The sequence below is a fragment of the Dipteris shenzhenensis genome, chromosome 27, assembly GCF_047967505.1.
Source record: "Dipteris shenzhenensis isolate YYH24624 ecotype China chromosome 27, Dip_SZ_1.0, whole genome shotgun sequence".
NCBI lineage: Eukaryota > Viridiplantae > Streptophyta > Polypodiopsida > Gleicheniales > Dipteridaceae > Dipteris > Dipteris shenzhenensis.
Window position 1 is genome coordinate 47,740,235 of NC_141622.1, and position 121,896 is coordinate 47,862,130.

At 41.9% G+C, this 121,896-nt stretch overlaps 3 protein-coding genes across 4 annotated transcripts; 1 reads left to right on the top strand and 2 right to left on the bottom strand.

Annotated features, from left to right (window-relative positions):
* Positions 1 to 22,266: 22,266 nt before the first annotated feature.
* LOC147884409 (rop guanine nucleotide exchange factor 7-like) lies at positions 22,267 to 26,627 on the bottom strand. The gene is made up of 9 exons (XM_087398547.1): positions 26,182 to 26,627; positions 25,972 to 26,074; positions 25,345 to 25,707; positions 24,964 to 25,080; positions 24,689 to 24,843; positions 24,524 to 24,598; positions 24,163 to 24,438; positions 23,679 to 24,044; positions 22,267 to 23,381 (listed from the first exon to the last, which is right to left on the bottom strand). Exons 2-9 carry the CDS (start codon positions 25,997 to 25,999, stop codon positions 22,908 to 22,910), a joined length of 1,854 nt encoding a protein of 617 aa, XP_087254673.1. The 5' UTR covers positions 26,000 to 26,074; positions 26,182 to 26,627; the 3' UTR covers positions 22,267 to 22,907.
* A 33,526-nt stretch (positions 26,628 to 60,153) lies between these two features.
* Positions 60,154 to 92,388, bottom strand: LOC147884410 (37S ribosomal protein S27). Its single transcript, XM_087398797.1, has 2 exons — positions 92,079 to 92,388; positions 60,154 to 60,479 (listed from the first exon to the last, which is right to left on the bottom strand). The coding sequence occupies exons 1-2, from the start codon at positions 92,282 to 92,284 to the stop codon at positions 60,392 to 60,394; spliced, it is 294 nt and encodes a 97-aa protein (XP_087254923.1). The 5' UTR covers positions 92,285 to 92,388; the 3' UTR covers positions 60,154 to 60,391.
* Positions 92,389 to 119,154: 26,766 nt separating this feature from the next.
* Positions 119,155 to 121,574, top strand: LOC147884411 (caffeoylshikimate esterase-like). 2 transcript variants are annotated; one of them, XM_087398345.1, is made up of 9 exons: positions 119,155 to 119,444; positions 119,531 to 119,563; positions 119,685 to 119,778; positions 119,866 to 119,898; positions 119,983 to 120,129; positions 120,284 to 120,414; positions 120,520 to 120,657; positions 120,746 to 120,844; positions 120,933 to 121,574. In XM_087398345.1, the coding sequence occupies exons 1-9, from the start codon at positions 119,442 to 119,444 to the stop codon at positions 121,299 to 121,301; spliced, it is 1,047 nt and encodes a 348-aa protein (XP_087254471.1). In that variant the 5' UTR covers positions 119,155 to 119,441; the 3' UTR covers positions 121,302 to 121,574. The 2 variants fall into 2 exon arrangements, with proteins under 2 accessions (XP_087254471.1, XP_087254472.1); XM_087398346.1 differs by lacking the exon at positions 119,531 to 119,563 and having other exon boundaries at positions 119,633 to 119,778.
* Positions 121,575 to 121,896: the final 322 nt, after the last annotated feature.

Sequence of the window (121,896 nt, forward strand, 5' to 3'; positions counted from 1 at the left end):
TTATCCATCATGGCCCTTGCCTCCACCCATTTGGTGCAATAGTCGATTGCTACTAGAATATACCTATTTCCAAATGGATGGGCTACTGGTTTGAATGGGCCAATGAAATCTAAGCCCCATTTTTGGAATGGGGCTCAAGAGGGAGTATCGAGTTGTGTAGCATACAATTGCGGATGGTTGGATGACTCACAATTGATAGACATTGCACTATTTGGCAAACAGAAAAGCATCATTGAGAACTATAGACCACCATAGTTTGACCTTGAGGGCCTTCTGACCCGTAGTGTTTGCTAGCAAAATGTCCTCCGGCCAACCCTTGGTGTGGTTCCCATAGCATTATAGGTTGTTCATGCCGTAGCACATATCCACAAAGGACTTTGTTGGTGCCAAGGTGATGAAGACAACCATTGATAATTTCCTTAGCCATGCATACTTCGTTATAACCACTGAATCCATCGAGGAAAGAATACATCTCATGTCTGGTTACAACATCAAGCATGGAATCGAAGGAAGGGTACGGGGAATGGGTGGGTCACAATGGCTGCATTGAGCCAACGGTAATCCACACAAACATGCAACTTCTTGTTTTTCTTAGGAACAATGATCATTGGAGAGATCCACGTGGCTTGGACAATGGGATCCATGTTGCTTGATCAATCGGATATGTAATGCCCACTTGCTACTTGTCAATTTCTTCTTTTACCTTTGGGCATAATTCGGATTCATCTGGTATTGTTGCTATCAAATTGACTTGGCATCATCCTTGAGTACAATTTGATGTTGGTAAAATTGAGGAATGATGCCCTTCATGTCAGTGTAACTACAAGAAAAGACATGACAAAGGAACCGAGGCTATGGAGGTTTGGAACAAAATTCAAGAGCAAGCTGTGAGCTGACCCAGACGATTTTGTGTTTGGGGTCTGAACCCAAGTTGAGGTTAGATATGTTGAAGTTCATGGTCAAATGATTTCTTTGCCTAAATAAGAGCTCAAAGGTCATGATCATTGGCCATTCTATAATTCCATAATCATTCTCTTTGTCTGTGCTCTGATGGGGCTATGTAAATTCCTAGGCGAAGTCATTCTCTTTGTCTGTGCTCTAATGGGGCTATGTTGATTCCTAGGGGAAGTCGTACTTGTCAAGCATGCCCACGACATCCACCTTGATGAGGTCAAGGTTATTCTAGAGGAACTCAACTTCTTCATCTCCACCATTGATCATATTGATGCCTTAAGTAACTTGAGGCCGTATGCTCATGTGAATAGGCATTTCACCTTGACTGACATCTTCACCTTTCTTTTGCATTTTTTGATAGTGATCCAATCAAAGTATCAATCTTGTTTGACATGGGGGGCTGGCTGGAGCCATGGCCTACCCAGTAGCATGGAGTAGGCACCACTAATATCTTCCATTCACAACAACACAATTACAATTACAAATTGGAGGTTGGCAGCTATTATAGTGATCCCATGGAGAAGTCCCATCCCTTGTACATGTCGTTGATCTGCGATTCTAACCCAAACAAGGCTAGCTCCCATTCGGAGAATTTAACCCACTGACACATATCATCAAACATAATGTTGACTCCTGAGCCATCAAGCAATACACCTGGAGTAGCCTAGCCAATCAGTCATGTTGTAATCATTGCTATATTTTAGTCATACATAGTCCTTCTGGTACATGCAGTAGCAGGTTTGGATGGGCAACATAAGCAGCCAAACTGGCACCAATCAGACCTGTATCATACACAATTGGAATTGCGTCTATCAGAGGGACTTTCATTGGTATGGTCAGCTCTATTGAACCCTTGTGCTACTTGTATTGGTGCTACCTCAAGGTTGGCACAAGATTCAACATTTGCTGAACTGACATGCTACTCCTAGCATCCTTCAATTCTTCACATAATTGAAAACCGGAATCTAAGGCCAAACCACCACTCATACCAGGGTTCACCACCGCATCATTGGGAACACTGAATAGAAGCGTGCCAATTGGAAGTTTCATATCTTTGAATCACTCTAGCACTCTTGCATGAACTTCTACTTGTGATTTCCAATTAATTGGCTATTTGTCTTTCTTGATTGAATGTCCTTTTGGTAATGTAGGACCCAACAAGATCTTCATCGCCCTTGTTATAACATTGACCATGGCAGCATCGTTGGTAGAACTTCCATCTGGCTTATCCATAGCCACAATATGTACCATATTCACTTAAGGAGAGGCAAGAGGAGTTGTGGATGCTTGGGCTCAAAGCTACTCCTTCTCCACTTGATATTGTTTGAATAATTCATATTTAGTCTTACGGTGACCAACAACATTATAGTGGTAGCAAATAATCTACCTCGAGGGGTCACTATTGGATGTTCAATGTCATGAAACTAATAGGGGTGACCAGTGGCCAAGGGAGTTGTGCCAAGGCCATGGCAGGTACCAAAGCGATGGAAAGGGTTTGAACTACGGCTGCCTTAGTAGGCGGAGGGGTGCAATGAGCATTGTAGTAGCATGCATTGGTAGTGTGCATCATACTCTTGCAGATATCACACCAAAGTTAGTTGAGGCTACAATCTTTGGGTCCATGCCCATTGTTATAGCACTTTCCATACCAAATGCCAATGCGGAGACTCAAAGTAGTTGCCACACCATCCTCAAAATCTTGGGTAGGGGAGTCTCTTTACTTGAATGACGTTGCTCCTAGTGCTTTTTGGACTCATTGTTAGAGTTGTCTCCATCCAACGCAGAGGAAGAGGATTCAGTATTTGAGTCCATTTGATTCATGTGGGACTTGCTATGCTAGTTGTTCATGTGGAGTAACATCTGTTCTCCGTGGCACATGCCATCAATGAGGTCATAGAATGTCTTTGAAGCAACATCTATAGAAGCCACAACTTGCTTTACCTTTTGGTTAAGTCCATGAACAAAATACAAGTTCAATACTTCTTGGGCAAGCCAATTCATTGGAGGAAGCTAATTAAGAAGTGGCCAAAATTTGGCCACATAATTGTCAAGCATGAGATCTTTCTTGTCCATGTAGCCAATCCTGGTGAGGACATGGATGGTGGTCTTTTCTTCATGGTTTCGAAGAAGAGAGGCAATGTAGAGAGTTAATAAATTTGCAAATGGGGTATCAACGTACTAGGCAATCTATAGTGACACCTTCATTGGAGGGTCAAAAGGAATCTGTAAATCTTTAGTGCTTTAGTACATTGCACCACTGGAATGATGGCCTTTCAAACAACATAACATGGGCATCAACATTGTTAGTGGAGCATCCTGAGAAGTCAAGTTACTTTACCATCATGGTTGGTAGGTAATGTGCGTGGGCACAAGCAACACGACTGGAAACACAATGAGGAAGGACATGCCAGTGGTATTTGGATGGTGCCCCTCATTAGGTTGGAAGAAATGCAGGAAAGAGGCAAGTAAACCCTAAAAATGAGTGTCATTGAACATAGATCTGTTGCTGTTAGCCTCCTCAAACTCAAGAGAGTTCAACGAGTCAAACAAGTGACATTGCTCATGATGGAGATAGCATGCTTCATGCATAGACATGTATTGCAAGGATAGAGGGAACAATCATGGTCCACCAAAGTGTTAACAGATGTTTACTGTACTTCATTCACCAATGTATTGATACAACATTTATGAGAATACAACACTTTGATTTAAACAAAAGGGCAAAACTTAACATGTTTGGGTCAGGTTGCAACTTAAACACATGACGTCGGACACATAACATAAAGAATAGAAATAAAATAGGAAACCGGAAGGAAATCCAGAAGTCTTATATGAAGAATATGTCTCCTGCACCACTGTAGAGTCCAACTACTCAATGGTAGAGGTCACATAGTTGAGCATACTTTGTATTATGAAGAAAACTAAAGTTCAACAACCATGTTTATAATGGGGCAGTATGCCCTATAAGTTATGCTTTCCCGCCAATAGTCATCCATGACTTGTGATACCGGGCATTTATACTAAGAGACATTTAAACTACTAATTGCTAAAATGCCCTATGGTGGCGCTCCTAACTTGATTATGCACCATGGCCATAAAAGCCCTGATAGATGCCAGCTAGCCATAAAGACATGATAGATGTAGTTCTGACCAAGATTTGAACCACTCCCATTAGGGGGTCGAAGATCCCCATGTTACTGGCTACCGGAGTGGGGTTGGATGGACTAGTAACACACGTATTTCTTGATGCTCATGACTTACATTCAATAGAAAATAAAGATAAAGGAAACATTTCTAGGCTTCTAAGGTAAGAACTCATTTATATTCCCTCTATTATCCTTGTATTCCTTCCTCTTCTAGCTTGAGTAGAAGCATATCATTCTAACATCAAGTATTTTTGTTGGATTCCATCTTGATTCCCTTATGTGAGATTTCTTATCTTCCCTTAGTGAGTAGGTTGAAGAGTGTGTGGGGGTTAAAGGGCACTGTACTTTAACCCCAGTTGTGTACAATACTCAAGCACATATATATATGGATGACATAGAAGATTAGGGTGTTCTACACCCACCAAAACTTGTGTGGCTCTCTCTTCTAGATCTCCCTCTCTCTCACCTCCATTCCACTTTTGTTGTTGAGATCTTTGAATTGGTATCAGCGCGTGGGTGTTCTAGCTGAGCCCGAGTGTGTGCCTGGACCCCGAAGTCTGCTCCTATAGCTTTGTGGGAGGAAGGAGAATCTCCATTGGGTGATTTTACCTGCATCATGGTATACAGAGACCTTGCAAAAACTTGTGGAAAGTTCTTTGAGTGTTTTTTTGCAAGCCAACAAGTGGTTTCGGAGGAAAAAGACGTTTTTTGATGATTCCCCTATTCCTTTCGACTATTGAGAGTCTGGAATGACTTGTAGAGTTAACCATTGCCTGCTTTTGGTGTCCATTGCACTTTGAGAGTTTGAAGACACCTTTATTCTTGAATTTGGCATCATTTTGTTGGATTTCTAACTCACTGTCTCTGCTTCAATGTTTTTCTGCCAGTGTGTTGGAGCTCGAGTTTGAAGTAACCATTCGTAGATTTGTTAGGTTCGGTGGACTCAAGAGGTCCTTAAACTTCTGTGTTGCTCATCATTTATACTCTGGTGGTGATTACAAATAGATATGTTTGCGAAAACGTTTTTTGGTCCGTTTATTGGACCCGATGATTGGGACCACAATTTTCAAAACCGTCTATTCCATTACGTTTCGGAGGCCCGAAAACCCCTACCTGCCAGTTCTTGCATGATTCTGTGGAGATTTGGAAAAGTTCCATCACCGAATCGTCTGTTTCTCTGTTAAAAATCCATTCAAACGTTCAAACCTTTGATTTTAGGGGTCAATTGTAAGGGTTGACTCCCCGTTTCCCATTTATCAGTTGGGATTTTGGAGTTCCATTAGAAGAGAGATATTTAAAGATTGTCTTGTTGAGTTCGATTATGCAATGACGCCCATGTTCTGAGGAATCTCAGGTTCTATTTTGATTAGTGATCATTGCTGTACAGCCATGATTTTTTTATATACCTTATGCAAATCACTCTGGTTGCAGTCTGAGCCATGTGTGCTCATTCGTGGTTTCCATTGGGTTGTAGTGGATACAGGCCATTTGGATGCATTGTGATCCTTGTTGGATGCGCTGATAGGCCTAGATTGCCTTGTGAGATGCTTTATTGATGGACGTTTAGCGCACAAATGCTATTTTATGATGAGGGATAGCTTTGACATATTGCAGTGGATGCACAGGTTGTGCTATGATCTCTTGGATGATTGAGGCATATGCTCATGGATAACATTTATGCTTGAGGCCTTTTGGCACTTATTGGCATTGGGATTGCCATTGTTTTGCCATTGTAGTTGGCATTTTATTTTGGGCCAGATTTGCTCATATGGATGCATAGTATATGCACATGAGTCAGATGCATTTTGATGTTTTGAGACTTTGAGGTTTGGTGATCTTATGTTCCATTTTGGCATACACATTTGGGTGCACTTGGTATTTGGTGTGATTTCTCTCTTGCAGGTACTAGCATTTGGGATTTTGTTTCATTTGCATCATGGCATCCTCTTCCATGTCTGAAAAGGAGTTTTTTAGCATTCAAAAGTTTAATGGGACAAAATTTTCTTTGTGAAAAGAACAGATAAGGGATGTGCTTATTCAAAAGTAGATTAAACCCTTGGCAGGGATGCTAAGTCTATAGATATCTCTGAGGATGATTGGAATGAGTTGGATGCTTTAGCAAAGTCTACTATTAGACTTTATCTTGCAAAGTCACTTTATTTCACAGTAGTAAATGAGCAGACTACATAAGATTTGTGGAAGAAATTATGTGCCACTTATGAGAAGGAAACTGCCTCTAATAAAGTTTACCTCATGAAGAGGTTGTTTGAGCTACAGATGAAGGAAGGGGTCTCCATTTCCTCTCACTTGAATGAATTCAATATTATTTTCAGCCAGCTTCAAGCTCATAAGATGAATTTTGATGCGGAGACTAAGGCAATATTTCTCTTGTGTTCATTGCCATCCTCATGGGATACCTTCCGTACAGCTATAAGTAACTCTACACCTGGTGGATTACTGAGGTTTGATGATGTTGTGGGTAGTTTGTTGGTCAAGGAGATAAGACGGAAGTCTATGGATGGCAACAAGCAGGATGCAGCCTTAAATGTGCAAAGGGGTAGATCACAGTTCAGGGGAAGTCCCAAGAAAGAGGGAAGTCTCCTAGCAAATTCAGGGCACGAAACATTGAGTGTTACCATTGTGGCAAGAAGGGCCACATGAAAAAGGATTGCTACAATCTAAAAAGAGAGCAAAAGGATAAGAAAAAGAATGCAAATTAGGGTGCAAATTAGAAGGAAGAGAGTCCAAGTGAGGACAAAGAAAAAGTAAAGATCGAGGAGATCAATGCAGGCACTGATAATAGTGATAATGACATTCTCTTCATGTCCAGTCTACCTACAGACTTGCTTACCACTTCAGATGATGCATATTCCCAGGATTGGGTTTTGGAATCTGGTGCTTCATTCCATGGTACTCCCCATAGGGAATGGTTCTCCACTTATGATAGTGGAAAGACAAGTTTGTGTGCATCTTGGAAATAACTATGCATGTGACATAGTGGGAGCAGGTGACATAAAGTTTTATTTTGCAAATGGGTCTGCATTTGTTTTGAAAAATGTGAGATATGTGCCTAAGCTTCCCAAGAGTCTCATTTCAGCGGGTCAGCTAGATGATGCTGGTTTTCTGACCACTTTTGGTTTTCAGAGTTGGAAAATTCAGAAGGGCTCTATGGTTTTGGCCAGGGGTTGGCCAGGGGTGCCAATTGTGGGACTTTGTATCCCTTACATGTATCAGGGGTGTTTGATCACGTTGTTGCAATAACCAAGCAGCCAAGTACTTCTTTGTGGCATTGTAGGTTGGGGCACATGAGCTAGAATGGAATGAAACTATTTTGCCATTTGGGTTATGTACCGCATTTTAGTTTTTCTGACTTTGAATTTTGTGAACATTGTGTCTATGGGAAGCAGACTAAATCAGCCCATAAAATAAGGGGAAAGAAAGAGCTTGAAAGGCTTGATTTGGTGCATTCAGACGTATGTGGTCCCATGCCTACACGATCATTAGCGGGGGCTGAATACTATGCGACATTCATTGATGATGCAACTAGGAAAGTATGGGCTTATGCTATAGCTCGGAAGAGTGATGCGTTCCAAGTATTTCAAAAATGGTTGGCTTTGGCTGAAAATCAGTTAGGTAGAATACTTAAATGCCCACGGACTGATAATGGTGGAGAGTATATCTCTCATGACTTTCAACATTTCTGTGATACACATGGGATCAAGAGGAAGCTCACGTCTCCTCATACTCCAAAGTAGAATCTAGTTATAGAATAGATGAACCGCACCATTTAGGAAAGGTTACAATGTATGCTTTCCAATGCAAGTCTTTCTGGTGGTTTTTGGGCTGAGGCAATGAAGACTACAATGCATGTGATCAATAGGTCACCTAGTAAGAGTTTGGATGGTGGTATTCTTGAAGAGGCATGGAGTGTTAAGAAGCCCTCTTACTCTCATTTGCATATATTTGGGTGTGAGGCATATTCACATATGCCAAAAGAGCTTCAAAAGAAGCTAGATCCTAAGTGTAGGAAATGCATCTTTCTAGGTTATGGTGAAAGTGGAGAGATGGGCTATTGTCTCTGGGATCTAGAAGCAAAGAAGATCATACGAAGCCATGATGTGGTTTGCACTGAGAAGAAGATGCATAAGACACCCATGAGGGATGTGGTTATGAGGATAATCACTTTCCAGGATGTGAATCCACCCACATATGTTGATAGACAGCAAGCTGTCCATGCACCAAATGTGCAAGAAATGGTGCCACCAAGTACTCCCACAGGAACACAATCAAGGGCAGATGATGGATCATCTATTGGTGGAAATGATGAGCCAAAAGTGGTTGATATGTAAGGTGAGACAGCAAGCTAAAATGCCCTTGAGAAGATAATCTAGAGTGTCTAGACTGCCTGAGAGATTTGTTAGACTATGTGATGCTTATTGATTGCGGGGAGCCTTCTTACTGCAGAGAGGCTATGATGTGCGAGGATTAGTGCAAGTGGGAGTGTGCCATATTTTGAGGGACCTAGCTTTGTAAGATACAATTTGATGATCCTTGTTTGGACTTGTTCGAATTCATTGAAGTGTTCGGCCTTGGCTTTTTGGCGATTTCCTCCTTTAGCTTGCTTGCGGGATCTTCTGCTATTATTCAAGTTTGGAGGTTCAACTTTTGGAAGCTCGATTGCCATTAGGGCATGCAAAATGGCTAAGTCATTGTCAAAGAATTGATCTTCAATTTGAACATTCTCAGCCTCAATTTCGCCTCAGTTTCAAGGTCCCAAGGAAAATTTGAGTCATTATTGGTATGGGTACCTTCTTCAGGTTCATTATTCCACTCGAGGTCAGCCATAAAGAATGGCACCTCTAGAATGATTGGTTTTTCATGTGTGAGTGGAGGATCTACCTACATGACCCTAACATCTATCTGTGAGAAGATGGGGTCTAATGAATGGCAATTGTCAATGGTTGCCAATGTTTGTATCCAATTATTGACATTGCATTGTGTATCGCCTGCTATGGCATGCTATTGCAGGGGAGCTAATTTGCTTGAGATCTTCGTTGAAGAGGTTTCATCCAACGCTCTAGGCAGAATTGGTTTTATTGCTCCTGTCCCCACATTCACACTGACTGCGGTGTCACGATTTTGGATTGTCAATCTATTAATTCCCTAATCATGGAGGTCTGATGCTTCACGCTACCAAGGATGTCCCAGCAAGATTTGATAGGATTTCTTGGGGAGATCCTAGATTGTGAATTGAAGGGAAAAGCAAACTCCTGCGACTTTTGCTGACACGGCATTCACTATTTTCAAGGGTTTTACCCATGAATCATTGGCAAGGCGTATGTTGAAATTATCCTTTTGCATTGGTGGGAGACCCCATTCATCGTAGAGCTCCTTGGATAGGACATTTACACTTGCTCCATCATCCACTATGGCTTGGACTTCATCATATGCCTTGTGGACCAAAGGCACAGTGATGTTGCCTCGATGTTGCATATGTCATCTCTCTCACCCATCCACACAGGGATATCTTCTATGTCTTCCATAGGTGGAGGGGGATTTGCGAGTTCAATCCAGCCTTTGAAACTCTACCAGAGATTGGGACAAATCTGTAGTAGGATTATGATGGGAATTGACATGGGAAAACTTAGAATGTGAGAAAGCGCAACTCCTTCAAGTTGGCGGGGTAGTACATTATGTTACGGATTTTGTTGTTGGAACAGAGGCAATATCAATACTTGGTGCGGCCAAGTCAGGGATTGGATCTTGTGCTTGCTTCTCAGCCTCGAATTGAGCTTGTTCCTTTTGTACCCATTGTTGAATTGCCTGAAATGCTGAAATTGAGCCTTCTCCACTTCTGCATTCTGGTATGGAGCTTCTTTTATTTGAGGCTCGGGAGCTGATGTGGATGAGCTTGACTGCTCATTGCTTGGGGGAGGTAGAGGCACTTGTTCTTTCTTTTGAAGAAGTCATCTTGATTGAATTGGAATATTAGGGTCCTTGGTGGCCACTTCTTGGTGGCATGTAATTACATTCATTGGCTATGATATTACGCTTGCCAGCCCTAGACTTTGATGGTCCACCCCAATAATGCCGATTGGGATATCAGGCTTAGCCTCTGTTTGTTGTGGGACCTTATTTTTCATGGGACAATCCATACAGGCATGGCCTATGCCACAATCTCTATAGAGTGGTTGGAAAGTAGGGGGGCTACCATGATGAGGGCACTATGCGATCCGATGGATCCTTTTTTCTTCCCGAGGACTGGAAATCCTTCAACAGGAGGACTGAAAATCCTTGGAGAGGACTAGGAATCCTTCAGCAGGGGGACTAGAAGTCCCTCAAAGGAACTGGAAATCCTTTTCGATATAGAGAGACGAAGAAATAAGGTGATTCTCTCCACAACTATAGCACTTGCTTGGCGCTCGATATGTGTTGGCCGAACTTTATTTGCATAGACTTGTATTAAACCTTCTGCGCCTTCTACATAGTACACTAGGTACTCGGCTTCATACTCGAATGGCGAATCCACTTCCTCGGCGTGAAGTTATTGTATTGGAACTGCCTGAGGAGCTGGATCTGGTGCTCTTGGATATGGTCATAAATTTGGATTCCTGAGTGATTGTGAGACTTGTGTTCGAACGGGAACATGATTCAGCCTCAGAGCTAGGGGCTCTTGTGCAAGTGCTAGTTACCTATATACTGGTATGGGTGCCGGTTGGTATTGTTGAGGTCGAGGCGGGTTATTGCTCATGTTGAAGATGCAACTATTTTCATCATGGCCACCGACTATGCAGATATGGCACCACAACCTTGGCAGTGGATTTTCTTGTGTAGTAATCTTGGCTCTTAGGACCGGGCATTCATTTGCTATATGATTGGCCATGCAGTGTGGGCACCATACATTTTCTCACCATGGATAAGTATGAGGTGGCAGCTGAGACATGTGAAGCTTTTGTTCCATGGCTTGCATCATTTCTTCTTTAGCTTCATGGTCATGGCCTCTAGGTGATCTTCATTAGACGTTTTGGCAATGGACTTGGATTTTTCCTTTTTAGAGTGTTTATCTCCTGCACTGGATCTTCCATCTCATCACTGCTGGTGTTAGAGTCGGTCATGCCATCCTCGATGTCAATGGTTGCCGCATGAGCATCATTAAATGTTTCACAACTGCTGCTAATCTTTTTCATGTATTTGTGGATTTTCTTCCTTAGTCTTGCAATGAACCAGGTCGTGAGGTACTTAGCATTGGGGCATGGGTCACATTTGGCAATTAATTGTTCCATCTTGCCCAGGTAAGTGTGTACATCTTCTCAGCGACCTTGTTCAAGCTTGCTTAATTGGAGAGCGGGATCATCTTGTAACCTCTCCGCAAACATAGTGCATGCATGTGTGAAAGGAATGTGTATCATGGTTGGCTTAATGAAGGCTTTTGTCTTCATTGGGGGTTGAAGGGTTTAGGAGGAGTTTAAGGGCTAGAGGGAGGTTCAGGGTTTAGAAGGAGGTTCCAAGGTTTAGAGAGAGGTTCCAGAGTTTAGAAGAGGTTCAAGGGTTAGAAGGAGGATCCAAGGTCTAGGGTAGAGTATATGGTGCAGAACTCGTCTCCCTTGTAGATCATGGAGGTTAAGGGTTGAGGAACTAAGGATTTAGGGGAAGCATAGGAGTGGGAGAGGAAGGAGATGTAAGAACATGGGGGGAAAGGAGAAGGAGGGAGGAGGGAGGAGGGAAGAGGAGGAGGAGGAGGAGGAGGCAAGAGGAGGAAGAGGGAGGAGGAGGAGGAGAAGGAAGAGGGAGGAGGAGGAGGAGAAGAAGGGAGGAGGAGGAGGGAGAGGATGGGTTGCAAGGTTGGAGGAGAGGGGAGGAGGAGTTGCAAGGTTAGGACATGCTTTCGGATGTGGAGTGCAAGGAAGCATGGACACTTGAGACAATTGCTTGGAATACCAAAGTAGAACTCAACACAATGCCCCAAAAAGTGTGGGCTTCACTCCATTATGGGGTATTTATACAAGTTGGAGAGCTTCTCTCTCTGCATGTAGGAGTTGTAAGACATTCTCTCTCTACATGTAGAACTTGCATATAGAAGTTGCATGTAGGAGTTGTATGTAGAACTCGTATGTAGAACATGCATGTAGAGATGCAACTGCAAGTAGAACTTGCATGTTGAGGATTCCTAAGAGAGACTATTCCTAGCCTTATGCAAGTACAAGTGGAGCTCTGCCGCTACTCTACACACACATTCTGTACTACCTAAGTCCATGTTGGCATCGAGACAACACATGGTGATTTTAATCAAGCATTTCCTCGATAGAGATAGCCTTTAGTGCAAGGCACTTGAAAAGTTGTTCATTACCTTCGTCACACTTAGCCCTACTACAACTATTGCTTGGTATGGGTGCTTTGGGAAATAGCATTCCTTGGCTTAGGTCAACATCACAAATGCTTTATATCAATTTTGGAACTTTTGGTAAGCACCTGTTTTCTCTTGTAGACATTGAATCTTGTAATAATTTGTGGGGAGGATGCTACAAACATCGTTTTGAATTTTAGTTCAAGCTTTTAGGTTCATATTTCATAGTCTACTGATTTGAACTTGTTGCTTTTCCATTGCAATTATCGTGTTAGTTGAATTTTCCATTGATGGAATAATGCATCTTCCCTTGCAGATTAGTATTCGCCATTGGGGGTAGCGAAAGAAGTTGGATTCAAAGAGGAAGGGATTGCCTTCTACATATAAATTCAAGCCTTTTTTTGTAAGAGTTACAAGAAGTCTAACCCAAAACATTGCACTCTTAGAGCCACCCCATCTCTAAAGCACTTGACTCCTAAATCTCTTTTTATTGCATTCTGAAGAAATATCTGTGGGAAACCAAATGATATGGGTAAGGAGAGGTTTGTATGTCCAAGAGAGGGGGTTCAAATTGAAGGAAAAAATAGTGGAAAGAGTGAGAGTCAAGACAATGAAGACATTTTAAAGAACACCATGAAGCCTCAATGGAGAGGAAAGGTAATTAAAGGAAAACATCGAGGGCATACAATGAGGGAAGAGGATTTTGAAATGAGTGGTTTGTAGCTTTTTGGTGGTGGAAAAGGTGGAGGGTGGAAGGGTGAGATGATGCAAGGTTTGTGGCACTGTAGATAAAAGGCCTAAGGTGATGGATTGCAAGTTGGGACACACTTGAAAAACATGAGGGTAAGAGAAAGATAATATATGGTGATAAGGAGGTTGACACTAAAGTGTGGGAAATAAAAAATAAGCATAAGGAAAATGAGAAAAAGTATTTTAAATCTTTGAATGACAAAGAACTCAAGATTGACAACTATGTGTCCTACATGTCTACTCAATTTCAAATTGTAAAAAGAGTCCAATGTGCCACAAATTCGCAAATATAAAATGTGGAAGGCTGATGATTGACTATGAAGAAACAAATTTTCTTTATAAAAAATTTTTAATAACATCCATCCCAAAGAAACATTGGTCTGATAGTGTAGCTTGGGAAATAGTAGCATGCATGGTTGATATATTTAAAAATAAGACAATACCTTACAAAAAAGTCCCTTCTTTTTTATTAGTTTAGATGTGGTCACTGCATGTGTCAATACTCAATGGATGGCAATTCATGTGTACATTGTCAAAAATTACAAAAGACAAGTAAACCTTCTTTGTTTATCAAAGATTGAAGGTTCACCTAATGTTGAACTTTAGTTGAGACAACCTTGGGGCTAACCTAAACAATTATGGGGTGAGTTTTGCATAAGTTTCTTCCAGATTAGTTTGCGTGGGATGTGACAGTGCTAGTGTACTCTAAGGAAATAGGAAGTCAGAGTGGTGTCATTGTGTGCCTAACATTAGATCATGCACCTTTTATGCTAGGAATCCATTGCATGGCACATAGGACAAGCCTAGCCTAAAAAATAATGTCCAAAGTTAGAATTGTTTCAAGCATAGAAGGGTTAACACATGAGGCCTACAATTACTTTTGCTGCTCTCCCAAAATATTTCATGTGTATAAACAAGAGGTTAAGGGTTTGAGCAAAGGGAGAAACTTCTTATGAGATGTTGAAACTAGATGGATTTGTTTATATAGTCCAACTATTAGGTTATTCAAAGAATATATTTCCCTTATTTAGAAAATGAGTAAGGATAGTGTGGAAAAGATGGAAGCTATTAAAGTTTTGAAAGAGCTATTAGAGTTTGAGATTATTCTTAGACTTCCATTTTTTCTTCATCTCTTAGAAAAAATGAATATCCTTGTAAAACTTGCCGAAGCTAAAGATATTTATGTTTTGGACTTTCTTGAATGTATACAAACCACAAAAAAGATCATCAAGAAAATGTATGATCTTGATAGTGGGTTCAAGCATTGTAAAGTTTTTAGATAGGAGAAATTGGTATATGGGAGTAAGAGCAGAGATGGTTAGATTTAATGAAGAAGGTGAGCTATGTGTAGTGGTCAAGAAGAGTCAGTGTGACAAATGACTCATTTTGGAAACCATTCAGCATGTGAAGCATTAATGAAGTAATTTGCATGGAAGTTGTTGATTTAATTTCTCGATACTCTCGTGACGCCACTTTTGAGTCTCCTGTCTTTCTCCTCCCACCTGTAAATCTTGGCCTCTAAATCACCATGCTTCTCTACAAACTCCATACCCTAATCTGCAAAGTGCACCTAATTGACTTTGGCTAGAGAAGATTCATGCTTCCTAATTGCAAACGACTTTGCAAAAAACTGCCCAAACTCCTTTTTTTTCAAGGCATACTAATAGCTTTCCAATGCAAGAACATAAATTATTTAAAAAGTTTTGGCTTCACATCAATGCACTTGCCCTTCTTACAAGGTGGTGGTCATGGATGCTTGAACACATGGTGCCAATCATCTTCAAATAAGTCTTTGGAACCAACTCAAAGACCTTCAGGGTTCAATCCCTTGATGCATAATCAATTCACTGAGTTGAATTTAGCTCCGATATTAAGAAGGTACCCTAACATGGAGGCTGAAGAGAAAGACATTTGTTTTTTTTGTGTGCCTTTGGCATGTTTGATGTGGGAGACTTCTGTGATAGGAAACATTCTAATAGAGCATCTAAGAAAGGGCTTTTGAAATGAAAAGTTCTATGATGGGCTAGAGCAATTTTGAGAAAGAATCCTATCACAATGATTTTGTGTAACAATGTACTCGGCGATAAGTAATAGAGTGATGAGTTATAGTGTAGCATACAACTAATCATTAACCTATAGATTAAAGATTTAAAAATGTTATATTTCTCATGGAATTATCATCCTACAAGTGATATTTCCCATATGGTAAAAAGCTTAAAAAGCATGTCACCTAAGCATGCTAAGACCCATATGTATTGCTCTGATGAGGAATAGACATGATCTACTGAGTTTAACAAAAGCAATACAAAAACCCATTTTGAAAATACAGTCTCTATGAAATAAAATCTAGTTTCTAAGGAAATGATGGATATAGGACTCAACAAATCATGAAGTCCTTACAATAGAATAAAAGGATACGAATGACTACAATACGAGACTAACGCTAGAAAAATATTACCATAGGATATATGTATAAAAATTATTGGTAAATCGTATAACAACCATGGACTGGCATTGAAGCCTATCTTCCATAAGCAAATATTATAAGTACTAGATCATATGAATATAAATATAAATATAAATATATAAATATATATATGGGATGGTGGTAGATGAGTTGTTCCATTGTCAACAATCTTTGGATACATGAACATCTTTATAAGTGAAATCTACAAATATGATTATGACACTATGGGAAGAAGGAGGACTACTTCCAAATATTCAAATCACCAAGAATAGTATCAACATCGGGTGTGTTGTTTATAATGTAAATATTGTTGGATTTTATTAAAAGGGGGTCAACCCCCAATAAAAAGACCATAGAACAAAGATTGGCCATGAACCATAGGGCATACTGCCTATGGCCACCACTGCAAAGTAGCTACATTTTAACAAAAGAACTAACACAATATCACTGAAGCAAGAACTCACCATCCCACCTTTCTTACTATTTAACACACTAAGATCCTACAAATTAACCTTCAAGGCTACTAGAACCACCAAATCTGTATGCACAAGCCCTAAATGATGACGAAAAACCAATTGGTTTCTGAGCAAACAACAACACAGATATAAGTCTAATCGGGCACCAAAATAGAGGTGAAGCTCACTGAGTCACCTATTAAACTAGCTCTTTGCCAGGAAGCTAAGGAAAACCAAGCCATTCACCTTGATCTATGCACTCCTATCTCCACTCTACACCACATGCTCCTTAACCCTAGATAGTCCCATATCAAATGGCACACCTCCTCAGTCACCTCATGACAGAACGAGAGTATGTTGTACTAGCTACAAGAATGTGTTCTCATGTGTTGAATGGGCAAAAGTTTGGCATTCTAGCCCTATGTCATCCTATGCCAACCCTCAACTTCAACTTCATATTTTCTTAAACCAATCAAGTCTTTGATGCAACGATAACCCCAAGCCTAAAGGAACTCCGAGGTACTGCATAATCTCACCCCTCTAGATCCATTACACTAGCAATTTTCTAGTCCACTCTCGCAAGAAGGATTGGACCACCCCAATAGCAAACGTTTTGAACCAACTACATTCAAAAATTGAGGCCACAAAAAACTTATGGAGAGCATCGTACAAATTCTCCACACTATCTTTCACCTGTTCAGAGAATGCCATGATGTCGTTAATGAATAATTTGCAATAATGCAACAAGATCATCATGCGAGAAGAGTTGCTTACCAAAAGGCAAGGATAGCCCCCTATCCTACCCCTCTCTCAAACAAGGCAATGAAAGAAACTGAGAATGATGTATATAATAAGGGGGGTATTGGGCAACCTTTTCTAATCGATCTCTTACATTCAAAATCTTGCAATAGCACCACCACTCAAATAGAGAATTGTAGAAGCATTTCCAAAGAGGGTAGATACCATCTGAAAAAACTCTTTCCCAAACCCCAAGCACTCAAGCACCTCAAGATGAAGTCCCATCTTGCCCTATCATAATCTTTTTGTCCATGTCAAACCCAAATAACAAACACTTCTACCCAGCCGAGCAAGCAAAATCTAATGCAATAAAAACATTGAGCACATTCTTAAATATATATTTGGACTTAATGAACCCATTTTTCTCTCGATTAACAACAGACGTGCAGATCTCCCTAATTATTAGAGCCACAAAATTTCAATTATCTTGTGACCATCATGATGGGCCTCCAATCCAGCACCCATAATCACTATTGGTGAGGCTTCAAAAAAATTTCAACCAATCTAGCTTTCACGTCTTCTGACAAGAACTCCTTGAGTGTTGTAGAGTTTTCTATGTTAACCACAATACTACCTAAGACATCCCAAAAGGTGATAAAGAATCTAGAAGTTAGCCCATGGAGGACCCATGATTTATCTTTCTCCATAGCTAAACTAGCCTCCCACAATTCCTGCGAAGAGAAGGGCCCTGTCAAAGTTTGTCTTTGAATCTCAGTCTACATTCAAGTTCACCCAGCACCATAGAAACACAAGAAAATCAAACATCATCCCACATACCTGGCTACCCCACAATCTTGCTAATACTAGTTTGGTAGCATAACAGGTCATAAAAGTGTCCTTTTAATGTTTTGGCAAAAAAAACACAACATGATGTAGATGTGTTTTTTGACAATTCCCTCTCTTGAGCATAAGGTATTCTCATAGACCATTACACGTGATTACAAAATGTTCATAAATGTATGGTAACACAAATTTTCACCCAGGAACTACTCAATTTTAAAAACTTTGTCTAGCATACTTGAAAATAAAAATGATGTCAATGAACTAGCATTTTTTATAGTGTTTATAAGTATATCAAGCATGCAAGAGTGAAAAAGTTTGTTAAAAATAGTTTTGGCAAGATTGATTTAGCAATTAATAAGAATGGTTAGCCTCGTGCGTTGTATTGTAAGTTGCATTTCATAAATAGGAATCTTTATATACTACACATAATAGCCAAAAAGTATCATATCTTAACAATACTAACATTCTATCATAAGGAAAAGTGTCATATCTTAACAATACTAACATTCTATTATAAGGAAAAGTCACCATATCACAATAAAGGCTATAACTAAAAACAGGTTGTGCATTAAATCTCGCTTTTATATCCTGCATATTTGTTCTACATATAATTTTTTTAAATTGGTATCACTCATTCATGATTAGAGGTACTCTCTAAGTACAACATAAACATTTTAAGGTTCTTATGATATCAATTAACCCTTGTGTCTTGAAACCAGCATAAATTGCAGCATAATGAACAATCAAAATAAAGTTTAAATTTGGTGTTCTACATGATATTATGTCCCCTACAAACTCATGCTACTCCATAATATCCTATTGGAGACATATACAAAGTATTGTTCAGTTTGAAATTGTTAGACATGTCAAATAATTTGCAAAATCTCAAAATTTTCCTCTCTATCAACATTCACTAAAATTATACTTGAGGCCATAGATCATAAATAGTATGATTAAGCTGGTTAGGAAAGGTCGGCTAGGAGATGGAGGATGATGATGGCGATGGAGGTGATCTTGATGGGATTTCATACCTATATCGTACCCTCTCTCATCTTGAACCTGAGCTACAGACAAAACTTGTACAGGATCTGGGATTGAAAGGATAGTTCCCAAGCTAGGGAAATCTACTTGTATGATGACTCAGAGTTCCCTCCCCTAATGACCAAGAAAGACACACAAGCTCTTTTCAGTGGCAATTTGTAGACATCGGGTGTAATTTTTGTGACGGAGCATGGCAGAGAACTTCGCTTTAATAGTACAGGACACTCTCCCGCCATCAACAGAGGCGGATAGAGTCCCCATGCAAGAGGACATGGAAGTGAAAGGGATGCACAATACGCAAGAGATGAACAAAATTCCTCTGCCAACAGGCAATCAGATAGAGATGGGAGAGGGGGAGCTAAGGCCTCGTGTGTTGCAGCAGCTCAAACTATTAGAAGAGGGTTTGTTTCCCTTACCGCCAGATCATGATTTGCTCCTCGCACTCCCTTCTTAGAAGAGAACTTTGTCCTCACCCACGCAGGAAGAAAAGCCAAAGCAGTAAGAACACCCTCCCCCATGGTAGAGAAGGCAGCCTAGGTAAGTTCAATAACAATGCCGCTGAAGGAATCGAGCAAGAAAATGGGAGAGAATGCTCATCAAGAACCAGAGAAGTATTTTAGAGAACTGATGAACGAGAGACTGATGAAACAATTGAAGTATAGGAAGAAATAAAAAAAACACGCAGGCTCACTCCTTAGGAACTGGACTAGGAGGAAGTCATTAGAAAGGACCATGCACACTTTCGGAAGAGAACACTCATCTTGGTCAAGCAACATTGCCTTCTGATTCAGGTATGCATGTCATTGCTACACTGGATGATGAACTCCTTAAGTCTATGGAGTGGCTTATCACACATGCATTGGTCGGTTTTCTGTCGAGAATTAGACCCCCCTGGCAATGATAGAAAACTAGATTTTAACCAATTGGTTGAGGAAGGGTCTAGTCGTCACGAACATTAGATTCCTTAGAAAGGGCTATTTTGTCTTCCTTTTTGAATAGGATGATATGGCAGCAAGAGCGTTGCAACATGGGTTGTAGATCATTCAAAACCAACCTCTATATCTCTCCTGGTGGTCTCTTAGACAATCCAAGGTCCACTAAAATTCCCATCTGGGTGGAATTGCCAAACTTACTGTTGTCCCTCTGTAACCAACTCCCTGCACTTTGTAGTGGTTTGGGAAGGTATTAGGTGTTGAAACTGAAAATTTTATCAACCCGACGGGGATCGTCAAATCTGCATCTAGATGGATATAGCTGAAGACTTGCCTAACTCTCTGGTGATTCTCAATAGAAATGGAAGTGTTTTTTGAGAACAACTTCTTCTATATAAAAATATTCCTAATTCATGCTTCCTGTGTGGACTTGCAAGTCACGCTGTGAAGAATTGCCCCCCCGAAAAAAAAAAGCCTAAACCTTAGGTGCCCTCCACTTCTAAGCCTCTTATGGCACAAATAGAGAAATGGGTGCCCAAGGACCCCACCCTAAGCAAAAATGCAGAGAGGCCAACTGTGGAAGTGGGATCTCCCTCCAGTCCTAAATCTATTCCAAAGACTATTCCAAAGAAGGAATTACCTAAGCCCCCTCAGATCCCTTTCATGAAAAACTCCTTTGAAGTCTTAGTTGAGGATGAGACTGAAGAGTGGATCAAAGAAAATCAAGACAAAATGTAAGATGATGACTTTGACCCCGGATGGTCCAAGGATTTTGAAGAGGACATTAATAGAAATGACGAGATGGCCACTAACAATATGGCGGGTTTTGACTCGGAAGAGGAGTTACCCAAGGCCTCCTAAGAGGACAAGGAAACCTCCCTTGAGAACAAAGCATGGAAAAGATAACCTCTACTTTCTGCCCTTTGTTGCCTTAAACCATGTGGCACCAAAGGGAGTCCATTATGGAAGTCTCTATGGTCCTCATTTGAAGAGATTAAAAGCTATATTGCATTATTTACACAACTCAAAAAAGATAGAATAAAGGTATTAGGGATTTGGACATGCGAGCTGAGTGTACTACCAGCCTTGGATCAATTTGTTCACACATTTATGCAAGGTCAGGTGCTCATTTTGGCATCATCTTGGCTTGGCGAGGTGCCAAACCAAGCACTAGTGTACAAATTCTGTAAGAAGAATAACATTCCAATGCAGAGCTGGTGCATAGACCAGCCGTGCACAAATGCCTTGGTTTCAACAAGCACAACTGAAACCAAGAATTACCTGGTTTGCAAAACTCGTTGGGGGTGGCAAAGCATGGACACGAGTGCGTCCACGGTCCATGCAAACGCCTCGTCGCCTTGCTTCTGCAGTTGCTGTGTCAGGCAGAGTTTTCAATCGATTTATCGTCATTTGTAGTCTTGTGCACCTCGCGTAGAATGTAGATAAACTTTGTTTGTGCTAGATTCTGTTGCCGTTGCAAAACATCATTGCCGTTGAGATCGACCGCCAAACAATTTCTCACTATAAAGCATTTATCCGTGTATCACCAGGGTCATCAAACCACAGAAAAACGTGAGCTGGTTCGCTCATTCAGTGGCATGAAACGTCATGGAGGACTGGTTGTAAAAACTCACGCCATCATAGCAAGAACTACCATGCCCTTGTTATGGTGTTCTGATGTTCGATTAGACGACAAGCGAAAGACTGCACGTTGCATGTAGTACCAAGGGGAGAGGGGCGCCTAACCTAGGAACAAGTTCGTTCTAAGTTTTCATCAAAACGAATTCGGTAAGAATCGTACGTATTCTTCGCACATTCTTTTGTGTGCGCACCATTCTGCAGGCTCAAATTCTTACAAGGATTCAGGAACATTTGCTTACAAAGGCTACAGTGCAAATGCCTTTATCCATATAAAGATGCAGCTTGTTTGCGATCTAGCATTTCAGAATGCTGGCGCTAGCATTTGCAGATTTCTACAACTTGATCTGTGTTTGAAAATGGTGGTAGTTCACTGCAGATAGCTTTGATTACTTGTTGGAAATAGCTGATAGTTGAAAGAAACCCACTTAGCACTTTCTAGCAACTCAAACTTGCCCTCCCTCTCGTGGAACCCTCATAACCGACATTTTTACCACTTTTGCAAGCCTACCATTGGAGAGTCCACAATATGCATTGATCATCCCCATAAAGCCTTCCTAGCATGCTTCGAAGCTATGATGCAATACGATGCTTCCTCCGATGCTCATCTCTTGTGATTGGGCTTTGTGCAGGCGTTATATGTGTCATTTGTGCAAGAGATGGATGTGGTCTCAAGTACAATGCATGTGAACTCATCTAGCAACACGCACCAACGCTGAAAATGCATGTGCCCGTTCTGCTTTCTAAAGCAGAACTTGACTGGAAAGTATCAAACAATACTTTAATGATTTATAAGGAAAGCAGCTTCGATGCTGGCAAGTGCTGCTATGCAAGCAATCACTGGTATAGGGGCAATTAAAAGCAAAGCCTAAATATCCTTGCCATTTTCATCATAATATTGTTATGGCCAGTGAATGTCATCTATTAAGGAAACAGATTTATGTAATACTCCCTCAAACATATAAACAAGGCGTTCAGAACATCATATATGGTTTTTACAAGAAAATGTCCTTTGTTTTGCGGCACATCTGAATGCATTGCACTTCCTGATAGAGTGTCACTGTATGAGGCAATTTATCAAGTGCCTGAATTTGAATAATAAAGCACCATGACTTAACACAAATGGCCAGAGAAGCCCAAAAAGCACTTCAAGAGCACAGGATTGCAACTTATCAAGTGCGTGAATTTCAAGACTTGGATAATAACTTACACAAGTGGCAAGAGAAGCCCAAAATGCACTTCAAGCGCACAGTATTACTTCATTAACTCCCTGCTTTATGTCTTGTTAGCTTGGAGTTCCCGGTTGCCATGACCCAGTCAATTATGCTGTGATGGACTTGAGCGGTAGAACCCACTGCCAAGTGAATAAAGAGGTTCACATTTTTAGGCCGTCAATATGAGTTTGACATTAGAAAAGTACAAAGGTGTTTCAATCCTGGCTGACAATCCATCATCTTTCTGTGACCCCAGCATTGAGAACCATTTTCGTGCAAATTGATGATAGCTGCCCAGTGGCAGCCTGTCAGCCTACCATGCTCACATTAATTCTGAAATATGTTTGTAATGTACAGGTCTTTCTACCAAACATGACAAGATCCCTCAATCCCTGCTTGGAGGGCTCCGCAAGGCATTGAGGTTTCCTGAGTAGGACCACTGCTTATTTGAGCCTAGCCACAGGGGAGACTTGCCAGAATGGTCAAAATCTTGCTTCATTTCTGCAGCTGCTGCTGCTGCCGCCGCCTTGATGCTCCATCCTATAAATTCAGAAAGGGTCTTGCTCTGTAGAGATCTTGGTGGCGAACCAGCTTCATCAGTAAGGGCAGTCATAGATTTTGTGAGACTTGGAAAAAGAGATGCATGTGCAGGAGTACCATAAGGGCTCCCTAATGCCAGCTTCTCATATATATTAGTAGCATGCCCTCTATTTGTTGAAGTATTTCTTGACAAATTTGAGTGATGATGACGCTTAGTCAAGTCATCTACATGTAGAATATCATCGATACGTGAGATGATATTAAAAGCCAAACTCTCTAAGACCCTTGAGTAACTTTCTAAGATGGATTGACCAACATCCTGTAGCAGCACATCAAGAGCTTATCAGAACAAATTCAAGCATTAATAGACAACCTTTGCAATCACAACTGCCAAGATTATCACAAATAATATATTAGTCTGCTCAGAATAAACTTAACTAGCAATTGAATGGTGCTAGGGCTGGGAAAATGCTTTGCTTGGACACATTTTAAGCATGGAGGAAAAGCAAGCAACCATATATATTGCTTACAGCACTTAAACTAGACCATTGTAATTTGTCATTTGACATCCTGCTAAGTAGAAAATGGAAGGCAAAAAAAAAATTGTGCATATAACCTTGTTATACTGAATCTTGTTCACATCCAGAATTGTCTGGGGCAAGCCTGGGAATTTTTGCCTCAGCACTATTAAAAGGCTTTCAGCTTTTTCAGCAAGCACCTCTCTTTTCTCCAAATCCACTGCTCCATCCTTGGGGAGTCCCCATGAAGTCTTAGACCCGGCTCGGCCATTATTTGCCAGCATTTGTGTTTGCTTGATTTGAAGTTTTCTTCGCCAGATATGAATTGCAGATTCCACACGATTTAGTAACTCCAATACATTGTGCTCGTGAGTGGCATCAATTGAAGAAATAAGTGTATCCGGAGAAAAATGTTCTGAAGTGATGGTCCGATAGAGTGCCTCTCCTAAGCTTGATCTGCCATTCTACACACAAGTAGAATTCCATCATGTATGCCAAAACAAAGCCAATATGTCTATGCCAAGTGGTAATTATGAATGAACTATCATAATTGCAGAATGCAAATAGAGCAGAGTGATGTACCTTAGGGAGTGCCTCCCAGTATACTACGGGGACCTCCATTTCAGACAGGACTTGGGCGTTGATTGCCAAGGCCGCTTTCAATATCTGATTAATACACTCCCTCTGATTTTGCAGATGTTTCCGTGAATCAGCAGATAGACCTTTCGATGGGACTCGTGGAGTAGGAAGCCACCATTTCTCCTCTTGCCTTTGAAGAAGGTTTCCATCCTTCTCGGACGCACCCATAGCCCGGTCAACATACCAGAATTCAGTATCAACAAAGCTGTCTAGGGACTCCTGTAACAAAGCCATAGCATAGAGGGCATTAAGCACGCCTGCCCTTGGTTCATCGAAGTGATGTCGAATAGGTGAGCTCACTTACAAGTAACATAGTATCCAGTTTGCGGAGCGCTGGAAGGTTCATGTGAAGATCTGATCGAGGCTTTGTGACCATAACCTGCAAAAGTGACAAAAAACAATGTCTGTATGACTGCCAGGCAGAAGCAGAAAAGCACTCCTCCACTTTTAGAAAGTGAAAATTCTAGACCTCCATGGTCCTCCCATCTGGCAATGGCTGTGATGACGGCACGAATTCGACGATGTGATCACTGACTGACAAAAGCCATCCCATCTCTCTTCGCCATCTCACTTTTCTCTCTTCAGCCAAAGGTTCCATCCGCCATAGCTCTCCAAAAACAGAAGCTGTGAGATCGGCCAAAATACAGATCAGATCAAAGCACGCTCCATCCTGATTATGTTCACTTTTCGAAAAAAGCCGCTTACAACAAGACAGACTTACTATAGAGGTCTAGAGGGGCTTACCAGAGAGGTTAGTAATTGCGTTAGAGATAGCAAGGGCAGAGGAAACGCCTTTTCCTCCACCAGACAAGTCTTCTCCAAGCAGGAGCTTGGCGAACCGCTCTTTCATCATCTCTACTTCTGTAAGCACGAGCAGAAGTTCTCAGACAATTATCATGCTTTGTTTCACGAACATTTGGTGGCACGTTAGAAACTCATGAACGAGGGCGTGGGTCAATGGTAACCACATCAACAAAGGATTTCCAGGAGCAAGAGTCAAATTCCTGAACTTGAGATACGTAGATTTTGTGGCAGGTTACACCACAGGCATGACGATTTCGAAAGAAAGAGGCGATTCGACCTGGCGACGTTACGCAAAGATACCGTCAACGAATGGACGCTCACCAGAAAGCTCCGCCTTCTTCTCCTTCTTTTCGTCCCATCCGAATGTATCCCGACTATTGATAATTCTCGGCAGTGAATGCAGCTTTCCTAGACGAGACCTGTCCCTTGAAACACGGGGCCATCCTAACGGAGATGATTCCACAGACGTGCTTGTGGTAGACTCGTCTCCATCCCAGAATGTGTCACGAGGGCTTCCTAGCACCGACCCGTCGCCAAGAATATCACAACAAAACCGATCGAAACTCGCGGTGGAGCTTGTTCCATCTGCACTATGTTGTTCAGCAAGTTCGTCAGGCAGAACGTCGAAGACTGGTTTGTCGAGTTTTGGAAACGAACGGGCTCGAAGGTTTCTCATCATGGTACCTGTGAGTAAAACCGATAGAATGGCTCAAACAAGAGCCGGAAAGGCAAAAGAACTAGTTGCTCGGTGATTATAATTAAAATCCGTGGGTGGAGGCAGAAATGCAAGCTCGATATTGCACAGGGAGGAAGAGTGTGTAGAACAATGATCAGGACGAAGGACTGCGAGGAAAGTCGGTACTCTGGGATGACTGTAACATCACCAAAATGGAATGCAGCAGGATCTGAGGGGTGCGTGGGGGTGCCAGAAGACGCTTGCAAACATACCTCGGTTTCCGAATACTGCTCTGTCCATTTGATTCTCTCCTCAGCCGCACCACACAAAGGTGCTGTCGTTCGGCCTTCTCTCCATCCTGCTATATCATAGCTTCTGTAACACCCAGACAGCGTGAGAGTTTCGGTCAGACATCTTCAGAAAATGGACAAGCTCCTTCTATTGCCAGCACTCGAAAAGACGCAGATAAAACAGCTTCTCACCCTCGTTCGAGTTTCGATGCAACATCATGCCATTCGTGGGCATATGCCCAACACAAATCTGCTTGCGGATCATGTGATGAAAAACCGACACGAAGGATCAAAATGAAAGCAATGATTCAAGAGGAGGAGAAGAGGTGGGAGCAATTGAGCAGTTTGTCAGCTAGGAGAGCGGCGAGCATGCAAAAAAACAATCAAAGAGAGTGATGACAATGCAGAACAACGGGGGCACAGTATGCGGCTGAACTGGGACACAGGAATCGAAGAGGGGAACGGACGGTAAGGGGGGTAGTCTCAGAGGTGTGTCTGATGCCAGAAAAGCAAAAAAATCATCACGTTGAGAATGGGCATTGGGTTGGCAAGCTCGCTGCACTAGACAAGTGCACAAATGGACAGTTGAGATGAGGAGCAAGGGAAGGAGCAGAAGAAGACCCAAGTGGGGAAATTGGGCAATTGGGATGGGTGGGGGGTGGCAGGCAAGTACCCAAATGAGAGGATGCAGGGGAGAAGCTTACAGAGGATGAGGGTGAGAGGCAAAGAAGCTAATTTTGTTGGGCTGGCAAGAGGTGCAAGGGCACTAGTGGGTGATGGGCGAAAGCAACAGAGGTTTGAGAGGGTGATGGGCGAAAGGTACAGAGCTATGCTGCAAGCTCACGGGAAAGAAAGCAACAGACGTTGAGAGAGAAAGGTAGGAGCTTTGGGCAGGGGAGGGCGAGCTGGCTAAACTGCAGAATTAGACTGAGCTGTTTGTTTAACGACAAGTATTATTATTAGAGTTGAGATTTGTTGAGTCCTCTTGTTGGGTGGCAAAAACGCAAAGACGTTGAGAGAGAGGCTGGCGTTCGGTCTTCCCCCCAAAACGCCCCCCTTGTTTAGCGGCCACCATTACTCCTTCTCCTCTAATTCCTCCTCTAAATAACCATTTTAGTGGTGGTGCTGTCGTAGTAGTGCGCAGCCTTAACCCGCTGACAAAACAACAAACCACCCTCTTCCCACTACTCCCCGTCGTGCCCCACACTACCTACCCCCCCTTGCTGGCCCCACCCTTTGCCAACGTGTGACACTCCACGACGTGTCATCTCTCCACGTCATCATCCCTGTCCCTTGACCCCCACACGTGCACACCATCTTCCTCCCTCCCTCATATTCTACGTGGTACTACATCTTCCTTTAGTCTCTTTGTCAACCTTCCTTGGTTTGTCGTTCCACCCCGTGGGCCTCCCCATACCCTCCCACGATCCATCATCCTCCCCCTTTCACTTGCTTGCACGTCCTCCTACATTCAAACATCCCCCCCCAAACATAACCTTATTTGCTTCCAAAGAAAGATTCCATGGTTTTTTTCGAATAACATATTGGCCTTGAATCACCCACCCGCCTTTTTACCAAACACCTTCCTTGTACACATCTTTGTAAGGCACGCCACCATAGATTATTCTTTGTGCCTACATCGCTCTGAAAAGGATTCTATTTTTATGGTGTGTCCCAGATTCATAATAAAGAGCATCACATCTCTTGTGTTTCACATAAAAATAAAGTGTCTCCTGCTTTGCTCATGGGAAAGTGCCGTTGACCATCAAATGCAACAAAGATCATATGTGTCAAAGGTCTCTTGAAAAGGATGGTTCAACCATTCCCATAATCTAGACAAAGTGTGCATCGCAAAAAAATGTGAATATTAAACTACTTACCTACTTCTCTCCAAATTGTGAGTTACCCCCAATTACTTTCACCACTTGAAAAAGAGAGTAAGCATTGGCAAGGTTACAAAATGATAAATTCAAAGATGAACATTGAACTCAACAAAAAAAAACATGGCAACTATGGAGCCAGGAGCCTTGATGACAAGGGCTGGTAAACTTAAGGCCATCCTCCAATGTTAGAGAGTGAGGACGTGCCAGTGGGGTTGTAGACTCTTGGTGCCATAGAGGTACTTGGTAGAATTTTTGCTTAAGTAAATAATTTGCTTACCTAACACATCACAGGATGATTGCAAATGGCTCATGAGGCTGACATAACCACCCTAGAGTAGCTACATAGTAAGTCACACCAAAACTTTATTTTACTTCCATGAAAAAAAGCCACGATTCCCATCATCAAGTGTTCACATCAAATTCCCTCTGTCAACTCATGAACCTAATAGCAATATAGTTTATATTTGGAAAATTAGCAAGATAGTTTGTGTTTTGGAAATAACACAACAGAGATTGTGATAAATATCACCAAGTGAAAGTTTTACCACAATGAACGTTCTACAAATGATTAATGTGAAAAAGACTCATTAAATTGAGTGCAATGTTGGCGTCCTTAACTTTATAAAATATACAAAATATGTTGATAGGGGACACAAACTATTGTAAAGCGTGGCTACCTTGAATTTGTATGGTGGATAGACCGTTGCAAAGCCATTTTCATTTTCGAACATGAAATCTCCACTTCATCCCTATGGTATTGTTTAATAGAGAAAAAAGCAATTTTAACACAAGTTTCAAAAATATGTGAACTTAGATACTACTCCCAAGGAAACTTAGATGCATAGAAACATAATATTAAGATGTTGCAAAGATAGCTAGACTTTGGGATGCATCAAAATCCAAATTTTCAAATGTTGTCCGATAAATGGAAATTTGAGCCCGACTTTCTTGTAATATGAAAGTTTCTCCTTCGTAGTTGTTTAAAAGTATTGAGCTTAAGTCTTTTGTAAGGCATATGATATATAGAAACGAATGTCTTTTCTAAGACATTTGTTTGAAAGTATTGAGCACTAAGTCTTTTGTAAGGTGTATGATATATAAGAACCATAAATATTTGTTAGACATTCTATTAGAATTTGCTAGACGTTCTATAAATATTTGTTAGACATTCTATTACAGTTTTCTTTCTTGTTAATTAGAAAATATGTTTCTATATGTTGGAGAGTTGATTTATCAATGTGTTACAAATAGTGATAGTCAACAACATGAGTATTAAATATGTTAGCTATAATTGACATTGACTACAAGAATTCGTACTGCTTTTTATGCTTTTTGGACAAAAAATGACTTTGAAACTTTTTCTGCAAAAGCATCGAAATAGATCTATGAAAATTCGTATAGTAGAGCCAATATAAGCATCATTATTTATTTTTTCCATGCTTATTTCTATGCTTTTCTATTTTAAAAACTATACTAACACTTATATCCATGTTGTCGTTTTTAAGTAAATTTGTTTAAGGATAGGTTAGGGCCTAACCAATGCCCTAATTCTCCCTTATATATAAATTAAAAATTATATATATATATATATATATATATATAGAGAGAGAGAGAGAGAGAGAGAGATAAATAGATTGTCTTGCTGAAATGTGATAAGACCATAGTCTGGTTGCCTTGTTCTCATGCATAAACTTTACCTTTGGCAATTTTATTTCCATTAGAGGTCGTTTTGTTAACTAAGCTTTATACAAAGAACTAACCGAGATACTTAGATTAGTACAAAACACTACAGTTGAGTTGTTTATCAGAGTTGTTTATCAATAAATGTCCACAATACTCCTTTAAGGATGTGATCAATGAATTGCTCGTTGGTTGGATTATTTCTAGATAAAGGGCACGTGGGGTATAGTAGAATAGTGTAGAATATTCTATGACTCTCAAATTTTCTAATAGGAACTAGAAAGGAGCATTTAACCTTGGTATGCATGAACAAGTTTGTGGATTTTCTAAATAAACAACGAAGAAAAGATGACTTATCATGCTTTATATGTGACTTCTAATAATGTTTTGTGACTTTTCATGAAGGTAAGATAAATTGAAAGTTGAGATTGCAACACAGGGGATTTGAAGAACAAAAACAAATTTACATTACAAACTCTCCAGATTATTTAAAGACTTTTATGACCTCCATAGAGGATTATGGACACAAGATTGTGTCCTCTTTTGAATTTTTGAAGATCAATGAGGAAAAATTTTAAATAACCACTTTATGGATTATGCACTAAGAATAGGAAAAAGTTGTTGCATGAATTAAAACAAAGTGGATGATGGAGTTTTGGGATGATAATCTATCCTTATGACATAACATGAACGTTGAACTTTACTTTTTATGACTAATGGAACATTCTCATTAGTAGGATTCTAAGCTCGCACCATGAACAAAGTGGATGTTGGAGTTTTTGGATGATAATCTATCCTTATGACATAACATGAACGTTGAACTTTACTTTTTATGACCAATGGAACATTCTCATTAGTAGGATTCTAAGCTCGCACCATGAAGAAATAAAACAAGGATTCTTATCACATTGAATGCTAAGACAAATAGAAAGGATAGTATAGACTATGAAAATTGAGAAGCAATAGGATTCATTATTAGAGTAAAAGAAGTATTTACATGTACTGATAGATTTGAAAGGGAAGTTTCATGATATTTTTAGGAAGCAATTTGCACTTGGATTTATTTGTATCAGTATTTGAAATCTCTTTTAATATATTCTGATCATATTTTATAATTGGGGAAAGGGATAACAAGAGGATAACAACCCCAAACTGATTGTGATTCCTATGTACCCCATGACATGAATAAGAGTCCTAATTGTGTCCAGGATGGGATGGTGGTAGGTGAGATGTGTGTGTGTGTGTGTGTGTGTGTGTGTGTGTGTGTGTGTATGAGTGAGTGAGTGCATGCACACGCGTGTGTTTACATTAAAAAGTCCCATCAATAATTGAGCCATACAATTAATTCCATCAATTGGGTAAAACGTAAAAAAAGGGAAACATATAAGGAAATTTTTTTTAGACATCTAAGTTGAAAAATGGAACAACTAGAGTTTGCAAATATTTCGATCAAAATTAAGAATTTTTAATAATATTGAGTTTGATAAACATAATGTTGAAAAAAGATGTCCAATCCTCCGGCAGTCCAGGTTCCAAGGTCGAGAGGTCCACTTACTTGTTGCCACCATCCAAACAAATTAGGTGTTAGAACATCATAGTTACATTTGGGTAGACAGGTAATGCCTGTTTTTCCCGGCTTGTTATCGCTTTAGCTAGGAATAAAGACAACCATATGGATTCTTAGATTTAAAAAAAAATTTAAGCCACAAGTGAAGTTTAAGTCACAAGTTGAGAAGGAGCGAATGAGTGCATGGATTGAGACGGGATTAGAAGAGGTATGGGACGATTAGTGGGCTTGGTGTGTGGGGTGGTTAAAAAGAGAGTGTAAAGGGGAGAATTCACGGGGGTAAATGAAAGAATAATTCATAGCTAGGGAAATATACATGTGTGTGTGTAGAGTCCATAAAGCTTTTATATGTGGCCAATATTACATTGGTATATCCCAAAACGGGGGCATAAACATAGACCAAGAGGGGGGGAGGGGCTGAGGAGCAATGACAAAAAGAAGACCGTGCCATCATAGCTACATGCTTTACTCATCCCCAAAAAATGGCTCTCACATAAGAAAGTTCTTCATCTCTACTAAAGCTAAAAAACTGGCTACCACAAGAGCAAGATCTCCATCTCTACCAAAGCCATCTCTCTCTTAGAAACCTTTGTCCTCTCTGTCCTCTACATCCCCATTGTCCCTATCAATCACTTCCATGTCTCTCTAGGCCTCCCTCAGCATCATATCACATTGAATCTAATCCCCCACATAGAACTCCAACGTAAGTGATATCTACATATGCAAAGGCATTTCAAAGGTCTTAAGAGCCATAAGTTAGATTTGAAAACAAACTTACATTAATAAAAGAAATAGCACACTCAAAAAATGTCTCTCTCATGTTAGGCCATCTAGATGTCCTATTGTTATATCATCCTTGCAAGCCCCTGGCGGGCACTATATACCATGCTTGTCAGCCTCCCAAACATGTTTAGTCTCCTGGTAGAAATAGAAATCCATAGGTAAATGTTATCTCCTATGAAGGTGCATATTTAAATACATTTCATGAAAGATATATAGGGGTTGTAACATAGATGTGAAATTTTATTGACATTGGTTATGCCAATATCACACTTGTTGAATGTCTCTTGTGGATGTCTTGTTGGTGTATAAGTATTGGCACTCCTCCTCTATGCAATCCATGTTCAAGATGTGCTAAAAGTACAACACACACTATGTAGATCAAATTCATGAATTCCAAAGCAACGTGATGACCTCTTTTAGAGCACTTATAAAATAGTAGAATTCAGCCTGAGCAGCCAAGCCCAAGCATGAATTTTCCAATTTCTCCTTTCTTTGTAGGACATCCATGTTCTGCTTGTACAAGTTTGTCATCTTCTTAACCTCAAACTTGACTTCTCTTTGCAAGCCCATAGTAGGCATGATTAACCATCCTTGATGACCTTCTAAATAATCTCTTTTTTATGATTCACTTGGCACATCTTTTCAAGCATCTGTGAATTATCAACTAGATGCTTTTAAGAGGCTACTAGAACCTCAACATACAATAAATCAAGTATGTAGTTTTTGTGTGGGTGTGTGTGGAGAGTCGATGTCGCAGGTCAATTGTCTACTATTTGAGGTAGTAACAACCCTTCTTCCACCTCAAACCACTAGATAAAAGTAAAAAATTTCAAATTCAAGCAACCCCAAACTTAGAAACCATTGAGAGAGATAAAAACAAAGGGAAATTTTGAGGACAAGTACTCCAAAATATGGCATGGGGCTTCCAAGAAAATCTCTAAACTTGCATGAAAAACTCTAAATGTGCATCACATATATCTAAGCATGCATGGAATTTGTAAAAAATCTTGAAAACTCAAAAAATCACTCCTCCATGAACCCATATTAACTTTCCTTTTGCAAAAAGTGCACCTAGCGTTCACCTTATGAGTTGTGGGGGTTGTATGAAAGTTTAGGGATGAAGAGATTCATGGACACTCAAAAACTTAAAAACTAGCCACTACTCCCCCAACCCCTCATGAACCCATATCTACTTTTTCTTTTGCAAAAAGGCTATAGTCATTCACTTTGTAAGTGTAGGAATGTGTTCGAGAAGAGGAGAGTCCAAAAAATGCCCAAAATCATGAAAAGTGAGAAATGAAAAGTAATCATATCTTGTTTTCCAATATTGTATTTATATCATCTTCCCTTGCAAGCTAGAAAGGGGTAGGGGTTGTGGGAGGAGGCATGATGACTAATGAGAGATGAAGAAGAGGAAAGGAATGTTAGAGACAACATGGTGCAATAAGGGAGAAAGCTAGTGCTGATATGAATATTAGAACTAATGGTAGATATCTTTATAATAAGTGTATAAAAAGAGTTGAAACAACTTTTAAATGACTGACCATTTGGTTAATGCTATTGCAATATTATTTTGGTGCTGAGTGCACTATGATACAAAACATAGAAAGAATACATTATTTTGAGACTAAGCACATTGTGATAACAAACCTAATATGATTAGGGAAAATGGTGGGATCCATCGCACTACCAAGTTTGGTCCCATTTTACCCATGCACATTCACATTTTGATGGATGTCATCATTTTATCTTAGCCCCACTTAGGCACTAACCTAGTGTGAATCATTGGCATGTTGGTAAGGAGTAACCCAAATGGGAACAAACATTATGGGTATTTAAAATACGTGAGACCCAATGTCCTACCAATTTGGTACCATTTGGACCTATGCATACTCACCATCTTAATTGATGTCATTGCATTTTATCCTAATCCCATCAAGGTACTTAGATAGGGTGCATCATTGCCATGCTAGGATAGAATGATCCAAGTGGACCAAAATTGGTGGGGCTCTTAGAAGATTTGGTACCTATCAACCGACCAAGTTTTCTCCCATTTTGACCTATGTGTACCCACTTTTTTATGGATGTCACTATTTTTAAAATCATAATCCAACCTAGGCACTCAAATGAGGTGCATGTTGAGCTAGAGTGACCCAAGCTTGGTGGCGCTCTTAAAAATGATAAAATCCATATCATACCAAATTTGGTGCCATTTGGGCCAATGTGTACCCTATTTTTAATGGATGTGGTGGCTTATTAATCCTAATCCCACATAGGCACTAAATTGCGGTGCATCATTGGCATGTTGGACTAGAAGAGTGCAAGTTACACCGAACTTGGTGGGGCTCTAGAAAATGATGCAACACAGAATCCTACCAACTTTAGTCTCATTCAGATGCACACTTTCTTTTAAATAGATGTCAGAATTTGAAATCATAATCCAACCTAAGCACTAAAATAGGGTGCACCCTTGGAATGTTTGGCTACAGTGGTCCAATTAAAACCAAACTTAATGGATGCGTTTTTTAAAAGTCCTAGCCCCACCTAGGCACCAACTTTGGGTTCATCATTGGCAAGTTAGAGTAGACCAACTAGGAGGAAACATAGCGGGGCTTTAAAGATTTTGGGACTGCACACCATACCAAGTGTGGTCCATTTGGAATTTTGCACACTTGCATTTTATTGAGTGTCATTGTTTCTTAATGCTAATCTCACCTAAGCACACAACTCGAGTGCATCATTAGCATTTTATTCTAGAGTGACCTAAGTGGGATCAAACTTAATGGATTCAATTGTTTCTTAATCCTAATCCCACTAGGCCTGCAACTACTTTGAATCTAGATTGATGAGCTTGGATTCAAAAATGGACCTTTTCGTCGTTGCCTTAGTGAAATTCTCAGTAGGTGTCTATCACAAATCTTTGACAGACATGTGATTTGATTCACATGATAAATTGCATAGACTTGGAAAGGGTTACGATTGAAAGGTTGTCCAAGACCTTTACTGTTGAAGTTGGGCAATTGGGTCAATGCTCCTAAGGTGAATCACTAGTATCATGGTCAAATTGCTAGATTTATCATTGAAGGGTGACCATGATGATCTAACTTTTAAGTTTGAGTCAATGATTTGGCCGTAAACTTGATGGCTAGATCTCAACCATTAATGGATGTGGCCTTTAGATCTACATAGCTAGCATTGAACCAAATCACTTGAGGATTCAACATCTTTTTTCAATATTGTGTTTGTCAAACTCAATATTATTACAAATTCTTAATTTTGGTGGAAATTTTTGGAAACTCTTAGTTGTTGCATTTTTTAACTTAGATGTCTCAAATATTGTTTCCTTATGATTCTCTTTTTAATAAACTTTTTATCCAATTGATGTAATTAATTGTATGGCTCAATTATTGATAGGACTTTTTAATCTTCACACACACACACACACACACACACACACACACACACACACACACACACACACACTTGCCACTTTTTCTCTCATTTCCAAGTCTGTGGGTGTTGGTCACCTATAGTCCTGCCATTGCTTGTTGTACCATAGGTGCTCACAAATGTAGCATAAGTCCTCAGGTCGTATTTCGATGAGAGGTGTAGGCTAAAGTGAGAGTTCAAGGGTATAAAAGGGGGTTGCAAGGTTCAGAAGTGGGATAGGGAAGAAAAAGCTAAGTAGGAGTTCAAGGTTGAGAGAGGGTTGCAAGGTTTAGGAGGAGTCAAGGTTGAGAAGTAGAGAGCTAGTCTCCTTCATGATTCCACGAGGTAAAGGTAAAGGGTTGAGAAGGAGGAACAAGGTTGAGGGGAAGGAAGGAGGAGGAGGAGGGAGGAGAAAGGAGGAGCAAGTAGAAGGAAAGAGGAAGAAGGAGGAGCAAAAGGGAGGAGAGAGGAGGAGGAGGTGATGGGAGTCCAAGGGTAAAGATTGCAACAATAAGAGCATGTTAGAACACAAAAGTGTAAGGAAGCATGTACGCTCGGAGAACAAGCACATGAACACAAAAGTGAATTAAACATTGAGCATGGGAGCTTCTTTCCATTGAAAGAGATTTATACATGTAGGTCTCCACATAATTTGAAGGGGACATCTTGGGTCTATACAAAATTTTTAGGGAACTGCTTGGCGGGAACTCTTTTGTACGAGACCCCTTTGGTGGGAGTCTCTACACTTTTTTTAGGGGATCCTCAGTGGTAGGACCTCTTTTGTGTGTAGGAGACCTCAAGGGTAGGAGTCTCTACACTGTTTGAAGGGAACCTCCATTGTGGGACCTCTTTTGTAGCAGACCTTTTGGGAATCTCTACACTTTTTATAGGGAAACTCAAGGATGGCACCTCTTTTGTAGGGGACCTCTTGAGGTCTCTACATTTTTTGTAGGGGACCCCTTGGGGTTTCTACACTTTTGGTAGGGGACCTCAAAAAGTATAGGCTTTTAGTATTTCTCTCTCCAATTTAGTCTTTCTCTATCTATATCAGGATTTGCAATACGATTAGATCTTTTTGAGAGAGTATTTTGGCTATTTGTATCCTATTGTATTCCTCACACTTACTTTCAAGCTCAAGATATTTGTATCCTATTGTATTCCTCAAGATATTGCAAGTGGAACTTTGTTGCTAGTCCACACACACAACGATTAGCTGCACTGACCCTTGTTGCCATAGGGTCAACAACTCCTCTAGATCGATTTGATTATCCATCCTCAAGTATCTAATGTTTTGAGTGGGAAGTTTTTGCATTTTGTTCTTCCCATGGAGTTTTTTGGTTGTCGAGGTTGATTGTTCTAGAGTTGATTAAAATTTCCTTTGATCTCAGTGTAGTCATCGAAATAGTCCTTGCTTCTAGAGTTTTTCTGGATTGCACAAAATCTACTTGAAGATTGGCAATGTGGAATAATGTTGGTACTTGATGTTGAGGGTATTGAATATCAGTGTATCCATTTGTTAATGTTGATAATGATTGGCATTTTCTCTTCTTTTTCTTATACTTGGCCTATCAACTCTCGTCCTAGATTTGCATGTTGATAGGACTTTTGTTTGATCATTGTGTTTGGCATCAATTGTGGCTCATAAAAGCACACTCTATTACTTGATATATTCTGTTTTTATAGAATGTGTGTCTTCTTGCATCTTGGCATTTGTTTCATTGTTTATCAAAGGATTAGGCTATCGATGATGAGGCTTAGGACTTGCATACAAAGGGTTGGAGCTCATGAGTGAGTTTGTGTTATTAACGGTGTTGATAAATTTGGCTTCTGTATACCTCCTTCTTGTATTGATTTGTATTGATTTATATGTTGATCTCTTGACAACTTTCCTATAGATTTTGAAAGTGCATACTTGGAGCTTGTTGGGTGCCATGAATTGCCTAAGGCAAATATTGAATATGATCATCTATTCACCAAAGGAAGTTGGACTGTGCCTTGATTTGGGGATTGAGTGCCTAATATGTTGGTGATCTTCCCCATGCAATGGGGTTTTATTCATGCATTTCTAGTATATAAATCAAACAAACTTGTGCGTATGTTTGTGGACCTAACCTATGTGCCTAGGTGCGCAGAATTATAGAGTTACAAGATTTGATAGAATCTTATCTACAATTGTTTTCATTGATGCCATGGTTGTGAAATAATGTTGTTATTCGTGGTTTTGTCCCCAAATGGAGTCTTAACAAATTTCCCTTATTTATTTGTTTTAATTATTCTTTCTATCAAAGACCAAGATCACCATTGGGAATATGTTTCATGGAAAAACCTCTTTCTTGTTGGCCTTTGGATTCTATCAAATTCCTTTTGAGTAGATAGGAGTGTTGGCAAGCTGGACTAGTATAAACAATTGACACTTGAGTTCATATGTAGATATGATTTTTCCAAAGTGCAATCCCATCATTTTTTATAATGGATGGTTGGATTGTGTTCTATTCGACTGTGCATGCCTTTGTTGATTTATGTGTCCCTGTTACTGCATGTGTCTGTGTACCTTTATCCCTTGGATTCCTGGGATTTGGATGTTGTCACCTATTTAAAGTAGCCCATTTGTGACTGGGACAGGATGTAGTTCTTTTTGTTGAGGAATATTTATAATTCATGACTTCATGCTTGGTGAGGGTTCCACTCTTGTAGACATAGGATTAATCTTTTGAGTCTTTTTTTAATAGGATGCTTGGTGAGTGTCCCTCTCTTGTAGACATAGGATTAGTATTTTTAGGTTCTATGTACTGTCATCGAGGTACCCATCTTTTTTAAAAATCATTTAGCATGGTCTATCAAAAGTAACTTGTAAGTTTTGGTAGGGACAGGGAGGGTCTCAGCTTTCTTGGTGCATCTTTGGGGGATCCATGCCCGTTTTAATCTTCTATCCAAGTGTTTATCTCTAGTGGGTTACAAAGTAGTGCACATCTTTCTTTTGTATCTAGAGAGATTTGTCCTTCATTGTTTGGATTGCACAAATTGCATGGGGTGGAATTCTCATTATTGTTGAGTGATCATTTCATTTTGTGTTGATGGGTCCATGTTGACATTTTGCTCGGTTGCCATTGTGCTGATTGATTTTCTTTGGAGTCCTCTTTGATCTTTATTGATGAGCATATCTTGACTTGAGAAACTTCTTGTCATCTTGATATTGTTGACTCCCCCTTTAGAGTTTTGAGATGTGGTGTAGATCATTGATAGAGGCCACTTGTCTCTCACTGTTGTGCTCTGCATAGCATGAAGTAAGTTTGTACTTTTGATCCTCTCCTCTTGTAGTTGCTCCTTAATCTGTGTCCACTATTACTGCCAATCATTTTGGAATTCAGGGATTAGTTGTACTTGCTCTTGGAAAACATCCTTGAGGTGTTGTAGATCTTATGGTGGCTTTGTTCCTTCTTGTTATGCTTCCTTGAATGCGTTGAGAATGGGCTTTTGAGCATTTTGATAAGAGAGTGCTTCTAACTATTGTATCTTTGCATATGACCTTGGGGAATCCTTGGTACATGGCCAAGATGTAATATCTCTTCCATGGCCGGCATCCATATTTCAGGCTTGTTAGAGAGGATACTCTTAACATCATTTTCATGTAGAATTGTTGTACTCAAAGAGCCGAGGTGATAGAGATGTTCTTGAATGCCACATCCTATTTTTGCATCCTTGTTTAAATTTGTGTTAGAACGTTCTAGTGATATCCTTTGGGTTGCATCCCTCTTTGTGCAATCTACTTGTGTGAGGTTTTTTTCGGGCTCATCAGTCGACTTTATATTCATTCTAGCTTTTTAAGCTCTTTTCTTCTTTTTTTTCTTTCTGCTTGCTAGTCAACTTTCCATTGATCACATGTTAGAGATAGGTGATTCTTTTGAACACATTGGTAGATTACCGTCTACTATTCAATGCATTTGATGATTCTATAGGCTTTGCCCATGTGCATAGTGGATTTAGAGATGGCTTCCCTTGCATTACCACCCAGTTTGGAAACCTGCATTTCTAATTTTTCTTCAACCATTTCTTGATCCCTCTCAATTGATTCTTCAATCATCATTGTGGCATCATATACCTCTATTATACTTTGGCAGCTATAGTGATCCATTTGCTCTTTAATTTCTTCGTGGAATCCCTTGATAAAGCTTTTGAGTAATTGATGCTCTGTTTACTGATTTCCCTCTGTGATAGTATTTTTTAGCTTGTTAAAATAATCTATCATAGTATTCCAATTCTTTTAGGATACACTTGGCAATGTCAATTTTTTAATTCCATTGTCTGATTTTCAATATTGTTGAAATTTGTGCATGGCAGACTTTGTACAACAAATTGTAATATAAAGTATTGTCTGTAGCATGGGTAATGAGTTTTGTATTTCCAAATCCATTTTGAGGTACCAATCCAATGGTCCTCCTTCATGCCTTGAGGTGCCTCCTAACCATTTTTGCTCAAACAAAGCAGCAAATTCTTTGTGAGATCATCTCTACCTAAGAACAAAGGCCTGTATACAAGTGGATCATATTGCATGCCAAGTTCTCGTGGGATCGACTCCAATTGATCCACTGTATGATTGGTATACATGTCAATGTATTCAAGGTAGTCTTATGGAAGCTAATGCCATATGCGGGTGAGCTTTACACAATACAAATTGTGTCTTGCGATCGAGTTATGAAGTACAAGGACTATAATTCAATACTAGTAGAACTTTTCTTTGTCGACCAGATTGTAATTCAAAACTGATGTCAGATGGGATCTAGTTAAACTTTTACAAACAAGACATGTTGTGTCTTGCGATCGAGTTATGAAGTACAAGGACTATAATTCAATACTAGTTGACCTTTTCTTCGTTAACCCCCCATCATAAAGGATGTTAGGAGGTAGAGGCCTTCTCAGGTGGTGACATAGCTGGTGGTTGACAAGGGAGGTAGTAGTGTTACGAGGGAAAAAACCTTTACGAGGTTTTTTCTAGGAAGAGGCATGTTCCCTCGTAACATGCCACTTCATTTAACATCCTTTGCAGGTTTTTTCCCTCGTAACATGCCCCTCATAACATGCGACTCATAACATCCTTTTCATGTTTTTTCTTCAGTAGTAGAGGCCTTCTTAGGTGGTGGTGACGTAGCTGGTGGTCAACAAGGGAGGTGCCAAGGAGGCAGACAAGAGGCAGATTTTTGCCACATAGGTGGTGTCATAGGCTAGGGCATCGATCAATTTGTGCACCTAGGGCAAGGGCCAAATATTTTCACGTTTGAGGGGATCAGAAGTGTGGTGGCGGTAGGGCATAGGGGACATAGGGAGATATCTTGAGGTAGCACTGTAGTCTAGCTAGTGGACAACATGAAAAGTGGTGGTGGATGCAATGCCCTAGGTGACCATGCAAGGATTGTAGTGTCTCACAAAACTAACATCCGAGGTGGTCAAGGTATGCGAGTGAGGGCTGAGGGCGATGGTGATGTATCAGTGCAGCAGCGGGGCATAAGGGCTGAGGAGACCCAATTGTGATCATAGGATGGTGACTGATGGGGTGCATGGATCGTGCAGTGGATTGGGTAGAATGTATGAGGCACATGGGAGGGTGTATGTTCAGCTACTTCAGGAAGCACTCGGTGCATGGCCACGCTACTCACACGATGCACAATGGTAGCACAATTTTGTAGGTGGCATGTGCGGGATGTGGAGATGCCACCATTGGTTGAAGTGAAGGGCTACCATCACCTCCACCATCTCGACCATACTAGCCCCTTTCTTGTATCATTTTGTTAAGCACTCAAGGTAATATCGTCCCCTCCTTTTAGCCACCCCTCACCCCCCTCTTCCCTCTTCCACCCATTGTTTCCATCCATCCCACCCCCTTTCTCCCTCCACGACTTCCATTCTCTCTCTTCTTTACCCGTTCCCCCCCTTTCTCCTCTCTCACCCACCTCTCCCATTCTATACCCCTACTATTCCCTTCCACTGCCCTTCCATTTCCCCAACATGAACCTTTCCATTCCCCCTCTCTCCCCCTCCCCCTCTCTCCTCACTTTCACTACTCTTTCATAGTCCCCACATTCCACTTGGACCCTCGCCTCGAAAATCGTAGTCCTCGCCCATGCACCAAATCCTCCTATAGTTTGGGCACTGTGCACAGATGTCAAGGAGCATGTTGTGGCACTACTACCTTGTTAGAGCTACTAGCATGCCACCATTCATGTCGCACCCCTGCCACATCACCTAGCCACCAGCCCATCCACCTCGTCTGTGCAAGCACCATGTACAGCTCCAATCCGTTACTCCGTTGCCACATGATGTGCCACCTTGGGTGATGCTTTTATAGGATGTGGGGGTAATTTTTGTGATTAGTGGTTAATGTGCTTATTCAAGTCACCATTAATTAAGGTGAAAATCACATAATGTAGCAAAAATTTGGAAGCATTTTTGCACTTCTTTTGCCTTAAGAGATGTATCTTTGATGGTTTTCAAAGGGCATTCTTTCTCACATGAGCAAACATGTGATCCACTTTCACTTTAGTTGCTAACCTCCCTAAACTGGCACTAAAATGTTGTCACTATTTCACTCATTTCCAAGGACAAGGGTATTGGTCACCTATAGTCATGTCGTTGCTCATTGTAGCATAGGTGTTCAAAAATGTAGCATAGGTTCTTAGGTCGTCTTCTGGTGAGAGGTGTAGGCTAAAGTGTGGAAAGTAGTTCTAGTGTGCTCTTAGGTGAAAAAGAAGGATTGATGGAGGTTCTCGCCTCCATGAGAGTTCAAGGGTTTGGAAGGGGGTTGCAGGGTTTAGAAGGGGGATCGGGTTGAGAAAGGTAACTAGAAGTTCAAGGTTGAGAGAGGGTTGCAAGGTTAAGGAGGAGGTCGAGGTTGAGGAGTGGAAAGATAGTCTCCATGATTTCATGGGGTAAAAGGGTTGAGAAGAAGGACCAAGTTTGAGGGGAGGAAGGAGGAGGAGGAGAGAGGAGAGAGGAGGAAGGAGGAGGAAGGAGGAGGGAAGAGGAAGGAAGGAGGAGGAAAGAGGAGGAGGAGGAAGGGAGGAGAGAGTAGTAAAAGGAGGTGGGAGTGCAACGATAAGTATTGCAAGGGTAAGAGCATGCTAAAACACAATAGGAGATCAAGCACATGAACACAAATGTGAACTAAACACTGAGCCCCAAAGAGTGGGAGCTTCTTTCCATTGAGAGAGATTTATAATGTCAATCTCCACACAATTTGTAGGGTACTTGTTGGGGTCTCTACACAATTTGTAGTAGACTTCTTGGTGGGACCTCTTTTGTAGGATACCTCCTTGGTAGGAGTCTCTACACTTTTTGTCTAGAACCTCAATGGTGGGACCTCTTTGGTAGGTGACCTCAAGGGTAAGAGTCTTTCACTTTTTGTAGGGAACCTCAATGGTGCAACCTCTTTTGTAGGAGACATTTTGTGAGTCTCTACACTTTCTATGGGAGACTTCTTGGTGGGACCTCTGTTGGGGAGTGGGAGAGAAGATGGACATCAGGGAGAAGAGTGTGGGAACCAAATGGAAAAATGTTCCATTGAGTTGAGAGGAAGTCTTCTCTTTTATAAAATGGGAGAGAGGGTGGCCTAAATCATAGGCACCTCTCCTACATCAAAGGAAATCATTTCCTACATCATAGGGACTCCTAAATCAAAGGCACCTCCCCATGTGGGGGCCTTTGCGTTACATCATCACTTATGTCATAGTGTAGACATATCATAGCACTTAGTATACTACACACACACACACACACACACACACTTGATCATAGGACAAACCCTTGGACACACAATTCCCAACATACCCCCCCTCAAGGATTTGCCTCTTGCTATGTCAAGGATTCACCTAGGCACATAGTTTCACAAGCCATCTCATGGTGGTCAAGGATAAATGTATGGCTAGGATCTCATGCTAGCAAAGGTTCCCAAGGGTTAAGGTTTACAAAATGGGATAGAATCCTCCAAATGGTTATCTCCCTTGCATGTACAAGGATTAATCTTAGGTCTTTGTGTGGACCTAGTTTCTCATATTTGCAAGAGGTACCATGGAGGCAAACACATATCACATGGCCTAAATCAAATGGTGACCAAAGGTATTTACAAAAGACAAAAGACAAAACACATAACATTCTTTTTGGAGTACTACTCCAAGCAGAGAACCTGAAAATTGACCAAGTGATGATAAAGAAAGCTCAAAAGATAAAGTCTTTATTTTCTTCTACCACAAAGTTTGTGACTTCATTTGTTGATGGAGTTCTCTCTTCAACTAGATTTGCCATTCTTTTCTTCTTCTCATTGGAAAACTTCTCTGAATGATTGTTCTTGCCACATTAAGTGCAAGGATTGATCTTGTAGCAATCTTTTTCAAGATGATTGGTCTTTCCACAATGCTTGCATGCCTTGTACTTGCTCTTTGATGTAAGCTTCACTGCAAGTGTGCTTGTGTGTGCTCTGCACCACCCTTTCTCTTGAAGTCTTCTTTCTCTCTTCCTCTTGTAGAGCACTGATGATGCCCTCTAGTGTGTGTTGGGGAAGATTTTTCAAGGTAGTCACAACATAATCATAGTCTTGAGGCATACACTTCAAGAGCACAGCCATAGCATCATCCTCATTAACTGCAGAGTTGATTGAGGCCAATTGTGTCATAAGACTCCTTAAAGTATTAACATGAGCTGTAGTTTTAATTTTCAAATTCAACTTAGAAGTATGAGAACTAGCACCAAATAACACATCTAACTTATGCCAAGCCTCAGGGGGGATTCCATCTAACTTCTCTAGCCTTTTAGCATCTAGAGGTGTAGTTGAAGAAGAGTCACTTGGCTTCCCTTTACCTTTGGTTGTGGTGGATTCTCCTTCTTGATATGATTGATTCCTTGGCTTGACCAAGTCCCACAATTTCTCTTTCATAAGCACAAATTTGATTTTCATTTACCAAGTGTCAAAACCTTGGCCATTGAACTTATCTATCTTAAAGATGGCCATTGAGAGGGTCTTACCTTTATAATCAAGCAGTGTCTACTCTCTTACAGATGGTCAATATTTCTTAACAAAGAAGTCTACCTCGCCATACAAATGCAAGTTATTTGCTATGTACTTAGAAAATCCCAAATTCTTAGAATAGAAATATCCAGTAGGATTTTCCCAAAGTCTCTTGGGAGGAGTTTTCTTTACCTTGATCTTTTCCCTTCTTGTTGACTTGGACTTCTTCACATAGTTCTCTAGTCATGGTTACAACTCAAATGCTCATTAACAGTCATAGTGCATGTGTATGATCTTCAATTCAAACAAGATATTGACAATGGAATAAAATCATATAAAAGAGTATTTGAACCAAAACTCTAGCATTAATTGAGAATATTATATCAATGAATCATCCCTAAGCTTGCATCTAGCATTCAACAACCAAAAATGCCCAAAATTGTAGAGTAAAAATAGAGTAATTTGGAGGGATTGATTCAAGTTCTATGAAGCATAACTGAAGGGGATTTTTATGTGCAATAACACTCTTATACTAGAGAATATTCACCTAGGAGGACTGCAAAACAAAGTGCGCAAAGTTGCTCATGAGAACATCGCCTTCTCCAATTGGTTTTTGTGTGTTTTCTCCTCGCTCTGGCAATTATTGGGCCTCAAACTTGGAGATAAGACAACTTGTAGTGTTTCCCACCCATGGCTCAGAGGAATTGACAAATGGTTGTGGCTATGGGCAGAATTACGTGAAAGGTTGCTCATCAAAGAAAGTGTTGGCACAAACGATAAAGGCGAAATGTCATAAAACGCTTGGAGCCAGAGATGTGCCCTAGGGGGAGGAAAATTCAATTAAAAGGGATTTGGATGGACATCATGGAGAAGAGTGTGGGAACCAAATGGCAAAATGTTCCATTGATTTGAGAGGAAGTCCTCTCTTTTATGAAATGGGAGAGAGGGTGGCCTAGATCATAGGCACCTCTCCTATATCAAAGGAAATAATTCCCTACATCATAGGAAATCCTAAATCAAAGGCACCTCCCCATGTGGGGGCCTTTGCATTACATCATCACTTATGTCATAGTCTAGACACATCATAGCACTTAATGTGCTACACACACACGCGCGCACACACACACACACACACACACTTGATCATAGGACAAACCCTTGATCACACAATTCCCAACAACCCCTTTGTAGGAGACGTCAAGGGTAGGAGTCTCTACACTTTTTGTAGGGAAACTCAAGGGCGGCACCTCTTTTGTAGGGGACCTCTTGGGGTCTCTACACTTTTGCAGGGGACCTGTAAAAGTGTAGGCTTTTCATATTTCTCTCTCTATTTTAGTATTTGACTCTCTAGATCATGGTTTTGTATATCTTTTCTAGAGAGTATTTTGGCTATTTGTATCCTATTGGATTCCACACACCTACTTTCAAGCTCAAGATAATACACATAGAACTTTCTCACTACTCCACACACAATGATCTCATATTAGTTGCACAAACCCTTGTTGCCATAGGGTTCACACACACATCCTCCTATTCTCGGATGTGGTGATTTATATCCATGGTGGGTTTTCCTGCCAAGAGATGTTATTATATATATACTAGGATGGAATTACATTGGAACATTTATCGAAATACCTAAGATGTAATATTTGGAATATAGTCAAAAGGTATTGACCTAGGGTTAGCAAGATTATCGTAACTTATATGATGATACCAAGAGCATTCCCTATAGTGATTTAGATATTTATAATCACAATTTCGGATCATGGGAGCCATGAGCTTTTGGTTAAAAAAAGGGGAGATATATTCAGTAAATATTACTGAATTGATATAGATTTGCCAAGGAATGAGGGAACATCATAAAATGGTAGTAAATAAAGGATGGTGTGGACCAAGATATATATGGGACTATTAGAAAGTAGATAATTTACTATGTCACCTATGGGTATACACGAACACCGATAGTATTCACAAGATACCATCATAGGACTGGAGGATAGCGAGACAACCGATGGGCATCCATAGGTCACGACTTTGTGTAGAAAGGAAGAAACCATGGGACTTGAGGGTATAGAGATGGTCAAAATTATTGAGTTGCATAGTTGGGAGAGCCTTGTACTAATATACAATTATCTGTAGTGCCAACGGATAACTGGCTACACTTCATTAGGCACTTTATTAGCACCGAATGTCAAGAGGGTGGCCAAAAACTCAAGATTTGCAATAGATTTGACATAGAGAGACCGCAGCCAAGGAGGAAGGGTACTAGGGAACCACCTTGGAGGGAGTGTCTCCCCCCGTCCCAAGGAACTACAGCATCCAAAGGAGAAGAGGATGAAGCAGTTCATGATTCACTCCAGAGTGAATACTGAGCACTACAGCGAGACCTGAGCTTGGGGATGTGAGCCAAGGGATTTGAAGGACCTTCACACACCACAAGGGACTGCAAATGGACCTCCCTCAAGTATTCACACTGCTTGATGCTAGTCATGGTGTTTGGAAGTTCTAGGAGTGATAAATGGCCGCAACAACTCTGCCTGATAGTCAGTTTGTAACTTGCTACGAGTAGATCAGCCCAGTGCTTATTTGAGTTGCAAGGAAGGGTGAGCGGGAGTATATGTGCTCCCTGCTATAACGGAGTGGTAGCACATTATGAGTGAGGTCTCGCCTGCACCCTCCTCAGTATCCCTACGTAACTATGTTAATGGATCAAGGAGGAAACGTCAATGATCCTCCAATTGGCCAGTCCATTGGAGAAGGAGACATTTGTTGCTCTATATTGAAGGTACGCTACGAAACAACAATACCAATTTGTATTGTGTGCTCTTTGTAGGCGAAATGAGATTCTTGGGAGTTTTATGAAGGGGATATCTGGTTCCCACATTGGATTGCTCAATTGATAGAGTGCATACCAACCCTTTTACAAAGGATGAAGTAGAATGGAACACTGTGTAGGAACGAGGATAAGTGTTAATGGTTCTATGCTCCATTGTCGTCATTATGGTGGAATACGTGAGTTGTCCTGGGATAACAAGAAGGGGATTAATAGTCATCGCTTGAGGTTTAGGGATGTGAGGATTCTCGATGTATCGTGTCCGTCTTTCTTGATTGTTCGAGTCATTCAAGTACTACTAAACTATTGGTAGCACTGATATTGCTATATTCTTTCCGAGTGACGGGTCGATGCCAAGATACCATACTATGGGTCTGGCCCTCCAACACGTCAGTTAATCTAATGCGCAACCGCAAAAGAATGGCGAAATCAGAAGGAAGTGTTGGCTTAGTGGGTGGATCATGTCGGTCAATAGTCCAAATCTAATGAGTGGGTATTCATATGCCATTTGTACTTCGATTAACAACTATATGATCTGCCTTTACCTTCTGATTATTTGTATACATGACATCCTGCGTAGAAGAAGTCGATGTTTTTGGATTTGCAACCTAGAAGGTTATAGGTGTTTGAATGCCGATGCAGTAATTCATATCTCCATGCACGTAACGAACTACACGTAATATGGTTGGCACCTGGAACGAGTAGTGGCAGAGGCTCTATACTCTGTGAGGGATGAGGGAATATGCACACGCAAGGATAGTTGTAATTTTCACCAAAAAAAGCCGCACCCCTACCAGCAAGATAGGATGACAACGGTATGGAGAGGAAATACGAGTAGAGGGTCTCCATGACACGCTTCTCATAATGTGAGCCTTACGCACATTGAAATGAAGAAATACGAGTAGACAAGAGGCGCAATGCCTGGATGGTAGAAGATTGAGATAAATAGGTAGCCACTGAGGCAAAGACTGGGATTAACAACTATAGCACTTAGGAATGGATATAGTATATGTAAGTACTTACGGATTCCATTTGCAAGATCAATAGGTGATACGAGCAGATGGTGTTGGAGTTACACAGTCATCCACCTGCTAGTATGGACACGTTGGTTCGCAGATGAACATAGAGAGTTAATAGACTGAGTTGTAAGGGGAGCAAGAGCATCCCACGGGATCTCTTTTTACTGTGGATTATATCCATTGAGGAACATTAATGTATTGAGGAAATCTTCACTTCTTTTGTCTTGATCGGTATACATGATGAACTTTGAGCTTGCTGTGATAAGGAGCCCCTAGCTTGGGACTGACTTTAATTTCCCTTCGAATATACCAGGATTTTTACTGTTCCTAACGTGGTATACACTGGTCAAACTAATTGTAATGAAGGAGATATGGTTTCTTTGGGTTAATTTGTTGTGGAGAAAGGTGAAGGAGTTTCTGTGACTTGAGATAACCCAAAGCGATGACCATATATGTTGGATTGGCTTAATGAATTAACAATATATCTTGCTGCCATTGCAGGGATAGATTTATGGGAATAGAATTTCCAATGTAGCTTGTACTTCATTTCTGGTTGAGTGAGATAGATTGCAATTGTGTGCCAACATGGATGCCTGTAGTCCCACATTGTAAGGTCCTCGTTCTATCTTGACCTTGGTGTGGATGGATGCAGGCGAGTTGACACACTTCTGTTCTAGATTTGCAGAGGGTGATTTTTGAAGCTTTACATTGGATTCACTGTCCATTGTGAATGAGAAAGAAGAACTCTTTTATTTATCCTATAGCACGGAGTGTCAGTAAGTGACTCTAGGAAAGGTCCAGTTTTGTATGGATATACCACACCCATGGATGTTCATTGGACTAATTTTAGTAATCCATACTTATGACCATTTTGGTACAGTTTTGTAGAAGAACAATTGTCTCTCATATATATAGTCCCCCTTTGTTTTCGACAATAAGAGGATAATGAATATGAAGGATGGGGGAAGACAGTTCTGGGAATGCACATAGCTCTTTTCCATCTAATTGTAATTGGTATATACCACTAGAATTTCATGTACTAAAATACGGGTTATTATCAATACATTTGAACCTTTTATTGTGATTTTGGAGATGTTTGGATGGCAATATATTTTGGAATATGTAGCTTGAGATGGGTGATTATTTGAAAAGAAAAAGAGAGGCACTTGCATAGAATTGATTTTTTGAGTTAATGATATCTGAGGAATCCTTGAGTTATTGAAGAAGAAGGACTCTAAATTTTCAAAGAATAATGAACAGTAATATTGTAGTAGATGTAGAGCAATAGGATGCACACACACACACACACACACACACACACACACACGCACGCACGCACGCACGCACGCACGCATGCTCGCACGCACACACGCACGCATGCTCGCACACAAGCAGCTAGGCACATGCATGCATGCATGCACACACACATGCACACATGGTAGTTTGTAATATTTGACCATTTAGATATTTGTTGAACCATATTATCCCCTTATCAAATTATTGGCCCTAGAAGAGTATTATCACCTTTGTAAATTACAAGTCCTGGAGTAATATGTAGTGCCAAATTATTCTTCTTTTCCTCCTCTTGATTCTTCTCTTCTTCTTGTCATCCTTCTCTTGCGTGCTCCCTCCTTCTGCTCCTCCTTCTCCTTCTCCTTCTCCTTCTCTCCTCCTCCTCCTCCTCCTCTTCCTTCATCTCCTTTTGCTTCTCCTTCTTTGTCTTTTTCTCTTTCTTCTTTTATATCTTCTTCTCCTTCTTCCACTTGTCCTTGTTGTACTACTTCTTCTCCTCCTTGTTCTCTTTCTCTTCTCTCCTCCTTCTCATGCTTCCCCTTCTTCGTCTTCCCCTACTTCTCTCCTCCTTCCTCTTCTTTCATTTTCTTAACCCCGATTTGCCTCCTTCCTCCTTCCTCTTCTCCTTCTCCTCCTAACTTTTCTCCTTCTTCTCCTTCTCCTCCTTCTACTTGTTCTCTTTCTTCTCTGTCGCCTCCTTCTCCTAAATTCAGTAACTCTTCTCCTTGTACTTTGGTTTCTCCTCCTTCTTCCCCTCCTTCTCCTTCTTCTTCCCTTTTTCATCTTCTTCTCCCTCTTCTCCTTTTTATTCTTCTTGTTCTCCTTCTCTTTTCCTTCTTCCTCTTGTCCTCCTTCGTCTTCTCCACCTTCTTCTACTTCCTTCTCCTTCTTCTTCTTTTTTGTACCCTTCTCCTCCTTCCCCTTCTTTTACTTCAAATTTTGGTGCTCCTTCTTTGTTTGCTTCTCTCTCTCTCTCTCTCTCTCTCTCTCTCTCTCTCTCTCTGTCTCCATTTTTCCACTTGCTTTGCCAATTTCTCTCTTGCTCGTGTCTTATGAAGAGCACATACTTGGGTTTGGATTTGATGCAACCATGAAGGCTACCTTTGTTGATCATTATGGTGAGTTTTCTAGCCCTATTTGATAAACTTATAAGCTAGTTGGTGTTGCAGCCTCTATTCTCCATTCACTTTCATTTAAACAAGAAATCATATCATATTGTGTAGCTTGCCATCATGGACTGCAAGAAAACAATATAGAGGCTATGATAGGAAATGTAAGGTTCTTACAATTGGATAGTTGAGCCTCTAGTGTTACGTATTTGTCTATTTTAACATTGATAGCAAAATGTTGATTGCAATAATAGACATCTGAAGATGATTTAGAAATGCACGGTTCTTACTTCTACATCATTGATGATTCTACCATACCACCTTAGTACTATATGACATATATTGTGATAAAGCTAGCATAACTATGAAGGAACACACCATCATTTCTTGTTTCTTCTCTAAGGATTTTAAATGTAGGAATGTGTAGATCTTTCCAATGACCGTTTTGTCTCACCTACATTACACAATGAGTCTTATACTCTTTTAACTCCAAGACCAATAGATTTGCTTTGTCATGAAGCTCCATGATTTGCAATTGAAGATATTTTATGGGCTATTGCATTGCGATAAGTGTATTGTTCCCAAACGCATGCTAGGTGTTCTACTTGGACTTTGTGCACCACTTGCTTTCATAGACACCATCTAAGCATGGAGCAATTGATTATAATAACCAAGCATTTCTCAACATTACCATTTCCAACAAGCTAAATGAGATCATGCATTGTATAAAATGGAGGATTCTACTGCATGGAAGGGTCCATGAGATAATATTTTCCTTTAATCCAAAGGCTAATATGCTTCATTCATTACAAATGAAGATTGTGGCACATATTCCCAACAACTCTCCTAAACCCAAACTTTACAAGCTTGTGTTTTGAGTTCATTGTGGTATTTTTGAGTTGTTTCCAAATAGGACCATGAGTAGTCCAAAAGTGAAGAGAGAGTGTAGGAGGCCCTAATAGGAAATTTAAATGGATGCAATAGAGGATAAGGAAGGGGAAGATGAGGATGAAATAGGATACTCATGTGTGGAAAGAAGGCAAGCATGAGATGTGTATGCAGGTGGGCATAGAGAGGATGCAAGAGGACTTTGGGAAAATCACAAGTTTAGACTACATTACAAAAAGATATTGGTCACAACAAATTACATCATTTTCTTCAAAATCGCTTTAGTAATAAACTCCCACATGGGAAGAAAAGATTTGATCTTCTAAAGCCTCTACCACATCATATAGCAAATTGTAGACCTTCTTAGATTCTTCCAAAGGATTCTATGGTGGCCATTGCAATGTCTTTCTTGATTCCTACATTCAATTGTTCCAATAAGTCTTGACATTATGCCAACTAAGCATGTTGACTTTTGGACGAATTAGGTAATAAGATATGGACATGATGAAGAGAATCCTGATGTTCATGCATCTATGCCCATACATGTGGTTGAGGATGACCACAGATGTTGTTTGGCCGCCGCCCACAGGATATGAGTTTAGATGCTCAGGAGTTGAGATTGGATGCCCCAAAGTCTCATGTTGGAGAGTGTTCATAGAATATATGAGGTTTTATGGTTGTTTCTATTGACTACCCTTCCAATATTATAACTTTTGGGAAGCTTTCTTTTAATTATTACTAATATACTAGGTGAGGTGCTAAATTGAACAAGTTAAAATGTGCTTAGATGTAAACCTTTCCCCCATTTCCTCTTCAAGATATAGCATTTCGAAAGATGTACGTGAAGTGCAAGTTCCAACTTTCCTTCTTTGGAAAGTGTTCTCTCCGAATTTGGGGTGGGCTTTCCAAGTTTCTATGAATTGACTAACTCTTGGTTAAAGGTAATTATTCTTCCTTAATAGTTGAATTGATTTAATTCGCGGTAGTTCTTAACTTTACAAATTTTCGTAGTCAGGAGATAAATTTGGCTTTCCGTCCGTCTTGGTTTGGCAGATTTTTCAAGGGATGTGGAGACCATTGTTGAAGTGCCAAAAAAAAACTACCCATGGAGATGAAACTCGAAACTTGACATTATAAAGCCCCTCGGCTTGAAAATTGATGAAGTCTGAGGTATAAGGTGGTGTTTTACTGAACGCGCGCAGTCGAATTAGAATGACAGTACGAAAGCGCAAAGAAAGCCTCCAAGTCTTTTAAGAGGCTGAGAAACATCCACTGTTGAGCAAGATTGGCGTATACTGATTTCACACGAGTTCCAGGTCCAGGTTTTATATGAGTCTAGACTCTATGCCACCTGAGTAGATAATTCGGGATGATGCAATTCGGAAGTGTAAAACTTTGAAGTTCTGTGTATTCCCAAAGCTTGGGCACAATGCACACACACAATGCACTCTAATAAACAACTGTCCATCACCACACGAATCACGATTCAAGAGATACGCTGAATAATCGGTGAATGCACCATACAGAATTACAGTAGAGTAAACTTTGTCCGGCTTTCGCTCGATTATGCATAAAAGCGAACAGGGCTGAGTGAAGGTCCCGTAATTGCTGCAGGTCGGACACAGTGCAGACTGTACGCAGCACAATGTCTCCCTCCCGGGCTCCCTCGGCTCTCTACGGAGTCTCTCGGGCATGTGTGCAGTGTACGATATGAAAAGTTAAAAGCTCTCTCTCTCTCTCTCTTTCAACACACAGTGCTCGTGCGCAAGAGCGCTTCTCCCGCAGTCGCCCCCCCCAAACACACACACACACACACACACACATGGTTGACATTATATTATAGATACGCTGATTAAGTGCGATTCTGAGTGGACGTATGATTCATTCCTCGTGTACGACTTCACTCGGTAAAATCAGTTATGGCACGCACACAGTGGAATGTGGATCCAGAGTATTCAAGAACAATGTTATTAGCCGGCTGCCAGCCGCAGTCATACCGGTTTTTGCAATTCCCGCAAGGCCTCAGCCCCAATACATCTCCAAGGACGAGACTGCTCAGAGTTTATATATGTCCTCTTACATGGCCAAGACTGTTCAGTTGCCTTAGAACTGAAGTAACAGAACTGCTCTTTGTCTACGCTTCTCTAAACTTAAACCAATTTCCGCCAATGCTTTGATATTTCTTGATTCAAAGGATGGCACAGCAAGCTTCAGTGCTAAATCCTAAGCCAATTTCTACTCCTTATTCAAGGTGAAATTCTTCTATGTTGCTAAGCTAGCTTACCTTAAGTGATTCCTATTGTCATAAATGATCACTTTAATCTTGTTGTTTTTTTTTTTCCCGGGAGAAAAGTAACTCATATTAAGATTGATAAAGTAATTACAAAAGGTAAAATATCAGCCCATCAAAGGGGCACTGTGCAATAAGGCTAGAGTAGCTTTCCTACTATTATGAGTGACTCATTCTTTTTTCCAAAAAACAGCAAAGTGTTCTTCGCATCCTCCAAAATTGTCGCAGTGAGTCCATTGCCATAGTGAGGTCTTGTGAAAGTCACATCGTTCCTGAGTTTCCATAGGTTAGTGATAACTATCCCCCTCATTATTTGCCAGACTTCATAATCTTGTTTATTTTTACTTTTTAATTGCTAAACTATGTTTAATTTTATAAACAGGACCTTAAATTCTTGTGAAGTTAGGAAAAATGTCTTAGCTAGATATGCTACACTTGTGAAGCTAGGAAAAATGTCTTGAAGAATTCTTAGCTAGATTCAAGACTTTGGATTGATAACCCTTTGCATTGACTTGCCTTGTTAGATATAAATTTATGCTACAAAGTGCGATCCTAAGCTTTTCCAAAGATGTTTGAGTTATTAAGACCTTATGGGATTGGTCTCAGAGATGTTTTACTTACCTAACACTCTTGAAAAAAAATTTATTAATGATTTTTTTCTTGAGGGAAGGTGCCTTGGATGAACCAACTTTCTGGGATGACAACTCAGTTTAAGGCTCTTTTTTATGGAGAAGTGAAATAGTCTGGCATATAGAGAAGAAGCCAACGGGCAAAACAATGCAAGATTTTCCTGATGAGGTAACTCAATGGGAAAACAAAGAGAAAAAGTCTTGGCCTTTTGGGACATGCATTAGGAAGAAAATTCAAAAGTTCTTCTTATACAAAAATTCTTCAGTCTATCGATTAAAGGTGTTACATTAGGTGAGCACTTGAACCATATGCATGCAATACTTTGACAATTGCCTGATTTAGGTATGCAAGCTGATGATGATGACTCTAAGGTAGTTGTGCTTTCAATACTTCCCCCCTATTTATGATGAAATTGCGAAAATCCTAGATGGCAATGCTTTTGGATGAACAATGTTGTCAAATTCAGATCGGTGATGAAGACAAAGCCTATACCTGCAAAGGAAAGAATAAGAAATTGCATTGTATGTATTGGGGGAAGCTAGGGCACAAAGAGCAATTTCGCTTCAAGAAACAAGATGACACTGAAAATAAAAATAAAGATGATGCTAGATTCTAGGGGTTGGTAAATTAGATCATGGAGCTCAATGGCCTTTACATTGAGGTCACATATGATGTCACTATGGATGTAGAGGTTGCCTACTTATGGCCCGCATTCCTTTTTATCTATGCATTTGTTCTTCATGCTTTGAGTCTCCATCATTCTTCTATTGCTCTTCTCTAACATCTCCTTCCCAAGCAAAGGCAAGGAAGATACGAGCAAGGTATGAGGCCCCAAAAATTTGAGTGCAAAAGTTACAAAGTGCTTCATTCTGTAAGTAATTCACCCATTTGTAATTCTTTGTTATTCGTCATCATGCAAAAGTTCAAAAGGTTTAAGGAAGAGAGAGTTGAAGCTCGCAAAAACCAATTGTGGTCGTAGTTGCTACCCTCAAGCTCATTAATGTCATAGATGAGTGATAGGAGCCATTTAAGGCAAGAAGCTACCGTGTGCTATACCAATCAATGACAAATTTCATTCCAAATTCGGTGCAAATTAGATGCCATTTATCCTTAGAATCATCACTGACCTGATTGAGTGTTCAATGGCAATTCAAACCAAAACCTTTTAGAGTTCATAGCTCTTGCTCTCAAGCTCATTAGTGGCATGACTTATTATATGAAAATTTGAGCCAATGCAAACTGTTTTTAGTGTACGCCTCTATGCTCATCAGCAGTGTGACACGGTATGTAAATGTTGTCATGACGAACAAGTTCCAAGGGGACTGCATTCTTTCAATTTTCAACTCTAACGTTCTTCAAGGAAGAAGTTCCTATCGATACTTGAATACCTCCTACAAACATCGAGCAAATGACACGATGATTGGTCTCTCTCAAAGTTCCATGGGAAAAGGGCCCAAGCATCATTTTATTATTGACATCACCTACTAACTGCAATTCATCCATGCTATTTCCTATCACTCAACATTAGATTCAAATAGTTTGAACAAGACTCTAGAGCCATTCAACATGATCCATTAAGCACCTTTAAATAAGTCATGACAATAAGTGGGTCTAGTTTTGGCCTTCACTATCAAAGCCGTAGTAGTTCCTTTGACTTCGTACCAAGAAAAACATGTTTGCCTTAGTTGGCTTGATGCCTTCATCATTATTTATGAAAAGCCACATTTGGTAGTCTCCTCGTCGTCACCACCAATGCTACATGCAACCTTCCAATAGAGCCGCATTGCTTCTCCATTGACACCTTTCACTTCAAAGACATATTCAAGCTTGGTCCCTCACCAATTTTGAAGCTTCCTAGAAAACAACTAGTAGAATGACACCTTGAGAAGAAGGCAGTGGGAAGTCACAAGGGGGAATATTCCATTTGAGCATTGCGAAAGAGAGAGAGAGAGAGAGAGACTCACACCTTAACAAGTGGTTGAAAGAGTGGAAAGAGAGCCTCACACTGAACAATGCATATGGTTTATCCAACTCACAAGTCGTCACCATCCAATCACAAGTCGTCACCATCCACCACATCTTATACATTCACTTATTGTTGCATTTATAATATGATCAGTTCATTCCTACTATTAGTCTCGAAGCTTGCAATCTACCCTCCCAAAATTTCTTCATCTGCAAACTACTCCCACACGACCTCTTGTTTCCCCATTGTTCACTATCTAGCAAGCTCCCTAGTATTTCTTCCATATTTGTCATTGTTAGCAAATTCCGTAATAGTTACCTACTCTAGTTGTCTTTTTTATTCTCTATCAATAGATTCACTTGACACACTTGAAATCACAACCCAAATTGACAAACCTACACTAGAGTCATTTTGAATGTTTGCTACATTAATAATCTTATCCAATCTTATAAATTGAAATTTTTATAAAATAAGCAAAAGAACAAAGTAAAGAAGGAATTTTGTAAGCAACTTCAAACAAAATTAAAAGTATATGAGCGATATAACTTCATAAGCAAAGCTATGCTTATGTTCTCATCTATACCCAAGCATAAGCTTTCCATCTAGGTTTTGAAAGATTTCGAAATCTCTTGGGTAAAAGCAATGCTAGTTTCCTAAACGAAGATTTTGACAAGATAAGTTTCCTTAAGTATACCGAAATTTCAAAAGCATCTTAATATTATATCTTCCAACACCTTAATAGATAATCTACTAAAAAACATAAGTCAATCCAAGAACTGTAACCTTCTCTTTTAGTCTTGGGGCAAAAATTATCCAACTTGAGTGAAGAGAATCACAATAAACAAGATGCAATGTTTCTACTAGGGGAATAACAAACCATGACGCATTGGTCTAGAAGTAGTTGCAAAGTTTCCAATATATCATTAGGAAAGTAGGGAGAAGTAACAAGAATCACTTTTGGCTTGTGCACTTGAGTTGGATTACGACGATAAGGAGAAACATTCTTAGTCTTTAGATGAGTTCTCCTAATGATACGAATCTTTTCACTAGCCTTTTTATCCTTCTAAATTAAAACCTCTATGAAAGAAGGTATGTAAATTTCTTATCCATAAAAAGTTGTCACGGCCTAGCTACCTTAAAAAAATCTTTCAAGGCAATTCTCTTTCTATATGCTCAATAGGAAAACAATGAAAGGATACAAAACCAAATTTGGCTATTGTTGCGTATAAAGGTCTCAAATCTCCAACTTCCCTAAATTATTCAAGAAAAGGAATTAAAACAGTAAGACATAATATAGATTACTTGGGAGGTATAAATAGCATTGAGAGGTTGAGGGCTGCAAAGAAGTTTACTCCTAAGATGTCTTAATTTATTAAGGATCCTTACATTGTTATTTGGAAAATGTCTACTAACCAATATCAAGTTAAAATTAGACCGGTTGATTGAACCTCTCCAAAATCATGAAGTTTATTCAAATTTGACCTAGCAAAGAAATCAAACCCACCTCTATTCATGTTTAGAAGAGAAACAATGGGCGTAGGAGTCTGAAGAATGTACCTTATGAGAGTCAAAGTTTGTAGAAGTCACGTTTAAATTTTCAATAGTCAAGAGGCCAAGCTTGCCTGAGGGTGAATAACCCAGTCAGAAGGAGCAGTACTGACCACATTCGTCCCCTTTTTTGGCAAGGCTACCGCTGGGTACTGGGACCTTTAAGAGGTTTCTCGATACATTGGAAAGATAATTGACAATAGCATGCCAGTCAAGCTTATTGTTACTATGCCTACTTAGAGCCCCTCACACCAAGAACCTTTCAAGAAACTGCATAACGAGCCCTTGGTCCAAGAAGGACCCAAATAACCACAACGAAGAACAAGATAGACAAGGAACGAAACAAAGCAAACAAAAGGAGAATGAGAATCAGCAAGCATACTCACTCGACATATGCAAGAACTCACATTTTTTATAACGTTGGTGCCGTTCGCATACAAACACTCTAAAGATATACAAGAACTCACACGCATATTTGATAAGGTAGATGACGGGGCATACACACCCTCTAAAGATAAGTCAATGAAGCACAGCAGCTGGCCACCACTTAGACAAACAATCTTTTAGAACTCGCATGTCCGCTAAGGTGACAAAAAATTATACCGTCATAAGATTAGAATATATCTAACCTTACAAATTAAAATTTTTATTAACAAGAGAAAGAGAAAAGGAAAGAAGGGAGTTTATAAGCAACTTTAAACAAAATTATGATAAATTAAAAACATGAAAAATTAAATAACTTAGTAAAGCTATGCTTCCATTCCCGAAATCGCTTGGGTAAACTAGTGCTTACTAAGCTTTGAAATCCCGACCTAAACAACAAAAAATTCAATAGCCAAAAGGAATAACAAAGCATAAAAAACGTGCACACGCGCACGAGAGAGAGAGAGAGAGAGAGAGAGAGAGAGAGAGAGAGAGTTGAATTACGTTGAATACCCAACACGGCACACCCAAAAAAAAAGAAGAGAACCCACCACTACCACGAATAGCTGGTGTGTCATTTGGGAGTGGGGGACGTTATGATCTTGGACGACTGCTGCTGTGAGGTAGGCATGTTTCTGCAATGCTTGGCTTGCAGTGTCTTCTTTGTAGTCACAGGGCGAGACATTTGCTAGATGCATAGTCCTCCACCTTGGTTGCTAGTCCTGTTTTGGAGGTTCCTAGGCAGTGAGCTAGGTTCTCTACATCCCCTTTTTTCTAGCATTTCTTCCTCGATACAGTTGACTGATGTGTATGATAGAAAGTTCTTTTTTATGGGGGAAAAACACAACTAATGGTAACACAAGGGAACAAAGATATACCAGCGTACATATAAGAAAGCAAATGAAACACAAACACAAACGCAAGGAAATAATTATTATCAATTAGTTGGTTGTTTATTTTAAATTTATAAATGATAATAAATAATAGAATAAAGAAGTGGGGAAAAAACTAACCAGTACCTAGGAGTAGATCACCTCCAAAATATGTCTATGAAGCATGAGCCCTCTTTTTTTAGTTGACTTAGGCTGACCTATTGCAGGCCTCAACTGCGTGACTAAATGGTAGCTGCACTTGTAACTGTCCTTGGGCTGCCTATGTAGCTGCATATGCCGATGTGCTGCCATGCCCTGCTCTTGCATGACCACAAGGTTTTTTAATCTACATGCAGTCCACCCTATGGCTCCTATCCACCAGTATCCTCATGAGGGCTCACAGAAGGGATAGAGCCTGTTCTCCACTACAAGGAGTATGTATATGCATGCACCCACATAGGAGTGCTGCATAGGGTGACCTTAAGTTAGGGGTACCCTTGGAATACAACATACATACATACATGTATGTATAAACACAATCACCTTCCTTGTATTTGGCATGTTGTTGATGCCTGCTGGCCTGCCTCCGGTACAAATCCTGAGGCTTTGATGTTCTATTTTTAACCAACTCCATCATATGCTCATAAATCTTTAGACCCTGTCGGACTCATGAACATCATCAGCTATTTGTGTGAGTGAACTTTTTCTTTGTGTAGCATCATATCATTTGCAAGAAGATGCAGCTCCCACCTGGGTTGAACATAACATAACACTTGTGCGGATCGAAGGCAAGCCAACTATAAATTCCTGTTTGTCCGTCTGAGCTAGATGAAAACTACTGGACAAATTGCATGCAATCGTTTGGCCTTGTACAGTGGAAGAATGCAAATGCAGCCTTTTTGAAAACAAACAGCCATCATAGATGGTATAATTCCAGTCTCACTCAACACAAGTCATTACCAGATATCAAAAATTTAAAAACTACTTGGATACTGTTTGCCAAAACAAGAGGAGCAATCATGTAAGGTATACAATTAAGTTATCTACACATCATTTGGGAAAATGACACACATTTTGAGTGCTTTTATCCTACCATAAAAAGGTCCTATAATGAAAATCTTTAGTGCATAAGACCCTGCTGCTTACTACAGCTTCATTTATGCTTTACTGCATAAGACGCTCCTGCTCACTACAGCTTCATTTACGCTTGGACGCTCGTTTGCCATGGCCTTTCTTGGGTGGGGCCTTCCCTTGCCTTCGCATTCTCTCAAGCCTATCCAAACGCCTGCAGAAGCAAACCTGTGAGAGCCAAAGAAAGCTATCCTCGAAAATACTCAATTCCAACATATCTACCATTATACAATAAGGGAATGTGAATGAGGAAAAAGAACTTCAAAATCTGTTTCATTAGTTAATCGTATGAGGCCTTAAAAGATCGTGAACATCTACAAAAATTCCCTTTGATCAGTTTGCCAAAATCCTTTTCGTCATAACTTCCTAGAGCTAGCAAGCTCACCACCCAGCTGTAGATCCAGTATAAAGGATCATCCTCCGAGCCTCAGGTTAGCCAAGCACCGAGCTGCGTCTATGGCCACAACCCATGTGCCCTATACCATGAGAGTCCACTGCCAGTCCCAAGTGTTAGCCTATACATGGTGTAAGCCTACTCTAGGTCTCGGGAGACCCCTACAAATGCACCCTCAGCTCATATTTATTGACTGACACAGAGGTGCCCCCATCTTATGAACCCCTGTATATGGGGGATAGTCTTGAAGTATAACTGATTCCTTTAAAAGGGTCCACTGCTTGGATCTGTCCCTATCCTAATTGCCAGCTCAAGCTATAACCTTGTGTCATTTCTCCCACACTAAACAACCTATACCAAGACGTTTTGGGCTAGGAGATCTGGAAATTGTCCCTGCACAGATGTGGCACTCCCCCAGGAGTCGTCATCAATAGGTCTGTCCTTCCATTTATAAGAAGTTCATGGACAGCCCTATCTCTGAGAGGTCTCTACCTATAATCTAGAATTGCTTCTAGTTCATGCGGGATATATACTGACAGATACTGTTAGCGAACAAGCTCCCCAGCTGAAATAAAGCTATCAGCAGTGCCTAATTCCTCTTTTAGTGTCTGACATGAAAGGCTAGGTGTACCAATAATGAACTGAAATCTTATAAACCTCACTAGCTTGCAAAGCTCAAATCTTTTGGGACTCTGAGATAGACAAATTGGCCTTTTGCAAACACATGAGGCCAGCACTTCTAATTTGCATAAAGCTGAGATCTATCCTAAGCAGTATGAAGATTCTCCTTTGCAAATGCAACATATTTTGCTTCAATTTCAGAAAATTAGCAGCCCCTCGAATCTTTATGTTATGCAGATCAATGCTTAGTGGGCTGAATGCTTTGTACTGTTGCATGGGAATTCCACCATGGCAAGATCCTGTTCCCAATCAGATTTCTTATGACAAATAATCCTCAAGAATCTGATCTCCATTTGTCCATCAGAATTTGGATGCTTAGTGTCGAACTTCTTTTAGAAATGACGGCTGACAGTCTCAACCGTTATTCTCTACATACAATTGCGTGCTACTTGTGGGTAGTCTTTGTCGAGATAAACCTGACCATATTCATCAGTCTACTTGTGTGCTACTTGTGGGTAGTCTTTGTTGAAATAAACCTGACCATCTTCATCAGTCTATCCACAACCACCCATACGGCATCATGCCTACATTGGTTCGTGGTAATCCAACTATAAAATTCATGGGGATGCTTTTCCATTTCTTATTGATGCAGCAAGCCACCTTGTCTTAGGCGTTTTGCCTTTATTGATTTTGCATTAGAAGACTCTCAAACATATCATTAGACATCAGTCCTCATCTTAGGCCAATATAAATTCTGCTCGACCAAAGCTAATGGCCATTGGGTACTAGGGTGTCTAGCACAAGTGGTTGACACTCGCAGAGGGATTTTTTCTTTATGTCTTGGACATCTAGTATGCAGCCTTTATTCTTTTAGAATATGAGACCATTCCGAATGGAACAATTATCTCATATTTTTCTCCCCCTTGAACAGCTTTAAGGGGTGGGTTCATCTGAGCACCAAATATGACTCAAGTAATGATATGCACAGCCTTTGAGGAATAGAAATGCAAGCAGCCTTTCTATGATGATTTCTTGAGATAAGTTTGGATCTCAATGGAACTCATAACGTTCACATGACCGATGTCTTTCAAAGCATCAACTGCCACATTACTGATTTCCCTTCTGTATCCGATCTCAAAATCGAAATCCTGCATAAGCTCTCAAACAATGTAGCCTTGCGGCCACACAAATCTAAGGCATTGTAGAATTACTTAAGTGATGTGTTATCCTCACACTCAGAGCCATATAAATAATGCCTCCACAAACACATCACAAACTCGGAGCCATATAGATAATGCCTCCACCAATTCAACACAATTCCAATGGCATAATCATTGGCATACCAGGATCCACAATTTAAAACATTGATGTAATAGTTAGTGCATTCCAAAAGATTGGAGAGGGGTAGCAAAATGCACACATATGGAAAAATTGAGTGAATACTAGAAAGGATCTCACTCTATGCTGCTCACTGCTCCGCCCTTCTGCCTTGCATCTCCTCTGCCTTGCCTTCTCCCCGCCATTGTGCTGCTCCTCCACCCCTCACCGCTCCTCCTACCCCTCACTGCTACTCCGCCCCCGCTCCACCCTTCCTTCTCCCCCATCTCGCATCCCCACCTTCTTTCTCCTCTCACCTCCCCCCGACTCCCTGCCTCCCCCGCCAGCACGCCTTCCCCCCCGCCATTCCGCCTCCCCCTCCACTTCCTCCACCTCTCCCGCCTTCTCCGCCCCTCTTCCTCCCTCCGCAGCCTCTCCTCCCCCGCCTTCCTTCCACTCCTTCATTCCCTCCTCCTCTCCTTCTCCTTTCCTTCCCCTTCTCCCTTTTACCTTCCCTTCCGCCCTCTCTACATCTCTCCTCCGCCTCTTCGCCTTGCCTCCGCCTCCCCCTTGGATGCCCTTCTTCCTCTTCCCCCTTTTTTTCTCATCTTCCTCCCTGCAACAGGAGCATTTGTGCTTGTTAAGGTGAAATAAAATCTTGGTGGTGACCCTTGGTCTGGGTAGAGGGGCTCTATGGCAACACCCTCGACTCCCACGGCCGTTAGGGTTCTTCTTTCCCCAGCTGACAAGCAACAGGTACAACAAGCAGTTTAATCCCTTTAGGACAAGGCGCTCGTGGGCAATATTGTGGGCCTCACGCCTACACAGAGACAGGTGCGAGAGTGGATCTAGGCGAGCTTGACATTAGAGGGCGACCACATCCAAGAGGTCACCATCTATGGAAGAGGCGTTTTCCTCATCTAGCTGAGCTCCCCCAACATTGCCTCAACACTCCTGGAGCAGAGCCCCATGCTCCTTGGCCCGCATCTAGTTTACCTCTTTCCTTGGTATCATGGGTTTACAGTGGAGGACATGGACACGACACACCATGTTCCCCATTTTTCGATTACGCTCCGCTTCCCAGGGCTCCCCAAGGAGTATCGAGCCATCCTCCCCTCCATTGGTTGGGCATTTGGCACTATGCTCGAGTCCCCGCCAAAGTCAGCCGCCTCAATTGTAGCAGATGACGAGGTCCCCAGAATCATACTGGTGGTTTGTTAGAATTATAGACATAATTCAGCAGTGACCAATGTAATTTAATAAGCTAGTTAGGGACACCTTTCCCTCTTTAAGAGGTTTTTCCCCCTAACCACAGTTAGTTCACTAACTATGGTTAGTGACTACTAAGGTTTTGTCACTACGACAAAACCTTATCTCTCACTCTTTCAATTGTACTCTTACACTCTTCTATTGCAACTAAGCTTTCAAGCTTTCAGCTCTCAGTTCACTCTCTCTTGCTCTCTCTCTCTCTCTCCCCAACACTCACATTTGGTATTAGAGCCTCGTTGAGCTCCTGCTCCCTACCCAAGCTCCTCCTGCCCGGATAGCTGCATTCCCGTTGGAGCACGCCATCCGTACAAGCGTCGTTCGTACCTACCCATACTTTGTCGTACCTACCGTACCTGTCGTACCTACACGTACTTGTCCGGACCTACTACTCCAGCATGCACGTACCTGCACTGACGACCGTACGATTTCCCTGCTGTACCTGCTGCGTCATTGCTGTTCGTACCTGCCGCACCTTGCATCATTCTGTACCTGCCGTACGTGTCGTACCTACACATTCCATGATCTGTAGCATCGTACAGCTCGTACCTGCAATCATGCCGTCGCAAGTACTCGTCGTCGTACCAACGTGTACCTGCTGCAGCCGTACCTGCGCGTACAAGCCGTACAACAGGTCGTCGTACATGCTTCCGTACAGGTCCTGATTCCATACAGCCTGCCGTCGCCGTACATCTTGCAATCTCGTCTGTACCTGCGACCGTACGACCTGCTTATCCGTACAATCTGTACTTGGTCATCTGTATTCATTGTACCAGCAGACATTTGCAATCCTTTGCAATTATTTGGGTATTTTCAGGTTCACAGTTGCTTGTGAAGCAAACATTGCAGACAGATCTGCAGATTTGGTCTGAAATTTGGGGCTTTCTGCTGAAATTGCAAAATTTGGGGCTTTCTGTGCTTTTGCTCCTTTCTGGTTGCAATTTCAAGCTCGAAATTTGGGGCTTTCAATTCTGCAGTACAATTTCTTGAAGAAATTTGGGATTTTGTAATTACACTGCAATTTCGCTGTGAAATTTGGGGCTTTTGCAAACAAAGCGCAATTCTTGCAACATTTGGGGCTTTTGATCAATTTGTCCCTTTCCACTTGCAATTTTGGGCCTATTTTGGGGCTTTGTGTTGGGAGAGCAATTTTGGAGATTTCAGTTCATACTGCCTTTCTTGAAGTGTTTTGCAGCACTTTTGGTAGATTCTGGAGAGTTTTTGATGCTTGGACAGATTTCTGACAGTGCAAGTGCAGAAATCTGAGTTGCATTTACAGCCAGTGCTTGGCTGTGTTTTTTGGGAGTTGTGCATTTCATTCCCAGTAAGGGAATTCAATCTTGTATCTGCTAAAATCTCTTTCTCAGATATGGCCCAGCAAAATCAGAATAATTTCCAGTTCGGTGGTCTTTCACTTGAAGACAAGTTGGATGGTACCAACTACTCCCTCTGAAGTTTTATGGTACGCAATATTCTGATTTCTCGCAATTTATGGGATTATGTGAATGGGGGTGAGATCCGACCAGCAGGTATGGCACCTAATACCCCTCCTCAGCAAGGAGGTGGAAGAGGTCATGCACAAGGTGCAGCTGCAGAACAAGTTGTTGGTGCAGCTATAGCCACTACTCCAGAGTAGAAGAGATGGGATTCACAGGATGCCTTAGCTTTGTCATGCATCTCTCTTTCAGTGAAAAGATTTATCATTCCGCATATCCGGTCGTGTAAGACCTCGAAGGCAGCGTTGATGCATTGCCACCTCTTGAGATACCTCCTCCACATGCCTGTGAAGGGTGCATTTTAGGCAAGATGCATAAATTCCCCTTCAAAAAGGATGGTTCAGTTAAAGCTGTACGGAAATTACAGCTTATACACAGTGATGTCTGTGGTCCCATGAGGACTCCATCATTGGGTGGTCATCTCTACTTTGTTACTTTTATTGATGATTACTCCAATTTCACTTGGGTCTTTGGCCTGAAGCGCAAATCAAAAGTGTTCATGGTGTTTAAACACTTTCCAGCCATGGTTGAAAATGAAACCGGACTCAAGATACAGACATTGCACACAGATAGAGGGGGGGAATACTTGTCTGCAGATTTTGATGCTTTTCTGAAAAGCAAGGGTATTGTGCATCAGCTCACAGTGAGGCTGACCCCTCAGCAAAATGGCAAAGCTGAGAGGAAAAATAGAACTCTTATGGAGATGGACAGATGTATGCTGAAAAGCAAACACATGCCTCACAAATTCTGGCTTGCAGGTCTGATGTGTGCCAACTACATTTTAAATCGAGCTCCCACTAAGGCTTTGAAAACAAAAACTCCCTATGAGGTCTAGAATGGCAGAAAGCCTTCAGTGGATCATTTTCGAGTCTTTGGATGCCTTGCATATGCTCATGTGCTAGTTGAATTTAGGCACAAGTTGTCAGATAAGGCAATTAAGTGCATATTTGTTGGGTACAGTGCAGAAAGCAAGGGGTACCGTCTCTACAATCCTGCTACACGCAAGATCATTGTCAGTAGAGATGTGATATTTGCAGAAAATTCAGCTCACACTCAGGCTGAATTTTATATGCCTTCACAAAGGATGTTTTTGAGGGGTTACTACCCATTGCTTTGGGTTCCCCTGCTGATATTTCTGATGCAAATCAGAATTTACAGCCACCTCCCGATGCTCCAGTTCAGCCACAAGATGTCTTGCCACCTCCACAGGCAGTGGAACAGGTGGTTCAGCAAGAAATTGCAGAAATACATGCAGCAAAAACAGTCCCAAATTGGCTGTTACAGACTCTCAGAGAGAGTAAGATTGATGCTCCATTACCTACCAGGACTCGCAGTGCAGCAAGGCACATGGAAGGTGCTAATTCAGTGGAATCAGCATATGCAGGTACTCTTCTCGATGAGGAGGAGCCTGCAACATTCGAAGAAGCAAAGGACAATGTGCATTGGATGAATGCCATGCACGATGAGTTGCAGTCCATTAAGAAAAATCAGACTTGGGATGTTGTAGACTTGCCACCAGGTAAACATGCCATTGGCACACGATGGGTTTTCAAGGTGAAACGGAAGCCAGATGGCTCCATTGACAGATACAAGGCAAGGCTGGTTGCTAAAGGCTATGCTCATAAAAAGGGCATAGATTATGAGGAGACTTTTGCTCCTACATCCCGGATGACCACCATCCGATTTGTTATTGCAATGGCTGCACATTTTGAGTGGAATGTTCATCAGTTGGACATAAAAACAGCCTTCTTAAATGGAGACTTGCTGGAAGAGGTTTATGTCAAACAACCTCCAAGCTTTGAAATTACAGCAAATGCACTTCATGTATGCAAGCTAAACAAAGCTTTGTATGGGCTGAAACAGGCCCCTCGTGCATGGTATGCCAAGATTCATGCCTTTTTGACCAGCAAAGGGCTGCACAATAGTCCTACTAAGAGCACCCTCTACATCAAGATGGATGGGGGGGAAATTTTAGTCATCCTTCTTTATGTCGATGACTTACTGCTCACAGGGTCCAATAAAGATAATATTGCAGATTTCAAAGCTGATTTGCAGACCACATTTGACATGTCGGATTTGGGGCTGCTTCACTTTTATTTGGGCATGATTGTAAGCCCATAGCCACTCCCATGGAGCCGGGGCTGAAACTCACAATGCATGATGCAGGAGAATCAGTTGATGCCACATCGTACAGTCAAGCTGTTGGATGCCTCATATATCTCTGCAACACTAGACCTGATATTCAGTTTGCAGTATCTCAGGTGAGCAAGTATATGCACAGCCCAAAAACTATGCATTGGCAGGCAGTTAAGCGCATCTTCCGTTATTTGCAGGGCACAAAGTCTTTTGGCTTGTTATTTCCCAGGGGGGGTGACTTGCAAATGCATGCCTACAGTGATTCAGATTGGGCTGGTGATGATGACACTAGGCAGTCCACTAGTGGCAATTGTTTCTTTTTGGGTAAATCTTGCATTTCCTGGCTGAGCAAGAAACAATCTACAGTGGCTACCTCATCATGTGAAGCTGAGTACAGGGCAGCTTTCACAGCAACAGTTGAATGTGTCTGGCTGCGACGTCTATTTGCTGATCTTCATCTGTCTTTGGAGGGTCCTTCTCCAATTCTCACTGATAGTCAGAGTGCCATTGCAGTGGCAAAGAATCCAGTGTTTCATGCTCGCACGAAGCACATTGAGGTTCACTATCACTACGTCAGAGAGAAGTTGCATGTGCAGGAGAGATCAGTATGATCTTTGTGTCCACACATGACGACGTTGCAGAAATTTTCACCAAAGCACTACCACGTGAAAAGTTTGAGGCATTTCGCAGTGCCCTGAACTTATATCCGTTTGGTGATTGATCAGCCTTGTACATGACATTGGCACTGCAGGGGGTGTTAGAATTATAGATATAATTCAGCAGTGACCAATGTAATTTAATTAGCTAGTTAGGGGCACTTTTCCCTCTTTAAGAGGTTTTTCCCCTTAACCGCAGTTAGTTCACTAACTATGGTTAGTGACTACTAAGGTTTTGTCACTAGGACAAAACCTTATCCCTCACTCTTTCAGTTGTACTCTTACACTCTTCTATTGCAACTAAGCTTTCAAGCTTTCAGCTCTCAGCTCACTCTCTCTTGCTCTCTCTCTCTCCCCAACACTCACATGGTTGAGAGCCCAGAGTCCCTCCCAGAGTTGATCCTCCTAGAGACCCTTTAAGGGGGCACACTTCGTCAACGTGTGGAGATTTCAAGGCTACCAAGCCAGTGCCTTCGGTGCAGACAAATGGGTCACCTTGCTAGAGATTTCCCCCGTGGCCACCCCCGAGCATCTCCCCCCCCCCCCCGCAGAGTCGACAAAGCCAACAGACCAGAGTCCCGCGCCCCCTCAGACAAGAGCAACAGGAGTCTCAGACCCCTTGGGTGACCCCTTCAAAAGGGGACTAGACCCAGGTTAAAAAGAAAAAGAAACCAAGCAAACAGGCTCACAAGCGCCGCAGGCAGAGGGCCAAACGTAGAGAGAGAGAGAGACAAGGTTGTCCACAAGGCACCTGAGGAGGAGCAGCAGCAGCCCTTGCGTGGGGATCCACCTCCTTCAGCGGAAGGGGTCACCGACCAGCCAAATGTTCTTCACGTGGCAGAGGTTCAGCATCCGCATCCACCCTCGCAACAATAGCGAGCCCCAAGAGCTCCTGATGTGGTGATGGTGGACGATAGTCAGACAGCCGTTGAGTAGGAGATCCACTCCCCCCCCCCCCCGCCGAGTTCCCCCCGCTCCCTCCTCCCCCCCTCGGGCCCCCTGCTGTGATCACTCTCACCACCCGCCCCCTTCCCTCCGCCCCCCCACCTCCTCCCGCTCCCGCTGCCACCCTCTCCACCTCCGTAGCAAGTTCCTCAGCCTTCCCCCCCTCCCAGGCTTCGACACCCCTGCCAACAAGCAAGGGTAAGACGACGTCCCCTTCTGCTCCCTCACCGCAGCATCAAGCCCTTTCAGGGAGGGAGCCAGAGGGACGGGGCTCATCCTCTAGGTCAGCTGCCCCTTACCTCCGACTTGGGCACCCCTTAATGCGGGACTTCTGGAGGTTGGGACCCTGGAATTACTTGGAGATCCAGTTTGCCTCCACAAGGTTGGAGAAGTGGACCCCAGAGGTGTTTGATGCTATTATGGGAGACCAGATTTCCTGCATGATGGACAAGTGGATGGGAGCACGGGGACTGGATCTTTGGTACGTCCATGGTGCAAAGGCGAATTTCCAATTGAGCTTCACGCGAGAGGAGCCGATGTGTGGTTTTGCGGTAGGAGTTATCAGATTGCCGCTTGAGGCAACGCTGGATCATGCATACTATTGGCCCCTCCAGAAGTGTGCGGAGCGGTTCGGGGTGGAAGTCTCCTTCATGATGAAGTGGGCACGGAAGATCAACATTGAGCTGGTATCTACCCTAGTACGTCTTCGCATAGATACGGACTATTTGCCCTCAAAATTCTCGGCAAAGTCACATAAGGCAGTCTTTTTGGAACAGGCACCCACTCACAAGAGAGCCTTGCTCTATGCACCCCTGTTCTCATCAGTTGGACCATAGAGAGTTGGAACATGCACGGGCTCCACGACCATGCTCGTGGTCAACCTCAGTACCTGATACTCCGGCAGGAGTTGCAGAGGGCAGTGGTAGGGCGGACAGTGGACATCCTTTTGATCCAAAAGCATATGTTCTCAGCAGCAGACATCAGACAACGTCACCACCTCCTCCTAGGGAGAGGTCCAGAGCATAGTTGGCCCGAAATGCCCCGAAACGTACGAAACGTTTCAGTTTTGAAACTCACGTTTCGGGGGCCCCAAAAAAACCTAAATGTTGAAAAGCTCCAAAAATGCTGTTTTTTGGGTTTCTTACCTTCACATATCGATTTTGGCGCCCATACTTGCTCTCAATTCGCCTTCAGTCCATACACCTGGCATCTGTACACACCGTACATGTGTAGTAGCTTGTCCATACACGACGTACATGTTGTAGCAACATGTTGGCTGTATATCCTGTATGGCATATCCCATATAGGCTCTTCAGCCCGTTCAGACTGAGGACTTTTTTTGTTACTCTAGTACTTTCATGTTTTGAGTCTTGACTACTTTAGTACTTTCATATTTTGCGACGTACTCTTTTTTTATATTTTCCAGCATCGGATTACCTATTTAGTATTAGCATCATTTCAGCTTTAAAAATTGAACCTCTTGTGACTTGTGATACAATGACATAAATCATGATCCATTAATCATTTATGTATCTTTCTCAATTCTGAAATATGAGCATGTCACCATTGATTTTTGAATTTTTGAATGTACAATGATGTGTTAATTTTTAGAATTAATAATATGTTTCAAGAATCAAATTTCAAGTTCTCACTTCTTAGTGACATATCAAATGTCTGTGCACTATGTTTCATGAGTTTTTTTCAAGTATTGGAGATCTCGTGGTAATAATCTAGAATGTTTTCATTTTTAAGGAAAAATTTATATATTTAAATACCCTATTATGCACGAAACGTTTTTACAGACATTTCGGGTTTGCCTCGAAACGTTTCCGAAACTCCAAAACTCGTTTCGAAACCTGCCGTTTTGAAACTCCGCACCTACTATGGTCCAGAGGAGTGGTCCCCTGCAGTAGGACGGAGCAGAGGGGTCTGCATCTCGATTTCACAGACATTGGCTCCAGAGGTCTATGATAAGGACGAACTTATCCCAGGACGAGCAGTTTGGATGGGAGTCAAGACGGGAGAGTCCGAGATTGGGATCCTGAACGTGTATGCCCCAGCGTGTAGACAACACCGCCCGGCCTTTTGGAGGAGGCTGACAGAGAGTCTTCCGGATGTAGAATCTAGGATTGTTGGAGGGGACTTCAACAACCTGGAGTTTGGGGAAGACAAGCAGGGCGGCGCCGCCTTCTCTAAGATGCCAGTAGCAGAGCATAGCACTTGGGAGCAGTTCATTTTCATGATCAGTGGCCGGGACCCATGGCAAGAGCCAGATTTCAGTAGGATCCTGGCAGCCTCTTATTCTCTTTCGGACAGAGGAGATACAATGGACAGCTTGAGAGACCAGACTGTTTCTACGTTGGGGATTGGTGGGCACTACACAAAGGCAGCTCTACCGGGATTTTGGCAGGTACCACGATGTCACACCACTCTCCCGTAGTACTTCGATTAGAGCAGTCCCGTCGAGGTCTCCCCCAGAAGGGGGTCCACACTCCAAAGGACCTCCTGCAAGACGAGGAGATAAAACAAGTCATGGAAGGGATTTGGGAGCAGTCAGAGATGACACTAGGCGAGGGCTGGGCTTCGTGGGTGGCCGATGCCATCCAGAGGAGCAGTGAGGAGTTACAGGCTCACGACCTTAGGCGGAGGAGGATACTTCAAGACCGTGAGCGTGCTTTGAGGAGGGACCTCGCCTTCATAGAGCAGCTTAGGGAGCAGGACCCGAGTTCTTAGTGGCTTAGAGACAGGCTCGAGAGCACTCGCCTTGAGCTTCAGGACACAGAGATTCAACGGGCTGAGTTCTCCTATCACTCTTCCTAGGCTCGGTGGGTACAACAAGGGGGACAGGATGACGATGCAATTCTTCCAGACCATTGGGCTCTGATCGGCAGGCACACAACTACGTCTCCGGGATCCGCAGGGCATCATGCACACTGACCCGTAGGAGATTTTAGACCTGACCACAAGTTTTTACAGCCAGCTCTTTCAGACGGAGAGATGACTCCAGCTGGTATTGTGGCCCGAGAGGTAGTTTGGGATCACGTTCCGGCAGTAGTCTCGCAGGATTTATGCAACAAGCTAGAGGAGCCTTTCACGGATGAGGAGATCTGGGAAGCCCTCAAGGCTCTCCCGACCTAGAAGTGTCCTGGCGAGGATGGCTTGACTCTGGCCTTCTTCCGAAACTTCTGAAAGTTTATCTCCACCTCTTTCTGACTAGCATGCTAGGAGATTTTCAACACGGGCTCCCTCCCTCAGTCCTTGAGCAAGGGGTGGATTTGTTTGATCCCGAAAGGGGGAGATAGGTCAGATATCCGGTATGGAGACCGATCACTCTGCTTGATACCGCTTACAAGATCCTCGCCAAGGTCTTGAGCTTGCGATTACAGCCCCATCTTACTGACATCATCCACGACACACAAATGGGGTTTGTCCAGGAGCGCAACATCCTAGACAACATCTTCACTTTTTGGGAGGCAGTGGATTGGTCCAGGGAGGAGTCACAACCGCTGGCCGTCCTTCTCTTGGATTTTGAGAAGGCCTATGACAAGGTGGAGTAGTCCTTCTTGGAGGGCACTATTCAGAGATTGGGTTTCTCAGACAGATGGGTCAGAGGAGTTTCAACGCTCTATGCACGGCCTTGTATGTTGAGGCCACCACAGCGAGTTTGGAGAGAGTCAAGGAAGCCCTGGCTATCTATTGCGACGCCTTGGGTGCACGGATCAACTGAACAAAGTCTATAGGTTTCTTCACGGGCCATGAGGAGACACTGGAGATCCGAGTGTGGGGGAGTGACTTTGGCTTCAAATGGATACCGCGGGGCCAGACAGCGAGATACCTCGGTTGCCAGGTTGGTATTGATATTATAGCAGAGCAACAGATCGCCCCGGTCCTTGAGAGTGTTCGGCGCAAGCTTCTCTACTGGAGCTCAACCAAGCTCTCCCTAGCAGGGCGTGCCTTAGTGGCAAACCAAGTCCTTCTCGCCACAGCTTGGTATATCGCCTCCTGCTCGTGCTTTCACAGAGGATGCATTGGACAGCTCCAACGGTTGGTTCGGAACTTCCTTTGGGCAGGATCGGACGGCACGTGGAATACTAGTTCGCGAGTCGCTTGGCAAATGGTGATCATGCCAGAGGCACTGAGAGGCTTGGGTATCATAGATCCGGAGATGCAGAGCAGAGCCCTTTTGGGCAAGTTGGTTGTTCGCAGCCTCATTCCACGTGCAGAGCCTTGGAAGCTCCTCTTACAGAGAGGGCTTCTCAAGAACACTCCATGCACCAGAGGACAGTGGTGGCAGCTTTCACACAGGTGGATCTTCTCACAGGCTCCCCTTATAAGGAAGGGTTCCCCTTGATGCGGCGGAGCCTTCACAGGGTCTGGCAAAGACTAGCAGGGGGTCTCATTCATGCTCCGTCCAAATGCAGAGAGGAGTTTGAGCGTCAGCCCCTTATGTGGCACCCAGAGATCCGAGATCAGGAGGGACGTATGCTTGGACAGCGGACGCACATTGGTTGGGCACAGTGGGATAGTGGCCCCACCAAGTCTTTTGGTAGATGGAGCAGATTACCCATGGAGTCAGAGGCAAGGCTTGGCGCCATAGCGCATCTGCGAGGGGCAGGGCAGCAGATGAGAGAGATCGACCTAGCCATCCCTGAGTCTTGGTGGGAGGGACTTTACGCTTGGAGGAACAGCAGCATCTGGCTCGAGCAGTTTTCTCGAAGGATGATGATGCAGCGAGGCAACACGCACCCCGGCTTCTACCGTGTAGGACCTGGAGGCCTACTTCATCCACTCACTGAGAGGGACCCTGAGATGGATGGGAGTCTTGATGGGACTCACTGGCAGATGATCAGAGTGGTGGGACGTTTGGGGAAGGAGTGGCACATTGACCCTCCTAGTATCTCAGAGCAGGATGCCCCCAAATGGCATCTATGGCTGTGGGAGAGTAGACCCTTGAGGGAGGTCCAGTGGGATCCGGGAGAGTGGTTCTAGCCCTCTAGGGGCAGCCTTGCCGAGCAGATGGATGAGATGCCATTCTTTTCTTACACCACACGGATTGGCAGGAGGCTTTAGATGGGCTCTTCGATGTGGACCCCCTCGAGGGAGCGGCATTGGGTGACCCAGAGAGTGCCCCGGGATGTCCATTCCAGGTTTTGGACACGGTTATGGTATCCTACTTCTGCTGGCTGGCCGCCCACAGAGGCTTGCCCATCGGACCATGGTTGGAGAAGATGCGAGTGGAGGCGCAATGCCATTGTTGCTCTAGTGGTTTCCTGGAGACGATTCCGCACTGCCTTTGAAGTTGTCGCAGAACAGCGAGGATTTGGATGGGAGCCCTTACGATCATGACCCGCATGAAGAGTATTCAGAGGGACTACACCTGGGGAATGGTGGCATGGTTAACAGAGGGAGGACACACGTTCCAAATCGATGAGATCTCCCCAACCTATCAGATACAGGGTCAGAGCATACAGAGGATAGCGCTCCATGAGGCAGTCCCTCCTGATAGCCTAGCTCCCCTTTCTCCTCCGGAGGACAGCGTTTGGGAGGTGGTAGCCAATATCACTGCGTGGAACATTTGGGTGGCTCATTGCAGTCTCGTGATGGGTGAGCATCAGGTTCCACCCTCGGCTCGTCTATACTCTACGCTCCAACTGGGAGCGCGGGACTCCAAGCTCTAGAGCGACTATTGAGCAGCATGCTCGATTCTACAAGGCTAGGCCTGCAGGAGTCTTCTACATCTTCACTCCACAAGGGATTCGCTGGTTGTATAGTCCCCCCACATGGCTGTTAGCCCCAGTACCAGAGATTCCCTAAGCAGTGAGCTGGGTTCCTCTGGAACAGGCCGGTTTTTCTTTCAGCCTTTTCCTGGTTTTTTTTCCATCCTCAGCACCTACAAGAGTGACCATCAGTTGGAGACATACAATTATCCTACCTTCCCACGGAGGATAGCTTAGCAAATCTGTTCACGAGGGCTCTACAGTGACCCAAGTTTGAGGCTTTTCAGCAAGCTTTACACTTGGTACCATGTGTCACGTGATTATGCTTTCCTTGTATTATCATAGGTTGTAATATCCATCATGGATGAACATGTGCAACCATTATTTAGTTTCCAGGTATACCTGAGATGTATCTAGGACACTTTAGCCATACCATGGAGGAGAGTTTGTTGCCACTTAGCCTTGGTACAGCCTTGAAGGCTAGTTCGGCCTACTTAGGACATCTAGTCCACTTGGGACACCAATCCTAGTTCACTTATAACATTTAGTCCTAAGTTGAGTTTGGGCCCTATATACGTCACCATTTGTACTTTCTCATTATCCATTTGCAAGTAGACTTCAGCTTGTTTTCTCCTCCTTGCATTCCAGCAAACAACCCCTAGCCCAGTTTTGGCCTTCGCTACCAAATTGCAAGTGGTGGCTGGAAGAAAGGCTCCTTACTGCTGCAAAAAGGTCATGCATGACACATAGGTCAAAAGGAAAAGTAAGATAGTTCGTCCCCATATGTTCTGGCGCCATCTCGATCACATAAGCATTGATCCCATCTAGCACGCTCATCATGAAGAAGCTCCAATTAAATCCTTGTGCAGTAGTGTATTCTTGTGCCCTGCTCGCATATAGGCATCCCTTCTTTGACATGTAGATTGATGAGTATGTCGACTATCAATATGTGAAGAGTTGAGCAAGGACTCTCCATCATCATTATTACTATACCCATCTACAAAGTGTGTAGTGCTTTGCTCTGTGAAACTGTCATAATAGCCATCTTTGTTTTGCTGTCTGCCCTCCATCATCTTGGCTGTCATCTCTACGTCCCAATGTGCACTCATATAAACAGATTACGCACACCAAAGCCTTGGCCTTTCCATTGGCCTGCTGTAAGACTGACTTCCAAGGCATTTTGACACCTTGTAAGGCCTGCATTTATGTCATGCGGCCTGCAATTTATTCCAAGAGTAAAGAATTCTCTTCAGTCTTTAAATGCACCATAACTTTCTTCTGCAACTAGTAATTGTTGGAGATAAGTGCACACTAAGAGTACTATTTCCCTAGTCTACATTTGTCTAGTCTAGTCTTTGTGTCTTGAGTGTGTGCCATGTGGCACCTCTACAATTATCCCATAAGCACTCTTGCTCTATGTCTTGTACTTTGGCCCATATATTCATGGGTCACATCATTGCAATCTATCTAGCTTGTGTCTTGTCTACACTCATCTACAAGGTAACTCTTTGTCTTTCAATCTTGTTCTTATTTTACTTCTAGTTTTCTAGTTTTTAGTTCTTGCTTTTATATTCCTACATGGTATCAGAGCCATGTAGATCCTTCTTCTCTCTCCTCAGTCTGTTGTAGCCATAGCCACACCTCTCCCAGCTATCCTCTGCTTCTACCCCGATCTCGTGAGCTGAAGGAGCCGCCTCTTCTCAGATTTCGGCCCCGCTCAGCTGGTCGCCATCATCTCCGAAACGGGCTGCTCCTGTCTGCCCTGCCACTCTCTGCACCACCGCTTCTATCTGCCAGATCTGCGCGCCATTGCTGCGCAGTTCCGCTCTCTCCTAGATCTGCACGTGTGGCACTCCGTTCGTACCGTCGCTGTACCAGACCTGCTGCTCCCGTACTTTGGCCGTACGTTGGCCGTCTTCGTTGGCCGTACGTACCTGCACCCGCTGTACCAGTGCTGTACCTGTGAGCTGCCGCCCCTGTTCATGCTGAAGAGCTGCCCACGTCTGCCCTACAGCATTGCTTTGGAGCTGAAGAGTCTACAAGTGGTGAGCGAGCCGGCTTCTTGGATCTCTTCTTTCATTTATTTCTACAATATTGTAAGGGAATAGACACTGCCCTTGCATCTTAGCAAGAGGTAAGACCTTCCCACATGGCCTCTTCCTCTCATTCTGTCATGTCTATCGACAAATTCAATGGGTCCAACTTTCATACTTGGCAAATCAAAATCAAGTGCCATCTTATGAAAGAAGGTCTTTGGGACGTTGTTTACCATGCTGCTCCCGAAGATTCCAACATTGAGCAAGTTGTCACTGCCAACCAAATCCTAACCAGCCTGGTGTCCCATACCAACAGGTGGCGCTGTGAAGCCTGGGATCTGTGTGCTTGCCTTTGTTTGAAAGTGCATGTGTGGCAACTTGGTTTAACTATTGGTGAATTTGCTGACCAAGTTGCTGCCTCAACTGCAAAAATGTCTCTGAAGCATGGAGGATGCCTCCTCACAAAACTGTGCTTATATATCAACAGATGCAGGAGATAGAGGACAGGTAGGAACCTTTGTGACACTAGTACTATGGAAGGTGCTTGCTCATCTTGAGCAGCCTCAATGGGTGGATCACTGCCAGGTAATGACTCCTCAAATGAGGCACACACTTGGGTGCCATGGTACTACCAAATGCAAAGAGTGTTGGAGGTCAACATCTCCTAATGTCACTAAGAGAGAGACGGCCTTGCTTGTGGGTGTGCCCACCCAGTGAGAGGCTAGGGTAAATGAGTAAGGGCCTGTGTTGTGGGTGTGCCTGCCCCCTGTGAGGGTAGTGTAGGATAGGCCATAGTGGGCTGTTTTCTCAGCCTCTCAGAGGGCAGATCAGGTCGGCCCTGTAGGCAGGTGGGTACAACCCCTTGAGAGGCCATGGGCAGACCTTTATAGGCAGGGCCTAGAGGTGGGTCGGCCCACCCTCCATGTTGGTCGGCTGCATAGGGCAGGGGGTCAGCCATAGGCCTCCCCTCCCTGCTGATCAGCTGGAGAGCAGAGGGCACAGCCCTCCTTATAGGGCTTGTGCAGCCATTTATGTAGGGCCTGAGGCAGTCGGCCCTAAAGCCCTGCCAGTCGGGCTGCTGGAGCAGTGGCTAGCCCACACATAGGCCCTTGTGGAGCCTCTCATAGAAGGCAGAGGGGGTCAACCCCCTAGGAGCTGAGTCGGCCCCTAGGCTGTTGGGGTCGGCCCTAGCATAGAGCCAACTGGAGGAGATGAGGGGTTATGTATAGGCCCCCCCTCACTCCTTGTTGTTCATCTCATCTTTGGGGCAGTTCTCCCATTGTTCAGTCGAGGTTTTCCCCAGCAGGCTGTGGGATTGTGGCCTGGGATCAATTGCACTTCTCTCTGTTTTTCCCTCTCCCTCTCAGTGTGGTGTGTGTGAGGCGTGCTCTCTCTCTTTCGGTTTCATTTCCGCTGCACTTCTCACACGGTATCAGAGCCATGGTTGGCTAGAGACCTGAGGAGCGGAGGAAGTGTTGAGCCAGCACACAGAGAGGACATTTAGTGTGCTGTTCGGAGGTGTCAGTGAGGAGGAGCGTGTGCCACGAGTGGACTGTTTGGGTGCCCACCAAGGGGTGCCTTTGAAGGGTGTTTTCAGATTAGAGATGTCACAGTCTATCCCATCCACCCTTTCTTTCAATTCACCTCTGTCCCCGACATGGCGACTTTGTTCGAGATGGCAGAGAACAAGACTAGAATTCCAGTTTTGCCCACGTTTCCGGTTGAACGTCAGTTGGATGTGGCAACACCTATTAATATGAAATCAGCCAGATCATATGACTCTAACACAGACTCCATCATCACCCGCCAGATGCCGTAATTGAGCCCTGACCAGATCCCCTTGTGAAGGACCTTGGCATTCTAGAGCAGGAGGAGGCCGAGACTCTGTCTCACCTCTAGGACCGTGTTAATGGAAGGGTAAGGTCGTTCATTTTTCTTAACTGTACTCCTCAGGTGAGGGGGGGCACATGACGGTGACCAAGAGTATATGGGAGCATTTGGCATCTTTATATAATCGAACCTCTCCTATGAAGAGGGTTTCCCTAGAAGTCCAGATGCGGTTGTTGGATCCTGAGAAGTCTTCATCGATGCGGGACCACATAACAAGTTACAGGAACTTGAGAAGGAGATCCTCCAGGCGGGGAAGCAGATATCGTCCGAGGACATGGCCATAACTCTACCAGTTATCCTCTCAGAGTGCTGGGCCTTCTATTCGTCTTTGACCACAAGTGGCAGGATGAATGATTTGACCTGGGAGGAATTGGTCCCGATGATGCTTGACCAGGAGGAGTGCTTTGGCCATCGTGCTTGAGGCTGAGGAATAAGAAGCACTCAAGGCATCCAAACTTCTTCACTTAATGTGCATCACATAGATGTGCAAACTCATCAATAGACAAGGAACCAGCCAGATATAGTAACCACCAAAATAATATATTTCCATCCAAAGCTATGGACACAATACAAAAGAGATAGATCCAGAGTCCCACCAATGGTGTGGTCCTCTAATCTTACCACAAGGTACTTCTACTATCTGCTGGATATCTCTAGACTCAAGCCCACGTGCTCCACCTCAAGTCTAGACTTTCTGTCCAGAATGTTCTTCTCCACCTTACTGCCTGGATACAGCCTAGGTGGGCAGCCTCCTGTGAGCTACGTCTGCAGCTTCAAGGTCTCCTTCTCCTCCTGACTATAGGCCCAAAGGTAGCCCTGCTGCTGCTCCTTCTGCTGGTGGACAGGCTGCTCCAGAAGATGATGAATGAGGGCCTGGAGGCCCTCCTTTTATAGCCCCCAAGGCCTGCTCAAAAACCGACCAGGCAAGCTGCCTAAGGCCAACCCAAACAGGCAGACCAGGCCCTGCCCTGGTCTCCCTATAAATGCCCCTGTGGGGCTCTCTTTTCTAGGGCTTTTGGCCCACACTCCAAGGCAGGGGCCCATGTTAGAAATGACCCAACAGAGGGTACGCACAGCGGAAGACTGATAGAATAGCCCAGGAGCTCACACAGTGTGGTGTGGGGTGTGAAATCACAAACTCCTTAACTTATGTGCATAAAATAGATGTGCAAACTCATCAATAGACAACGAGCCAGCCAGATAGAGAAACCACCAAAATAATATATTTCCGTCCAAAGCTATGGACACAATACAAAAGAGAGAGATCCAGAGTCCCACCAATGGTGTGGTCCTCTGATCTTACCACAAGGTAGTCCTCCTATCTGCTCTAGACTCGAGCCCGCATGCTCCACCTCGAGCGTCTGTAGACTTTCTGTCCAGAATGGTTCTCTCTACCTTACTGCCTGTAGATCAGCCTAGGTAGGCAGCACTTACTAGCTCAGTCTGCAGCCCTCTTTAGGTCTCCTTCACCTCCTGGGAAAAGGCCCAAGGAAGCCCTGTCTGCTGCTCCTGTCTGCTGTAAATCTGCTTCTTCAGAAAATGAGATATGAGGGCACAAAGGCTGGCCCTCCTTATATAGGGCACAAAGCCCTCCAGAACCAACCGACCAGCCAGCCCTAATTGGGCCGACTGGCTGGTCTGTAGCAGCCCTAACCAACCAACCAGATGGTTGGCTGGTTGGCTGCCTACCCAGCCCTATTTACGGCCCCTTGCCAGCCCTTTGTTCCATGCAGGGCCCAGCCCCTTTGGACTGCTTACTCCGCCACCTGCCAGCCCTGTTTGCAGGCCATAAACCTGCCCAATACCTGCTGCAACAGTGCGACTCCATGCTGCTACTGATCCGCCTCTGCTCAGCCCTTGTCCGGGGACCCTGGCGCACCCTGCACACCTTCCGTACACTGCACTGCAGCAGCCCGTACTGATCCGTACAGTGGCTGTCCCCTTTCTCTAGGCATACCTTACCCTAGGTCTCCCTCCCCCATGCTCTCCTCATTTGGGGGCTTACAGATGGGAAGGTGACCTTTCCAACAGCCCAGCCCCTAGGTCAACCCTATAACTGGCCAGGTTGGCTGGCTCCAACCAGCCCAACCAGCTCCTCCATGTGGCCGACACTCCTGCTGGTTCCCCCTGCCATTAATGTGCCATGTGCTGGCCCTGCTGCTGGTCGTACACCTGCCCACAGACCCGCCAAGCAGCTCACCTCCAAGGTGGCTATTTCCCGGGATACTTTCACCCGTTGGTGCTGCTCCAAATATGCCTCTGACAGGCCAGATCCAGGCTGAACCTCCATAGCCAACTTTCCGTCCATGAGCCTCATTTGTTGCAGCCCCCATGGTTCTTCCAGGTTCTTCTTTCTTTCTCTGATCTCTGCCCCCATGGCAGCCATAGTGCTGTCCATGTGGCCTTCTCTCAGTTCCCAGGTCCACCCCCCCATGCTCTGCTCATATGGGGGCTTACAGATGGGGAGGTGACCTTTCCAACATTGCCAGTGCGGGAATCCAAACATAGTTAATTGATCATTGTGAGCTGTTATATGCTCGTTGTCATTGGAGCACTAAAGTTCATGGATCTGGTGGCACTGTACCAGTTTGGGCTTCAGAGGGGGCCATCTAGCTCTGTGATACAAGTGCCCATGCAGGGAAGCAGACCTTACACCGGTGGCAATATGAGTTGGATGATTGTCCCAGTATCTTCGTTGGCGTGATGTATCAATACTAAGAGTTGGATTGTTGTATCAGATGACGTATAGTACCAGTACCGGACTAGAGGAGTGTACCTAGCATGTGTGGCCTGGGAAACAGTTCCAAGTTTCTAGTGATCGTGCTGAGGTGGTTCGCACCAAGAGGGGGTTGTTCGACAATACCTGAGGCAATCTTCAGCAATGGACAATCACTCGATGGATTCCTACCGTTGTTCTAGCGGCACACCCAACTCCGTGGCGTCTCTGTTCCAACTTGGAGCTGAGAGGGGGTGTTGGAGGTCAACATCTCCTGATGTCACGTAGAGAGAAAGGACATGTGCCCGCCTAGTGAGAGGCCAGGGTAGATGAGTGAGGGCATGTGTTGTGGGTGTGTTCGCCCCCTGTGAGGGTAGTGTAGGATAGGCCATAGTGGGCTGTTTTCTCAGTCTCTCAGATCAGGTCATCCCTGTAAGCAAGTGGGTACAACCCCTTGAGAGGCCATGGACAGACCTTTATAGGCAGGGCCTAGAGGTGGGTCGGCCCACCCTCCATGTTGGTCGGCTTCATAGAGCAGGGGGTCCGCCATAGGCCTCCCTGCTGGTCGGCTAGAGGGCAGAGGGCACAACCCTCCATATAGGGCTTGTGCAACCCTTTATGTAAGGCCTGATGCATTCAGCCCTAGAGCCTTGCCAGTCGCCTTGCCAATGGGGCTACTGGAGCAGTGGCTAGCCCACGCATAGGGCCCTATGGAGCCTCTTATAGAGGGCCGAGGGGGTTGACCCCCTAGGAGCTGAGTCAGCCCCTAGTCTATTGGGGTTGGCCCTAGCATAGAGCCCACTGGAGGAGATGAGGGGCTATATACAGGCCCCCCCTCACTCCTTGTTCATCTCATCTTTGGGGCAGTTCTCCCATTGTTCAGTAGACGTTTTCCCCAACAGGCAGTGGCATTTTGGCCTGAGATCACTTGCACTTCTCTCTGTTTTCCCCTCCCCCTCTCAGTGTGGTGTGTGTGTGAGGCTGCTCTCTATCTCTTTCTATTCATTTTCATTGCATTTCTCACAAAGAAAAGGCCAACCTTTGGCTAGGTTCTTGCAAGGAAATTCCAATCTGATAGACACGCCTTCCCCCACAAGCGAGTACTATTGCGGTGCAATGAACGAATCAGAATCAATGAGATAGACAAGAAGTAAAATCTAATATAAATAAGCATTTGATACTTTGTGTAGAGACACTGAAAATGTCAATGGAGAGGCTTAAGAGAAGGGTTGATGAAGAAGCTCCAAATCGGTGCTCAAATGGGGCTGAAAACCACCTTGTTAAGAGCTGGTAAAGGCCTTTAAAAATGGACTGTAAAGGCTTTGAAATTCTAGTGGTGGTTTGTGTGTGTGTTTGGGGAGGTCCTGAGTCACCTAAGATAGTTAGGGCAATTAGGACACCTAACCTATGACCATAGGACAATTAGGGCAATTGAGTCAACCCCAGTTAGTCAAGCCTAACCCACCCTTTAATTGTATCTAACTTAACCCAATCTAGTTTTACCCCAACTAACCTAACCTTAGCTAAGTTAGCTGAACCTAGCCTAAACTAAACTAAAACTACTAACCTAACTTGACTGCCTTGAACCCAAGCTTTAAAAAATTAACCTAATCTAAGGTTTGCAAGCAGCAATGTTTGCAGTGGCGGGATTGAATGTTGTACTGGTGGCATGGCATAGGTGATGGCAGCTAGTGATGGACGAAATGTGGAAACCGCTACTAGCTCTATTAGGCACCGGCCTAGAAAATTGTCTTGTAGACTTCTTCCTGTGATCTCAACTGGAATCAAATTTTCTCCCGTCTTGCATGGTGCTGACGTAACGCACTGCATGAAAAAGAGCAAGCTCATGTAGGAATGTGACGTTCATCATGGTTTTTGATCCTATGTCGGTCGATGCATCGCTCCAGTTCATTGTTCTATGGTCGTGTGCCTCTTGAAGGTTGCCACATTTAAAGTCAACGATGTTGCATGCTCATCTTCAGCTCATATCTTGCCTCAAGGAGAGGTCTCTAAGGCCTTGTCTATTTCTTCTAATGGAGCACACCGGCAAATAATCAATATTTGCAACTACTGCAGCAACCAAGTCGGCTGTTGGCTTTAAGCGCCGTTGTGGGAATGGCAATCCAAAATGACTATATACGAATCATCACCATATCACCTTGTGAGGGAAACAACCTCTAAATTTAGTCACCACTAACCTAGGGATCTTCTTCGTATTTATGTTTACCTGCAAACACAATAATCGTCATTGTACAAACACAGGGACAAAGTGTGTGTAGGCTAGTGCATCACCATCCAATTGTAGATCCCTTAATATCACCCCCGAGAGGCTAGACAACCTTCGGCCATAGTACGCCCAGGTAAGACTACGCATGCCATAACGGAGGCATTCCCAAAGGAGGATACACAAAGAGCCAAGGTTCCGTTGGAGTTGGATCATTTCGACATATGCCAAAAGATGTTCACGGCGTCATTCTCCAGAGCCGAGTACTATCTCACTTTTATTAATGAAATATGTAGTATGACGTGGGTCTATTAAATTGCAAAGAAGTCTCAAGACTTCAATAAGTTAAAGGAATGGAGGGCCAATGTCGAGAAAGAATCGGAAAGGAAAGTTGAGAATCGAACAAACAGATGGGGAGGGTTCACGTCAGAGGCTTTCGATGTCTACTTCAAGAAAGAAAGGATCAACAAATAGTTGACTACTGTACACACATCGCAGTAAAATGGGGTGGTAGAGATAAAGAATCAAGCAATCACAAAGATGGCAATGTATGTAAGAGGGAAGAAGCTTCCCATATGCTTTTGGGGTGAAGCAATCCATGTAGCAGTTCACATCTTGAAAAAAAAAAAGACCAAGGTGGTTTAAGGGAAAACTCCATACTAGGCATGATATGGTAAGAAACCCATCATTTCTCATTTGAGGATTTTTTGTTTTGATGCTTATGTAATGTGAAGAAACTAGATAGAACAAAGTTGGATCCAAGGAGCAAGAAGTGTATCTTTGTTGGGTACATTGAGGAGTCAAAGCCTATCGACTATATATAACTGAGAGACAAAGAAGCTGGTGGTGAGCAAAGACGTTTTCTAGGAGACAGAGTCCGAGGCACAAGCAACTGCACGAGAAGCCCTAGTTGTTTCCCAAAGACCCAGGATTGCTATCACGCAAGAAAAGGAGACAAAAGATCTAAAAACTGAAGATTTAGAGGCACCGCAGCCAACAAGACGGACCCCCACAAAGGAGAGAGAGCTACCAAGATGATACTTGAAATTCTAGAGGATCCCGGAGTCACGAACATTCCAGCGAGCAGTACCTGGTAAGGAGATCTCAGAGGAAACAGCAATTGTCAATCATGCTCTAATGGTTCCGTCCTAGAAGATCGTGGAGCCAACAACCTGTGAGGAAGCAAAGGGAATTCCAGAGTGGCAAGCTGCCATGGGAGCAGGAATGGTGGCCATTCTGAAGAACCATACTTGGGACCTAGTTGAGAAGGAAGATCCGCTAAGTGCAAATCTTATGGAACTTTGGATAAGTACTAGGTGAGACTTGTCATCAAAGGCTATGCATAGGTAGAGGGAGTCAACTCTGAAGAGACATTTGCTCGTATAGCCAGGATGTCTACCATTGTGCATGGTCACAGCATTGGCTGCCCACCATCAAATGGTGAGAGAAGAACTTTTTGTTGAGGAGCCACAAGGCTTTGGACAACCAAATGAAGGAAAGAAGGTATGCAAACTTTGTAGGAAACTTTACGGGCTGAAAATAGGCCTCGAGAGTGTGGTACTAGAGGGTACATGACTACTTTTATATGTTTTTCTTATCTCAAAGTCACTCTGATGCTAACATGTACCTCTTTACAGGAGGACGTGAGACCATTATTATTATCCTTTATGTTGATGACTTAATTATCACAGGTGATCACAGAAGGAAGATCCAAGAGGTCAAAGAACTCTTGATACAAGAGTTCGAGATGTCAGATTTAGGACTTCTCCACTACTTTCTTGGAACAGAAGTGTGTCAAAAGAATGACAGCATCTTTATCTGTCAAGAGAAGTACTATTTGGAGGTGCTGAAGAGATTCTAGATGTTGGAATGCAAGAAAGCACCAACCCCAATGGAGGTTGGGACAATGTTGAACAACAAGGACACGTCTTAGTTGGTTGATGCAGCAGTCTATCGAAGAATGGTTGGTAGCTTGTTGGTTCCTGACCAATTCTCGACCAGATATAGCTTTTGCAGAGGAGTTGCTCTATCACTTCTCATCAAAGCCAAGGGAGAATCAGATGAAGGCTGGATTTAGATTTTAAGGTACATCCAGTTATGGGATCACGTATCACACTGGGATTTGTGATTCAGATTGGGTTGGAGATTAGGATACATGGTGCTCAACGTTAGGCTTCTATGAATATCATGGCTTAGCAAGAAGCAACCGATAGTTCCACGGAGGCAGAATACGTAGCGGCTTGGCTGGCAGCATGCGAGTCTATTGGCTCGGATGGATATTATAGGACAAGGGAATTCTTCAGGAGGAGGTGACAGTAATCATTTGTCACAACAAGAGTTAACCGGGATTTCATGCTTGTACATCTCTGACATCTTCACAAAGGCTCTTCCCAGAGAGCAGTTTAAGCATCTCATTCGGCACATGGATATTGGCCCACATTAAGTCATTGAGAGGGGGTGTTAGAGGAATGGTCACTAACTCAACTGTGAGCTCCCATATGAGGAGGCCAAAGGATTAATGGGCCTTCTATGTGTGTGTGCTAGAGGCACAGTTAGGTGCCCATAAGCATTGTTAGGTGGTGGTAGATGCCACATAGGATGAGGTAGGTAGGCTTACCTGGAACTGGAGAGCAGGCTGGTGCGCCACGTCTGCAACTGCAATACAACAAGGCTGTTGGGCAGCATATCATGGCTGTGTGGCAGCATGGAAGTAGACCAGGGAATGCACTGCCAGGGCCTATTTATAGGCGTGGCAGTAGCATACCATATTTAGCTTATCACATCCTCCATATTAGTGGTGCACACCTCTCATCTCTTGCATAGTAGAAATGGCAAACCTATCCAAAAATAGAGCAGCAAACCTAACATCTCAACCTGTGCACACAAGTAGCGAATGTAGAACATACTCAGATATGGGATAATATACAACATGATAGGCACAAAACTGAGCTCGTCAAAGTGTCCAAGACAGCTCCTATCTCTTCTGTAATCATCCTGCCTTTTTGTGTGCCTATTAAGGTTTCAATGCACATTACAGGGAGCGAGCACAAGGCGCCCTTTTACAGACAAGGGAGGGGTGGTCAGCAGCCCCTCTAAAACAGGTTGACCTGCCACATAAGACGACTGACATACAGATCAGGGTCAACTCCACTTGTGACCCGTCTTTTAGGGGACAAACTAGACAGCCGATGCGAGCCCCTATTCAGACAGGCCCTAGCCATCTACCCCTATGGCTGGGCCTCCATTCTTCCCATATTGCAGTCCTTTGACTGCACCTTGCGGGCAGCCATGTGAATAGTCCCATGTGGGCTGCATGCAGTGCCTATGTAGCACTTGCATTAATACCAATATAACAACAACATAGAGAGTCGTAGTTTTTGCTATCCAGCCAACTCTGTGTCAGAGCTCCCTCTCAAACTCTCTGCCCATATCCCTCCCTAGTGAGGTCTCCATCTCAGCTTCCTCTGGAACCCTTCTCTGAACCCGCCTTGACATGGGACATCCCTTCGGTGGCATGTGTCTTTCAATTGATCCTCCTTTAGAGCCGTTAATATGCACCCCATGGTTAATACCTAGGCCAAGAAATAACTCTAGACCATACCCCTTTACACACGATGGCATACCAACATCAGATAGTCATATGATGGATTGGGCCTGCATTTGCCCATTTAGCAGCCTACAAAACTGCCCATATGGCAGCCCTTTGGTATCCCCCTGTGGGCAGCCACATGGCAGTCCCATAAGGACTCCGCACCTCCATTTGGTCTGCATGCACTGGCTACATGGCAATACATCAATCCCATAAACAATTGCAATTGCGTTGATGCACTTGGCTCAAAGGTAGGGCATTGACACAACTTCTAAAAAAACCTTGCCATCATGTTGAAGCTAGAAATGTAGTTCTTATAAGTAGGTGCAAGAGAGTTCAAAATGATGGAAATGGAGTTCCTATCCACAATCTTCTCATCAAGTACACCTGGTGCCCAGCTATTTCCATGACTTGGTGAGATAAGTGGAAAATGAATCCGCTTCTCTCATCATTACTTTAGGAAGCTATCTTTTAAACTCTGATGCTCTACTTGTATTGCTCACCTCAACGTTGTCTTGAACTGTATTCAAGCTTCAGCTGTACTCTTTGAGCTCCTCGTGTGATTGTTCAATTAGATGTCGTGATTGACACTATTGTCTCACTCCCTTGTTTCCCACTCTTCATTGTCGACCACCAAATTGAATAGTTCATTGAGCCACTGAACTTCCCTTTCCCAAGAGGCATGCATGCATACTGTTTGATGCCAAATCTGCAAATACAAGCATCTCCAAATAGTACTGCTACAACAAATGACAATTCATAGTGCTTGCAATTAAGGTTTTTGTTGGGGTCAGTATGATCAAGGGCTTGCTCTATGGTTCATGTGTGCATCTAGGGGAGTCACATGTGTGTTTGTGTGTGTTGTAAAGACACATCAAGTGCTATGATGTGTCTAGTGTGTGACCTAAGTGATGATGTAAGACAAAGACAATCCCACTGATGTAGGGATTGATTCCCACTGCCACTATGTAAAGACAATCCCACTGCCACTATGTGTGCATCTAGGGGAGTCACATATGTGTTTGTGTGTGTTGTAAAGGCACATCAAGTGCTATGATGTGTCTAGTGTGTGACCTAAGTGATGATGTAAGACAAAGACAATCCCACTGATGTAGGGATTGATTCCCACTGCCACTATGTAGGGAAGGTATTACCTTCTCCCCTTTTCTATTAAAGAGAGTCTTCTCTCTCACAATCATAATAGAGATCTACCATATTGCTTTCATTGTGCTCTCACACCTCTTGCAAGATGCATCTATTCTATCCTACGGGATCCTACAAATGGTATCAGAGCTTTAGGTTCTAGATCTAGCCTAGCCTAGCATTAGATGCTATCTCTAACATAAACTACAAGTTTCTTCATCTTCTCCATTTTCCTCCTTCTTCCCAAAGTCTTTGAGAGCTCTGTTCTCTGCCTACAAATGACCATTGCCCAAACCCTCTGAGCTGCAAACTCCTCTTATATGGGCGAACTTCCAACTGCAAGCTTTTAGTGAAATTTCGACCGTATGTGAAATGCCAACACTCACACTCCCTGACGCCTTTTCTTGCAATGCGACTTGCTGGAGCAACCATTCCAAAATTCCACTAAGCCAAGCTTGCACAACAGTATGAGCTAGCTCCTGTCCAGATTTGAAGGGAAATGGTCCACCAGGGAGGGAGAAACAGCAAAAAAACCAGTCGACTTTCAAGCTGTTGGCTATGGCGACGTGACGCGGCATTTCGCCTCTCCTTGCTGGTAGCCCTTCTCTGGTATAAGGCCCTTCTTCCTGCATAAAAATCCCCTTGAATAGAGCTATGAGCTGTGAGAATTGCACCCTCCAAGTTCTGGTCTCTGAATGGACACTCTGAATGGACAGTTTTGACAATGTTGTGAGTTTGATGCTACATTAGATGCTACTTTAGCATTTCTGATGTTTTAAAGTGTTGAATAGCTTCAGTACAACTATGGCTACAGCTTTGCTTTAAGTTGCTATACCTGGATTTGCTTGGAATGCTTTCATTTACCCACCTCTATGAAGCATGCAAGTGAAAGCATCATTTCCATTATGTTTTGTAGTATGGAATTTGGTTACAAGCCTTTGCTACTCTAAATGCTTGTATTTTAAAGCTCTTCAACTCTTTCTAGCCTTGTAAGAGAGTAGACACTGCCCATTTTGGGTTAGACCCTCTCATGGCTACCATCTTGAATATGGATAAGTTCAATGGTAAAGGCTTTCACACATGGCAGATGAAGATTAAGTTTGCATTGATGAGGGAAAACCTCTGAAGACTTGTCAAACCTGCTTCAACTACTTCTTCAATAGCCTCTAATGCTGGAAAATCCTCAACTCCAACACATCCGGCAAGAGATCCTGCTAGAGAGGAGAAAGCCTATGGCATCATTGCTCTTGGCTTAGGAGATGACTATACTCATCACATTTCTAATTTAGAGTCTCCTTCTGAAGCTTGGCAGAAGCTTGACATTATTTTTTGTGCTAGCTCTCACATCTCAAAATTGTCACTTAAGATTGCTTTCTTTGAATTGAAGATGGCTAGTGGCACTCCTTTGGCTGCCCATGTCAATTATATGCGGAGTCTCATGACTCAACTTGCTTCTATCAACTCTCCAATCACTATAGATGATGCAATGGCAGTATGATCATGTTGTTACCACTCTGAAAAATCTTCATAATCCTACTCTTGAAGGTCTTATTACTGCTCTTCAAGAAGAAGAAAGGCACATGGAACTCGGAGAGGCAATGACACAGCCTACCAGAGAGGCAATGACACAGCCTATGCCATAAAAATTCAAAGGAGCAAGTTTTCACCTTGCAAACATTGTGGGAAGACTAATCACCTCTCAAAAGATTGCTTCAAGATCAATCCATGCAAACATTGTGGCAAAAACAATCACCATGAAAAGTATTGTAGAGCCAAAAAGGAAGAAGCTACAAAGTCAGAAACTGCCAATCTACTTTCATTTGATGAGTCTCCACATGATGAAGACTATGCTTTTTAGGCACTTTGTCTTTTTTGTTATCATCACTTGGTCAAAATTTTGAGGTTCTCTGCCTGGAGTAGTACTCCAAAAAGAATATGTTATGTAAATCACCTCTGGTCACCATATGATGTAGACCATGTGATATGTGTTTTGACTATCCCATTTCTGTAAAACTCACACCCTTGGGAACCCTTGCTAGCATGAGGTCCTAGCCATAGATTAATCCTTGACCACCATGAGATGGCATGAGAAACTATGAGACTAGATGAATCCTTGACACTTCAAGAGGCAATCCCTCGAGGGGGGTTTGTTGGGGTAAGTATGATCAAGGGCTTGCTCTATGGTGCATGTGTGCATCTAGGGGAGTCACATGTGTGTTTGTGTGTGTTGTAAAGGCACATCAAGTGCTATGATGTGTCTAGTGTGTGACCTAAGTGATGATGTAAGACAAAGGCAATCCCACTGATGTAGGGATTGATTCCCACTGATGTAGGGGCTGATTGCCACTATGTAGGGAAGGTATTACCTTCTCCCCCTTTCTATAAAAGAGAGTCTGCTCTCTCACAATCATAATAGAGATCTACCATATTGCTTTCATTGTGCTCTCACACCTCTTGCAAGATGCATCTATTCTATCCTACGGGATCCTACAGTTTTGCATGGGCTATATGGAAACACAGGTGAGACTTTCCTTAGGAAAAAAAGAAACAAATATATATATAAGGATACATGGTCTCAAAATATGCCTTTACTAGAATAGCTACTGCAAAAATATCTGTACAGCCTCTAAAAGGCAGTAGATGCATTTGATTTTTGCTTGGAGATGCATGCCTAGGGTTAAAATGGTTGTGAGAGGACTCCTCAAGCTGTGTGCCTCTTGGAACAAGCTAAGCTTTATGTTTCATATATATATACCTTTGTAATACTAGAATACAACCAATCGTACAAATTCAGATTTTTGTTGTTTTAAAGTCCTAAATTCTACAATGATGATAATTTCTCTCTATCAGGGCAGGGCAGCCTCTAGAAGTCCATAGGTGCATGGTTTGTGCATGACTCCCTGAGTACGTTTGCTAAAAATGCAAATTTGATATCGGATTGACTGCAAAATTAACAAAGCTGTGGAATTTCTAACCTATAACTCTCTCTCGTATAATATAAGAGAGAGAGAGTAAAGAGGACAGTAGATAGCGAACTCATGCCAGTTGGAGCAAGAGAAAGCGAAAAAGAAGCACCAACTTAGAGAAAGAGAGGCTGGAACAAAGCTGAAATGGAATAGAGAAAGAGAGGCTGGAATAAAGCTGAACTGGAATAATAGAGAAAGAGAGGCTGGAATAAAGCTGAACTGATCTCTGTTATAATGGAAGAGGATTCCCATTTGATGTGACAACTCTCTAATTTCGATATTCTATAGAAATAGTGGAGATTTCTAGAGCCAAATATGTTTAGAATGTCAAAGTTCATGAAACTGTACAAGATTCAAAAAACGCTCGATAGAATTCTAGAAAGGGCAAAAGGATTCAGTAATATATAGAACATCTGACTGAAAGATTTTATGCAAGCCTGAACTAAATCGACCCTCAAACCTAACAAATGATATGTGTAATAAAAGGGGAGCTCGGTTATTGAGTTGTTGTGCCGTCAAGATTTTCTTTGGCCTCGTTCCTACGGGCTCTAAATCGAACGTGGGGATTGAGAAAATGAAAATGAATGACCGTTTCGGCGACATTGAGAAATGTATCATGATAGGCTGAGCATTGGACTTACGCGTCCTCGCCAGGCGTGAATCCAGGGTAGTTGTTGGCGACGGAACTGGGATACCATTCCAGCACCTTGCCGCCGATAATCTTTCTTCTTAAAATTTTGTGGCCCGATCGAAGGCCATTGCCGATGACATGACCAAATATGCGCGCAGTGGCCTCCGGAACACCCTGCAGAGCCGCTGCTTTCAAGGCAGCCTTCAAACTAGTCATCTCTCTCACACCCAAACTCTTCACACTACTTACTGTAAACACTCCAAATTGAACTTGAATCCTAGCAATCTATAGAAACCCAGCATTTTATCATGGACACTATATGCATCCTCCTTGCAAATAAAAGGGGTGGTGACTTATTACCAACTTGGTGATGTCCATATTTTGGAAGTTAAAGCCCAACAAATACATGAATAAGGCCATGCTCACTCAAGCTGATAACTACTCGAGCTGATAACTGGTCCTCGTTGCAGTCTATACAATATTGTCACCTGGACTACAATTATATGCATGAAGATGTCATGATCCTTCGATGTTGCATCTAACTTGCATTTTTTTGTTCCCTCGCATCGAAAACATGCATCAAAAAAGGGGCATGTTGTAAGATTCAAATTGAAACAAGGAATTTTGAATGGACAAGCAATTAAAGATATTTATATAATAATATATAATATAATTATTATAACCACACATAGTGTGGGCAAGGAGGCGATGCATTTCCTTCCCCAAAGAGTTATAATTCGGGGGAATGGGTCCTTCCTCATGTAGCAAGAATATTAGCACCGAGAATCTTAGCGCCAAAAATAAGTCTCGCGAATGGACAAGATATTGGCATATTATCTGAATGTCAATAGTCGTAATCGTAGTCAAACGCCAATAAAATCACTACAAGCAGCATGCTAGGTGAAATTCAAATTCTCGTCGTCTTTAGGTGATTTTTTTAATCTTAGAGGCAAATCTCAACTTACTCTACTTGTCCAAGGAAGAGGATGCACATGCGATAAAGATGATATCTGCACTTAATTGTGTTTATGGTTCTCGCAAAATACTCAAACACGCATCTTCAAACCACCAGTCCTATGGAAATGTCTTCTAGGTTATCAGCCAATGAACTCTGTGTCAAAGGGCTAGATTGCTTCTTCCCTCCACTTGTCGTGGCTGTGAATGACCAATGGATGCCTTTGGGATCAATGCGAGGCCTCCAAGCAATGGACTCACTGCATCTCTGAAAAACATCTTAGTGGATCGATCATTCATGTTCTCACAGTAGTCTCTCATCGTGATTGGGAGATGCAGTAGATATCTTACATGTTCACTTTATAAACTACATCTCATTCCACCTTCAAAAGTACTTATGAATTTAAGCAAGCATGGATCCTCTCTGATCACACACGACATTCCTAATCACTTTGATGTTGCCTAATGGTTTTGTTCACATACAGTAAAGTGCAATTCAAGCCAATTTCATATTATACATATCTAAAAGGGGAAGGGCCAATTTGTATGTAGCTACCTTCTAAGATTTTGAAAAGAGCTGGATAAAGATAAAGGCAGTGCAAGGTGCAGCAATAGAAGATTAAAAGCAAAATAAAACTAGTGGCACCAATTAAAGAGGAGATAGAGGCCTCTCAAGAGGTCCCAACTCCTAAGGCAATGCATGGGGAGACTGTCATTTCTAATTAAAAGGGTGACAACACAGGTAACATGGACCAACAAAACAAAATGATATATGAAAAATGGGCAAAGTCAAATCAAATGAAAAATGGAGGTGGGAGTTCAAGAAGGAGGCATTAAGGAGAATGATACTACTATTGTTGATGTGGGAGTTCAAGAAGGAGGTAGTAAGGGGAACATTACTACTATTTTTTATGTGGAAGAGGTGAGGAGACATGACAAGGGTAGGCTACATGAGGCAAACCATAGAAAGATGTTCCTAGAAGAAAAATAGTAAAAGATGCTACTATATTGTAATGTGTGAATTGGAAGGAAACCAGTTCCATTGTTCTTGATGCCTATAAGCCCTTACTCAATGAAATGACACATAAGAAAGTAAATGCTAAGAGATGCACTAATGAGGCACTAATGAGAAGGTGAGCCAATTCATGATTTACTCTTGGAATCTTAGAGGTTGTTGTATCAAAGAGAAATAAAAGAGATGCTAGAGAATGATCCCAATGGATAATCCAAAGGCCCTAATGATGCAATGATTATTATGATGCATTAAGTTAAGTGAGGCTGAGGCATGAATTGTATGAAGTAAGTGATACCTTGGTGATGCAAGAAGCTAAGTGCAATGATGAGATTTCTTTTTGGAGGAGAATTCAGTGACAAGGTAAATTTGTATTTGTGAACTATCCTAGAAGAAGCAAGGGGGGGACATCAATGCTAGTTGAGCAAGGCCAATAAGATACATCTTATAACATTCCATTTAAGTTTAATAAGAGATTTGTCGAGAATTCATATTGTTATGCATAGCTGTCAAAATCTTGGAAGGGTAAGATGAGATATTTGCCATTAGAAGTGTGAAGAGATTTGCCTCTAAATGGGATAAAGATTATAGGATCAATCATAGGGTTGAAGATAGATTGCTAACACTTCAGCCTATATGAGGCTTTGTAAAACAGCCCCAAGGAGCTTGTCTTGGGGACTCTGATAGTTGAAATTAAGGAAGCTGTGAGGATAAAGGAGAATGAGAAGATGGAGGAGGCTCGGCTAAAAAGAAAATAGGCTAGCTCAAGGAGGTTTTCTCCATCTCCCTTCTATTTCCAAACCATAAAACATATGCATCTAGGGAAACTATTGACAAGTTTCAAAATCAAAAGGGGAACTTGGTTGCAAGTTTTTGACAAGATGATTGAGTTTTCTTTGAAGGATTTGAGTGCAATAGCATGACAACCTACAATAGCATATAAGATTGGACAACGAAGTCTTTTGAGGTGCTACAAAATGTAAAGAGAGGAGTTACAATTAGTCTAAGGAAGCACTATGTACAATAGTGTATAAGATTGGACAAGGAAGTCTTTTGAGGTGTTGCAAAATGCAAAGAGAAGCACTACAATCAGTCAAAGAAAGCACTACCTAGACTACTCATTGAGTAAGAACTATGGGAAGCATTGTCTTTAATGGAACTAGAAGATTTGGTTGGCCCATTTATGTTGATTTTTGGGATTTGATTAAGGTACACTATATAGAAATATTGAATAATCCACATAGGAAAGGAGTTTTGTGTAAGGATGTGAATGCAAGTCTTGTGAAGCTAATTCCCAAAAACAAAATTAGATTGAAGTTTAGTGATTGGCGAAAGATAAGATTGTTACATTTTAAAGCATGATGGCCAAATCATTAGCATTGCATATTAGGGAGGTATGCTTGATTGTAGTGGAAAAGGAGAAAAATGGGAAAAAACAGAAAAAAAAAACAAAGAGGGGCAAAATGGCTTTATAAAGGGTAGAGACATCTATTAATATAATTGAATCTTATGTTGGCCTTAGATAATGCATCCTCTTTGGTTTTGATTTGGATAAGGTGTGTGATAGGACTAGATGGAATTTCATACATTGGATTTTGGAGCACGTTGAGTTTTGAGAGAGATTTAGGCTAATTAAAGCCTTGATTGTCAATGTCTTGATGATTCTATGCCTCGATAGAGGAGTTATTGGGTAGGTGTGAGATAAGGAGTTTGATATGTTGAGGATGCCCATTGGCTCCATTGTCATTTGCAATGGTCACGATTCCTCTAATTTCTTTAACATAGAAGAGAGTTGATGTGAGGGAAGGATAGAAAGGGTTGAGCTATGTATGGGTTTAACATAGAAGACAATTGATGTGAGGAAAATATTGAAAGGGTTGAACTATGTATGGGCACATAGTTTGTGTTAAAACTTTTTGCAAATGATACGATGACTATGTCTGTAGTAAAAAGAGAGAAGAAGGAGAGTCTCTTTCCAACACAACTTGTTTGTGATATATTAGGGTTAGTTTATAGCTTGCAACATACATATTCCCAATGGGCCCATAGGGAGATAAGCCTAAATTCACAACAAATTGCTAATGGGGAAAAGAGGCAAACGGAAGTGCATATGATTTCTTGGGATGCCTTATCTCTACATGAAGGAAAACTAGGATAGGCCTACCTAACTTGAGAGCAAGGGATATTTTGCTCTTGTGTGATTCAATGGGCTAAGATGTCAAGATGGTTTATTGATCAAGGGATGGTAGGGTATAGGAACATGAAAAGATCTAAGTCAGTATGACTAGCTTGTATTTAAAATCAAGGGATTATACGTGGTTGCAATTCCAGTAGTTACTTAGAAGAACCTAGTTGTCATTTGAAATGGAAAGGCCACAAAGGGAATGTAAGCTTGAAGGAAAATACATGGTGGAGAAGGGAAAACATCAGGGAGGGAAATCATTTGGGCCTAATTGAGTTGATGAAATCCAAGAGGATGCAAAATAAAGGGTTTTGTTGATGGAAACAGGTGTGGGATGAGAAGAGATTGACTAGCTACCTAGATTAGAGATCAAGAGAAAGTTCAACCTGGATTTTAGAGATTTATAAGTGCTATATGAGGTATTGAGACTACTTGTTGATGATATTTGACCGACAAGCTATATCTTGTATGATAGCTCAAAATAAATTAGTGGACCATCACAAAGGATGTCAACCTTAGAAAGGTCATAGTAAAATAGTTGAGTGTCAAATGGAACCTCAAAAAATGTTTGAGATGATGGGAGGGTAAATGCCACATTATTGAAAAGGTCATTAGTATGGCAAGTAAAGAAATTTTAAGGTGGGAGGGTAGATGGTAGAAAATATCAGAGGGCGATCAGTATGGCAACCTAACGTATTTGATGTGGAAGACCATGCATACTTGGTTCTTAATGAGGAAGAGATTAGCAAGGTGGTTGGATCTTGACCTAGCTTGCCTACTTATTGCTAAGGAATTTGTTTTGGTTTTGCCCAATTATATGGAGAGTGTGGTTTAGTTTGGAGAGAGCAATGAAAAGTTGGTTTTGATGAGAGGATTTGCATGCAAAAGGAACTGGAGGCCGATACTAATAGGTTTGTTGAAGAGTTTTTTGTCTAATTTGGTAGTAATTTGGCACTACACGAGGACGTGTTCTCTTCAAGACATTTGGAAAATCATAAACAAAGGAGCCATTATTTGAGCACAAGAGTGGAAATTGGCTCATTATTTCGAACACACAGACTCAACTTAAAGCTATGACACCACAATGAGGAGGGTTTTCAAGAGGCTTTGAGACATCTAGGGTTGTCCCATCAACAACTTTAAAGTAGTGTAGTCCATGGGGAGTGTGGCCTTTGCTACAACAAGCCAAATTTTTGTAACTAGGTCTTTTTATCTATTCTTGCAAAGCTAACCTTGTAATAAATATTGTGAGGGCACCATCCCTCTTTACTTTGTTTAAAAGAAGGGTAGTGCTCTTAGCACGTTGTTGTCACAATTCCTCACATTTCCAAGTTTCAAGCTTTGGTCACCTATGATTATGGTTAGTTGGTTATCCTAGCAGACTATAGCATAGGGCCTTGGGTCATATTTTAGTAAGAGACAGGCTCAAGCATGGAAGGCAATTCTCACATTATGTAGCTAATTGAAGAAGATGGTTTTTCATGAAGTCTAATGGAGTTTTCACCTCCTTCAAGAGGTTTAAGGGTAAGAAGAAGTTGTTTGAGAAAAGATTGCAAGGCTCAAAAAGGGGATATGGTTGAGGGGTTGAGAGCTTACCTCCTTCATGGATCAAAAGGGGTGAAGGTTGAGAAGTTTAATCTAGGAGTTTAAGGTTACAAGGGTAGATTACAAATGAGAGAAAAATTGTGAAAGTAGAACAAGATTTGGAGTTAAGGGAAAGAGTAAATCTATGAAAGGCAGAGAAGAAAGGAGAGATGGGAGAGAGGAGAAAGAGTGTTAAGTGTAAGGATGGAAGGGGGGAGAATGGGGGATTTCAAGGTTACAACATTCTGTCACCATTAATAGTGTTGAGGAAGCATGAACACAAGGAAATGAAGCACATGAACACTTGAAGTGAATTGAACATAAAGCCCAAAGTGTGTTGGCATCATTCGATCACAAGTTATTTATAGATGTTCATGGATTCCTCTCTCTTTTTTGAGCATGTGTTAAGGATTCTAGTATTATAATGTCTACATAAGCATGTGTTAAGGAATTTTTATCTCTTCACAAAACACATGTCAAGGACTTTAGTCTTTCTATCTCTATACAAAGGATGTGTCAAGGACTTTATATCTCTATACAAAGCATGTGTCAAGGATTTTCTATTTCTACACAAAGCTTGTGTTTCTTTTGCATAAAGCATGTGTCAAGGATTTTAATTTTTCTTCTATTCAAAGCATGTGTCATGAATTTTGATATCTCAATCACTAAATCTAGTCTTCTTTGACTTGACTATGTTTTTTTATGTCTGGATCTTTTGTGTTTTGGCTATACCTAATAGACACCCAAGGTGAGGGTTAGTTAGGCCCAAGCCTAGGTGTACTACAAGTTCTACTCTAATGCCAAGTCCAGCAAAACAACCATATTAGGACCATAAAGACGGACCTTGCAAGCTGACCTCCTAGCTATAGGTCTAGTATAAGGGATCACCCTCCAAGCTTGAGGTTATCCAAGCACCACACAATGTCCATGATCAATTACAATCCCCATGTCCCATACCAAAGAAGTCCACTAATGTAAGTATTTGACCAAACTAGGCATAGGCTTGCTCATGGTCTCAGTATCCCAAAGGATTCCTATAAATGGGCACACCTCTCATATGTATAGACTTACCCAGAGGTTTCCTTATCTTAAGAAAACTCATACATTGGGTGTTATAAATAAACCCTTTAAAGGGGTCCAATGCTTGGACTTAACCCCATCATTAATGCTCACTCATGCTATGACCTTGGTGTCATAACATTTCTCCCAAGATCATGGCTAGTGAGCTCACCTCCCAGCCGTAGATCTAGTCTTGATCTAGTATAAAGGATCACCCTCCAAACTTGAGGTTAGCCAAGCATCACATGAGTCCATCGATCTAGGTGTTCAACTAGACTAGGCATAGGCCTACTCACTATTTTGGTATCCCTATATAATGAGGCCATGGTCTACTAAATATGCTCTCATGCTCAAGTTATTACAACTAAAGATTTACCACTACTATACACAAGTTTGAATCTCTAGGGATGATATACCATTAGTGTGAAGCTCTAGGGATGATATAGAGTCTACATGGTTTTGGATACTAGCTTTGTGACCCATTCATTTTCTATGTACATCATCGAGATTTTTATTTCTCATTAACAAAATTATCATCCAATGATGCCTCATGCATTGGATTGTCCTTTTATAGGAATTCATTTTTGAATCATAATAAACCAAGGAAGGCCTATGTAGGTGTAGATTGCTTATCTTGGGTATCGGTACATCAAGAAGACCGAGAAGTCTTCACCAAGCTCTTAGATCCGCATCTCTTTGTAGTAGATGTTCCTACCTCTAAATATGCATATCAAATACAATACCTCTCCATGGCCAAATTCCCTAAAGGAATGCCCTAGGAATGATAGAGTAACTTTTGTATAGTCAGAGGGCAAATCCACAAGCACGGATCAAAGAAAATACTCCATTAATGGGTGCTACCCATGAAAGAGTAGTAGTTCCCATTTAGGACTCACCAATTGTGAATTTGGAACTAAGATCAAAGCTAGGAAGGTCTTATAGGTAAGGTTATAGTGGTGTACACTCTTTAAAGAATCTTGTTGACTTAGCACAAACTGGTGACATCTATGAGGAAGACCAATGCCATAGGTCCACATGCTTCTACAGTTATGGTAGGAAGAGGGCTACCATAGGACCACATGACTCTATAGTGAATCATACCATGGGAAGGATTCCAAAGTTGGGTTGTGGAGTACAAGGGTCCATTCAAGCAAGTGCCCTCATGTTGGCTACTCTTGGCTATGCTTTTTACCCTTGTCAACACAACGTTAACAACTCCCCCATATCAATTTGAATCCCATCATTGGGTATACAATGCTTTAGGTTGGAAGTTTTTGCATCTTTTGTGATCCATGGAGCTCTCCAATTGGTAGAATTAGATTCTCTTACAATATATCTTAGCTTTCTTTTTTATGTGGTTGTTATTGTGAGCATTTTGGCTACTTTGGTCTTTGGCAGGTTGCCCTTACTTTGGCCAAATCTTAGTGAATAATTCAAGATCCTTGTTGAATTTATGGAAAGCTAAATTGTTTGATCCTTTTGGTGAAATAAACTCAAAGTTCCTTATACCTTGTTGATTGCACAAAAAACAATTGTGGGTTCACGCATGGCATAATCTTATGCATTGGATCTTTAGAATACTAAATATTGTGTGTACAAGATTTTGCATGTTGATAATGATTGATCATGATCACTTCTTTGTCTTTTACCTATCTTACAGATCCTCATATTGATGGGCCTTGTGTTTGATTTATCTTCTTCGGCATCAATTTTGGCTAATGAAAAAGGTGTGGTGTTGCTTGATTTATTCCATTTGTATAAAATGAAGGGCTCCTAGGGCCTTGGCTTTTATTGATTAATCGATGAGAGGGATGTTTGTTAGATAGACAAGGATGAGGATATCAATGATGAGGCTTAGGATTTGCATGTACAATTATGGAGCTTATTGGTGACTTGAGGTGTGGGTTGGTGGTATTGACAACGTTAATCCCAAAGAATTGAGTGTATTTGCTTCATGTGCTGATTTATTTTGATGGCACCCATTGTGCTCTTACTAGCTCCCTAGTTTCACCTTTATTTTTTGCAAGTGCACTTGTGGAGATTATTGGGTGTGTTTTGCTACCTAAAGTAGATATTTTAGTTTGATCACCTGATCTAAGGATTCGTAGGGACTATGCCTTGATTTTAGGATTGAATGCTTGACGTACTTGTGCCCTTTCATACTCAATCTAGGGCTACATTCGTGCATCTTTTGTATCTTTATGTGGAAACCTTATGTCTGCTATATAGGTATGTGGACTTATGGAGTTGTAGGATTTAGAGTTTTACTAAGTGCCATTTCTTTTATTGTTTTTCTCTTTCTTTCAAAGATCAAGACCATCATTGGTGATATATTCCATTATGAAACTTCTTTCTTGTTGGTCATTTTGTATTTTATTGAAGCCTTTATAGCCTTGTTGAGTAGATAGCATTATTGGTGAGTTGGACTAGTGTGGAGAGTTGACACACGTTCACATGTGGACATGCATTTATCGAAAGGCAAATCCATTCTTGCTAATGTTGCGAGGTTGGATAGTGAGTGTAATGTCCAGTGGTATATGTTCTACACTTGTTGTGTCCATTTGTTGACTATGTGTGTCCATACTAATTGCATGTATCTATACACCCATTCTTTTAGCATATTGCATAGTCCATCGATAGTTACAATTTATGTTAGGGCTAGGGGGTTCTCGATTTACTTGATGTAGCTTTATCATGCCCAACTTATTCTTCTATCCAAGTGTTGATGCCAATTGGGTACAAAGCATGGATAAAAATTGGTACTCATCTTTCTTTTATATCCAAATAGATTCTGTCCTTTGTTGTTTGGATTGGAACACTCATTGATTATCACTAACCATTGTCTTTCTCTTTGATAGGTCCATGTTGACATATTGTTGAGTTGTAATTTGACAAAAGGATTTTCTTTGTCCTCATTGAATTTTATTATTGACAAGACTTGGCTAGTTTTTATTGCTAGCATATCTTTGAGATTGATGAGCTCTTCTCTTAAGTCTTGTATCTTGTAGTTTTGTTTTCCATGGCATGAAGTAAGTTTGTTTTTTTGATATTGCTATTGTTGTAGTTGTTTGAGTTAGGCCACCTACTGTTACCAAGCATTTTGGAATTTATTCATGAGCTTTATTTACCCTATTCCTCTTAAAAACATCCTTGACTTGTTTTCAATTTTGTATGCATCTTTCCTTATTGTTATCATTTCTTAATTTTGTTTAAGAATTGGTCTTGTGATTGTTCTATCATTGTATGAGATAGTGCCTGTAATAGTGCTTATACACGTTCTATCAAGAACTTATATAAGATAGTGCTTGTGATTTTTTAATCATTGTATCTATCCTTAGGGAATTGTTTAGTGTATATGCAAGGTGTGACTTCCCTTCCATGGCTAGCATCCATATTTGAGACCTATTGGATAGAGTACATCCTTTTTCATTTTTACATAGTAGTGGTGTACTTGAAGAGTTAGTGGTAGAGATGAATTTGAATGACACATCTTGGTTTTTCCCTATTAGAGAGATGTATGTCAGGACATTCAAGTGTAATCATATGGATTGCATCCTCAGTTTTCATTCTACTTCAGTCATCACTGGACTTCTTTTTGCTCCTTTATCTTGCCTTTGTTTTGCCTACTTGTTGACCTACATGTTACCAATAATGAGCTAATAATTGATTTTTTAAAACATGTTGGAAGATAATCCTCTTTACTAGTTGGTGCATCTAAGGATCCTATATGTGTTGACCTATGCTTGTTAATGGATTTCATACCTGCTCCACCAATACCAACTTTGGATTTGGAAAGCTACCTTTCCTTTTGCCTCAATCATTCATTGGTCATTCTCAATTGATTATTCAATCACTGTTGCAACATTGTATATCTCTATTATAGTATTGCAACTATAATGATTTATTTGCTCTTTAAATTCTTCATGCTTTCCTTTGAGTGGGGCTTGATTATTGATAAATTTTCTCTATTAGTACTTTGTAGCATGATGTAATAATTTTTCATGGTATCTTGGTTGTTTTGAGTTACCTTTGGCAATGTTGCCTAACATTTCATGATTAATGGAGTTTATTGATGACACTCTCTAGGTGGATCTCGACTTAATCTATTAATTGTTATAAATCATAGCATAAACATTTTGGGCACGGGCCATGGATTTTGTGGCACCACATACATTTTGAGGTACCAATCAAATGGCTGGGAGTGTTGGCACAAAAGTGACATCCATAGATAGGAAATTAAAGGACCTATTGAGTTAAGATAGAGAATATGACCTTGCATGCACACTTAATTAAGGTCAAAAGAGAAACAATATAAAGAGTTTGGTTGAAGAAACAAGGCCATGGAATCAATGACCAAACTTGATGATACACCTCAACAACTAAGTTTATACCCATCAGAAGTAATATAAGACTAAACACATATGATTGTCAATTTCACGATCATTCCTTCAGGGTTGCATGCTACCCTCGAGATTGACTCTACAATCTCGTGAAGGCCAAATTTGTCAAAGTTAAGGTATGAACTACATGTCCAATACTTGGCAACTCAAACTCGAATGCCAAGGACATTTTATAGTCTTCTAGAGATAACCCACATTGCAAGGCCAAATACAAAGCTAGGTGCAAGATCAATCCCAAAAGAAAACCTTAGTTCTAATTAAAATTTCACAAATCACCATGTACACCAAGCCACTTTCGAGATTGCCACCAAAAGAGTCTAGATTGGATCCTAGCCCATTAAATAGTGGGTGAAAGAATTAATGCCACTTATGAAAACACTCCATAGCAATCTCCATCCTTGAACCTACCATTTTCATTCTAGAAAGCATATCATAGAACATAAGATTTAAGATATCAAATATTGATGTGATGGGCTACTAAAAAGAGCAAAAGAATAGGAGAATTATATAACTAAGCAAGGATATATATTCAATCCCTAACGGGAGGAGAGATAAAATCCCTACCTCCAGGGAGTATGCTCATAAGAAGCATGACTAAGGTGTGCTCTAGATTGCTCGCACCCTCATGGAGTCGTCTTTTAGAGATAACCAACATTGCAAGGCCACATCCAAAGTTAGGTGCAAGATCTATCCCAAAAGAAAACCTTAGGTCTAAAGTAAAGTTTCACAAATCAAGATGTACATAGAGCCCTTTTAAGATTGCCACCAAAAGGGTTTAGAATGGAGCCTAGCCCATCAAATAGTGGGTGAACCCTTATGCAAACACTCCATACCAATTTCCATCCTTGAACCTAAAATTTTAGTTCTAGAAAGAGTATCAAAATGTATAAAACATCCCTTTAGTCTCACAAAACAAAGCTATTATAGAATAAAAGATATAAGATGTCAAAGGTTGATGTGACGGATTGCTAAAAAGAGTAAAAGACTAAGATGATTATATAATTGATCAAGGATGCAGCTTCAGGCCCTAATGGGAGGAAAGATAAAATCCTGACCTTTGGCAGTAGGTCATTGGTAGCATGACTTAGGTGTGCTCTAGATTGCTCACATCCTCATGAAGTAGTCTCATAGATGTGCCCCAGGCTCCTTACCTCAGGCTCATCAGTGGCATGATTGAGTATCTTTGTATTTGTTCTAGCCAAAGGAGTTCTAGGGGGATTTCAAAATTTATTTCTCTACTTTATTCCTTAGCTCCAAGATTTATTAACAATTTAACAGATAAACTCATCAAGGTACAAAGGGCATGGTACTTTGCATGGAATTAATATCGTTTACTTTAAGGCTTGTGCAAAGTATTGTTCCCATGGGATAGCATCTCCATGGTTCCTTGTTTTCCACCATTCGTCATGCACCAGGGTCAAAAAACACGCATCAAGGTGTCTCGTTCAAATATGCAAGTCTCTGATGGACATGGTACTTTGAAAATCTCTTAATATCATATAATCTAAAGCCTATACAAAGTACCATGCCCATTGAATATCATTTGCATGGTCGAGGGTACATTTTTTCTTATTTTTTGCCACCCGTCATGCATGAGGGTCCAAAAACACATATCAGAGTGTCTCATTCAAACTTGTGAGTCTCCGATGGGCATGATAATTTGAATGGGCCTTAGTATTATCTAGCTGAAGGATTAAGAAAAGTATTGTGTCCATAAAATATGTCAAGGACATGTTTTCTTTTATTTTCCACTCATCATGCATGAGGATCCAAAAGCATGCATCAAGGTGTTTCATTCAAATGTGTGAGTCTTTGATGGGAATGGTACTTTGTGTGGGAGTTATTATCATAATCTTATCAACATCCTGCAACCATAAATAAATCAAAATAGACAACTGCAGCACACAAAGCGGCCGACTATAGGAACAAAGGTGGCACAGACATCTCTAGCATCAAGCAACAACACCCAATAACACACAGTAGAGGTGTGGCATGAAATAGACAAACTTAACCAACTGACGTGATGATGGAGTAGCCAACAACAAACTCTATCAACCAAGGCCACAAAGACAGACATGGCTGGATCCTATGCAAGACAACTTTGGCCTCAAGTGAGCAACAATCTACAAGCAACAGAACCAACAACAAACATGCCAACTAAACACAAGGAAGCAATGAAACCATTTGCATCTATGCTATAGCCATAGACTCCAATAGCCAAGGAACAAACAACTTCCCATCAACAAATATTCAATAAGCAGGCAAACTTAGACGCAATGATGTGCAACAAGTAGTCAGCTTGGACTTCCAAGCAACGACACACATCGAGGGCTGACACATCAATGCCAATCAATAGGCCACCACTATCAAGTGTGGCATGAAGAAATTGTAAGGCGGACACTCTACAATAGATCCAAGCAACATCGAAGCAAGGCTCTCTACAATAGACCTTCCCTAGACCTTGCAAGCAGCCACCAGATGCAATACACAAACAATGAACAAACAATCCTACAGGCACTAAATAGAAGTGAGGAGAAGCGATAGTGGTAGAGATACACACAGAATTGGACAAAGCAAGAGAAAAGCAACGAACTCAAGCATGGCCTTCACACATGTGGAGGCAAGACAATGCAAAAAAGGCAACTGCAATGACACAACAGAATCATCCAAGATTTTGATGAAATCTCTAAAGATTCTGAAAAAGCTTATCGCCTTAAAGGTTGGTCTTGGCACTGACACATGGCAGTATGTTCACACATAGCCTTGGGATTGGTTAAGCTTTTGACATGTGGCACATTGACATGTCAACCCTATTTGCCACATCATGAGTTGACTCCACATATTCACGTCATCTGACACATCACACTTAACATGTCACATTGCCATGTTAACATCTTGGCCATTAACCACATCATCTATCCACCTCAACAAGCCACCTCACCTTACCACATCATCCACATCAGTAGTCCACATCATCTCCCACATCATCGATGACATGTGGCATATAGTGCCTATTAGGCACAACTACCTCCTCACTGGCACGCTTTGCACTCTGCATGTGCACACTTGACATGTCGTCACAGTGCCACATTACCTTTTTTGCCCCTCTACCTTGATCAAGTCATATATCCAAAAAGGTAAATCGATTAATTTTTTGAACTCTCGTCACCTCACACATAGGTTTTGACACTTGAATTGCACAGTTTTGTCCTCTACATCAAATCCCCTTCTACTACACATTGAAGCCTCTTCATCGTCACATCCGACCACAACACACTAAAGAAATAAAGGAAAAGAAACTATTTCTTAAAATTTTACCCTTGACGGTTGGTGTAGCATAGATTCGTTTACCATAGCAAAGACAATTTGAATTTCTCCAATCAACCAATCAAAGCCATGCCCCAAATTCTTGACTAGTTCCTACTCGGAGTCAATCCCTGTACACATGAGGTTTTAGATGATAATATTTCCTAAAACCCTATCATCTATAGATCAGTGCGATGAGCAGACTTTACAGTGTTTTTCAGAGGTATTGGTAGATTGTTTCAGTGGGTACGTTGCACTTTAGCATTTCACATGCCTTTATTGTAAAGCCTTATTGGCTATTTTTTGTCATTTATGCACGATATTGGAGCCTTGTAAAGCCTTCTTGGCTATTTTGGGCATCTATTGCCAAACAAGCCTCATAGCAAATTGGATTATATTACAGTTCTATCTTTGCCAAAAGTTCATATTGTAGTTGATATGGATAGTATTCTTCACAAGCACTTTGAGTAACATTTTGCATCATGTGTACCATTAGAAATCTCAATTTGGAGGCATTTACTAAGCTAGACAACTCCAATTATGATACATAGAAGTATTGAATAGAGACCATACTTGTCCTTCAAGGCAAGTGGGAATATGTAGGTGGGTCTACACCTAAACCATTTAATGGCCCCGTAGTAGATCCTACCATTGCCCAAGCATAGGCATCTGATTAGGATAAGAAAGACAAGTATGCATATTATTTGATCAAGAAAAATTTTCAAGATATCATGCTTGGAAAATCAACATGGTCACAACATCAAAAGAAGCATAAGATATGTTCGTAGCTCTTTATGAGTCCAAGAATACTTCCAAGATTCCGTCACTTAAAACCCAAATCATGCTTACATACTTGGAATTAAGAATTAGAGCAATCATCTTGAAGCAATAAGAGAGACTATGAAGCCCTACAAAGATGGTTCAAGTCATCCACAATGGACTTGGAGAGGGATATGAGAATTAAGACAGAAGCCAGAGGTAGCGGTACTTAGAGAAGTGGACATCAACATCAAAATCAGCATCAATAATAGCACATACAATCACCATCTAATAGAAAATCATTCCAATAAAGGAAGATTGAATGCATCCACCAACAAGTCATACATTCATTGGTCATAACTTTGGATATTATGAATGAGATTGCTGGAAGAAGCAAGAGGTCAATCTAGCAGCAATAGAGGGAATTTCCATGGAAAAGGAAATCATTGTGGTGGACATCAAAGTCACAGTCATTATGCCAATGACTCCAACACAATGTATCTTGTGAGTGAGGATATGCAAAAGATTGACACAATATATCTTGACATTGATTGTGATTCTAAGGAGGAATGTAGCTATTAAGATGACCATGTAGATCAAGATCCTTGTTACATTGATTGTGGTGCATCATCTCGCATGACAAATCATCAATAATGGTGTACAGAGATGAAACCATTAGAAGGACCCAAGAATGTTATCTACACTATAGATAACACAATGAATCCAATACAAGGGGAAGGCATAGTCCCTATGAATGATTTTACTGGTACAAAAGGATTAGTGATCACATGTATAGATACTGCTTAGCAAAATGCATTAGCTAAAAGGAAGAATGGGATTTAAGCAGATAGTTCTAGAGCAATGCCCAATGAGAATTGAGAAGCATCTTTTAAATCACTATTAGGTAGAAGCAATTCTCACTGCAAACTGCTTACTTAATTGGCTTCCAACCAAACCGATTCAAGGTATGACACCTACAAGCCACACATTTGGCATCTCCACATATTAGAGCAATTCTCACTGAGAAGAATCTTCTGACTCAATATTGCAAACTACTTGCTTAATTGACTTTCAATCGAACCAATTCAAGATATGATACCTTATGAGGTGTTCACTAGATACAATCCATGTATTGGGCATCCTCACATATTTGGGAATCTCCGCATATTTGGTTGCATAGTATATGCCCACATACATGATGATCATCGCAGAAAGTTGGATGTCAAGTCCCATAAATGAATCATGGTTGGATATTGTGAAGAGATCAAAGCATACAAGTTGTATGATCCCCTCAACCAAAAAGTCATAATCTCTAGAGAGGCAAGAATCAGAATAAAAAATAGATACATAAGAGAAAGTCACACCGATTACTTACTCACCTACAAAGACACTTGATGAAGAAGAACAAGAATTGCCCAACATTACAAAAAATTTGGACTCAAAAAGGGCCTTGTAAGGGAACCCTTAGGCTGGTGACATGGAAGAATAAGGTGAATAAAACCCAATAGAATATTGGCTAGTGGAGGGCAATAGAATATTAGAAGTGGCCTAACTTCTCTATTTCTTTATTCAATGGCCCAAACAATCATGTGGAGCACCCACTTGCTATCTCAACTCTCCCATTTTTAACTGCAACCAAATTGGGAAACCTAGTTTTTCAACCAAACATGTACCATTTGACCTGAAACCAAATCCTCCCATCCAACTACCACACTCCTTTCATTCTCTCTCATTCCTCTTCCTTCCCTCTCATTTTTGAGCACCATTTCAAAAATTTCTTTGCTCCATCCCTTTTTTCAAATTTCTTGCTAGCTCGAGCAGGAAGCTTATTTCCTATTCTCCCTCTCACGGTATGGACTCTCATGCCAAAATCTCGTCACTCCTCTTCTCTACCTGCGTTTCCCTCCCATTTCACTCTCGTTTTTTCAAAACTTTCAAGATTTTTGAATGAGATTCAACCTACCTTCTCCTTTCTCTATTTTGGCATTCTCCTTCAGATCTCGCCACATCCTCTCTCATTTGAGATTCTCCCACGATCTGAAATCATTTCATTTAGGAAGACAAGGCAATCACTATTCTAAGTAAACCATGAATGATACAGGGTGTTTGGAGCTTAGAAGGAGCTACTGGATGAGATTCTTTGAGAAAGAATCAAATAAGATTGACTTTTAGGCAATGTAGTTGCTGATGCATGAAAATCAATCTTTCTTTTGCCCATCTCTCAATACTAGTCACTTTCCCTGCTGCAATCTCTAAGGGTGCATGATTTCGAACCATTTGTCAAGGTTTGGGGTCCATCCAGACAGCTTGTATGGAGGTTTAGGTGAGATAATCTTTGGAACAATGCAACACAGTGATTATGATAAGATTTGTTTGTTAATGATGTAACTTTGAAAAAATAATTAGTTTGTAGTCCATTTTGTGTAGTTGTGTTGTTTTATTTTATTACATGGTTTGAAAACATTGAAAGATTTGTTTGTTTTGTAAGAAATTTCATGAGAAATGAGTCTTTTCCACTCTTACTATCAATAGTTTTCTATAGAATATTGCTTGAAATAGATTTCGAGATGTTTGGGAGCATATAATTTGTTTTCAAGCAAGAACCATCAACTTCATCATTCCTGGAACACATTTGGGACCACTAGGAGGGACAAGTTTGATCACATTTTTCTTTCAAAGAACCTTGCTCCAAGAATTAGGTACTGTTCATTTATGTAGTTTTAGAATGTTTTTAGTTTTCAACTCAAATCAGAGTTTGTTAGAGCAACTTGCATGGAGATTTAGGTGAGAAAACCTTTAGAACAATGCAAGACAACGAAAATAACGAGATTTTATGATGCAACTTTGAAGAAGCAGTTAATTTGTAGTTTGTTTTGGTAATTTTGTTGTTTTCTTTTAATACATGATTTGAAGAGGAAGAAAGATTTGTTTGTTTTAAAAAGACACACTCTTACTCTTGCGGTTTTTTATAGAAGATGGTTTGAAATAGATTTGGAGTTGTTTGGAAGCATATAATTAGTTTTGGAGAAATTTCCATCAACTTCAGCATCCTAAATTACAAGAGGGACCATTGAGGAGACAAGTTTGATCACGTTTTTCCTTCAAGGATCCCTATGAGGTATTGTTCATTCACAGAGTTTAACAATGTTTGATGATAAGTAAATGTTTTTTTAAATTTGTAGATTTCAATTGTTAGATTTGGCATGCAATTGGGGTTTTCATTTTTGCTTGGTTTGATACTGTTCTGAAACATGTCATGTTTGTATATCGTTTGTTGATGTCAATGTATTATATTAGGTGGAAAGTGTATGAAATCATGCAAGCCTATCGGAATTTTAAAAAGGTGGATATCCATTTTCAAATTGATGCAGAGAATGCACCATTTTCAGAGGAATGAATCCTCCTTAGCAAGTGAAAGTGATTTATTAGCTTTTCAAAATCAAGGAAATACATATATGGATTTGTGATTAGAAGGGAAAATATATCCAATAGATCCACAAACTTGTCAAACTCCTCAATTCCATTGATTGACCAGCTTAGTAAAGTTCTTATGTAAGGGTGAGAATGGTTTGTTAAGACATTGTCGAAGGTTGATTGGTCATGGAGCAAGTAGCCTTCATAGCCCAATATCAATCTTTGCTTAGTGAAAGAGACAAAAGGATCGCAATGTTGAAGGCTTGGAATCAACATTTGGTATCATCTATGCAAGCTACAAGTGTTCAAATGTCTGCATATGATGGCATAGAGAAGAAAAATTAGGAATTACAGGTAAAGGTTCAAACATTAGATGCTCAATTGGGAGAGAGCACTATAAATGCAATTCACCATTCTCCTTGCAACTAGCAACATTGATGAGGATGTTGGCTAGCATCCCGAGGGTCATTCTGCATCCACAAGTGGTGGAGCAAGTCCATCAACAAGTGGTGGAGGAGATGACATAAACCTAGACCTGGAGCTTGAGGAGCATACTATAAACCTAGTTGAGGAGCCTGAGGAGCATACTATTAACCTAGCTGAAGAGCAAGATGCATATCCATCCTCCACCTATAATCCAGATGAGGCAGCAACCAAGCCACACCTTGCTTCGATTGATCCAATTAGGATTGAGGATGAGGAATACCTTACCTTATTGGAAGTGATGGAAGAAACCGGTCTCCGAGAGGATGAGGTGCTATGTCGGCTCTCAAATGACATCTTTGATGATGTCATTGACTTTGATACTCCAAACCATCCAGCAATCGATGAGATTGCACGCTTCGATGACTCAAGACTCAGTGATCTGGAGGCAATCCAGCAAACACAGAAGGCAATTGAGGATGCCGCTCTAGAGTACGACATGTCCGATGAGGAGTTGATGAATTTGCAGAGGAAATTATTCAGGGAGGCTGGCACCTCAAGCCAGCATGATGGTCTGTAGCTGGCGCAGTCTACGATGAGGCATAAAAGGTATGTAGCTTTGCCAGCTTCATCATGTGATTCAAAATTATCAGTATAATTCTAGGTTCCATTTCAGCAACAAAAATAAATGCTTCGTTTTCAATTGGTAGGGAATAAAAAATAGGGTCTAGGGTTTAGGGTACAAACCCCAACCAATTTTTTTAATTTTAAACCCAAGCTATGCAGCATGCATACCCAGCATGTACATGGATTTTTAGGGCTTTGGTCGCATGATGTTGGATATCACAGGGTGTGGAAAATCCATGTACATGCCTAGTATGCATGCAACATAGCCTGGGTTTAAAATAAAAAATTTTGGTTGGGGTTTGTACCCTACATTATATTTTTTATTCCTATACTTGAAATTAAATAAATTTGACTCTCCATTCCCACAACCTCCTCCAATTTGCCCTGCCACTCCATTTTTGTACAAAATTAGGGTTATGGTTTTCTAACATAGGTAAATATTAGGTTTATGGTTTCTATTCAACCCATAGGGAATACAATTATTTTAAGGTTTTCTCACAAATGAATAATACTATGTTAAAACAATTATTTCTGGGAGGTCATTGAGACATAAGGAACCATGTGCATGATTTTTATGCCAAAAAACCCCCTGCAAACCCTAAATCTAACATCATGCAACCAAAGCCCAGTTTCTACACTCTAGTCGCATGATGTCGGATTTAGGGTTTGCAAGGGGGGTTTTTTCCATAAAAATCATGCACATGGTTCCTTATGTCTCAATGGCCTCCCCTAAATGATTGTTTTAATAGATTATTTTTCTTTTGCGAGAAAATCCTAATTCTTATTAATTCTTGAAATTTTATGTTTTCTTAATTTATATAATCTTCAGGTTTTGATGTGATATGTTGGCTGTAGGATATATTATGGGGTGATGAATATGTTGGATGCAAGGGTGGAACTAGAGGGTCTTATGATGGGGGGATGGCTTCGATTGGCCACTACATCAACAGAGTGGCTCAACACATTTTGGTGTTCCATCGACAATTATTGCCATATGGAAAGATGAATAACATGAAGTTCAAGGTCCTCAGTCGGATGGTGAATATGAGGCCCATCCATCCTATTGCAGATCGTGTTGTTTTGGTTAGGCGTAGTGTAGCTTTATTTTTGTTCTCGGACACACGATTCGGTCCTCTCCATAGTATCACAGCTATTGCAGGGCTAGCTGGCGTTAGAGATCCCCAGGCTATAGAGAATGAAATGGCGCAACCCTCTCTGCTTCAGTAAGCAAAAAAGGGATCTGAACCAAGTAAGAAGAAGCGCAAACTAGAGTAGCTTGTGCATTAAAGTGGGTGCTCTTTGTAATACTACTCTTTGTCAATAAAGAATACCATTTTCAAATGATTTTCTCTTCCTGCTACAGAACATTGTTTCCTTTTCCATGTTAAGTAAAATTGAGTATTATTTCCTTTTACATGTTCCAATGAGATTTGATGTTTATTATTTCATTTTGCATGTAAGTAAATTGAGATTGCGTGTAAGTAAATTAATAGATTGCAAATACAATGAAAATAAATTTGAGATTGCACATACAAAGACAATTCAAAAAAAGACACTTTATTATATTGAAAAGAGGCTGATACAAGACTAATGCCCGTAGGCAAAATACATGAACTCTAACTATCACCCAAGGTGGAGCATACAACATCCCTAAGTGCCCTTGGGCTTTCTAAGACAGATAATAAATTGCATGCCTCTTCGTGGATGTGGAGGGCCTCTTTGGCCTAGACCTAGAGCTGGGTGTCCCCTCCCCCATGGGCGTGGACATTGATTCTCTACTCTTTACTTAGTCCTTTGCTCTGTCCTTCACTGTTTCTCTTCCTTGCACTCCTTCTTTATGCTCTTTGAGTCATCAGCCTCTACATTATGATCCTCTTGTGCCTTCCTCTGTCCCTCTGTCTATAGGCCTGCCCTTGCTCCCTCTCTGGCCTCCGGAATTGCAGTTTCTCCCTTCAACAAGGATCATCGGGGGGAGAAGGGGGGGGGGGCCTATCACTCTCTATCTCTAAGCCTAGAGGTGGGTCCTACTGTGCTAGTCTCCATGGTGCCTTGGTCTTGGGCCTAGCTATGGGGGATGGAGAGAGTATGCAAGAGAAAGGGTGAGGGTGCGAGAGAAAGGGTGGAAATGTCAGGGGCAAGTGGGAGGTGGTGTGGGAGTGGAGAGCTCTACAAACAATGAAATGAAAATGAGGGCCCATTCTTTTATATAGGGCCCAAAACCCTAATTTTAAAAAATCCTTGTTTTAAATAAAAACTCTTTAAAAAGTAAAATTGGTGCAACCTTGAGCTAAATACTTATAATTAACATCCAATAACTCAAAATTTCTCATTTATATTGCAACTCATGGCCATTATACGTTGGCTTTACTGCAAATCACATAACTAAAATTACAAAGAAATTCTGAAACTTATGCGTCGGCATCCACATTAGAAGAGTCTACACCATTATTTTCATCTGTCTCCACCTATATGCACCCTTGTCTATGACGGGTTGCACGCCACCTTGCATGATTCTGGCTTGCATTCTATGAGTTGTATATTCTTCTTCGATGTTCTGTGTTAACATCTTGCACTGCATGGGACACTAAGGACTCTTTGAATGCTAGTGTTGTAGCTACTCTTATTTCAATATGCTTGTACCACCATTGAACCAATTGAACCATTCGGCCTGACTTAGTTCTACCACCCTCGTATTGGGTCACTCCTCGGTCGCTCTATTATATGCACAACATGCTTGGCAATGCGATCTTTCCATCCCTTGAGCACTCCGATGCTTCCATAATTTCATGCCATGTATGGTGCATGAGCATATAAAATGTGTTGCCAAATGGAAAAACAAATTAGTATAAATATAGGACCGTTCAATATGCACATCTCAATGTCCAAGTTAGAGATTACCATATATTGTGTGAAATGATTCTTTCCCCAAGCTATCTCCATATTCTGGCTAAAGCCATTCACAGCATTGATGAAACACTATGCATCATCATCTTCGAATATTTTCTTTTGTAGTAAAGGTACCAAGCTATCAAGAGCTAACCACACTCATGCCTTTTCCTATCTTTTTTGTCCTTTTCCCCCTGGTTCACAACAAGCATTGTGTAACTTTCTCCATACATCAAACTCACTAGCGCGTTTGAACTTATCATCCTTCTTCTTTGCAGAAAGGAATTTTAAAGCCTTGACATCACCAGAGCTTGGCTTACAAGGAACATTTCCCGTTTTTTCAGATCTTTTCTCATCTTTTGTAATCTTTACTTGCCGAGAGTGTAGTCCCATATCTGAAAGAACCTTTTCAATTCTTGCAGTCATCCTCTTACTCTCTTGTTGGGGCTTCAAGTTATATGCATCAATTATGTACAGATGCACCGACTTTTCATTTATTCTCACAATAGCATGAAGCACATAAACGTGTACTCACTCAAGAGGAATTTCAAGAATTGGGCTCCATAATGGATCTTTCCTTGGAGCATCCCTATCCAATGCCTTAGTTTGATCTATCTCTGCAAGTTCAGAGGCCCATTGCTTTTGATTCTTTTTACCACCCTTTACAGGTACTCTCGATTGCATGTGTAGTGGACAAGGATGGCTTATATTTTCTCCATGTGCCACATTAAACAAACATTTAATAGTCTTGAGGTCAGCAACAACTAGATGCCATTCTACATAGTAGGATCCATAGCCCTCAACTTCAAGTAGCTCACCATTGTTATAACCTTTAATCACACTTGGGATATCAGTTTGGTCAGAAACTTTCGGCACCTGCAAAAAAAACTCTCAGTTATTTCAAAATATTGTAAGTCTTTTTACATTACTGCATCAAAATTCAAATCTCCATCATACCTCAAAGGCAGCCAACCACCAAATCTCTTGTTTTGATTGCACACTGAACTGTCTTGCATCATCAAGCTCAATTTCAAGGTCTGGTATTCTATTCATCATTGTCAAACTAACTCTTTCTAATTTTTGACCTTTGACCACCTCACTTTCATCAAGCTTTAGTACAATCTTCAGAGTACCATTGCATTCCTCCATAAGCATATCATAAAGCTTCACCATGGCTTATAAAACTCTTTGAACATCCATCACAAAGTTATTGTTGACTATCAATTCCAATTCTTTAGACTCTCTAGCATTTGTTTTCAAATTTAGTGTACTAAATACATGCTAGGGCTCACCAACTAAATCAAGTACACCCAAATTGAGTAATATGCGCCGATATGCCCTTGTACTTATCCTTGCAATATCCCAAACTCCCTGTGCACCAGTGGCATTGAAATGATCCACAACTTTGTTCATTGACTCAGATGTTATCTTTGATTTTAGACTTTTAAATTTTGAATGTTGTATAATAGACTCCAACATTTTTTTCATAAACACTTCACCCATAGCACCATAGTGTTCATCATAGACATGAGTTTTGAAACACTCCTACAAGCTCTCACTCAATGCTTCTAATGATCACTTTTCTTGGATATTTCATCCATTGGACACAATTTCGTCTTACGGAGTCTTGGACCCATTGGAGTATCCTTCATGAATGATAATGTTTTCTCTAACTTTTTGATCTCATCCTTCAGAGTTGTGTTTTGCATCTGTATAATTTAGAAGCTCCCCTAAATCCAAAACTCCATGTGCTTGCATATTGAACCTCCAAATGTAAGTTCACATGGTACGCTTTGGAGATGTCAACAAATGGTGGCATGAGTAGTCATAGAGTGAAGAGAGAGCTTGGGAGGACCTGATGGAAGTTAAGGAAGGATGCAAAGGAGGAGGAGGAACAGACATAAGCAAGAGGGAAGAGGAGGAGAAGGAGATAATAGGCACAATCAAGAAAGAGGGAGGGGAAACAGGCATGAGTAGGAGGGACGAGGACAGAGTAGGTGATAATAGTAGGAGCAGGAGGGAGTAGGAGGGCTCAGGAGTAGATGGACTAGGAGGAAGGAGGAGGAGGAAGCAAGAGGTAGGAGTAGGAGGGAGCAATAAGAAGGAGGAACAGGTCATGTGGAGGCGGAGTAACTGTCATGGAAGAGGAGGGGGAGGGAGGGACAGAGGACGAGCAGGGGGAGTGAGGGAATTCAAATTTTGAAATTTAAAATTTAAAATTTGGAAAAGGTGGCCCATGGTAATGTGTAAAGGTGACAAGTGGTGGGTTCAATTAAATGGGATTAACACACGTAGATAGGGGGGTTAGGCCTCCTAATTAGGAACCCACCATGGGCCTTGCATTAGCCTACTAATCCTTCTTAATGTGTTCATTCTATCATTGAGGCTCTTTTGAGACACCATTTCTCTCGTAATGTAAAGGGGAGTTGAAATTGGAACCCAAACATCCGATAGCCTGAATATGATATGAATTATTTAAGACTTAAAGATATAATATGGTGTAAACTTAGAGAGAGAGAGAGAGAGAGAGAGAGAGAGACCTAATCCATTGAACCTTTCTCAACAATCGCCATCTTTGATAAATTTGTTTTGTTGCTTTTGGCCAGGGGTGTTGAAGAAGCCACACTTGACCTCAATAACCCCATCTTTGGTAAATAGTTTTTTTGCTCTTGGCTACTAGTAAATTGGAAGGAGCCACCCTTGACTTCAACAATAATTAAATCCATGCACCTTGGTGTGAATACCATACAATTCTTATAATTAATGGTGGCATTTTCCCAAAAGTCTCTTCTACAATAATATTTTCCTTCCTTGTCTCTATGAGGGAGCAAGTGTAATGGTGCCATTGCACTTTTAAATACAAGGCTAGAATCGAAAGACAAACTTTCCATAATGTCGAAAGTTTCAAACTTCAAACTTTATTTTGATTGATGAAATGTGGTTAAACAAACAAAGCCGTGATTAAACATCCACTTTCCATAACATCGAAAGTTTTAAACTTCAAACTTTATTTTGATTGATGAAATGTGGTTAAACAAACAAAGCCGTGATTAAACGTCCAATCTACCGTAATACTTAAAATTTGTAACCCAAAGGGAGGGTCCATTACTTAATTTTAAAGTAAGTTGAAGGGAAGCTTTAATATAATAAAATTCTAGCAATGAAATAGAGTCATACATGGATCTAACTAACCACCCAATGAACTTTACACAATGGCTTGGTGGAAGAGGTTTTTAAATGTTATCTGTAAAAAATGGAAAAGAAATGTAGGAATATTGTTAGTGTAAACTTCATGTCATGTGTGATTGTGGACTTGTATAATATGGTGCTGAGCAAGACTAGTGAGGCTGCATGAATGGCTTGCAACCATGAGAATGGCGAAGGGTTGCCTACTATAGCTTGACTTGAAATAGGGACTTTGACCTGGAAGTAAGAGTGCCAATGTGAGACACAAGAAAGGAGGAACTCATGTCAATGGATTGGAGCACATTGAATATAGATTAAATCCAAATCTTCTTCAAGAGCATCTTTTGTTTTTGTTTTTTTCCAGATCTCTCTCTTTCACACATGTCTCTCGCGCACACAAAAACAATATACACACGGGGGGCACAACCGCCATAACAGCCTTCTCCACTCATGAGGTGTCGCTGCTAAGCAACCTGAGAGACAGAGAGAGAGAGAGAGCATCCCCTCCAGGACGAGAGAGAGCGAGAGCGACGAGCGAGCGAGAGAGATATTCATCGCTTTAGCGTGAATTGAAGCATCTCTTGCAACCGTTTGGGACGATTTTTCAGTATCTTTTTGAAACCTGATAAGGACAAGACAACTATGATGCAAACTCTCGATCGCCGACCTAGATACTAGTTTTACTAGTTACAACTTACTAACTCCACCCGCTTCCAGATTCGAGATCAGTGACACAGATCTCAATTTCGGAAGGCAATCGATTGCCCCGTAAATCAAAACTTAAAAGCACCATCTCGACCTAAATATGTCATCGAAAATGGCACCCACACACGATTCGCGCAGGGCTGCATCTTCGTCGCCCAACGTGTCGCACTATCCTAAAAGATTCATCACCCAAAAGTCACTCACGCAGCCCCCGTTAGCAGACAACGACTCCGTGTTCTACAATCTCTCTTTTGCGGGCCATCCCTCGATCATCCCAACGTAGCTTTGTGGACCTTATAATCTCACTGATACGAAACAATCGAGGACGCCACCGGGATCCGGACAAGATATATTTGGAAATGAGGAATTCTAGGCTTTCTGGGAGCACCAGATCAACACCATCCTCTTGGCATGAACGTGTTTGAAAATGTGCGATCCACGTCCCAAAAGCCGGCTGTAGGCCGTCAAAGCGGCTCCCAACACGCCGCTACTGTTGTGGGCGAACTTATCCCGAGACTAGTTGCATGCTGACCTTTCACACGTTTAACCACAGATTTCTAGAACAGAAGGCCAGTCAAACACACACATGGGGACGCGCACGACGGCCATGTTGTAACCATTGCTGCATATTCAAAGACTCCGGAGACTTTGCTATGTTGTAGGCTTTGAGATCGCATGAGCAGCGTCCAAAAAGCCAGTTGACTACGCCAATGAGTCGGCTAACCCACAAAATGCCGATTGCAAATCATACCATTCTTATGGAATTCTTTGCGTGAGGTCTGAATCGTCTGCGCATCACTTCGTGGTGGATCTCTTTCTTTCGCGAGCTCCCTAGTTTCATCTCTGGCGCGCCTGTGATTATCCACTACCAGAAACATGGTACGAACGATTCAGATGAAGTCTGATTGAGGATCCTTGTAGCATAAGACGCATTCTGATTGAGTTTTTTTCCCGATGTGAACTAGGTTGAACCCAATACCAGCGTAAGGTACGAAGAGGTGAGTAAAATTACTAGATTTCGCGTTTATGAAAGTTGGGTTCTAAATCTGTCAAATTTTGCTTTCAAGTTGTGAACCATGGTAGCAACAATCGTCTGATGGATCCCCCTCGCGGTCGCAGGAGTTCATTCAAAATTCTAGAGGCCTGAAGTTGTTCACTTGCAGATGGTTCCCTGCCGGCAAAGAAATCAGAGCGTTGGTTTTCCTATGCCATGGTAAGGGCCTGAATCGTGAGACTTTATCCATCTTGATCTGTTCATGTTTGGCATCGAAGGATCTAATCGGGCGTGATATGAGAGCAGGGTACGGCGTGGAGTGCAGTATATACATGAAAGGTGAGGCGTCTGAATCAAACCGTGTCCTTTCAAATGTTAAAGGGGAACTTCTTGCTAATTACTTCTAATTTCCTTTATGTGCAGAAGTTGGAGTCAGGCTTGCTGAGGCCGGTTATGCTGTGTTCGGAGTTGACGTTGAAGGCCATGGAAAGTCTGAGGGCCTGGTTGCCTACATCAGCAGATTTCGCCATGTTGTTGATGATTGCGTTTCCTTTTTCAAGAGCGTAAGAGGTGCTTCGAATCCTGCACATTTAGCCATATTGTTCTTGATTGCGTTTCCTTTTTCAAAAGTTCTAGCTGATTTGACGAGTGAGAGAAATCCTGGTTGGGGCGGGGCGGACATAATTTGCTCCCATATGTTCTTAACTCCAATTGTTGTGAGCAGGCCGCGAGGAGTACAAAAACAAGCCCAGGTTCCTATATGGCGAGTCGATGGGTGGTGCCGTGGCTCTTCTTATTCACAGAAAGGAGCCCGAAGACTGGAATGGGGCAGTTCTAGTCGCTCCCATGTGCAAAGTACTACAAATATGTCGATAGACTCTTGCTTCTTGAACTGATTTTGTCGATTCGAAGAAGCGGGAACACAGAATTGATACTCATAAACGGTTTCGATATGAACAGATCTCGGAAAAACTGAAGCCTCCCCAAATCGTTACGTCAATCTTGACGAAGCTTGCTAATGTCGCTCCGACTTGGAAGATCGTGCCGACCAAAAGCATAATTGACGCTGGCTTCAAAGATCCATTGAAAAGAGAGAAGGTAAATTGTGCAGCCCAGAAATTTATAGCTTGCTGATAATATTCTCAGAGGTGGGCGATACACGGTTAAACGAAATGCTCTGCTGCAGATGCGATCGAACTGCTACGTATATCAGGAGAGGCCACGGTTAAGGACAGCGTTGGAGCTGGTAGACGCGAGCACGGACTTAGAGCAGAGGTTGAATGAGGTATGAAATAGGAGGGTTTGATTCGTTGATCACAGAATTTTGGTGTTCGTGGTTATCGAGTTATACGATGAGTTGAATTTTGGAGCAGGTCACTTTGCCTTTCTTATTGCTGCACGGCGAGGACGATGTGGTAACAGATCCGGCGATCAGCAAAGATCTGTACGAGACGGCGAAGAGCATAGACAAGACGTTCCGGTTGTATCCGGGCATGTGGCACGGGCTAACGTTCGGGGAGCCAGATGACAACGTGGAGAGGGTATTTCACGACATCACAAATTGGCTTAACGAGAGGTCGAGTGGTGGCCACGAAGCCTGGAGCAGCCCCATGCGCCAAGCAGATTTATCTGAGATCCTGCAACAAGAACAGCTGCAAGCTAAAGAGGATCAGGGCGTTGTGGATGATGGGACTAGCGCTTCCATGATCAAACCCAAGCTAGCAGCAGAACAGCTCAAGTAGCTAAATCCCATCATCAGCACCAGTCCTGTTCTCTCGCAATCTGATGATTTAAAATCGACAACCCCAAAAAAGCATGCGATTCAAAATGGCAGATCCGGCAAAGAATTCGAGCGACTCCCTGATGGATGATGCTTGGGACGTTGTGTCGACGTTAGTAAATTATAATAGATGCGAACAATCTCTGCATATCTACGCTGATTAAGCGGCCTCGTTAGCAAGTTGAAGCAGATCATCAGCAGAGTAACGATCAACACGTTTTGATGAGTTCTCCACTACAGCATATTGCAGTTGGACGAGGCGCATGGAGAAAGCTTGAAATCAAATCCTGGTGGATTAGCAACTTTACTAATAATATTGAAAATTTAGTGGAGAGATTGATTCATCAGCGCCCCAGTTCTCATGCGAACTCTCACAGGTTAGACAAATTGACGTTTTGACACCAACCACTTCTCACGAAGTCGTCCTCCACAACATGAACAACCATCATGCTGCTATCGGAAGACTAACAACAACAATCCAACTGCTGCCGTTTTAAAACTGAATTATAATGCGGCTGATGGTCGTTAAACGCGTCGACTGTCGGCGTCATTGCGTG

Excerpts from the sequence above, each read along its gene's own strand:
- LOC147884409 (XM_087398547.1), bottom strand. The coding sequence starts at position 25,999 with ATGGACAGAGCAGTATTCGGAAACCGAG. Across the intron at positions 24,844-24,963 it reads CGCAATTACTAACCTCTCTG|CTTCTGTTTTTGGAGAGCTA; the intron begins GTAAGCCCCTCT and ends CCGATCTCACAG. Across the intron at positions 24,599-24,688 it reads CAGATGGGAGGACCATGGAG|GTTATGGTCACAAAGCCTCG; the intron begins GTCTAGAATTTT and ends TCACTTTTGCAG.
- LOC147884410 (XM_087398797.1), bottom strand. The coding sequence starts at position 92,284 with ATGACTAGTTTGAAGGCTGCCTTGAAAGCAGCGGCTCTGCAGGGTGTT. Across the intron at positions 60,480-92,078 it reads TTCACGCCTGGCGAGGACGC|GCGTTTGGATAGGCTTGAGA; the intron begins GTAAGTCCAATG and ends TTGCTTCTGCAG.
- LOC147884411 (XM_087398345.1), top strand. Across the intron at positions 119,899-119,982 it reads GTGCAGTATATACATGAAAG|AAGTTGGAGTCAGGCTTGCT; the intron begins GTGAGGCGTCTG and ends CTTTATGTGCAG. Across the intron at positions 120,845-120,932 it reads TAGAGCAGAGGTTGAATGAG|GTCACTTTGCCTTTCTTATT; the intron begins GTATGAAATAGG and ends ATTTTGGAGCAG.